Consider the following 134716-nt stretch of genomic DNA (forward strand, 5'->3'; position numbering starts at 1 on the left):
ATCACGTGCTTGGACGCACTACCGGACTCTTGATACCATCGATCACGTGCTTGGACGCACTACCGGACTCTTGATACTATATCGTGTGGTTCAAAATAATCACTGGCTTCTCGTCTTTCAGTTCAAATCAGTTATACCTGGTTATACTAAAAGCGGCATATTGGTTTATCCTCCGGTTTGGTATTGACTCTGTTCACCAGGAAAAAGGCAGGAAAGTTTCATTTCGTTTTACGGGAAAGTTGCTGAGCTAAAAGTATTGCCTCGTTGAGACTGAAGACAACGAACAGTTGGGGCGGCATAACATGACTGATGACCACTGATAGCTAAGTGTTGTTATTAGCGGGTGCGTTTCGCTGGCTGGCCTTTATTGCGCCGTACTCAAGGTGATTATTTAGTTTTTTTTTATTGTATAACCTTACTTTATCTTGCAAATCTAGCACTTGTAAATCGCAACTTGATGTACCCGTGCGTTGCCGACTGCCCTGCGCGTGAGAGGCCGTTATTCCCATTCAAATCGCGCTTATGTTAGTTGTAAGCAAATGGATAGAATTAATTGTAATTTTAAGCAAATTATTGTAAGCAAATGGGCTCTTTAGATAACAATATAAAAAGATATATGTTGCTACGTTAGCGAAAAAGGAATTTGAGGCGTGCGAAAAAAACTTAGAAATTCACTGCGTTACTTTTTGGGACGGCGCCCATCTTGTTCCAATACGTTGAAAAATTATTTCTCCATGAATTTGCTTCCTAATGAAGGGAAAATACGCTTAACAAGTTCGTTAGATGTTCTAGTTGTGAAATAAAATGGATTTGGCGATGTGCTTTGGAAATATATCATAAAGTTGCGGGGATGCATTAACTACCGCGCTGAATTAATTGCGTAGTAAACAAACCGGGTACACAAAATTCAAAAATTCGTATCTCGGTAAATGTAAGTCCAAACCAGGTGATTTTGGTCTCTATAGAAAGCTAAGTAAGTGTAAAATTCAAATATGAAAAGATATCTGTTGCGAAATTAACGAGAAAGGAACTTGAAGCTTGCGAAAAAATCGTAGAATATGAGCGCGTGACTTTTAGGAGCAGTGCGCATGCTGTTGCAATATTTTGAAAAATTATTTCTCAATGAATTCGCTTCGAAATAAAGAGAAAAACCGCTCAACAAGATTTTTACATGTGCTAGTTTTGAAATAACATGCATTTGGCGATGTGCTTTCGAAATATATGAGTGAATTTTAAAGTGCTGGGATGCATGTAACTACCGCCGCGAATTAAGTGCGTTGTAAAGAAACCGAGTACAGAAAACTCAAAAATTCGTATCTCGGAAAATATATGTCTAATTGAGATGATTTTGGTCTCTATAGAAAGCTAAGTAAGTTTAGAATTTCAAAATAAAAAGATATATGTTGCGACGTTAGCGAAAAAGGAATTTGAGGCTTGCGAAAGAAAACTTAGAAATTCACTGTGTGACTTTTGGGGGCGGCGCCCATCTTCTTTCAATAATTTCAAAAATTATTTCTCCATGAATTCGCTTCGAAATGAAGAGAAAAACCGCTCAACAAGATCTTTACATGTTTTAGTTTTGAAATAAAATGCATTTGGCGGTGTGCTTTCGAAATATATGAGTGAATTTTAAAGTGCTGGGATGCATGTAACTACCGCCGCGAATTAAGTGCGTTGTAAAGAAACCGAGTACAGAAAACTCAAAAATTCGTATCTCGGAAAATATATGTCCAATCGAGGTGATTTTGGTCTCTATAGAAAGCTAAGTAAGTTTAGAATTTCAAAATAAAAAGATATATGTTGCAACGTTAGCGAAAAAGGAATTTGAGGCTTGCGAAAGAAAACTTAGAAATTCACTGTGTGACTTTTGGGGGCGGCGCCCATCTTCTTCCAATAATTTCAAAAATTATTTCTCCATGAATTCGCTTCGAAATAAAGAGAAAAACCGCTCAACAAGATCTTTACATGTTCTAGTTTTGAAATAAAATGCATTTGGCGATGTGCTTTCGAAATATATGAGTGAATTTTAAAGTGCTGGGATACATGTAACTACCGCCGTGAATTAAGTGCGTTGTAAAGAAACCGAGTACAGAAAACTCAAAAATTCGTATCTCGGAAAATATATGTCCAATCGAGGTGATTTTGGTCTCTATAGAAAGCTAAGTAAGTGTGAAATTTTAATAAAAAAGATATATGTTGCAACGTTAGCGAAAAAGGAATTTGACGCTTGCGAAAGAAAACTTAGAAATTCACTGCGTGACTTTTGGGGGCGGCGCCCATCTTCTTCCAATACTTTCAAAAATTATTTCTCCATGAATTCGCTTCGAAATAAAGAGAAAAACCGCTCAACAAGATCTTTACATGTTCTAGTTTTGAAATAAAATGCTTTTGGCGATGTGCTTTTGAAATATATGAGTGAATTTTAAAGTGCTGGGATGCATTTAACTACCGCCGTGAATTAAGTGCGTTGTAAAGAAACCGAGTACAGACAGTGTACAGAAAACTCAAAAATTCGTTTCTCGGAAAATATATGTCCAATCGAGGTGATTTTGGTCTCTATAGAAAGCTAAGTAAGTGTAAAATTCAAATATGAAAAGATTTCTGTTGAATTTGTGGCTTGCGAAACAATCGTAGAATATGAGCGAGTTGCTTTTAGGAGCAGTGCGCATGCTGTTGCAAAGCTTTGAAAAATTATTCCTCAATGAATTCGCTTCCAAATGTGAAAAAATCCTAGAATATGAGCGCGTTACTTTTAGGAGCACTGCGCATGTTGTTGCAAGACTTTGAAAAATTTATACATACCCTACCCTTGTTACCCTGCGAGCAGAGGCCCTTCATACCCTTGTATACCATTACAACAGATATGCTGGGCTTGCATGCCAACGTTCATTACGCTTCGCTGCCTAACCGTAACGTAAGGTTTTATATTTCCTGCGTCTCACATGAAGCGCTTTAGAATACTTTTTTAGCGCTATATAAATCCAGATTTATTATTGTTTTTTTATTATTTCTATGCCATCGTTCTAATCCCAGGGGGGTACTCCGGATTTCAAGTTGACGGAGATGATAAAAGATTTTTTAGGGTTTGAAATTTTTGCATCAGTCAATTCCAGCTGTGCCCATCCCCCCCCCCCCCCCCGGGAAATAGTGGCGCATTTTCCCACACTGTCCATCCCGGGGGTCGGGCATTAGCCTTCTACCAAATTACCCCGGGGCATTTGACCATCTCACTTTTTTCGCCTTACAGCATTGCCGCTTCCTTAATGACAAATTCATCGGCAAATACAGTACGTTTCTTATAGAATGCGTCTAGATAGGACATAAAATGGAACGCTAGAGCTGTAGAATGACCTATTTTTGCACTAACTACGGGAAACAAGACCCAGCTAGGACTTGATTCCGTCTGAATTAGCTTAGATTTTACTGAAAGTAAGACGAGAAACGAAGAAAATAAAACATTTTTGACATGTTTGAGCCACCACCCCGGGGCATTTGAACAACTATTTTGTCCCGGCGGTGGGGCATTTGCCAGTTTCTTAAAGGGACACAGGCACCTTTGTGACCGCGCTGACCTGGACGCTAGTTTTTGTCAATTTTGAAAAGCGTCCACCTCAACCCGAAATCAAAAGTACGCGTCGGCATCTAGAAATCCGCTTCAATCTTCCCAGTGTTTTATTGGATTTTCAATCTTTTACTGGAAACCTGTTTCTGAGTATGCTTTTGCTCATCCTATGATATTGTTTTATCATATTTGGTTAAAAACAGTATGGATCGCGTCTCCAACGGAACATGAAAAGAAGAGGTGGGAAACGTGAAGGCGCCGGGCGGAAGAAATCGCCTGCGTTGACTAAAATAACGAGAGAAATCAATCAAAAACATTGGAGAACAAATCACCATTATATATATTTGGAAAATTACATTTTCTCAACCTGGCGAAAGGTTCGTGCGGTGGGAATCTTCGTAAACGATTCGAACTACGCGTCATGGCTGCTTGGTTTGGAGCTCAGACGAAGACAAGCTTCGGTACACAGTCGATTATCTCCTCGACAAGGAAAACCTCCAGTAGAACCTTGTTTTCTACAGGTCGAGCAAGCGTACTTGCAACGACATGGGTTTGGTTCCTAAATTTAGATAACGGAGAAGTTGTAGAAACGAAATTATAAAAGCAAAATATATGATTGAAAGCAGAAATAAAGCTTACCGGTAGTTTCGCTACAAAGTCGTTTCGCTACACTGCAGCTCAGTCGATTCGCTACGTTTTAAAATTGACATATTCTCTAATATTTGAACTCAATTTGCTTCTCATGCAAACACTGTGAAACGTAGAAACAGCTAAGATAATTTTTCACACGACCGGATACCGAAATAAACGATTAAATGATTCTTCGACTTCAGGGGTATTCGTCGACGTTTGACTTTCCCTGGACAAGTCCATCAGTAAATTCTCCATGGTATCAAGAAAATGAGTGTTCTAAATTGACATTAGGTCTATAATCACTATAATAATTTTGTCTGGCGAATACTTCGACTCGACAAGGTTTGTTTACATTTTTCAAAGGATGCGCTTCTCAGCGCGAGACTTGTGATGAAGTGTGATATGCAAATAAGCTAAGAAATGGTATCTAATGCGCATGTGCACCAGGTGACTGTGTCCCTTAAAAAAAACAAAAATCCTTTTTCCCGGGGGTCAGCCGGGGGGGGGGGGGGCACTTTTGGAATTGACTGATGCATTTCGATGCCGGGATTTTTTGGAATAGGAAAATTTGGCAAGTATTTTTTTTTTGCGTGGCTTGATTTAAGTAGGGATTTTTGGGGGGTATTCAAAAAAATCTAAAGATTCGTGGTAGTGCCCGCGTATCCCGGCTGCGTTGTCATTCTGCATAATGTTATTGTTGAAACAAAAGATGTTCTTGGGTGTCTCGAGTGTTGTTAGAATAACTACCAAATGCGGAAAACATAACTTCAGATGGTATGATGAATAAACAAACACAAACATTCAATTTCTAAGGTTTTTCTTTTCCGTGTTATATCATTTAATGCCTTCTGAAAAATATTAAAGCTCGGAAATTCGACATTGGATTTTTGGGGGGTTAATTTTGGGTCCAGGGGTTTTGTTGGGTTTTGTTGGAACATGTTGGAAGCCCTAGGGATTTTTGAGGGGTTTTGATTTTTGCCCCCATTCGATCATCCCCGTTACTTGAAATCCGGAGTAACCCCCTTGGCTTCTAATGTGAGACAAACCCTTGTCATGAATTCTGTTTCAGTTTGAATTAAGGGAATAATGTCGGGCAGAATTTTTGCATTCAACTTTTTCAAGTCAGGCTGAGATTCAGATTTTCTACATTGCACAGTTGTTGTAGAAAGAGTAGTGAATTGCATCACAGGTAGCCCAAGCTCTATGGCGTAAGAGTATTAATTGAACAAAAATGGCTTACCTGACCTTCTTGATATCTTGCCAGTGTTTGTGTGCCGTATTTTGGCCGTTTCAGCGTGATTCTAGCGGGTTTTAGGTTCGCTGTTTTCCTCTCTATTTTATATACATAGAGAGAGAAAAACAGCGAACCTAAATCAACTGAATTGTGCTGAAATGGCCAAAATGCGGCACATAAACACTGGCAAGATATCAAGGAGACATGGTAAGCCATTTTTGTTCAATTCATGTCCTCTACTTTCGACTCCAGAACACGTTCATAAATTCCCATACAAACCCTTATAATTTACGCCATTGGGTAACAGTCATCGTGACAGGTCACACTAAAGTCTTTATATAAACTGTCATAGAGCTGGGCTACCTATGACTGCACGGAAAATAAGGTTGTACAAGCTAGGTTGGGCAGAATTCCTACATAACACAGTTGTTGTAGAAAAGGTAGTGAATTAAGCAGAAAATAAGGTCGTGCAGAATTTCTGCATCCAACTTTTCCAAGCCATGCAGAATTTCTGCATCATACAGTTGTTGTAGAAAAAGTAGCGAATTAAGCGAAAATAAGGTCGTGCAGAATTTCTGCATCCAACTTTTTCAAGCCATGTAGAATTTCTGCATCATACAGTTGTTGTAGGAAAGTAGTTAATTAAGCGGAAATAAGTCGTGCAGAATTTCTGCATCCAACTTTTTCAAGCCATGCAGAATTTCTGCATCATACAGTTGTTGTAGGAAAAGTAGTTAATTAAGCGGAAAATAAGGTCGTGCAGAATTTCTGCATCCAGCTTTTTCAAGCCATGCAGAATTTCTGCATCATATAGTTGTTGTAAGAAAAGTAGTGAATTAGCGGAAAATAAGGTCGTGCAGAATTTCTGCATCCAGCTTTTTCAAGCCATGCAGAATTTCTGCATCATATAGTTGTTGTAAGAAAAGTAGTGAATTAAGCCAAAAATAAGGCCGTGCAGAATTTCTGCATCCAGCTTTTTAAAGCCATGCAGAATTTCTGCATCATCCATATGAGTTAGAAATACTTTACTGGAGTTTTTCTGCAGCTTGTAGGCCTTTGAATAAAAAAACGTTTTCCTTGCTGCAATTTTTCAGCCCATTTTTTGTCTCCATGTATTACCGTAATTTTTGACTGTAGATTTGTAGTGTAGAATTTCGTTTGGAGTAAATATGGTTCATTACAACAACTGTGTAATATTGTGATTTCGGCATGTTAACAGGATATCACTCCTGTTAATAATATTTCTGCAGTCAAGTATTTTAAGTTTCTCTCGGAAATGACGTTTTATGCCGTGCGAAAGTGAGCTTTTATGACCGAATTTTGTATTTTGGAAAAACCCATTTTAGTTCGGAACGCGTTGAAATTCTGTGTGGCCATAATTCCAAACACTATCGAGCAGCATTTCTCTTTTGTGTGATTGAAAGTTGCAATTCTAAATTGCAATTGTAAACATATATTGAAATAAAACCTACTAAGGTTAGGTAGTTGTTTGCTGTGATGCTTTTTATTCCCAAAAAGTTAAATCAGTTTTCCTTTTTGACAGTGGATCATCAATGTCGTCCTCCTGATGTGCACATTCACCTCAACAAAACGTACACCAACGCTACAAAGATAACAACAGTTGATATGTTTGTTGTCGTTGGCGAGGTCACACCCCGTTGCAACACTTCCAAGTCAAAGCTGCTCACCTGGGAAAGTAATGAAGTCGAATATTTAAACGGGGAGTTCACAAGGAGTCAGACCCTAGCTGTTGCCTCCCGCTACCTCACGATTGAACCGAAGAGGCTGTCTGTTGGTTTGTATTTCATACGACTGATCGCGGAGATGACAAAAGAGGAAGGGGCCATTGGTTACGATTATGGCTTTCTCCAGTTTGTGTTACCTGATCTTGTTGCTAAGATACGTGGTGTTCACAAGGTGGTGAAGGGAACAGGAAATGTTGTACTAGATGCGACAGACTCTTATGACCCTCACGATCCCGCCGCAAAGGACCAAGGGATGGTCTTTACATGGCTGTTCCGAAGAGAAGACGAAGATTTCTTGAACTTACAGTCACTTCCGATCGACATTCCGCTCGGAAGGGAGAAGGTTCTTGGAGGTGCTTTGGATATGGTGTCGGAAGGATGAACACAACGGAGCCCATTCTCGAGATTGAAATAAACAGGATGGTCTCCAAGAACACGTATGTGTTTAAGCTGATTGTTGAGAAAGGAAACCAAACTTCTTCTGCTAATCATGCACTGAAAGTGGACTCGCCCATTGCTCCCAGTGGAGCATAGGTCCATGATGAAAAATACTTGGTTACCCCAAAGTTTCTTTTGGATTATAATAGCCCTTGCTAAGACTAGATCTGCTTTTCCAGCATAGTCATAAATCGTGTTTGTAAAAATCAAAAACGAAAATATATATTGTTATTTTGCTTTATCTTGCGACGTCTTTTGTATTTTCGGGGCAGGAACAAAGTTCATTCTTCTGCGTAGATCCTCTATCGGTTCGTCGAAATGTTTTTCAAAATAAACGTTCATGAAGAACTGGGACTGATAACCGCAGTACAATGCCCAAGGAATGTAATATTTCCTTAGATTAACACGTTCCCTGTAAATAAATACAAAGGAACACAATGTAATAAAGAAAAGAGCACTTACAGTCTACTCCTTGTATATTGGTGGAGTCGCGGTGGTGTCAGTCGATTGCTGGCTTGGTCTTTGCATTGTCTTGTTGTTTTCTAAGAAAATTTAGTCAAGTGTAGACCGTAGAATTCCAAAAGTAACGGTCTCCGTTCAATATTTTCGAATTTAGCAGGGAAAAAGAGCAGCTGTTTTCGGAGTTTAATAGAAAGGTAAAAAAAATAACTTTACTTTCGGAATACCGGAGAAAAACTGCTGGGGGCAACCCTGTGATGGACGGCTAGCATCCCATCCAGGGGGGAATTGAATTGCTTGTACCAAGAGAGGATGAAGGTACCTTCCGCGCTTTTAGTTTTGAAAACTGCTCTAAGTCAGTGATTCATTTACCTTGATGTCAATCTTATCGGAGCAAAAACTGAGCTCAACGCACACATTGGAAGCCCTGTTTGGATCATCTCGTACCACTTGACAGCTATTTCATGAGGGACGCTATAAAAAGGACAAAAACGTGACTAAAGTTCAGTTAACATTTAAAATGCTAAGCAGATCCAAGGGGGGGGGGAGGAGAGGTTTTATCCAACACGTGCTCATGGAATTCCCCCCCCCCCCACCTCCCACCATCCTTAGCCTCTCACGCAGTCATTTTTAGGGGACTCGTATTACCTCCTCCCCACGAGTCCCCTAAAAACGACTGCGTGGGAGGCTACACCATCCTCGGACGGATCCCCAAACATTAGGCAAATGCCCCGTGCTAGACAAACGAGCTGTTCAAACGCCCCGTGGTACAGCTAAAAAATAAATTGATTTCTTAGTTTCTGAGTTTATCTTCATTCTAAACAAAGCTTATTCAGGTCAAACGAAGTCTCAGATAAGTCTTATTTCTCAGTATTGCTCCAGCGACCTTTCGTTCTGTGGATCTTCCATTTGACAAATGGTAAACCGATCATCGTGCACTTTAAAGTTTTGGATGCACGCGGGAATTTGCTAAGCAAGAAAGAAGCGTAAGAGTTGCTCGAGGTCTAGCCCAGAGTGAGTCTAGCTTCAATAGTCTAAACAGAGAAATATAATTTGTATTTAGTCAAGTAACCGACGTGTATTAATCACGCACTAGCTTGCGCCAGCGTGTACCCATCTGCAAATAGTAACGAATCAGAGTGCGCGCTTCACTTTAGGTCCTTTAGAAATATTATGTTATAACAATTACAAGTTTTTTCCACCTGAGACATACTTAATCACAAACTATTTTTGATTAACTATGTCTAAGGAGGAGAATTCGTTTCGGCTGATAAATTAAACTTATCACTGAAAGGAAGTGATGGTGCTGTGAGGTGAAAATCACCAGCCTGTCAAATACCCCAGGAACAGACTAATGTATGATCCCTGGGACGGACAATGTGGAAAAATACCCCAGTAATGCCCAAGGGCAAGGCACAGCCAGTGATGGAATTGACTGGCACATTACTTCTGATTTGCCTGTGAAGGTGGGCGCTCGCTCGCAGACGCTCTTTTAACTTCTCACGCAACTTGTCACGGTTACATGACAGCTTTTTTCTGCATTAGAAATTGATTCCGGAAAAATTCCGTCTTCTTTAATGGCAACCATTTTTACTGGGTTAGTTATTACAAACCTGTCAGGTAATTTAGGACGCGCAACTCATTTTGAACTAAGCTTTACTTCAGATGTTTTGCCTATCATTGGAGTTGTTTCCAAAGCGTTAAAAAGGAAAAGCGTCGGTGAAAGCGTCTCCTTAGGCGTTTGCAGTTGCTAAGTCAAACTTGTTGTTAATCATCGGTCCTTTAGAATCACGAAATATTCGCTTTTCCAGACACCGTTATCTACCTCTTGGAGCGGTAATACTGAATACATTACGTAAGACAAGATGACCATTCCCAATTTTACATCAGTAGTTATTCCTGCGTACAGTATGCCAGTCTTGCTATTTCCGGAAGCCTTTTGCTGTTATTGCATCATCTGTCTTCTGAAAAGCAAAAGTTTCCTCTCTCACTTTATTTACGCACTAAACTTTCAGTTACTGAACTTTTTTAGTTTCCTCGTTGTTTTGGGAAGTGTTGGCAAAATTCACGACTACACGACCGAACAAGTCATCTCAGTTCCGGACGATGAAGAAAACCCATTCTTTGCTGTGTTAAGCCTTGTAACACTCTCTTATCCTTAAAAAAAGTTTTTATAAAGAAGAAAGTATTTTTTCTTTACGTTCGACGCAATGAAATTGGCAGCTTTCGGCCTCACTCTTTCAGCTGTTTGACCTGTTTTTACTTTTTCGTGTTTGCGTAATGTTAGAAGTGCAAAACCAAGTTATTAATCCAAACGCTTTCTTGGGGAAGCCTGATTAGCTCCATTATGTTAACAATTTTCGCTCAATGTTGACAATTGTCCGTGTCTGTAATTAAGCAGACGTACAAAAATATAACAAGATTCTGATGTGATCTCGCCCGACAACATTAAACTTCAGCGGAAACCTTTCCACCAACAATTGTCGTTTCATTAACCAGTTAGTCATTTAGAAGGTCCTGATCTAAAAGGTTAGAGAACTGCGAGAACTGACAACAGCTGAAACACCGACAAAACGAAACGAACTAATTTTATACGAAGCGAATGGTAATTTTCGAACAATACAAAATTACTTATCCTGCATAAACTAGAATTGCTTCGTTTAAACGGCGCCAGATGGGACAAAAAGGAGGAACTGAGAGCACGTATACGGATAATCAATAATATTCCTTTGAGTAGAATTTGTAGTTAAGAAAGAAATCGAAGCAGTAAAGGCAAAAGTCCTCCAGAAATGTGCCGGGCGTCGGGATTAATCATTATGTTAATAAAACTGTAGCTTCAGTTCAAGCAATTCACTCTTCCTAATATAATGGAGTTTATCTTTCTTTTGCCCTATTATGGTCGTGAAAAAGGAAATAAGAAGATAAGTGGATTCTGTAAACTGATGAACAAGATATAACATGCAAAATTTCAAGACTTATTTCCACGGACCCTGAGTTAATTAATAGGGGTCCATGAAGCAATAAAGATACTAAGACATACACGAAGTCCTTTTTAAAGTTTTATGAAATAAATTTCAAATTAGTCAGTGAAAAGATGTTAAAGGCCTGTGCCGCTGGCCTCAAAACAACATTTGAAGTCGATTAACGCCTAATACATCCAATTCCATTCAGTCGATAGCTAGTCAACCTCCAGAAAAAAATTGTCAAAATTCGCAGGAAATCAGATTAATATCCACACAAACAGTAAGTAATAAAGTCTACTGCGCGATTTTAGTGTCCGTCAAAAAGACAAGCAGACTGTAGATTCGATCGTATTGTTTTACAACCTGAATGTTATTCAGTACAACTACAAGATCGCGAATAAAGAAAGCCACCTGAGGCCATAGTAAACAATCCACAAATTGAATGTTTTCAAACCCAACTTGTGTTTGTGTTGTTTACCTTATCTATAATATAAGGGCTTTTTAATATCTTCTTCCGGGGCAAGAATACTAAAATCTATCAAGTCGAATGCCCTCCTGTTATTGAAACGAACAGTTCGTGCAGTGGTCCCATTTCCGTCAGTTCCTTGAGACCGAACATGCAACATATCTAGAAGGGCGAGAGTTGTACAGTACTTCGGTACCGCACCATACTGACTGGGGTCTAACACATTTAGGACAGCTGGCTTCACCGGCGTATCGAGTAACGACTATGTCCTCTGCGACCTTCGACATATGGGCCTTAGATATACACAACATAGCAATGACACTTGAAGTAAAAAGTGGATCCAATTAAAGATTATTCCTGTCTAGGCCGTAAAGATGCAGTAGCTGTCATTTTGGATCCACTATCTTGGATTTCTGGATTTCCCAAAGTCTTAAGCAAAATGCTAAATTGCACGAAAAGTAATCAAAGCCACTAAGGCCCCATTTATATGAGAAAAGTTGTCCCGGGAAAGAGGGTCACCCTCCCAGCCGAGTCAACTTCAGCGAGCATTTATATGAGAAAAACGTTGCCCCCTTTGCCCGAGCCAACCGCGCTCGCGCATGCTCTGATTGTCTCGCCTTGACGGAGTTGACCCGGCTAGGCAAGCCAAAGTATTTATATGGAGAAAAGTTGGCCCGGCTAGGAGGGTGACCCTACCATCGAAAAAGAGTGACCCGCTTAGGAAGGTCACCCTTCTAAGCCGGTCAACTTTTTGTTTCTCATGCAAACGGTTCGCCAAGTTTTGTAAGGAAATGTAGGAAAAGTTGGCTCGCCCAGGTTAGCTCGGGTAGGCGAGTGACCCTTCTACAAGGGACACCTTTTCTTCTCAAACGGGGCCTAAGAGAACACTGATATGAGCTAAAAACGCTGATTAGCGATTGGTTTATTTTTTATTTGGTCGTAGGGACTTATCCTTGTTCAAACGAAGAGGACTTGTGCCATGAATGCAAACCAGTTTGACTGAATTCGACAAAGACTTTTTGATTAGATTGATTAGCTGACTTGGTCCCCCGACCGACTCGAGGGGATTATTCCCTTTGTGTGTGGCGACCTATAACCCTACCTAAAATGGAGATTAAATAGTTGCTTAAATTGATAAAGCGTTCAGCCTGCCTAAGATCACAGGATAGGCAGTTCCAGACTGAGCGCTGCACCGCTATAGATGAAGCTATTTTTTAAGTAATTTATTTGTGACAAAGGAACAACTATTATTTGTTCGCAGAGTCCCTTAAGTAGCGTGTTTTGTTGCGTTTTAAGACTTCTATACAATTAAGGTTTTCTCAATTTGACGCTGAGTACACACAGATGAGCCTTGCATCAGCATCATAACACGAGAAAGTTAAAACGCGAGCGGCACGATTCTGAAGCTTTTGTAATCTATCTAACAACGTTTTACCGCAATTTCCCCAGACAGCACTACAATACTCAAACTGGGGCTGGATTATAGCATCACATAAAGGATTACATACATATGCCATTTACATGATCTCAACACTTGTCATCTAAATGACATACGCATGTCTGCTCCATTGTTCCCATTCAGAGATATTCACAATTAAATATATGGACATGCTGGCTTCGAAACGTCGTTCGCTCTAGTTGCGTTTATTTTTATAGCTAAATCTTTCTTAAAGAACTTATTGATTTTACATGATTGACTTGTTAAACTAATAAACCCTTAATACAGGTATATGATTTTTTTACAAAACGTTGCTCTTTACGGAGCTACAATACCCCGTGTCCTCGCAAACGGTAGCTACAATGGGCTACAAGTTTCTTGAATATAGCACAACTCAGTATGAAAACGTATTAGTTTAAATCGCAAGGCACTAATCATGTTTTTGTTTGTTTGTTTCGTTCTTTGTTTTTTCTTTTGTTCGTTTTCTTTTTTTCGTTTCTTGTTGTTTTACTAAACATTTCAGTAATATATGCACCCAAGGATATTTAGATAAACAGTTGTCGCGTTTTCTTTACAATTCTGTTATCCGGGTAGGCCTAAAGCTCAGCATGAGAATCAAACACGAGAATACAAATGGAGCCAAAAAGAGAAACTAAAACTAATTGATTCACCATATTCTGTTCCTTCGGTCAAACACTTTCAACAAAACGACTTTCAGCTACTTTCTTACATTCATCTACATAACCGACTAGTTAAATCTTTAATCGTTGTATATAATTTTACAAAGACTGCTATTTGAAGAACAATGCTGTCCTCACAAAGACATGCAAATAGGCGCAACTTAATAAATATCTCAAACTTAAAAGTAGCTTGTTACACATTGGTTTTAAAACTTGCTGGTTCAAAGGCAGGGTACTAAACAGGATTATAATGTTATACTGAAATTTAATATGTATGTACACAAAGATATTTACAAAAAATGTCGCGCTTTCTTTGTTATTGAAGTTTTCCGACGCGCATTAAATTCAGCATCACAATTTAACTCAAGTTTGAAGATTAAAATGCTACCAAACAAAGGAACGAAAACTTAGCCGATTAAATTTCCACACGACTTTCAGCTTATCTGTTGATTATCTGAAAATAACACTTGGACAGTAATCATTTTACTGTACGATCTGCATTTGAGATCTTTTTGCAAAGGAAAATCCTGGAGAATGCTTTGGCGTAAAACTTGTTCATTGTCCCGTAACAGAGGGGATGCAATGCGCTAGGCAGGCATGTCAAAACAAACACATATTTCTGCAACAGCGCATGATAATAAAATTGCCACGAATCGATTTCAGCAATTCTCTCCCAAAGATAAATCGCCTGATGTGGAAAGTAACATATCATATATATGAGAATAATGGCATAGATCATCTTAAGCAGATCTTTCTCAAGATTTTCTGATTTGCTGCATCTGCGGTTTCTCGTTGCCTCATTCAAAGCCTTCCTTTGACATTCTGCCAAGTTTCTTTGTCTTTCCTTGTTATCGGCCAAACCTTGGAGTTCAACTGCATCTTCCATTTCAACAGCAGCTGTTGAAGAATTAACTGAGCTTCTCTCTCGTGCTGCTTTTTCAACGATTCGCTTTCGTAAGTTCAACGCCACTGCTCCATAAGATACCAAAATGACAAAGTAAGGTACAGCGAAATTTACCACAAAAATAGCAACCACATGTGTCTTGTTGGACGAAACAGGCTGTAGATCACACATGCCATTAACAAACTTAAATCCTAAGAACGTTGGCACGCAGATGGCTGCCGCTATTATCCACAAACAGGTAATGGCGATAGTTTTTACGTTCCTTGACGGCGCTTGTGAAAAGGGGTTTATGAGAACTCTGAAGCGATAGAATGCTACAGCAGCCATTGAATGGGTTACTACCATTATTGAAAGCACTTGTAGTGGATGCAAAACGCATGTGATCTTATTGAGGATCGTGTTCGAGGATTCTAATTCCCAGTCTGCCAGAATGAAAGGTAAACAGAGGCTGCTAAGGATTTCAGCCAAGGCCATGTTAGCAACGAGGTGGTATGAAAACGGTTTGTGGGAAGGCTTACTCCATACGACTTTACAAATTACCGAGTTACCGATCAGACTAGCCAAAGTTATTAACGAGAAAGCGACAAGACGGAAAATACGTAGCCCTGTAGGTTCTTCGTACTGCTCGGCATCTTCAGTTCCATTTGCGTTGATCGTGTTGCCGACGCAACCTTCAGTTTCATTTCCACGGGTGGTGGGTGCCATTATGCTTCTCTGTCGCTTTACTTCAGAGAAAATAACGTCCTAAATGTGAGATTGTAGAAGCCGTTTTTTATTACGTTGAATGCTCCCCCACTGCTCCAAATTTACTTCCTGTCTTCCTTACCTTGCATGAGGTTGCATCTATGAAAAATAGTTGCCAAATTTAACGACGGTCTGAAATTTAACGATTTACCATTTCGCGGACTTAAATATCTCTGCATATTCATAAACAACATATGTCAAGCATAATAAATTTAAACACCACACCTTTTAACTCCCAAACCGATCAAAACACACTTTTAAAGGGCACAAAGGTAGGAAACGAAAAATTGGCTCCATGCTTGTAAATTGTGAAGATCTTTCGAAAAATAAATAACAACTGTACTCGGTTACACATGACAGCTTTTTTTCTGCATTAGAAATTGATCCTTAAAATTTCCCTGTCTTCTTTAATGACAACCATTTTCTCTGGGCTAGTTATTACAAACCTGTCAGCTAATTTAGGACGCCAAACTCGTTTTAAAAGTTAGGTTTACACAGGAATGGAAGGGAAACAATATTTTGACTATCTTTTTATAATGTTCTCACTAGGTGCACTGTTTGAGCACAGTTATATGCAAATTCTGATGTTGAAATAAAAAACATGTCACTTAACTACAACGGTTTCTTTGATGGAGGATATCAAAGAATCGTATTATCAATTCTTGTCGATTTTGGGAAAGCAATTTGCACTTTAGGGCATCCTTTCCCTCACAAATTTGTTTTTTGCTTGCCCAGGTGAAAAAGCGTCTCTCTATTAAGGCGTTTGCCGTTGCTTACTCCAATTGTTGTTAACCATCGGTCCTTAATTGTCCTCTTTCCCCTTTACAATCAGGAAATACTCACGCCTCCAAATACCATTATCCACTTCTTAGATCGTAAGAATAGGCCTTATCACGGTTTTCGATGCCATTTTGACGAGTAGGCAAACACGTCTTGAAATAACAGTGTCTGTATGGAAATCTGGTGTCAAATAATTTTCATAAAACATCGTTTCTGAAAAATTCATGTATTGGAAACTTTTGGCATTAGGAAAAGGGTTTTATATAAAAAAAAATTGGAGGATGTAGCTGTGCCAAAAAGCGTCCTGTCGTGTTTTGAACTTTCCATACTTTTAATTTTTGTAATTTTTTCCCGCGAACTATTTTTAGCAGCAGTTCACGGCTGGTTCGCTATACAGACAAATGTATGGAAATGTCAAAACGCAACTAGATGCTTTCTAGCACAGCTACATTCCTCAGTTATTTTCTGTAAAATCATTTGCATAGTACGGCTAAAGTTTCCAATTGATTATTCATGAATTTTTCAGAAGTGATGTTTTATGAAAATTATTTGACATCGGATTTCCGTACAAACACTGTTATTTCAAGACCTATTATGTTTGCCTACTCGTCAAAATGGCGTCGAAAACCGTGATAAAGCCTATTCCTTACGTAAGGCAATATAACCACTCCCAGGTTTAATACTGTTATATTGTCTTAGCTGTCCCACTACGTGTCCAGAAGGTTTATGCGGTTAATATTGCACCATCTGTCTTCTGAAAAGCAGCAACACAAATTTTGTCGCAATAAAAGTTTCCTCTCCATTTAATTTTCGCACTTAAGTTTCACTAACTGACCCTCTTTTAGTTTCCTCGTGGTTTTGGAAAGTATTGGCAAAATTCTCGACCACTCGTCCGGATAAGTCATATCAATTCCAGACTTTATGAAGAAAATGGATTCTTTGGCTGTGCTGGTTATATTTCCTTGACTTGTAACACTCCAAAATGCAAGTATTTTTCCTTCCGCCGACGCAATGAAATTGGTAGCTTTCGGCCTCACTCTTGCAGCTGTTTGACCTGTTTTTACTTCTTTCTGTTTGCGTAATGTTGAAATTTATTGGAAAAGGATTATTAATCCACACGCTTTCATGGGGAAGCCAAATTAGGTCCATTATGTAGACAATTGTCCGTTTCCGTAATTGAGCAGACGTGCAAAAATATAAAAAGATTCTGATGTGGTCTCGCCCGAAAACATTAAACTTCAGCTGAAACCTTTCCACCAACAATTGTCGTTTCATTAAACGGCTAATCCTTTTTCCAGGTTAGATGGTCCTTATCAAAAGATAATAACTTTTGCCGAGTGTTTTGCGAGAACTGACTACAAAAAACCGACAAAACGAAACTCGAAGTAATTTAATGCGTGGCGAATGGTAATTTTGAAACAAGGCAAATATTACTTATGAATGTTGTGCCGCTAGCACGAAGGCCGCGGAGACAAATGATGGCTCAGAGAATTAACTGTGTAGCGTATGAAACATGCATTGCAGACTTAATTCTCTGATCCATCAAATATTACTTACCCTGCATAAGCTAGGATTGTTTAAACTGCTCCAGATCGGACAAAAAGAAAAAAGAAATAACACAGATAACCAATAACTCACCTGAAACTCCTTTGACGTAGAATTTGTACTTTACAAAGAAAACCGCCGTAAATGCAATTGCCGCCCAGAAATGTTGTTGTCCGTAATTAAGTTTAAAAAAAAACCACTGTACCTTCAGTTCAAGCTATTCGCTTTTTCTGATATAATGGAGTTTATTTTTTCCCCTTTTATGGTCGTAAAGAAGGAAATTGGAAGATAATGTGGCGCATAAACAAGATATAACATACGAAATATGTGCATTAATTTCCGCGGACCCTGACGGAACCATGAAATCCTAATTTTTCAGACTTATAATGAGATAAACTAACAACCGAGTTGGGAACCGAGTTAGGAACCGAGTTGGGAACCGAGTTAGGAACCGAGTTAGGGAGCGAGTTGGGAACCGAGTTAGAAACCGAGTTAGGAACCGAGTAAGGAGTTAAACAAACTTTGGGCGATTTGGTTATTGATTTGAGACAAATTTTTGGCTGTTTGTTGTTGTTGTTGTTGTTGTTGTTTTTCAAAATAAATCGTCTTTGTATTAGCCTAGCATCAGTTCCGATCAGCACTTTACCTCTAAACTAGGGGTTTCGCCTGGTTAGAAATAGAATGCCCTATTTGAAGTTGAACCAAGGATTTTGAAGTCAGTCAGGTTATAGTCGGGATGACCACTCATTGTCAACAATTTTCTTGTAATAACTTTGTTTTAATCGATCTAACAATGAATCAATGAAGCAGTTTACAACGAAACTTAAACCATGTTTTTCTAAGACTAAAGTGCAAATGTGAACGAGAGGGGCACGAGAAAGAGCGGAAAAAATATTGCGAGCCCCGAAAAGAAAAGGACCGCTACCCAGCCTATTTGTAGCCTCTGTTGGCGTTTTCATCCACTCTCGCTCCCCTCTCCTCTCATTTGTTCCTTTTCGCACCCCATTAGGTTTCGCGCGCCCCACACTGTCGCGGAAAGAAAGGTTTGCTGAATTCAAAGGAAACAAACAAGTCATTAAGTGATTTAAGGCTATTATGTACTTGAAACCTGGATCGTGGCAAATCTCGGACATCGAAATTTAAGTCATGCAATGGTCTCAATTACCGCAGGTTTTCACAGGCTCATGAAAGATCGAGGGGTCAAATACATAGTTGTTTATCGCCACTTTTAAAAGAGCCGCTATCAAAAGAAGTATTGCCAAAACGAGCAATTCGAACGCGATTTGGATGATATTTGGCCGAGATATTGTAGAGCGAAGGTCTTTGATTTTAGCCGTGAATAATTTATTGCATTTTATCGTGTTTTGGACCCCAAGAAAACGCAACAGCTACAAACTCTTGAGAGAGATCCTGTGGTGTGCCTTTAAAAGCTTGACTTTGATAGATTGAAAATCACAGTGAACAAATATGAAGGCGAGATACGAGCCCGAGGCGTTCCTGGAAAGTTGGTTATGCTGTTTTCAGCCTTCAGCCATACTGTCCTGTCAGCGATGACTGAATTACTCGAATCCGTTTTTATCTCCAAAATGTACACCATTAATCGGTTTCGATCTACCTGAAAATTGCTGTGTTTCTGAACCACAACGGTGACTTTCAGGAATGAACCTGGCAAAATCAAACAATCGCATGGAAGTGCGGCCAGCTGAGGTGAAAGACGGCGACTTAAGGAATTTACCACATAAAATAGAAGGTTTAGTGAGCTACAGGAGAGCTAAAATCACGTACAGTCTAAAAATGTACGGTGTTTACGTTCTGGTGTAGATATAATATTCATACAGTGGGAATATGGACACTTTCTACTGATGGATTCCGACCTGGCAACTGTTACAGGTACACAGGAAGTTTTTCTCTCCCCAGATGAAAGAAAAAACAATCGGTACATATATATCTAATCGATATATGGGTTCCTAACTCGGTTCCCAACTCGGTTCCCAACTCGGTTCCTAACTCGGTTCCTAACTCGGTTCCTAACTCGGTTCCTAACTCGGTTCCCAACTCGGTTCCTAACTCGAAAGATAGGTATCCTCACTTATAATAGGTTTCAAAGATATTAACGTCTCAAAAAAACAAACACGAGGTCCTTCTTTTAAGTTTTATGAAATAAACTTGAAATTAATATTAAACAATGTTAAAGGCCTGTGCCGCTGGCCTCAAAACAACATTTGAAGTCGATCAACACCTATTTCATCCAATTCCATTCAGTCGATTGCTAGTCAACCTCCAGAAAAAAATTGTCAAAATTCACAGGAAATCAGATTAATATCCACAACAGTAAGTAATAAAGTCTACTCTGCGATTTTGAGTGTTCGGCGATAAGGCAAACAGACTGTAGATTCGATCTTATCATTTATAACCTGAATGTTATTCAATTCAACTACAACCTCGCCAAATAAAGAAAGCCACCTGTCGCCACGGTAAACAATTCACGAATTGATTGTTTTTCAAACCCAACTTGTTTTGTTTTGTTTGACCTTATCTAGACTGGCCTTTATTTCTTCTTCCGGGCCTCCCCCCCTGGCCCCCTGTCCACCCCCCCCCCCACCCCTCTCCATTACTACGCTAGTATAAAATCTATCTAAAGTATAAATAGTACATCCAAAGATGATTCGTTTGAAGGCCACAACGATTCATAACTGCCAACTGGCGGCAATCTTGGATCCGCCATCTTGGATTTCTCGATTTCCCCAAGTCTTTAGCAAAATACCAAAATTGCACGAAAAGTAATCAAAGCCACTAAGAGAACAATAATATGAGCTAAAAACATAAAAAGGAAAAGGAATTTTTCTTCATTTAAAAATGGGATAAAAACGGCCAGTCAAAAATTGACAACCCAACCAACCAAACGAAATTGTTTCCAGATAAATTTTTGAAATAGTAACCAATTTACGCAAATCTTAAAAAAGTTATTTATGTATAAAGTCGCGGCGGGCAGATACCGTCTAGATATGGTTAATTAAAAACACTGTGGTGTTGCGTTGGCGGGGGGGGAGTGGAAACGATTTTTTTGACTTTATCAACAGAGAACGTTTGATACGGTAATTTGGCCACTGTAAAGGGTCGGCCGGCACACACTTGGGAACAAGTTGTAGGGACTTGTATCAGGAGTGAGGGGGGACAAGTCCTTTGAAGGGTTTCGCGCTGGGTCCTGTCACACATCGCAAAACGTTCGCGCGCTTTCACTGAAATTCGCGGAGAAGTAGAGCAACGGTCATAAATAATGGAACCGAATTTACTGAATTAAGCGAAAAACATTGAAATAAATCAGCTAAAAAAACACAATAAAACTACTCGGAGTTTCTTTACAGAGTCTCCTATTGCTAATAGAGAACCAATAAAAGCCACTATTCTATCAAGGCCTCCAATGCAGACAAATGTACTAATTTTTAATCTCCAGGTCAACTAGGTAAAGTAAAAGATCCAATTAAAATTTGAAATAGGACTGTCGGTCACGCATTCTCTACAGCGGAAAAATTTGGCGGGAACTTATAATGCTAAACAGGGTTTGTTTTTTTTTTTTTTAATTTGGTCACAGTGACTTGTACTTTTTCAAACGAAGAGGACATGTCCCACGAATGCAAACCAGTTTGACTGAATTCGACAAACATTTGGTCCCTGCGACTAGACTTTTTGATGAAACTACGCTTCAGGTAGTCAGTTCTCGGTTTCAGTAAGTGCAATTTTTGACTTGCGTCACGAAGATCGAAAGACAAAGTTCTCGGAGTGCACATGTTACAAAGATAATTTGGGGCGAGCTTGTTGACGCATTTGTACATTAAATTTGCCTTTTGCTTCGTCCTTCTAACGGATAAGTTGTCTCAGCTGAGAGAGTTGAGAAGATAGCTAGAGTTCGTATTATAACTTGATTTAGTAATTACTCTGGCAGCGCGATTTTGTAATTTTTGTAGTTTCTCACTCAGCTGTTGAGACTAGCCATCCCAAACAACACTGCAGTAATCAAAATGTGGCTCGATAAGACCTTTGAATATTTCAATAGCGGTGTGCATTGAAATTAAAGGTCTGACTCGCTTAAGTGCACCGATACTGGGAGCGACTTTTTTTTAAATTGCGTGTATGTGCTCCTTCCAGGATAGGTTTTCATCTATGTTCAGTCCGAGAGCTTTGCTATTATCTGTTTGGTTTATTTTGACTCCCTCTATACATTAATATTTATTGTTTTGTCATTTAAAGACTGCAGTTTTTGACGTGAGCTAATGACCATAAACTCAGTTTTTGCCACATTGAGGCTCAACTTGTTCGCTCTGAGCCAGAGATTAATGCTTTTCAGTTCAGTATTGATTTGGGTCTTAAGACCAAGCATGTCAGATGTAGCAAAAGTAACATTCGTATCATCAGCGTACATTCTAGGGGAGCCAAGGCTCAAGCAGTTTGGTAAGTCATTTATATAGATCAAAAAGAGTAGAGGACCTTATAATTATTGATCCTTTGGGAACACCACAGTTTAAAGGGGTTGCACTGGAGAGGTGATTGTTTACATTGCATCGTTGTAAACGATTTGTTAGGTAAGACTTAAACCATTTCAGTGCATCTTGATCCACCCCATATTTGGTAAGTTTTTGCAAGATGATTTCGTGATCTATAGTGTCAAAGGCTTTCTTTAAGTCAATGAAAATTACACCATTGAGTAGACCTTTGTCAACATTCACACACCAGTTGTTGCTAGTCTCCAACAAGGCAGTGAGCGTGCTGTGTAAAGAACGAAAGCCAGACTGGCAACTGGTTAATAAATCATTTTACATTTAGATAATTATATAGTTGGTCATATATAATTTTTTCAAAGATTTTGGCCACAGCAGGTATTATGGATATAGGCCGATAGTTGTTTAAGTCAGTCTTGGATCCAGTCTGAAAGATAGGTGTTACCTTAGGCAGCTTCCAGTGGGAAGGGTAGATACCAGTCAGTAGTGATTGATTAAACATCCACGTTAAAGAAGGCGCGACGACATCAGCGGCTATTTTTAACAGTTTGCATGGAATATTGTCAAGACCAGTGGCCTTCCCTCCATCGATACCTTTTACTAAGTTGGCCACTTCTTGGACATTGATCCTTTCGAAAGAAAATACCCTGTCAGAGGGTTTCACATAGTAAAGCGGATCAAAGTCTACAGTAAGAATTTCACGGGCTAGAGTCTGGCCAATACTAGTAAAATGGTTGTTAAACGCCTCTGCTATGTCTTCGGGTGAAGTAAAGACTTGATGCCCTGATTTAATCTGAGAGACTTTAGTAGATTTGCATTGGCGAGATTGGAGTTCATTGATTAACCGCCATGTTTTACGTGGATCACATTTACTTGCGTCCAATTCCTCCGAATATTTGCGTTTGGCTTTCTTAATTGAGTTATTACTCGGGCCGTAAGGCGGACCGAGTTAAGGTGTCGGTAGCATTATCAAATTCTTTTTTCTTTTTGGGGTCGCGATGGGCCGAGAGATAAGACTTCGGGCCACGAGTTATTGTTCTCGGTCTCGTTTTTTGTACTAGGCTGGTACGAGCTACGTTTTCTGTCGTGTTATCAAATTCTTTAAATTCTCGGTCGCGTTCTTTGTTTTCGGGCCGTGGGGAGTGTTTACAATATGCGAGCCAGACGTGCGAGGCATGAGCTAAACATGCAAGGCATGCGAGGCATGAACAACCCCAACATAAAGTGCTAACCGTTAAGCTAACCGGGGAGCTATTTAAGACGAACATTTTCAAGAAAATCCTTGATGTAATCGACATCAACCCAAGAGATGTCAAGAAATCCACGCGTTCAAGACTTCTGTCAGAGTTGTGAACGAAAAAAGGGATTTTATGACGCTATAGGACGAAAACAAGCTTCGCACCAAAATGAGGAGGTGCCTCGTGCACGTCTAAGAAAATGTGTCCCACATGGGAGGGAAATGTCGCGTCCTATATATAATGTTTTCAGCTTCATCAGGTTTTCGGAGCCCCCTCGGCGGGTGGACCGGTGAGGGTGGGACTCTGCAGAGACTGCGCTCAGTAACTCTACCCCAATGAGGGGGGTAGGGGGGGAGCAGAGACGGGGGAGCATTTTGCTCAAATTTTTTTTAACTTTTTTATTGTTATATTAACATGTTAAAAGGCGCGTTTTGACTCGTATCTTTTGATGAATCAAAACTCGAAATTACTAACTAGTGATAAACACGCAGACACGTTTGGGCCAAAGAATTCTGTTTATTGATGAAAATTACAATGTTGCGCCCCCGGGAGGGCGGAAGGGAAAGCGAACTCGAACACGAACCTAGCAGACACAACTAGCGATCTAACAGCGTGGAGACGCGAACATGATACTCTTATTGAGCCATCCCTGTTATTAATTAACCTCTTTGATGAATCAAAACTCGAAATTTACTACCTAGTGATAAACACGCAGACACGTTTGGGCCAAAGAATTATGTTTATTGATGAAAATTACAATGTTGCGCCCCAAAGGAAGTAGAAAAGGAGTTGGCTCAAACGTGTAGATGAAAAATATTGAAAAAAAATATATATTTGTATAAGGAAAGAAACTGTATAACCGTAGGAATGCGTGGAATCAGCAATTGTGACTGAAGAGGCCTGCGGCCATAATGTCAGCTACCGAAGAGCGCGCACACAGCGGTAGTGTTAGGTATTGCTTGTAAGCATCAGAGCGCCCGTCGCCGTGGAGTTGGAGCAAATGTTCCGGAACTCCTGCCTGGAACGCAAAAGTGGCACCGCCCCGGCGAAAACTATGAGGGGAATAGTTCGTAGGTGCAAGGCCGAGTTTGCCAAGTAGTTTCTTGAGAGTCGTAGTGAAGAAGGACGCAGTGACTGGAGTAAGGCTGGTAGGAAAGCAGAAGAACGGATCGTCAGGACTAGCAGGCACCAAGCTGAAGTAGGGATGGATGGCGGTGACTGGACAAAGAGGTGAATGTGGAATGCTGGGCAGAGGGACAATATGGATGCCTTCCTTATGTTGGCGTGTCTTGGACCATTTAATGCGGAGGAAACACCCAGAGGTCGTGAATTTGATGTCGCTCCTAGTGAGGTCGCGATGGCGGTCAAAGGCGGAAGCTGTGGACGAGACTAGGTTAGACTTGCGCAGAAAGGAAAAGAAAGCCACCAGAAACAAAACATGGTGTGAGGTGGGCAGTGCATGTCCAAAACATGGTAGATGTCGAGTAAAATCGAGGGCGTAAGGGGATGTTTTTGACGAGAAGCGGTACCCAAAACGCGCTTGAGACCTTTCTTGGTGAGGGAAACTTCGAAGCGAGTGAACGAGTCAGTTGACAGACCATGGTAGAGGTGTAACAATCGGACTGCGTTGAGGTGACCCAGAATATACTGATATGAAGAGGTCCGCTGAGTGAGGAAAACCGCGTAGGAGGAGATGGTCGAAGGTGACGCTGGAAGAGGAACCAACGAGAAATCTTGGCAAAAACGGTGGAAAGAATTCCACTGAGAGTGTAAGTTGCGCAGTGTTCCTGGGGCATAAGCCTGATGTTGTATCTGCGAAACGCGGTGCTGAAGCTGAGAATACAAGGATGTAGGTGGTGTGTTGGTGGCTTGAGCAGAAGAGCCTGGAGAGGGAGAGAAAAGGTCAGATTAGCAGTCAATCTCGAACTGAAACAATTCAGGTGGACAGAGAATGTGTGTGGTGGGGGTGTCAGTGGTCAAGTCGTCAAAGCGAAGGTGATGGACTGGAGATAAGTGCCAGCGACTGAGATGATCAGCGATGGTGTTGTCCACCCCAGCGATGTGTCGGGCAAAGATGTCGATGTCATGACGAGCGGTGAGGAACCAGATTTCCCGTAAACACAGGTGCATCCCGGGAACGCGAGAACGGCCGGAATTGATGGCGAGCACGCTATATGCATCAAAAAGCGAACTCGAACAGACACCACTAGCGATCTAACAGCGTGGAGACGCGAACATGATACTCTTATTGAGCCATCCCTGTTATTAATTAACCTCACTTCAGATGGATGTATCTACCACTGTAAATTCGATTTAAATGTTAAGAAAGCTATGTTCTTGTCCCCCTTTAAACTAACCTATGTGCTATTTAGGCTAACCGGAGTGCTCTTTAGGCTAACCGGAGTGTTTTTTAGGCTAACCTGAGTGGTGTTCTTGTTGTAAAACAACAACTTTCCAAGAAGAAAGGCGGTACTACAAGTGCACGCCTATTTCCATAAATTAAGGTGTACGCGTTTACAACTTTCAGCTACCTTATTAAAAATACAGTATGTGGTTACAGAACAAAAGTGTTGACATTGAAAGTCACCTTCAAATGAAAAGATCTAAAGATTATTGTTATTTTAATAAATACAGTAAAAAATAACTTAAATAACAAGATATCGGCTGGTATAGATTCGGTAAGAAACACTGAATATCTTTACAAGGAAACGACAAAAAACAAGAAGGATGGCCATTTCCAGGCAAATGCCAGCGAAAGGTTAACTTAAGGTCAGATACAATAAATTACGGCTTGACCTTATGTAAACAATCTATTGTTCTTGAGGAAAAACTTATTTTAAACATATTTGGTAGAAGGATCAATTTCCTGGGAAACAATCCAAAACAGAACACCTGCTTATACCAAATCTATACCAGGAGAAAACAACATTTGATCAGAGCTAGATCAGCATTATACTAAAACAAAAAATAGAAGGACAAACCATTGAACTTTTTAATATTTTTATCCCTTTGATTCGAATATTCCCGTAAATAACGCATATGTTGTATCGCTTCCCAACACCGAACAATAGATAAACCCAAGTAAACCAATAATAAAATATTACAAGAGTGAGTTTCTACATTGTTTGTATTTTTATTGTTTAACATATTCTCCCTTCTCAGAGTGAGCTAGTCCCGAGCTTACAAAGAAAGAAAAAGGAATTGAGAAACTCACACTGTACGAAAAATGAAAAAGATGAACCCACGAATTAAGCGAGGGTTTGCGAGATAACCCTAAACGGGTCGTTACTAGACATATATAAACCGCTGTACTGCGTGCAAATGAGAAAGGAACACAAGAAATAAAAAAGAGAGAACGTACGCGGAGATAGTACGAACAAGAAACCTCAGAAGACAATCGCAAGGGTTTTTAAAACGAGAGGTAGGAAACATGTATTCCTTTATCATTATACACAATAGAATAGCGGAGTAACTTGAATATATATATAGAGAAATAAACTGCCAATAATATAATGTTGGCCATTCAGAACCGATAAAAATTAATACCCAAGGATTAAATAGGTTTTTTTGTGTGTGTGTGTGTGTGCTTTTGTTGTTGATTTGTTGTATTTGGATCAACGGCGGCGGTCTTCAGACTGCCGACCGCGACGGAAGCTTACCTATCCCGGAGGTGGGGGTGGAATAGGATGACTGAGAAATAATTCCTCAATGTCATCCGGCTCCAAAAAATCAAAAATATTAAATTCACTTTCCCAGTCGGGAGGTGGAGGGGGTGGTGGGGGATAGGAAACGGTCTCGAAACAAAATATGTTGGGCCCCCGGGGAGCTGGTTGGCCGTGATTATGGAAGTAATAGGTGACCTACAATGAGGACAACAATCTCTCATGTTCCCAACTGCGAAGCGGAAACATGAGAGAAGACAATCCTCATGTATTCGATACCCACAACAGGATAAGGGTTTTGAAGGGGTTTTTTGTGGTGTGAAGCAAATGAGGCATTTAGTCCCTAGAAACTTTTCAATGCAGGCGCGATGGCGAGCGGAGCGTTTTCTGCGACCAGGCATGATAAGTACTAGTGCAAAGTGTTGAGAAGTCGCTTTTTGGTTTCCTCTGTTTGCTTCGCAGGCTTGAACAGCACGGAAGACGGACTGCTCTCTACGGAGGGAAGAACTGCGCGGCAACTAAATGTAAACTGTTATCCGGTAGTTCTTGAGGCCACTGACGTCGAAACGCTCGTTGAGGCCCTCTGAAAGCGTCGCATTTCGGTCCCGTCGGGAGCGCTGGTGGTTTGGGTGCCCGCTTGAATGTACTCTGGGTCGAAACCCGATTCGTCCATCAATTTGTTGAAACGATTCTCGTCTAACCAAGGGGGTTACTAGCTCAGCGTACTCCATGGGTTGAGTTCAATAGGCACACACAATTGTTGTTCAAGGCTTGTCTATATTCTTACAAGTTCTCCTTACAGCTTCAATACAACATTCTCATGCGAAGAACTTCTCGCGTTGCTTTTATGTTGGTTGGAGTATGATTGACAACCTACTGTCAAAAACTCATCAACTACTAACATAGGCTTACGTAAGCCCTTCTATGATTGGTTAGTGTTGGAATTGGTAATGGTACCTTCCCTTTATTTACTGTGAAAAATGTACCGTTGTTTCAAGATTTTCACTAGGTTCTTCGATATGTCCAACCAAAATAAAGCAACGGGAGAAATATAAAAATTACAAGGAATATTTGTATCGATAAAAACTACACATTCACAATCATGAGTTTGTAATATACTCACATGAAGTTTCAAGCAGTGTTCAGTGTTCTTGTTGTAAAACAACATGTACAACTTTCCAAGAAGAAAGGCGGTACTACAAGTGCACGCCTATTTCCATAAATTAAGGTGTACGTGTTTACAACTTTCAGCTACCTTATTAAAAATACAGTATGTGGTTACAGACCAAAGGGTTGACATTGACAGTCACCTTCAAATGAAAAGATCTAAAGATTATTGTTATTTAAATAAATACAGTAAAAAATAACTTAAATAACAAGATATCGGCTGGTATAGATTCGGTAAGAAACACTGAATATCTTTACTAGAAAACGATAAAAAACAAGAAGGATGGCCATTTACCGGGCAAATGCCAGCGAAAGGTTAACTTAAGGTCAGATACAATAAATTACGGCTTGACCTTATGTAAACAATCTATTGTTCTTGAGGAAAAACTTATTTTAAACATATTTGGTAGAAGGATCAATTTCCTGGGAAACAATCCAAAACAGAACACCTGCTTATACCAAATCTATACCAGGAGAAAACAACATTTGATCAGAGCTAGATCAGCATTATACTAAAACATAAATAGAAGAACAAACCATTGAACTTTCTGATATTTTTATCCCTTTGATTCGAATATTCGCGTAAATAACGCATATGTTGTATCGCTTCCCAACACCGAACAATAGATAAACCCAAGTAAACCAATAATAAAATATTACAAGAGTGAGTTTCTACATTGTTCGTATTTTTATTGTTTAACATATTCTCCCTTCTCAGAGTGAGCTAGTCCCGAGCTCACAAAGAAAGAAAAAGGAATTGAGAAACTCACACTGTACGAAAAATGAAAAAGATGAACCCACGAATTAAGCGAGGGTTTGCGATAACCCTAAACGGGTCGTTACTAGACATATATAAACCGCTGTACTGCGTGCAAATGAGAAAGGAACACAAGAAATAAAAAAGAGAGAACGTACGCGGAGATAGTACGAACAAGAAACCTCAGAAGACAATCGCAAGGGTTTTGAAAACGAGAGGTAGGAAACATGTATTCCTTTATCATTATACACAATAGAATAGCGGAGTAACTTGAATATATATATAGAGAAATAAACTGCCAATAATATAATGTTGGCCATTCAGAACCGATAAAAATTACATACCCAAGGATTAAATAGGGTTTTTTTTTGTGTGTGTGTGTGTGTGTGTGTGTTTTTGTAGTTGATTTGTTGTATTTGAATCAACGGCGGCGGTCTTCAGACTGCCGACCGCGACGGAAGCTTACCCATCCCGGAGGTGGGGGTGGAATAGGATGACTGAGAAATAATTCCTCAATGTCATCCGGCTCCAAAAAATCAAAAATATTAAATTCACTTTCCCAGTCGGGAGGTGGAGGGGGTGGTGGGGGATAGGAAACGGTCTCGAAACAAAATATGTTGGGCCCCCGGGGAGCTGGTTGGCCGTGATTATGGGGAGTAATAGGTGACCTACAATGAGGACAACAATCTCTCATGTTCCCAACTGCGAAGCGGAAACATGATAGAAGGCAATCCTCATGTATTCGATACCCACAACAGGATAAGGGTTTCGAAAAGGTTTCTTGTGGTGTGAAGCAAATGAGGCATTTAGTCCCTAGAAACTTTTCAATGCAGGCGCGATGGCGAGCGGAGCGTTTTCTGCGACCAGGCATGATAAGTACTAGTGCAAAGTGTTGAGAAGTCGCTCTTTGGTTTCCTCTGTTTCCTTCGCAGGCTTGAACAGCACGGAAGACGGACTGCTCTCTATGGAGGGAAGAACTGCGCGGCAACTGAATGTAAACTGTTATCCGGTAGTTCTTGAGGCCACTGACGTCGAAACGCTCGTTGAGGCCCTCTGAAAGCGTCGCATTTCGGTCCCGTCGGGAGCGCTGGTGGTTTGGGTGCCCGCTTGAATGTACTCTGGGTCGAAACCCGATTCGTCCACCAATTTGTTGAAACGATTCTCGTCTAACCAAGGGGGTTACTAGCTCAGCGTACTCCATGGGTTGAGTTCAATAGGCACACACAATTGTTGTTCAAGGCTTGTCTATATTCTTACAAGTTCTCCTTACAGCTTCAATACAACATTCTCATGCGAAGAACTTCTCGCGTTGCTTTTATGTTGGTTGGAGTATGATTGACAACCTACTGTCAAAAACTCATCAACTACTAACATAGGCTTACGTAAGCCCTTCTATAATTGGTTAGTGTTGGAATTGGTAATGGTACCTTCCCTTTATTTACTGTGAAAAATGTACCGTTGTTTCAAGATTTTCACTAGGTTCTTCGATATGTCCAACCAAAACAAAGCAACGGGAGAAATATAAAAATTACAAGGAATATTTGTATCGATACAAACTACACATTCACAATCATGAGTTTGTAATATACTCACATGAAGTTTCAAGCAGTGTTCAGTGTTCTTGTTGTAAAACAACAACTTTCCAAGAAGAAAGGCGGTACTACAAGTGCACGCCTATTTCCATAAATTAAGGTGTACGTGTTTACAACTTTCAGCTACCTTATTAAAAATACAGTATGTGGTTACAGAACAAAAGTGTTGACATTGAAAGTCACCTTCAAATGAAAAGATCTAAAGATTATTGTTATTTAAATAAATACAGTAAAAAATAACTTAAATAACAAGATATCGGCTGGTATAGATTCGGTAAGAAACACTGAATATCTTTACTAGAAAACGATAAAAAACAAGAAGGATAGCCATTTCCAGGCAAATGCCAGCGAAAGGTTAACTTAAGGTCAGATACAATAAATTACGGCTTGACCTTATGTAAACAATCTATTGTTCTTGAGGAAAAACTTATTTTAAACATATTTGGTAGAAGGATCAATTTCCTGGGAAACAATCCAAAACAGAACACCTGCTTATACCAAATCTATACCAGGAGAAAACAACATTTGATCAGAGCTAGATCAGCATTATACTAAAACATAAATAGGAGGACAAACCATTGAACTTTTTGATATTTTTATCCCTTTGATTCGAATATTCGCGTAAATAACGCATATGTTGTATCGCTTCCCAACACCGAACAATAGATAAACCCAAGTAAACCAATAATAAAATATTACAAGAGTGAGCTTCTACATTGTTCGTATTTTTATTGTTTAACACTTTTCAGCGTCCTTACATCATCTAACAGAATTAAGTCAAAGCTGGGATATTTTGTTAAACTACGTGTGCAAATTTACATAGAGCATTAGGATGTCCGTAATTAGTTCGCCTAAAAGCACAAGCATTTGGAATGAAGACAAATTGAAAAAACATCGATCTCTATAAAAACGAGAATACAGGAGGGAGGGAGCGTCTCTATTGTTTTCGCCTACGACCGACTCATCACTACCAGTGATCACTGGACCAATGTGAGCTTTCAAAAAAAAATCCAAATCCCCAGGGTTCCAAGAGCTCATGCAAAGAATCACTCTCATACATGGAAACTCAAAGAAACCGACTATTATATGTATCGGACAAAGCCCCAACTGCAATTAGAGATCTTATCACCTTACGCTCGACCATGTGCAAGTATGAGCTTCGACATGATAGGCCTTATCACGGTTTTCGACGCCATTTTGACGAGTAGGCAAACACGTCTGAAATAACAGTGTTTGTATGGGAATCCGATGTCAAATAATTTTCATAAAACATCGCTTCTGAAAAATTCATGAATTGGAAACTTTTGGAACTAGGGAAAGGATTTTAAGGAAAAAATTGGAGGGATGTAGCTGTGCCAGAAAGCGTCCAGTCGTGTTTTGAACTTTCCATACATTTCCCTGAATTTTTTTCCCGCGAGCTATTTTTAGTAGCAGTTCACGGCTGGTTCGCTATACAGACAAATGTATGGAAACTTCCAAACCAGTAAAATACAAAGCAATGTATGGCGCTTTTTTTCCAAATTGAAGCTTTATTATCTCTGAAAATTGCATGGTTACTCGCACTTTTCTTTTTGGATACCAAAATCACTTGCTAAGTTCTGCTTTCTCCGCATAGTTTTAAAGCGTGCAAAAATATCCCTGTATTATTAGGCACCACCCATAGGAAACCCGAGTATCTCGAGATGCGCAGAACGTATGCGCAGTAACAATAGTAGGCACCGTCCTTAAGCTAAGCGTAAATCCCACGTTAAATAAAGTATCGTTATCGTTGATAAAACCAAACATTTGTTTCCATTCCCCCAACAGTCCCGAGATGCGCAGAACCTATGCGCAGTGGCAAAAGGAGATATAGTCCTTAATGAAAGAACACAAATACAAGTAATTGTTTACTGGACAGGTGACAGGTGGCTTTCTTTATTTCGAGAACTTGTAGTTGAATTGAATAACATTCAGGTTACAAAATGATAAGATCGAAGCTACACTCTGTTTGATTTTCAGCCGGACACTCACCCTGCACAGTAGATCATTTTATCAGCTACCTTTTGTGTGGATGTTAATCTGATTTCCTACGTCTTCCTAATCTTTTATTGAGTTTGCAATAGCAATCCGCTTATCGCCGAAATGGAATTGGATGTAATAGGTTTTAATCGACTTCAAATGTTGTTTTGAGGCCAGCAAAACAGGCCTTTTTAACATTTTTTTATTTCAAATTCATTTCATAAAACTGAAAGACGGACCTGGTGTTTATGTTTTAGAGACGTTGATATCTTTGAAACCTATTACAAGTCTGAAAAATTAGGATTTCATGGTTCCGTCAGGGTCCGCGGAAATTAATGCACATATTTTGTATGTTATATATCTTGTTTATGCGCCACATTATCTTCTAATTTCCTTTCTTTACGACCATAAAAGGAAAAAAAAATAAACTCCATTATATCAGGGAAAGCGAATAGCTTGAACTGAAGCTACATTTTTTTTTTAATTTTAACTTAATTACGGACGCCAACATTTCTGGGCGACAATTGCCTTTACGGCGGTTTTTCTTTGTAAAGTACAAATTCTACATCAAAGGAGTTTCAGGTGAGTTATTGGTTATCTGTGCTACCACTTTTTCCTTTTTGTCCGATCTGGAGCAGTTTAAACAATCCTAGCTTATGCAGGGTAAGTAATATTTGATGGATCTGAGAATTAAGTCTTCAATGTATGTTTCATACGCTACACAGTTAATTCTCTGAGCCATCATTTGTCTCCGCGGCCTTCGTGCTAGCGGCACAACATTCATAAGTAATATTTGCCTTGTTTCAAAATTACCATTCGCCACGCATTAAATTGCTTCGTTTCGTTTTGTCGGTTTTTGGTAGTCAGTTCTCGCAAAATACTCGCCAAAAGTTAAAACCTTTTTGATCATTACCTTCTAACCTGGAAAAAGGATTAGCTGTTTAACGAAACGACAATTGTTGGTGGAAAGGTTTCAGCTGAAGTTTAATGTTTTCGGGCGAGATCACAACAGAATCTTGTTATATTTTTGCACGTCTGATCAATTACGGAAACGAACAATCGTCTACATTGAACGACAATTCTTAACATAATGGACCTAATTTGGATTCCCCATGAAAGCTTGTGAATTAATAATCCTTTTCCAATAAATTTCAACATTTAATACGCAAACAGAAAGAAGTAAAAACAGGTCAAACAGCTGCAAGAGTGAGTCCGAAAGCTATCAATTTCATTGTGTCGGAGTGAAGGAAAAATACTCTCATTTTGGAGTGTTACAAGTCAAGGAAATATTACCAGCACAGCCAAAGAATCCATTTTCTTCATAAAGTCTGGAATTGATATGACTTATCCGGACGAGTGGAGAATTTTGCCAATACTTTCCAAAACCACGAGAAAACTAAAAGAGGGTCAGTTAGTGAAACTTAAGTGCGTAAATTAAATGGAGAGGAAACTTTTATTGCGACAAAATTTGTGTTGCTGCTTTTCAGAAGACAGATGATGCAATATTAACCGCGTAAAGCTTCCGGATACGTAGTGGGACATCAAAGACAATATAATAGTGTTAAACCTGGGAGTGGTTATATTACCTTACCTAAGGAATAGGCCTAGGCAAACACGTCTTAAAATAACAATGTTTGTATGGAAATCCGATGTCAAATAAGTTTCATAAAACATCGCTTCTGAAAAATTCATGAATAATCAGTTGGAAACTTTAGGCACTATGCAAATGATTTTACAGAAAATAACTGAGGAATGTAGCTGTGCTAGAAATCATCTACTTGCGTTTTGACATTTCCATACATTTGTCTGTATAGCGAACCAGCCGTGAACTGCTGCCAGAAATAGTTCGCGGGAAAAAAATACAGGGAAATGTATGGAAAGTTCAAAACACGCTGGACGCTTTCTGGCACAGCTACATCCTCCAATTTTTTTTTATATACTGTAAAACCCTTTTCCTAGTGCCAAAAGTTTCCAATACATGAATTTTTCAGAAACGATGTTTTATGAAAATTATTTGACACCAGATTTCCATACAGACACTGTTATTTAAAGACGTGTTTGCCTACTCGTCAAAATGGCGTCGAAAACCGTGATAAGGCCTATTCTTACGATCGAAGAAGTGGATAACGGTACCTGGAGAAGTAAGTACTTCATGATTCCAAAGGGGAAAGAGGACAATTAAGGACCGATGTTTAACAACAATTGGAGTAAGCAACGGCAAACGCCTTAATAGACAGACGCTTTTTCACCTGGGGAAGCAAAAAACAAATTTGTGAGGGAAAGGATGCCCTAAAGTGCAAATTGCTTTCCCAAAATCGACAAGAATTGATAATACGATTCTGTGATATCCTCCATCAAAGGAACCGTTGTAATTAAATGACATGTTTTTTAATTTCAAAAACATCAGAATTTGCATATAACTGTGCTCAAACAGTGCACCTAGTGAGAACATTATAAAAAGATAGTCAAAATATCGCTTCCCTTCCATTCCTGTGTAAACCTAACTTAAAAAAACGAGTTGCCCGTCCTAAATTAGCTGACAGGTTTGTAATAACTAGCCCAGAGAAAATGGTTGTCATCAGTAAAGAGGACAGGGAAATTTTCAGGATCAATTTCTAATGCAGAAAAAAAGCTGTCATGTAACCGACTACAGTTGTTATTTATTTTTCGAAAGATCTCCACAATTTACAAGCATGGAGCCAATTTTTCGGTTCCTACCTTTGTGCCCTTTAAAAGTGTGTTTTGATCGGTTTGGGAGTTAAAAGGTGTGGTGTTTAAATTTATTATGCTTGACATATGTTGTTTATGAATATGCAGAGATATTTAAGTCCGCGAAATGATAAATTGTTAAATTTCAGACCGTCATTAAATTTGGCAATTATTTTTCATAGATGCAACCTCATGCAAGGTAAGGAAGACAGGAAGTAAATTTGGAGCAGTGGGGGAGCATTCAACGTAATAAAAAACGGCTTCTTCAATCTCACATTTAGGATGTTTTTCCCTCTGAAGTAAACCGACCGTGAAGCATAATGGCACCCACCACCTGTGGAAATGAAACTGAAGGTTCCGTTGGTTTCAACAACACGATCAACACAAATGGAACTGAAGATGCTGAGCAGTACGAAGAACCTACAGGGCTACGTATTTTCCGTCTTGTCGCTTTCTCGTTAATAACTTTGGCTAGTCTGATCGGTAACTCGGTAATTTGTAAAGTAGTATGGAGTAAGCCTTCCCACAAACCGTTTTCATACCACCTCGTTGCTAACATGGCCTTTGCTGAAATCCTTAGCAGCCTCTGTTTACCTTTCATGCTGGCAGACCGGGAATTAGAATCCTCGAACATGATCTTCAATAAGATCACATGCGTTTTAAATCCACTACAAGTGCTTTCAATGATGGTAGTAACCCATTCAATGGCTGCTGTAGCATTCTATCGCTTCAGAGTTCTCATAAACCCCTTTTCACAAGCGCCGTCAAGGAACGTAAAAACTATCACCATTACTTGTTTGTGGATAATAGCGGCAGCCATCTGCGTGCCAACGTTCTTAGGATTCAAGTTAGTTAATGGCAAGTGTGTTCTACAGCCTGTTTCGTCCAACAAGACACATGTGATTGCTATTTTTGTGGTAAATTTCGCTGTACCTTACTTTGTCATTTTGGTGTCTTATGGAGCGGTGGTGTTGAACTTACGAAAGCGAATCGTTGAAAAAGCAGCACGAGAAAGAAGCTCAGACTATTCTTTAACAGCTGTTGTTGAAATGGAAGATGCAGTTGAACTCCAAGGTTTGGCCGATAACAAGGAAAGACAAAGAAACTTGGCAGAATGTCAAAGGAAGGCTTTGAATGAGGCAAGAAACCGCAGATGCAGCAAATCAGAAAATCTTGAGAAAGATCTGCTTAAGATGATCTATGCGATTATTCTCATATATATGATATGTTACTTTCCATATCAGGCGATTTTTCTTTGGGAGAAAATTGCTGAAATCGATTCGTTGCAATTTTATTATCATGCGCTGTTGCAGAATTATGTGTTTCTTTTGACATGCCTGCCTAGCGCGTTGCATCCTCTGTGTTACGGGACAATGAACAAGTTTTACGCCAAAGCATTCTCCAGGATTTTCCTTTGCAAAAAGACCTCAAATGCAGATCGTACAGTAAAATGATTACTGACCAAGTGTTATTTTCATTCAGATAATTGACAGATAAGCTGAAAGTCGTGTGGAAATTTAATCGTCTAAGTTTTCGTTCCTTTGCTTGGCAGCATTTTAATTTTCAAACTTGAGTCAAATTGTGATGCTGAATTTAACGCGCGCCGGAAAACTTCAACAACAAAGAAAGCGTGACATATTTTGTAAATATCTTTGTGTACATGTATATGAAATTTCAGTATAACATTATAATCCTGTTTAGTACCTTGCCTTTGAACCAGCAAGTTTTCAAACCAACTGATGTGTAACAAGCTACTTTTAAGTTTGAGATATTTATTAAGTTGCGCCTATTGCATGTCTTTGTGAGGACAGCATTGTTCTTCAAATAGCAGTCTTAGTAAAATTATATACAACGATTAAAGATTTAACTAGTCGGTTATGTAGATGAATGTAAGAAAGTAGCTGAAAGTCGTTTAGTTGAAAGTGTTTAACCAAAGGAACAGAATATGGTGAATCAATTAGTTTTAGTTTCTTTTGTTGGCTCCATTTGTATTCTCGTGTTTGATTCTCATGTTGAGCTTTAGGCGTACCCGGATAACAGAATTGTAAAGAAAACGCGACAACTGTTTATCTAAATATCCTTGGGTGCATATATCAAATGTTTAGTAAAACAACAAGAAACGAAAAAAAGAAAACGAACAAAAGAAAAAAACAAAGAACAAAGCAAACAAACAAAAACATGATTAGTACCTTGCGATTTAAACTAATACGTTTTCATACTGAGTTGTGCTATATTCAAGAAACTTGTAGCCCGTTGTAGCTACCGTTTGCGAGGACACGGGGTATTGTAGCTCCGTAAAGAGCAACGTTTTGTAAAAAAATCATATACCTGTATTAAGGGTTTATTAGTTTAACAAGTCAATCATGTAAAATCAATAAGTTCTTTAAGAAAGATTTAGCTATAAAAATAAACGCAACTAGAGCGAACGACGTTTCGAAGCCAGCATGTCCATATATTTAATTGTGAATATCTCTGAACAGGAACAATGGAGCAGACATACATATGTTATTTAAATGACAAGTGTTGAGATCATGTAAATGGCATATGTATGTGATCCTTTATGTGATGCTTTAATCCAGCCCCAGTTTGAGTATTGTAGTGCTGTCTGGGAAAATTGCGGTAAAACGTTGTTAGATAGATTACAAAAGCTTCAGAATCGTGCCGCTTGAGTTTTAATTTTCTCATGTTACGATGCTGATGCAGGGTTCTTAATACACAGCTGAATACAGCAACTTGGTTGGAAACATCTGTTTACTCGGGGTGCTTTCCATTCACCAAAAATTCTCGGTTTGAATTTTCGGAAATATCGGTCTCGAATGGAACGGGCTTATACCCGGTCATCATATGGTCAGTTTTTGCGTCAGGCTTCTTGACGCCGTTTATCGTACGTGTTCAAACAGTCCGACTGGAAACTTTTGAATGGAACACGAGAATTTTCGAAAATACCGAAATTTCCACTTTTCAGGAACACTGAAAAGGTTGTCCTAAATTTTCGAAAATCTTTTCCGGAAAAGACCCTATTCCATTCGATTCCCACCCGAAATTTTCGAAAATTTCGTCGAATGGAAAGCGCCCTCGGCGTTAAATTCAGAAAACCTTAATCGTATACAAGTCTTTTAAGACTTTTAAAATGGTCTAGCTCAGGAGTACTTATGCTGTAAGTTTGCTAAACGCAACAAAACAGGCTACTCCTTAAGGGACTCTGCGAACAAATAATGGTTGTTCCTTTGCAACGAACAAATTACAAAAGTGCAGCGCTCTGGAACCGCCTATCCTGTGATCCTAGGCAGGCTAACGGCACTTAATCAATTTAAGCAACTATTTAATCTCTACTTTAGGTAAGCTTGAGACATGTTACTGATTCATGGAGAGCAGGTCAAGTTTTCTTTAGGTTTTAGTATTGTTGTTAAGGATTCTTATGATCACTGAACCTACTCGAGTGACGCAATACTCGCGTACCCTCATCGATTTATGTTTAACCAATTCTCCAGACAAAATATCTAATTCAGGTGTTGTTGCGGCATTGGCATCAGCGACCACTGTGCCATTTTCCTGACACGCAAAATTTCACATTTCCGCTCTTTTGTTCTTAAAACAGCTGAAGTGCGACAGCTCAAGAATTTTAACGAAGATGAACTTTTACGTGATCTTCGTATGAATGAATGGAACCGCGTCTCCATGCTCAATGACCCAAATGAAATGTGGAATTCTTGGAAACACCTTGTGATGAGTGTTATTGATAAGCATGCACCGTTGAAAACAAAAAGAATTAGAAACAATAGATCTCCATGGATTACGTATGAGTTGCTACGCGAAATTTACAAAAGGGATTTTTTAAAAAAGAAAGCTACATCTACAAATGATCCCCTGATCTGGAAAGAATTCAAAGACGCAAGAAATAAGGTAAACAAGAAGCTGTTTCCAGCTTATACTCGGGCCATATTTGACTGTGTGGTGCGTAAAGCCTACAATCCTTTAACAGTGATAACCTCCAGCACCGCCAATTCCCCCAAATTGATAGCCTGCGATGTTTGCCCCCTAGCGATCCCAGAATCCTTTGCGCATAACATAGGTCTCTGACGGTTGCTACCCAAGTGCAATTTTACTTCCGGTCAGCCAAAATTTTTTCGCGCGCTTTTTTCGGCGCCGGCCCGTCGCCGATTCAAGTCGCCGTTGGCTGACCGAATAACATACGGGTTTTTTTGTTTGTTTGTTTGTTTGTTTGTTTGTTTTGTGTGTGTGTGTGAGTGTGTGTATTTGGTTATTTATTATTTGATTAATTCCACGAGGATTATCCTGTTCAAGTCATAAGACCCTGAAAAATACACCCTATAACTATTGTCAAACAGACATTTGTTTCCTATTTATACTTTGCTCGGTTGCGAGTAAATTGCTTGTATAGCGAAACGATTAAAGAAAAAATCGAGGTTAGACTGTTTTAAATTCTGTTCAGTTGTTTTTACATTCGGAACGAAAAGAAATAAAAAAAGGAAAAAGATAGTGCAAGGATAAACAATTTCCAACTGCAAGTGCTCTTCAGGGCCAAATAGTGCAGTGTTAACTTCAAACCCGCGTCCCGCGTAACAATATTTACAGCATTTTTTTTTTTTTTTTGTTGGTTTGTTTCCAGCAGCTTCGTTTTGTCTGCGATTCTTATCAACCTGCCTGGCACTCTCATTGCAGATATTTCTAATTTATAAATGCTCTGACAACAATTAAGTTGTTTATTCATTCAAACTAAAGTGGTCTGCTATATCTATATTCTGTTGATTATGGCTTTTTCATATTCTATTTATAAATGATCTATCCTAAGAAGAAGGAAAAAAGAAAGAAAAAAGGAACGCAAACGAAATCAATTAAGAATAACAATTTTAGAGCCAATTCCCTCAGTACAAAACCAACATTGATTACCATCGACAAACACGCCGTAAAATTTTTAGTTTCAACCCCCACATATTTTTCTCTTTTTCTACATTTATCGTACCTACAAAGAAAAAACACACATTAAAGAACTCGTGATTTAAATTTGGAAATGAAAGGGCTTAACGCATGATCTCCCACAGCCCATGATAGCGGATGTGCACTCGTGACACGTGACAAGTAAATCCATGCAAATTACTTGCAATGCTAGTGTAGTCTTGCGTGGGCTGCAAAGCTGGGAAACCACACATTTCACACAATGCGTAATAGGTTTAGGATGTCGTGTTTGTCCTCCGTGTCGTCTTTTAACAGACTGCAATGCAGCAAGTATGCCTGTGTCCCTTAGTGAAAAACAAAAACATCTTTCTCGCCAGGCTTAAAAACATGCCATCACATTTCCTCAAATTTGAGTTTGGCAAGCGTATAGGCTCATAGAAATCTTCCTTTGCTACGTAAAACCCTACATTAAACCCTTTTTTCTGCATTAACAGTTTGTTACGGGGAACAAAGATGGCAGTTCTATTCATCGAAATGAGGTCCCTTTGCCCACGGTCGCATCTTCGATTGTGACCATGGGAACGATTAGCCATAACAAATTCGCACTCAGGATGGAATTATTCGGTTGTGAACCAGGTTGGTATATTAAGGGGAGACCTGGATTCTGCTATGCGATTGATTGGAGAAGAACGTCGTAAAATACTTTACCTTGTTGAAGTTTTGAGTTAGCTTTCATGGTCTATTTTGTAGTCTACGTATTACAGTACACGAGTTACTCTTAGGAGGTAACAAAAAATGCGAAGAAGGAACAAAAAGAACAGGGTCATTTTTGTACATATTCCTAGAATCAGTAGCGAAGTCATCAAAATCAGTTTTCCACGGTGTGTTAACGTTTGGAGATCAAATTCTGCGAAAATAATTCAAAGAATCTTGTAGTGCAATGTGAAAATGAAAGCTGTTAGGTGTATGCTCACTGGGTGTTGTCAGTTAAAATCGATAATTCATGTGACTTTATCATAAAATAGATGAAACTAGTTGATTGTAGTTTGTCTTAACAACCGTGTTTTTGTTTTGTTTGGCAGGTTATTATTTTGTGCTCTGGTAGTTGTCATGTCAGCAGAATTTACTTGCACAACAACATATCTGGATAGCGAGAGCCTGGAGTACCAGGTTATGGCTGAAGACGTCACCTATGTGGTAAGAGCGTGTGAAATGATGGGAAGGGTGAGGAAATTCGGGAAATACGAGGAGGACGCAGGCCTAGATTTGTAGTCTATGTGAGCAAATTGTCATGAATGTTAATTCTTATTTTACGTAGTATATGAGAATTTACATAAACATTAAGCAAATTACTTGACTTTTTATTGGCCTTCCAATACTTTCGCTCGCCACCCATTGGTCAAATGGCGTCACGTGATGCAATTTGTCCCAACTAAAACGGAGACAAATTATGTGATATTTCCCCAAACTTTTGGTATCTCCAGTTTTTCAGCTTAAATCGTTTCAAGGCCATGAAACACTATTTTAAAAAACGTTCCAGTTGGGAAGGCGTTTTGCGACTGGTGCAGACGAGAGGGTCTATGGACGTAGTTGTCGAAAGTGATCGCGGAAATTAAAACAGAAAAAAAAAATAGCATCCAGTCAACATCCTACGCACGATTCAAGGAAAAACGGATGGCAAACACAATAAAACCTTTATTTGGCTTTAAAAGTATATTTGACGGATTTTTGTCCTTGGGCATGGTCTGTTCAATAGCCTCGTTTTTGTGACACTGTTTTCCTCTGGGAACAGGCCATTTTTGCGGACAAATATCCTTGTACTGTTAAGTATATACCAAACTAGAGGATAGTATTTTTTTTTTTTTGCGTTTCATCTCCGCTCGCACAAAAATTAAAGATCGTTGCTTCTATATCGTTTTGTTTCAATTTCATTTTAGGGTACCTATGCTCTGGAAATCACCCCTGGATTCCCGTCTACAAAGCTGCTACGGTTCACGTATGTTCGTTTATTGGTAATCTAGTCATTTAGCTTTAATGTGCCCCAATCCCTCCAAAGTTTCTCTCCCCTTCAAGAGGATTCAAGATAAATTCACGGTCACAGGCTTAATGAGTGACAACATTAGTTATACCAACTAAAATTTATAGTTTCTCTTGCAGAAGATCTCTTTGACTTGTCACGAATCTCCTTCATAAGGTTCACGTACCCAAAGACTGTCCGAGTAAGAAATTTAAAACTCAATAACACGAGATCTTACATCTATATACAATCGCTATATGCTGCTAATGGCTCAAACATTCTTGTGAACTATTTTATTGACAAATAGTTGCTTTCCAGTAGGCTCCAATTGGTCTATTTCTTACGTTGTTTTCCGTTTTGGTTGATTGCTGATTCTCGAATTGGCCTAAGTCATTTACTACAAATCAATATATAGTTCCCTGCCATGTCGGTTCACAAATTCGGTATTTCGCTTGTCAGCATTTTCCTAAGTAGGTGCAATCAAAGAAGACCATTAAAGCGTGATGACCTGCAGTGATACCAAACGATGTGCTCAAAGGCAATAGGAGCTGTTTTGCACAATTCGGAGAGTATGGAAGGAGGGCTTGCAGTGGGTGTGGGGGGTGGGGGTGGTGGGATTCTATTTTTCATCCCAATTTGTTTCAGAGCCCACTACTCCAATTTTTCGGTCAAAACCTCAGCGCCGGAAAAAGTTTTAGTTCCATGCGCTGTCCAGTATGTCTTACCCCTTTCCCTTAGAATAAGCGAACGGGACTCTATTTTTGCCCCTTCAAAACCCTTAATCCACGTACGTCTTTAGTCCCCAGACGCAAGGAGATGAAGCCAAATTGTCTGCAGAAGTCAAGATTTACTGCATTGAAGCGAGTGTTCACGACTTCACTGCTGCTTTCACAAGTTACGTACAAAGTAAAGTGGGTTTGTTTGACCCCCACTTCATCAAACTGCGATACTCTTGTAAGTATTGAGGCTTTGCAGCCATCCAAAGACTGAAGTTCATCCAACGGATGAGATTAATGCTTCAAAAGACAAATGCCTGTGCTTCAAAAATAAGTGAAACTTACAGCTTGAGTCACAATAAACAATATATCACAATTTTTTTATTATGCTGTACAAGGCTGTTCTAAATTTTTGAGTCTGTGGATGAAATCCTAAAGTGTGACTGTGCAAATGAAAGCTACTGAGTGGTACTTTCCTGTAGAGCTGTTTGATATACTCAACAAGGTTGTTCCAACTTTTGAGTCTGTGGATGGAATCCTGAAGTGTGACTGTGCAAATGAAAGCTACTAAGCAATACTTTGGTGTATGACGCTGTAAAGCTAGACCTACGTTGAGTGCCTTGTTGTAAGTTATGATGTTATTCAAGTCTGTGGATGAAATTCTGTGTGGCAATAATTCCAAACACTATCGAGCAGCATTTCTCTTTTGTGTGAATGAAAGTTGCAATTCTAAATTGCAATTGTAAACATATATTGAAATAAAAACCTACTAAGGTTAGGTAGTTGTTTGCTGTGGTGCTTTTTATTCCCAAAAAGTTAAATCAGTTTTCCTTTTTGACAGTGGATCATCAATGTCGTCTTCCTGATGTGCACATTCACCTCAACAAAACGTACACCAACGCTACATAAGATAGCAACACTTGATATGTTTGTTGTCGTTGGCGAGGTCACACCCCGTTGCAACACTTCCAAGTCAATGCTGCTCACCTGGGAAAGCAATGAAGTCGAAGATTTAAACGGGGAGTTCACAAGGAGTCAGACCCTAGCTGTTGCCTTCCGCAACCTCACTGTTGAACCGAAGAGGCTGTCTGTTGGTTTGTACTTCATACGACTGATCGCGGAGATGACAAAAGAGGAAGGGGCCATCGGTTACGATTATGGCTTTCTCCAGGTTACCTGATCTTGTTGCTAAGATACGTGGTGTTCACAAGGTGGTGAAGGGAAGGAGAAATGTTGTTCTAGATGCGACAGACTCTTATGACCCTCACGATCCCACCTCAAAGAACCAAGGGATGGTCTTTACATGGCTGTGCCGAAGAGAAGACGAAGATTTCTTGAATATACAGTCACTTCCGATCGACATTCCGCTCGGAAGGGAGAAGGTTCTTGGAGGTTGCTTTGGATATGGTGTCGGAAGGATGAACACAACGGAGCCTATTCTCGAGATTGAAATAAACAGGATGGTCTCCAAGAACACGTATGTGTTTAAGCTGATTGTTGAGAAAGGAAACCAAACTTCTACTGCTAATCATGCACTGAAAGTGGACTCGCCCATTGCTCCCAGTGGAGCATAGGTCCATGATGAAAAATACTTGGTTACCCCAAAGTTTCTTTTGGATTATAATAGCCCTAGCTAAGATCTGCTTTTCCAGCATAGTCATAAATCGTGTTTGCAAAAAACAAAAACGAAAATATATATTGTTATTTTGCTTTATCTTGCGACGTCTTTTGTATTTTCGGGGCAGGAACAAAGTTCATTCTTCTGCGTAGATCCTCTATCGGTTCGTCGAAATGTTTTTCAAAATAAACGTTCATGAAGAACTTGGACTGATAACCGCAGTACAATGCCCAAGGAATGTAATATTTCCTTAGATTAACACGTTCCCTGTAAATAAATACAAAGGAACACAATGTAATAAAGAAAAGAGCAATTACACTCTACTCCTTGTATAATGGTGGAGGCGCGGTAGTGTCAGTCGATTGCTGGCTTGGTCTTTGTATTGTCTTGTTGTTTTCAATTAGATTATGAGCTCGAGATTTCTATCTTGGATAGCTGATGAGGGCGCAGCCCGAATCAGCTATCACGCGATAGAAATCGAGAGTGTTTTAATATAAATCTACTAGTCGTTCAAAACTAAACAAGTAAGTTATCTATATCCTCATCGCAGACACTTCGAAAACGCGAGGAAGCGGCCGCCATTTTGTTGAAAACCGCTACTCACTATCTATCACAGAATGGATAGCGAGTAGCGTAGCCAATCAGAGAACGGCATTCGTGATAGAACACTAGTAGATTTATACTCAGAAAATTTAGTCAAGTGTAGACCGTAGAATTTCAAAAGTAACGTTCTCCGTTCAATATTTTCGGCTAAATATTGAACGGGGAAAAAGAGCAGCTGCTTTCGGGGTTTAATAGAAAGGTAAAAAATTAACTTTACCTTTGGAATACCGGGGAAAACTGCTGGGGGCAACCCTGTGATGGACGGCTAGCATCCCATCCAGGGGGGAATCATCCTCTCCTGCTTGCGCGCATTTTCTCGTTCTTGTTGTCTGTTACATGTTGATTCGAGTTCTGATTGGCTCATTGTACTATTTACGTTTGTTGTGATTGGTCGGTCACAGTAATTACAATGATTTTAGTTTTGAAAACTGCTCTAAGTCAGTGATTAATTTACCTTGATGTCAATCTTATCGGCGCAAAAATGGAGCTCAACGCACACATTGGAAGTCCTGTTTGGATCATCTCGTACCACTTGACGGCTATTTCATGAGGGACGCTATAAAAAGGACAAAACTAAAGTTTTAAAAAAACATTTAAAATGCTAAGCAGATCCAAGGGGAGGGGGGAGGAGAAGTTTTATCCAACACGTGCTCATGGAATTCCCCCCCCCCCCCCCCCCACCATCCTCGGACAGATCCCCGGACATTAGGCCAATGCCCCATGCTAGACGAACGAGCTGTTCAAACGCCCCGTGGTACAGCTAAAAAAAATAAATTGATTTCTAAATTGAGTTTATCTTCATTCTAAACAAAGCTTATTCAGGTCAAACGAAGTCTCAGGTAAGTCTTATTTCTCAGTATTGCTCCAGCGACCTTTCGTTCTGAGGATCTTCCACTTAACAAATGGTAAACGGATCATAATGCACTTTTGAGTTTTGGATGCACGCGAGAAGTTGCTTAGCGAGAACGAAGCGTAAGAGTTGCTCGAGGTCTAGCCCAGAGCGAGTCTAGCTTCAATAGTCTAAACAGAGAAATATAATTTGTTTTTAGTCAAGTTACCAACGTGTATTAATCACGTACTAGCTTGCGCCAGCGTGTACCCATGTGTAAATAGTAACGAATCAGAGTGTGCGCTTCACTTTAGGACCTTTAGAAATATTATGTTATAACAATTACTAGTTTTTTCCACCTGAGACATACTCAATCAGAATTCATTAAATTCCAAAACAACAGTGAGCGAGAAGTATTCATCAGCACTGCACTATGTCACAAAATACCTGGAGCTCAATTCTGATGTATTATGTGCAGATAAATAAAGACAATGTTATTATTAAAAACCGACTCATTGGATAACAGAGTTCCTGAGTTTTGATTGGTTTTGCATCCATAGTATATGGCATGCTATCAGTAAGGCGTGGTATACGGGAAGAGTATATCACTAAATCAGCAATATCACTAAATCAGCAACATTAATTTTAGCGATTTTTCGTGGCTGTTTTGAATAAAACAATTATTCCATTTGCACTTCACTCCTTGTTAGATACGAGGTGATTTATCATCTTGTATCCAACGCGCACTCATGGAATAATTGTTAAAGATACCTGGACTGAGCTTCATAGGGACTCAAAAGTGAAGATTGCAAGAACCAGTGTTGTCCTGTACCCTTGTGTATTGATTAAAATTAATATCGATCATTTTGGTGATATTGAATCAAACCTGATTGATAATCCAGCTAGAGTGTGGACAAAGTCATGAACTTCTCTGTACCGCTGCATTACATAAGCAAGATCTGTGTCATCTATAAACTTCACCTGAAAGGGATCAATATTATTATAAAAATATGTTAATCCTTTTGAAAAATTATATACTGGATGTGGCAAACACGGTGTCCACTCGCCCCAGACAAGTGACTTTGCCTCGTGGACAAGTGTGTAATAAATCTCACTTGTCCCGTGTTCAGGAAATATTTAAGATCATATCATATCATATCATATCATATCATATTATATTAGTTATTAAGAAAAAAAAAGGAATTTTAATACAATTTATCTTGAAGATCAGCATACAGTCAGTTTCTGCAGCAGCTGTAGAACAGGTCAATGAAAGTGAGTTGTGTACTATTGGTTTACCTGCCATTTTGATTTGTGTGCATACTGAAGGGGACCTGGGACTCAGTAGGGTAAAAAAATCCAGTATATAAACAATAGCCTCCATTTGGCGTGAAAATATGCTCAGATATTTGTCCGCGGACATTATCTGTTCCGAGAAGCGAACAGTTTTCGGAGAGCAAAGCTCGAGGAAAACTGTGAGCTTCGAGGAACAGATAATGTCCAAGGACAAATATCTGAGCATATTTTTAAAGCCAAATGGAGGCTATTGTGGTTATTGCCCTTCAAATATTTTTCGCAACATGTAGCAACGAGCTTAAGTATTTGAACATTTCGTTTAAGAACAGTTTACCGTCAAAAACGTTTAGAGCGTATGTTGTTTTCTGATGCTGCTTTATCGACCAGCAGGTTTATCTCTCCTTCTGTCACAAAAGCAAACCGTTCCCCCATATTGACATTAATTTTAATTGTAAACAAGACGCGCCTTGAAGTTTTTGAAAATGGGGAATATCACTTGGGGAATATCATCGGATATTCCCCAGTTTTAGCTGGGGTATATTCGGTCATGTGAGGCGTTTAGACCAATCACGCGCAAGCGAAAAAATATTGGATGGATTATAATTATTGTTAGACTCTCTGGGTAACTGTCCTACAAGCAAAATGGCTGAAAGCTGGGTTGTTTTCCATTTGGTTTAAAATTTCTGGTCTGACCAGTGAGGAATGCAAATTATTGGAATGCATGAATATTCTGGACATTTTCCAGAATACACTTGGTCAATAAGGACTATGTATTAATCAGTAATTAATTAGCCATACCTCATCTCTATCAGGTGTAATTCCCTATAACAGAAACAAAAAGATGAACGAGACAAAAGTATCATTGTTTATTAGTAATTAAAATATTAATTATAGTATTTTCCCCTGGCCACAATAAAAAAAAGCTGAGTTATACTAAATGTATATATTTATAGTGATGCCTCAAGGGCTGCTCAATTACAATGAATAGAATAAAAAGATTTCTTGTACCAGGATGTTTCTCTTCAGTGAAAACATCTGGTGAAATCGGCCACACCCAGTGCAAGTTGCATCACCATTTTTGCATAACTTTTTCAAACCTTTTCTTTGTACGTGCAGATATGCAAGCATTACAAATTAAAATATATTTTGCACTTAGCATTTTCCTTAACTTAATGACTGGTTCCTGTAAACATACATCTTAGGACATCATCTCTCTGCTCAGTTTTTACCACACATTCTCTCATGAAAAGTGAGAAGACCTAGCTTTGAGATTAATAAAGACATTAAATTCAAACCTACTCGATTAAAATACAGTAACCAAAATGCTAAAAATAACTTTAAAAAATCTAAAAAAGGGTGAAAACTTCTTGTTTACCCTTTTAAAGAAAAGCTTTAAAATTAGAATGTGCAGTTCCAGAAAATATCCATATTCCCCCCACAGACAGTCTTTTGTTTTGCACCCCTGCTCCCCCTAGGAAATTCCAGTTTAGCTTCATACTTTGCTTCTAAAATTTTCACTTTTAAGACCCCCCTACCCCCAGGAATTTTCAATGACCTTCCATGGAGAGGGTATGGATTTCTTCTGGAACTGCACAATCAATACTAAGACCTTGAAAAAACAGTAAGCTTTTAGCCAAACACATCTCTTCAAGAAAGAAAATTTTTTTCACCCTGGTAAACAAATACAATTCTGGTTGTTTATCATCAACATAAACCTACATTGAGGTCCATACCCCTGATGTATTCTCTTCCAAATGATCCATCCGGGAGCTGCCGCAGTTTATCAAGCTTAAGCGAGGATGAGTTTAATTGAGGTCTTTCGCTAAAGTTGGGGAAAAAATTAAGAGCAAAATTTCACGCAGAAATTACAGATCAGTGGCATTTGCCCATATAAATAATTTACATTTTCATTTATTGCAACAGAATTGCATACATCAGTGAGAATACATAGCTAATACATAACATTACTTCTGTTCTGCATTTTTAGTTATGCAATGACTTGGAAAAACTCAGCTACAACCAACTAAGAACATGAAGGAGGGCAACCACATAATAATGATAATAATTATAATGATAATAATAATAATAATAATAATAATAATAATAATAATAATAATAATAATAATAACAATAATCACGTGCTCTCAATAAATTATCACACAAGAGTTTTGGGCAACAAGTTTACTGAGTCTATGAAACAAGTTTATGACTGACTGATCAACAAAAGCTTGCATTCCGATAAGCTTAGTGACGTCATATGATACACATCTGATTAGCAAAAATTATTAAACGTAATTAATGCTCTAGCACAATCCAGGCATTCTAGCTCGGTTGCATCATCTTATACAATTTTTTTTAATCTATTTTTTTCTCCCACCCCTCCCACTATGCCAATTCATTTGTATACCACAATACACCTACTGTAATATTTGTTGTCCAACTGGGTCTTCAGCCATTCTCTGATGCATCCTCCTAAGTGCAAGTAGTCCTGTTGTTTCTCCAAGAGTTGCCACCATATCTGTTAACAAGAATTACTTATTGATGCTTTGTTTGGGTAAATTACTCCAAAAAGTGATGTGAGGCTGATCAAAAGAGGTAGAGAGAAATTAAGTGAACAACTATTTTTGTTTGTAAAACTCATGGGACCTGCATGGTATTCAAAAGTTAAATATTTAGTTGTAATGGTTTTACTATCCAAGTGTCTGATACCCAAATGCAAGAATTTTCTGATTATTTATTCTTGAATGTAAAGTGTCCCCAGTGGGAAGCAACTTGTGGCCAGTTAGTTAAGAAGCTGGTACACTAAAGTAACTAAAAGTAAGTAAATGATTGACTGCCTGCCTACCTGAGGATTAATTAACTGACTGACTGACTGACTGACTGACTGACTGACTGACTGACTGACTGACTGACTGACTGACTGACTGACTGACCACCCACGACTGGCCATGAGCAAACTGACTGACTGACTCAAGATCATTAATTAAATAAAAACACATGAGTGAGAATCCTTACCTGCCCTTGTTGGGTTGTACAGTGCCACAACAGCAGAACCTGCTGTAAGCAAGATTTTCTGCAGCATGGATGTTGGAATATGAGACTCGTAGAGTTGAAAACCATGATCAAAAGATCCACTCTGCTCCTCTGAGGCATTGGTGTTGTCATTAATATCATCTTTTAATTCAACTTCAAATCCTTGTGAAAAATAAGAATGCAATTAAAATACAAAATAGTAAGGGCACACTTCGCGTGCATGGCTGTATGCATCTTCAAATTATGCACATCCTCTCACTCTAAGCCGTATTTTTCTGTCTGCCGCCATAAAATAGTAAGTTGTCAAGTTTACCTGCTGATAAATAACGTCTTCCCTTTGAATGCCTCCAGAAATTACACAAAATTCGTAACGCATGACCATTTCCTCGAGTTCGAACTATGGCCGTCGTCGCCGCCATTTTGTTCCAGTACCAGACCCTCTCTGCCTGAAGAAAAATTCCCGCGCTTCTTTCCGCGCTTGTTCAAGATGGCAGCTGATTCAAGTACAAACTGAGCCGGCGCCGGCCATTCTTTACTAAAAGGAATTTAGGTTTTGCTATTGCTAACTGAAGTTATTGAGTCTTTTGATAATTCTGCTTAATATAACATTTTTTGAGTCCGACAATGAAATGAAATGTTCCGTGTCCGAAATATTTCGTCAGAGTGAATTCATGGATTAATTTATTAGCCCTGACGAAAAGCTACCGTTCGAAACGAAACGTTAGCACTTGAATCTCTTTACGACGTCCAAATGACCTTATCCGAGTCTGTTGATAAAACCAAACGTTTTTTCCACTTCCCACCAACACAGCACCACAGCTTCTTTAGAGACTAACTTCTTTATATATTAGAATCACAGGCTGAGAAACTGATAAGGATCAGAGACCCAGTAGCCCTAGTCTCCACGCGTTCACACAGTGAAAAACGCATAAGACCCTACGGAAACGTTCGCTACGCAGGATACATGACCAGGGACCCGTTTCTCGAAAGTCCCGGTAACTATGTATACCTATCGGGCCCGGTAAGTTACCGGGATTTTCGACAAACGGGCCCCACGGTCATGAGCTCTAGGCAGTAAATTTAAGTGCTGGAAGGAAAAACTTAACGTCCTATTGAAGATATGCCTTAGCGAGGAGTTGGGCTCCACACGAAGTAAAGAGGAAATCTTTGAACTCGGTGGGATTTGACCCTAGCTCGGATATTGATCATCGATGTTCTTCCGACTTAGCTACGAGTCAAAGACAGGAGCAGCAGATTGTGGTTTACTTAGATGATAATTTATGGCAGTGAAGACTGTGAAGCCCGTAGGGTACATGAAGATGTTGTGCTGCACAGCACTGCCGAGTACACTTGAATTTACACTTAAATTCTAGTTAAATTCTCTTGTCAGCCTCGCAGGGTTCCATAACCAGTGCTGCATAACATCAGTTTCATGTGTTCTCGATTCACTTTCTGTCCACTCAGGGGAGATAGCTCTTTGATTAGTATCAACAGCAATGAAATTTTGCTCATAACATTTTTTTTTGTCAAAACTGAAACTACAATTTAAGAGGGAAAGAAGCTCGTTTAATCATTTCATTACTTATTAAGTACCCAGTCTCCGTAGCAGACAATTTTTTTCGTGTGTTCATGTCTTTCGGAATACTCGCTCAGGCCGTGTAAAAATCTCTAGCATTCAGCAAGGCCCCGCGCGACAAATAATAACAGTATAAAGTTCACTTTTTGCCATCCAGTTTTCTTCAACTTCCTCGCGACTCGCCCACACACAAAAAAAACATTCTCGCGAGTGATCCTTCTTGAAGTCAAATAAATAATTTTTCTTCACAGGTCGCGCGATAATCACTGTTTTTGGCAAGTTTGTATTTGCCGTCCTTTATTCCCAAAGGGTAATATCTTAATGTCGCACCTATTGTTTTATTTCGTTTCCGCGGCCATAAATTTCACGAGTCCTATTGAACTCATTAATAACCTAAGAAAAATTGTGTTAAACTTAATGTTCGCAAGTTCTTAGGACGCGTAACTCACTGTGGAAATACTTGGATAAAACTGCATCAACAAATTTTTCAATGGAACTGAAAGACAAATTTCGTAGAGTATTTTTGAGTAGGTCTAGTTGTATAAATCCTCCTTCTCGAAAGTCGAAAAAGTAGATTAAACCTCATAGATTAATAAGATCATTATTGATTTGGCAATTTACAAAACAGATTGAGTGTGACCTAGTATTGTTTCAAAACACGCAGAAAGCCGAAATAAAAGTTTGTCCGCGCTAAATAACCAGAGTGCTGATTGGCACATAACATCAAAACGCCGGTTTTAATTTCATTGATTTAATTCCTCCACTTACAAAATGTAGTCACTAGGGATATTTTCTTGACAGCAAATGGATGATCAAGGTTTTAAATTAAACAATTGTATTTCCTTGCCGAGTTGCCGACGTGTTTATTTGCGTGCAAAGCTGGTTTCGAGTTAGCGTGTTACGATTCTCATCCATTGTGCTTCTCACGCTTCTTTTAGCATGCAAGAACTATCCACAACGCAGTCATTGATGTTAATAACATGGACGGCTTCCCTAACTTTTGCGCCCGCAGCATTTCTTTGTTGCAGTCGCTTTATCTGCCCTGAATCAGCTGCGTCATCATCAGTTTAAAAAAGTTTTAATTGGCTAGTATTAATACTAAGCGATAAGACACAAAACCAAAAAACCCAACGCTTTACACCTGCCAATACCACAGGAAAAATCTTTTGCGCTTATTGCCCTGCGCTAAGCCGGCCCGCCCAATCAGAAGCCTCTGAATGCAGACTTTCCAAGCAATTAACGCCCAACAGAGAATTGTTAGGGTGACACCTTTGTCACTTCAAAGCAGTTTTGTATAAACTTGATGTCTCGGAGATCAATTAAGGCGATTGTTTATGCCACTAGCCAATCAATTTACACGTCTCACAAAAGCGGGCTAGTTTTTATTTTGAGCCAGTGTTAGCGAAAGAGCGGTAAAAGGTGATACTTGTTATAAACCCACCGCGTCCGTCCGTGACTTCTGGAGTTTGCGCGCAACTAAGAAAGCAACTGAGCGCTGAACGCGACCAAAACCATGAGCCTGCAAGGAGAAGAGACAGAGAATCTTTCGCCCAAAGCTGCGGCTTTCTCTATCGCCAGCTTGCTGACCAAAGATCTTAATGAAAATTCCAACACTGGAAAGACAAGTGAGCTTAATCCACCTTTAATGGATCACGGAGAAAGGAGAAAGTGTTGGAACGGCTGCCAGGAAAATGGATCAACTCCCAAGGTTAAATTGTGCGCGCCTTCAAGGGAGACTTGCGAATACTATTCCATCCAGAACATTTTAAATACGGAACATTCAAGAGGAGATAAATGCGCTGACGGTATCAAACGTGAAGCTGGAAGAAGCGGTTCTATCTATGATCCCCTGCATGAGTTCGCGGCATGTTACGACCTGGTGAGAAATCTAGACACTTTAAAGAATTCATCTGCATACTGCACTCCACAAGTGAGACTTTTGGACGTTCAACGCGAGGTACAAGTGGCGATGCAGCAAAGTGATCTGTGGTGGAAATTCTATGCTTGCGGTACAGAAATGGTCATTACTCGTACGGGAAGGTAAGTGAAATTCTCCTAACTTGCAAAACCGTGTTTTCTTTTGTAAGAGTCATTGTTTCGCGTTAATGCAAACATGTTAAGGGAAACACTTTCGAAATGCGACTTCTTCAAAAGTCACTTTAAATTCAATTGTAGAGCCACTTGTTATGAAAAAAGAATCTGACAAGGCGCTTTATTACATGTTTCTTGAGGCAGCCGTGAAAATTATCCAAATTAGCCGAAATAAAATTTTATTAAATTGGGAAGGCATTCCGCCACATTTTACTAAATTTTACTCCGACAAGACGGGTGTAAATTTTCATTTAAAGACAAAATTAACCCTAAACATTCTTGTTCAGTTTTCTTTGTATTGAATAGCAAAAGCTTTGAGATTCCTGTTTTCAACGGAGTAAAAGTTCAGTGGTTTTGGTGTAAATTCTTTAACCGCTCGTGTGAAACAACTTGCCGTCTTGAATTAACAAAATTTATACGAACAAAAAAATACGGCTACCAGAAAGCTTTATAAACACAACGACCTTTTCATATCACTATCCAAATTCGACATTGTTGAAATTGGCCTCGCTCGTCTTTGAAAATGTAAAGTGAAACTAACTTATTGTCTTTTTGCATTTAATTCAGAGAGCGATTATTTTCGCTGCGGGTAGGTCGGTTTTCTTAATTCGCGTTTCGATAATTGCACAAAACATCCGACCCGGCTAATTCTTTCCAGAGGTATGAAAAATAATTTTATCCGTTTAGCTCCTAAGTTATTTTGTGTCAGTTTTCTTATGGACTTGCATGTCTGACAAGTTAGTGACGTCACGTTCAAGGATTTTGTTTCATATCCACGCGCGCTTTTGAGAGTTAAGATTGTGGTCGCGTGCCACTAGAGTTCTATTTTCTTTTTTCATGAAACACCCATGTAACAAAGCGAATCTCTTTTGCGCGGTTTTTTTTTTACATGTGCCTTTGATACAAGGTTCTTACTTTATCACAATTCAATTGTTTTTAGGCGTAAAGATCAAATTGGTCCTAGCGAATACTGTGTTCATTACGTGCAATTAAACTCTTTTGAAATATGACTTTGTGTGCGAAAATCTTAACTTTCTGCAGCATCAACTTTGTTCTTTAACTAGACAATTGAAAAGATCTTTTGGTGTGAATATAGCGTGAATACATTAATAAGATTTCGCACTTCATCAAAACTAAATAACCCCCGTTTTCTAAAACAAAAATAAGGGTTTATTAACAGTATACATTCAAACTATATTTTACATTCAGAGACAGATTAAGCTTTTAGAAAAATATCGCGGGAGATCATTAATCCATGGCACCCTTTCAGTTAATCGTGTCATTCACGATGTTTTGAAACTGGCTCAGTTAAGGGCCCTTACTAAGATTTCACATATCTTGAAGCTTTTAGAGATTACTATTATCAGTTCCAGGTGTAGTGTTATTAAAATTCAGGCTAGTTACTTTTAATATGCAAAAAATACTCAGATATAATGAAGATAAGTATTATTCACATGTGGGCACAAAGACCTTTTTGATCGCTTATCTTGCGGAGCACTGAATATCTTCAAAAAGTAATTCGGTGACACGTCCTCTTTGATCAATCATATGTTTAACATGACTTCTGAATCATCGCCAAGGCGGACTGATACGCCAAACATTGCCCTAGGGAATCAAGATAGCAACTAGAACTTTAGAGTGAAGATCTGAGCCTGAAAAGATTATAACATCAAACTGCTTGCGTCATGGTAGGGCTTGAAAGAGAAGGACAACTTTGTATGTGCTGGGGACATAAGTGACACGGAGGAAACTCAGTAATTTGGAGGCATAGCGAATATCTTTGTTTAGATGAAAGTTTTATTGTTGAAAGCTTATGTTTTGTCTTGTTTTAACCATACTGTATCTCAGTTTCTAAACAAGACGTCGAAACGCCGCACTAATGAAATCGCAGACTGCCCGCATCGCAGGAATGTTATTAGTAACATCTTCGTTTTGATAAACAGTGTTTTCAAGACAAACCTTGTTTGTTGTCCTCAATCTTCAATCTGCACAGCGTAGGAGGGGGGGAGGTGCAGATAGCAACAAAACCACAAAGGCTGACAGGCATATGGGGTGAGGAAAGTAAACAACCACTTAGGGTTTGACTAGATTGTGTTTCGCACGTGCCCTGCTAGTAAGGGTGTGTCTTATTGTTTGCGGCTCCCAAAATAATGAACGATGTTTTGCTTCTGCTAATGAGAGAGGAGATCATTTAGACATATGACAGTGATCACCTAGCATGTGCCCACTAGATTACCTTATCTGGAAAGCTTTGTGGTTCATATGCTTTGTAGTTCGTGTGTCTTACTATTCGACAAGTCCATCTATGGAGCACGGGGATCCGGAATGCCTGCGCACTCATACCATAGAAGGGGATTTGCCTCCACTTTAGTAGTAAGGGTACTCACGGTCAGGCTAAACACGTTTCATTTGTTGTTTGTCGCAGTCTATAATCAACATACATCACCAGAAGGCTTTGATTATGTAAACTCCTGTCACCTGCTTTGAGAGCATTGCGGTGAATACACTTAGATTGTTTATTAAGCAGCAAGTACCACCGAGCTGACACCTTATCTATTCACTCCAACTTATCTGATGCTAAAATGATTAATTTCTTGCAGGCGAATGTTCCCAACTCTTGCCTTGTCGTTTCTTGGCATGGATCCCAGACGTTACTACTCCGTCCATGTTGATATCGTACCCGTCGATGGCTACGCTTACACGTTTGTCAACAATATGTGGCAAGTCAATGGAATGGCCAGTGAGATGCACGCCTTGCCTTATATCCAGTCTTACCAAGCTGACGAGGTAGCACATACTGGTTTGTATTGGATGAAAAATGGCGTGGACTTCAAGAAGGTTCGCCTTACAAACCGGCGAGTCGGCCCATTCAAAGATGGCGAGGTAAGACAATTCAACGATTTCATCTAAACATAGCTAATTAAAGCACGAGATTTAATTAAACTTGAAGGAAATCTTGTGTTTTGATGTTTTTCTCGAGTAAATCAATTTATTTGCGACTCATGGGTTTTTGAAACAGAAAACTTTAGATAAAGAGAACGTTTGCAAGAATGTATACATACGCCTTCCTTTCACGAACAACCAAAAAATGAAAGAATGACGGGAAGGAGTCTCAGTGCGCATGTGTTGTTTAGGATCATAATTTCTGACGAACACACGCGCAGTATTATGGCTTCATTTCCAGCTGTTTTTCATTTTCAAAAACCAACGGATCAAGGAAATAAGATAGTTCTAAGTTACTGCGGGGTGATTTCTCCCCGTGTAGAAAGCCACAAGAGTTGTCATGTAGAATTAAGGGATTTTTTTGCGATAGCGAGTTGGCGAATTTTGTAATTTCCCAACTGACCGAGCTCATAATTTATTCATTAGTCGCTTTCATTGTCTGTTGTATTCACTTACTTCCTCGTGTTCCTTTCATATGCTTTCTGTTGCAATGTTAAACGACCAGCTAAAAGATTTCTCAATCATTGCTCAGCAAACGGAAGGGAAGAAAATTTTGAAGTTGAAAAAACCTAAATTTTGAACAATAAATTACCAAAAAGCAGGATTGATGCTGTTTAGGAATTTTGTAATTTTCACTGGCTTTTGTTTTAGAAGTTTCTCAGAATGCAGTTTGAATATTTTCATATTTGTTTGCAGATTCTCTCTGGATGACCGTACAACACCGAAAAATTGCGTCGATACTAACAAGAAAATTGCGACCACAGGAATAAAATACCATTGTGACTATCTTTGAATAAACGAGAACTTCCAAATTAATGCCAGCTAGGATTGATAAATGGACGATGTAAAAGTTCAAATTAAATTCTTATGGATTTATTTCTATGTACATACAGCTAAACTGGGGAAGTCTTGAAAGCAAAATTATCATTCATTCAACGCAAATTCAAAACGTTTCGCGATTTGCATCCTACAAGCGATAAACTTTAATCAACTTGCGTATCTCTTCGGCTAAGCTCCATCTGTGTTAAATTATCTTTGTAGCTTCATCTAAGTCCAAACAGAAAGTACCAACCAAGGATTCACGTGGTGGAAGAAACAGAGGAAGGTGTTAAGGTGTCTTGCTCGACATATGTATTTCCTGAAACCACATTTATTGCTGTCACTACCTATCAAAATGAAGAGGTATGAAAATAATCAGTAATAACGCATAGAATTCAAATGAGTTAAAATTCAAGATACAGCTCTTCCGAGGTTCAATTATTATTGTAGGAAAACATAAATTTAATCATAGTTCGTATGACTTGTTGGATTCAATACATAAGCCGTCACATTCTTGGCATTAAAGCTATATATCAGTGGATATATCTGTAGCAAATAAGGGATCATAAACAAAAACCTTGCTTCTCCAATATAATTTTGAAAGCCACTCAATAATGTCACTAATTTCAACAAGCTATATATTGTGTGGAATTGAATAACAAAACTTCAAACACTACTTCGCATCTTGTCGAGTCCTCGACTTGTGGCAATATCTGTGCATGGATGAGTAGCGGGGTGTGCCCCCAAACCCGCCATTTCAAACCAGTCTTCATCCCCGTCCATAAATAGTTTGAAATTGTTACAAAACTGATATTCAGTTGAAATAATTCTTGTTTGGTTGTTGTTGTTTTTTTCAGCTGATTCAGATGAAAATTGATCATAATCCCTTTGCCAAAGGATTCAGAGACAAAGGATCAAGGTGAATAAGCATTAAATATTTCATGACGTTTCCGATAAAGTCTTGTCGCTGACGGCAGGTGGCATCGTACTAAATTGACATTTGCACCGCTTCAAACTAACATTATCGACAAGATCGCAAATTCGACAAATGTGTTTGCATTTTTATCTTTAAATATACATACAAGATAACCAAGATGTATTCAGTAAAGAAATCTTTGATCTCTAAAATTGACTCGATCGATAACAGAGTAAAGACTAGATGCATAAGTTTTTAAACAATACGAGGAAACTGTAAATTAGCCGTAAGTCAAATCCACACAAAACGAGATCTTTGAGGTCGCTAATTAAGCAAAACAAAAAGTTATACGGTTCATTACGACCTGCAACGACATATTTTCAGTAAATTTATCATCATGTTACACGTATGCAAAACTTAGCGAAATGTTCTTCTTATAGTTTTAAGGTTTATGTTGAATTTGAAAATATTGCCATCCATTATGGAAAGAACACGAAGTTTATTTGATTTCAATTTAATTAACAATGAAACAATGTAAGTTATTTGACATTCAGACAACCTGAGACTAACCTGAGTGTATACCAAAAATGAATCATTACATCACGTACAATTCATTTAAACAAAAATGAATATTACAAAGACAAGCTACGGCTCCTCTGTTCGGCCATGCACTTTGCTCACACACGTTTCGCAATCGAACATCAATGACCACTGGTTTAGTCTTCAGTCAACGGTTAAGTGATTTTTCTTTTCGATAATAAAAAGAAAATAGCGACGACATTGCATTGCCTACCACTGAAAAATGTGCGGGGATCTAACCAGGAATGTGATAAATATCGGTAACATTTGCAAGGTGATTCTAACAGACTGGAAGAAAAGTTTAATGAGTCGTCCTTCAGGGCCGGGGAATATGCAAGTCTGATGTATATAGAAAACTCTTACCTTTCGAAACGTGTACATCGGCATGACATTGAAGGAAAAAATATACTTCTTGAATTTTACAATGTATCGGTGTTTTCCCTGAACTTTTTTGATACTTTGTGTGTACAGCTTTTAAACATTCGCGTGTACAGTATGTAGCCTCAAACTGAACTACCCTTAGTTTGCATACACATTTGAAAACTTTTTCAAATCCAATTGAACTGATTAAAAGACAAGAAATAACTATAATACACAATGATCGGTATGTTACGCATTGTTATTCTCGAAAGATTTCTTTTATTGTGAACGACATTATGAAACTCAAAACTTCAAAGTGAGAGACAAGAACGTAAAAGCTTTTAAGAATCATATCATGTTTCGTGGGACATTTCTTGAGGTCATCTTTCATTTTCACATTGAGTGGTTTTTTATACTCCTTAGCCTTTCAACTTATAATATAATCCTTTTTGAATAAGCCACGTGGTGTAGAGCGTTGTAGCTGCAAAGGTTCAGGCAAAATTATCGTTGGTTCCTAACACTCCCTTTAAATGCTCTTCTTTTAATCCATTTTCTGGTTTTTTGTTGAATACTTGAAACTGGTGTTAAGTATTGTCCACGTTTTTTTTTTTTTTTTCTTTTTATCAGCGCTATAAGACACGTTTAAACTATATTTCGCCCAGTTATTTCACTGTGTCAAAGCGATATCAGGAAACATCCACGAGGAATTAGACGCTCAACAGAGAGGAAAAGAAATTAAGACAAAAACGGGCCAATTAAATTTGTTGAAGGGAATCTCCAGGCTTCAGCCCGATTAACGCCTGCGCGAATTATTTTTACAGTCTGTTCCAGGAGTTGCTTAGAGTTAAGCTGATCCGTTCTGAAATATTCTTACCTTGTCGCAAAAACCGGATCTGTTTCAGGGGTTATTACAGTTTTGAAATGACGTTATTCATTCCTGAGCTTCAAATTAATTCTAGGTGCACAGAGCTGACCATTGCTTGAGAGCACTCACGACAAAGAGCACTCCAGGTCAATAACAACAGTATTTTGCTTCTCCAGACACAAAGCCAGCTAATTAATTATCGATATTTGTGTCAAATACCTTAAAAGAGGTGTCAAAGAGAGATGACCGCGGAGGCTAATTTGATTTCGTATTCTCTCTCGCAGCAATGTGCCTGAGGGTTCCGGGTGATTTTGAACTTGCAGCCAAACTTTTTTAAACCGATAAATCACACAACACCGCGGTTTTGTTTACTGTGCAAAGTGTTTAGAATGCAACTTTATTGTTTTTATTATTAAACGAACCTGCAGAAGAGTGTGCACTAGAACAGTCGTTCGTTGTTTTGCCGTCCAAGGAGTCTTCTTTGTGGAATCTATTGAATTTTCCTCAGCGATGCCACGTGGGACATTGTCCAGAACTAACGTGCATGAAAAATTTTAACTTGAAAAGAATAGTGATTTACATTTTTGTGGCTTTTCGTGAAATTTAACCCATTAATCTAACCGAGAGTAGAACACTACCGACTCAACTACCTTGTAAAATTAAAATTATAGTGTATATGGGCTGAAATACTTACAGTACAAACTATACTCCGCCAAACCTTTCCGCATGATATCAAGTCGGCATCTCTGATAAACCAAGTCTTGTTCCATCGTTTCGTATTTGTTAGCTTCGGCGCTATAATGTTTCGAAAAGTGTCATTTAGAGGTTTTCACTTTTTATTTCAAATGCGTGTGAATAAACGCAAGGTTTGGTAATGGATGGTTCTTTATAAAAAATAGCTGAGTTTGTAAACTGGAGGGCCTAAGGCATGATTACTCAATCGAATAATCTATTTTCGTCATTTATGATCTTGGTCAAGCATTAAAATAAGTCGTTGTATTCGCGTGTTACTGTGGACAATCGGGGAAATTTTGTAATGATAGACTGTTTACATGCCTGCTAAGTTTATAGTTAAGTATAATTTAAAAATTCGCCGTTAAAGTTACTTTACTATCAAAATTTTAACAAAGGATTTCTTTGTTTACACCGCGTGGCGCGTGCCCGTCTCAAGCCATTATTTTAAGTTCGCCTTAAGAAACAAAAGGAAATAAGATAAATGCTTGGCTTTACAGAATAAAATTGTGAATAAGAGCAAAAAAGACACGGAAATGGGAGTCGTCGTTAGAAGTCACCGAATAGTGATTCAGTAAGCCCTTCTCAGTTGTAACACTCAATCAAGATTTTCGCGATCGAGAAAAAAATACACTGTCTTATTTTACAGTGGCCTTGGTGAATTATAATGTACTCTTCACAAACTGAATAGAAGATTCGTTGTCATGTTCAAATATCAATCCTGGTTTATCTATAATCAAAGAGCTAAATTTAGAATAAAGCGAGAATTTGGGGATTAATTTCTTCACATAATAAAGGTTTATTAGTTTTTCCTCGTGTCGCGTGCCACCCTGGTAAACAAACCAATCACAATCTCACTCTCACTGTTGATGATCCACTCAACATTAAAAATAGTAAGAAAGGAAATCCATGTTATCTGCAAATGATGACTTTACCTCTCCTGGCAACAAAATGGGCGTAATAGATAAAAAGTGGATTACCTTTATAAAGTAGTAACAGCATAATTTAGCGTTGTGTTCAGTCAGTAGGTAAAACAGGACTGTTCACAGATCTTAACATTGATATTGCTTTAAAACTATTAAATCCTTCAAACTTCAGCGAAGGATTATGAACGAATATACGCAATGTTTCTACAGTTTTATAGAATCAACGCTAAGCAAATCGGATTTGGAATATTGTACTCAGTTCATCCCAATTTCATAGTCTCGTGTGAAATTTCTCTTCAAATGACTGAATGACCCATCAAGTCAGTTCGAGAAATCAGTCGCTATTTTAAAAACTTAAAGGCACGCGGAAACGCAGTTTTATTATTACCATTCAGTCAGGGTTCAGTCCTTGCTTAAGTCAGTAATTTTAACTTCACACACGCATCTAGCCTGGACAATGGCCGTTTTAAAATTCAGACTGAAGTCGTCAATGTGGCACATCATTTCGTGAATACAATCACAGTTTTCGCTGGCTCATTACATATTAGTTCACCACTTCTATAATGGTAAATATTTTTTCGCACATTTTAAATATGTCCTTTCTAATTCGGCATCCGGCCCAGAGAAACGTTGTCATTTAAAAGTAAAACTGAATTAAATCCCAGCGCGGCCCTTGATGTACTCATTTTCCATTTTCGAAACAAAGGAAAATTGTTGCTGAAAAAATATATATTAAAATAATTATTTCATTTAGAACAAAGATTCTTCCGACTTTGAGTATAGTATTCAAATTAATTTAATTTTTTTGCCTCTAATTTTCCTAAAAATAGACCCCCCGAGGGAAGTTTGACAACATGAATTTTGCTATAACAACACACGCGGCAGTTTTTTAGAATTTCTTTTTTCAAGAACGCTTTTCAAAAATTAAGTCAGTCTTGAACATAATGATAATCTGTGTTTCACTCCTTTTCCTGGAATTAAACCTCGGGTGGCGATAATTTTTTGCTCAGTGGGCTTCTTACTCTAATCTTTGAGAGACAGTATTGATTTTTCAATCCCACTTTGAAAAGTGGATTGAAAGGAGTAAAAAAGCTTCCAGTTTTATCGTTGGTGACAATTGGGGTGATACCAGGTCGTTTATTAATAAACCTCCTCGTAACAGTAGCCGTGTAGCTGAATTCTCTTTGTTTAGTAACTTCTCTAAGACAAAGCCTTACTTTCAGTCCGGCCTCGTGCTCCACTCCAATAACTTGTTTATAGTTCCCTACTGAAGAACGAACGACGGGGGTTTAGTGTATCAACCTCAAGATGAAATGCATGGCTTGATCCTAATAAAAAGTAAAATTGCGTAATATTTTCAGTCAGAGAAACGCTAGCCAACAAGAAAAAAATATGAGAGTTCAAACCAATACCTCGATCTGAGAGATGCTTTGGTAAATATGAACCTTTCAGTCTTTCCAAAATCCCTGAAATTTAAACAAGGAAGATAATTTCAAATTTCCTTTTTGCATCGTACCATGAATGATACAGCTCTAGGTAGATGCAAGTATTTTACAGTAGCTTTTATTTGTATGGTTGCACTTGAGAATTTCAACCGCATACTCTAAAGTTAAATAATCTTGTTCAGCTTTGTAAAAGCCTCAACAAAAAATCTAGGTGCTACTTAGTAGCTTACATTTGATCGACCACGCCTAACATTTCATATACAGCCTCAAACGTTTAAACCACATTTCACAAAGAAAGGATTTACCCACAGAAAAAAAAAATGTTTTAAAAATTAAGCGATTTTACTGATATCGGATTCTGCCATGAACTTCTGGATCGAGTTAAATTTAATAAAGAAACGCGTGTCATTTGCTTTGTCATTATGAAAACCGCGGTGTTGAAAACTATTAATTGTCTTTTTCAAAAGTGCGAGAAACTAAACAAATCGTTTCAAATCTTAGCAAAAAACCACGTTTATTCTTTAGCGGTATTTTGTTTCTTGTTTGTTTATCCTCGTGTCGCGTGCCACTAAAACAACTAATTAACGTTAATCTTCCGTAAAATACCTCGCAGTAAGACCCGGGCGGGAGTAAACATGGCTATTGTGGCATGAGCGTGCGCCATGTTTGAGCGCCCAACTGAGCTTGTGTTTCGCATTATACGCTCAACATTTGCGCATGTGTTGATGCCAACTGCGCACGTGTAGGTGAACTGGGAAGTTGTTTCATGTAAAACAATGTGAAACCGCCAATAATTCGAAAGATCGATCTTGTAACATTATGTTACGTATGTCCGATGCACAGAGATTGGCATTTGCGAATTGAATAGAGTGGCGAGGTGACATTTTCGAGTCTTTCATGAAGCAGTCACTTTGTACTCCTTGATATTAATCTGGCTCGGTATTAAAATAAGAAATGAAAACGGTACTGCACTATGATTTGAAGCATCTAATTTAAAGGAAACTAAATCCTGTGAAATTTCCATGGCAACTTATTATTAAGGAAGTTTTCTAAAGAACAAATCCATAGTTAACGTGAGAGCATTTTATTTGTACTGGATATGATCGGGATTGATAATCACTTCCCACACATTGGAGGCTAAATTGATACTCATCTCAACTCAACTTTTTAAATAGTTTTTCTGATATTTTATATCAATTCTGTTACCTGCAAGTAGCTAAGTGTTAGCTTATCAAGGTTTGTAGCCGAGAAAGAAATAACTCACTGAACGCTAAGGTTTATAAGTATGAAATAAATGAGTAACTGAATATACAAATAAAGGTTTATAGGGGGGGGGGGGGGGGGGAACAAAAGTGGAGTATTTGTAGTAGAATGCTAAATAAACGCAACGATGCTTAGTTTTAGCGGTGTTCTGTTATAATATGCAGAAAATGATTCTTATGAGTCTTTTGTTCTAATATATCAGAAAATATAGGCATTGTGTGTTGACAGTAAAAATTATTGGTTCTGGATATCAAAGTTTCTAATGTGTAACATTTTATCTCATTTAGGCGGAGATATGTTCCCTATGAACAGAGAGAAGACATCCCAGATAGTTCGCGGTCTCCTTTGAGCGGACTTTGTTTCTCACCGACAAGAAATTTGGACGGAACAGCGGACTCCACACAGGCCCCTCTGCCAATTCACTTAAGATTACACAATTTGTCACACTACTGAGAGAGGTCGTCGAAAAGATTGATGCTTCCACACGGCGCCCTAACATAAAACTGACACTATATTGATCTACTTTAATTCGGCCTACGAGTCCATATGAACGTTCACCTATGATTCGGTTTGATATGTATGTTGACTTATTGAAGTTGTTGGTTTACTGGAAGGACGAGAAAGGTCCAATTTAAACGTCACATTTCAGTCTCTAGAATACAATTAAAAAAAAAAAAACAGAAAGTATTCTCTACTTTTAGAGGAGAGTGACTTATCGGTAAAAAAAGTGCAAGAGTTAATATTATATCTGGGTTGACACCACTGAATAAGCAAGAATAAGATTTTTTTTTACACATAACACCTTAATGAAAATATGAATTACATTGTTTATTGTATTATGTTTACAACGTAAAAGTTTTACTATGAAACTTAAAAGTTTAGTTGAGTTAAATGATTTTGTAAATACTCGTTTGTAGACAAGAAAAGTGCATGGTCAAACAGTGGCCGCGCTCTGGCTATTGTTGATGTTTTGTATACATATTCTTTGCATGAGAAATTTTGTAAGAGCTGGAAGGTTTACACTGATTGTCACTGCATATATCCTTAAAAAAGAGCTTGTGCAACGTTCTAATAAACGGAACAACCAAAAGGCGTTGTTTATTTACAGTATCTACCAGTGTAAAGAGATCTGGAGGTCATCTTCAACTGATTTTCGCACTGTTAGATCATTCACAGTACGTCAAAAATTGCATTTTCACGGAAAAAGTTTTATACTTTACGTTTTATCGTACAAGTTTAGTCATCGGTCACATTCCTACCCGCGGTACCATTTACATGGTTTTACGGCATTCACTAAAACTCGCTTAAAACCCATTTGTGATGTAAACATTTTAACCAGGTTAGTTTTACTAAAAGCCTTCAAACACCACGCCTGTATTATGTAAACACTGGTAGACAAAGGTAAAATGAAAAGAAGATTTTTTTTATTATGTTCAGGAAAGCCAAAAAATAAGTTTCGTGTTCATCAGAAAATTAATAATAAAATATGATTCAACAATTTGAACACTATTGTCTTTGTTATTTATTTTACTCAGTGAAGGAGGGTACATCTTACACTCTAGGATTTTTATGCCTCACAAGTATTCTGCGGAGCAAATTAATGACCTTTGGTGGCTGGGTCAGACCCACACTGTCAGTTCATACTTTTGAACAACACTCGATATCTTTCATAAGCTTAGTTCACGCCTTGTATGACTATGCCATATACCATAAGGACACATGTACGCACGCGCTCCTCAGTATATCTAATAAATTTAGCACTCACAAACTTGACATAGACATACTTTAAGGATCCCATATGATGGGTAGGTATACAAATTGACTATCTGCATGGCATGTTAGAGAATTCGGAAATACTGGGCAATACCGTAAAATTAACCTCGATCTAGTGGTCATCCTGGGAGGAAATCTCACGCTAACCTTACGCCAGCTTACTCTTGTGATATAAACACTTATGAAACAGGCATAAAGATAGAAAAATTTCTCTATCTTTTGCTTCAAGCACACTTACGCGTACGGTAAGTACAAACATGCACAAGAAAAAAATCGCCTTCAAACTAACGTGAGATAAGCGCACACACGTGGAGGTGCGTCCGACGATCCTTACCGTTTTCATGTAGAAGTACTAACTTTCACCGAAATGGTACCGCTCTCACATAACGATAAAATGTAACCCAGCTTCGTTACCAGTGCCGCGCAGATAGGCCAAAGACTGAAGAATACCGCTATAGAAGGACTATGAGTCACAATAATCTTTGTGTTAATTGTTATTTCTATACCGTTCTCCAGCTCACTTTAGGCTGGCCATTTTAACCAGACTTTGATTTCATTGCTACCCTATCTTGTGAAATATAAGACGTCAATAATTTGCTCATCAAGGTAAAGGATATCAGAAATTCATTGTTAACATAAAAGAGTCCCAGGCAGTTGGGAACTGAATTCAGTCATTTGTTCAGGCTATGAGAGAATAACTACGTTTACACCAGACAATAAAGATGAATTCCAGATGAATTTAGACAAATTAAGCAAGGATTCAGTGACCGACAAGGGAGCCTTAGTAGTTTTCCCAGTGGGAGGAAGGGCCTTCAGAGTTCAAAGTTAACTGAAAAAGTTTGCCAGTTCAGTGATATTTCACCTCTGATAAGCCAGTGAAGCCGTGACCTTCCAGCTCGCTGCTCAAGTCTCTCATTTCGCACATGCATGGACGCAGTGTTAAGCTACAAACAAGCGGCATAGCCAACTCTTAAGGGAAGGGAAGCTGACTATCTTTTTAACCACCAGAAAGACATTAGGCCGTTCACAACTGCCGGTCAATGCTCGTCAGCTTTCAGTGGCTCTATTTCTCATTTGGCACGTGACTTTGATTAAGAAACCAACAGTTAGTCTTTGATTACAATGCTTCTATTTTATTTACTAGCATAACATTCAAAGCAGATTGTTTACAAAGCTAGAGAAGTTAATCTCTTCTGAGAGGAAAAGGTTCTTCTGTCACACCATCTTTTGTGATAACACTGATGATAACTGCGTCACCGGTGTATATATCTCGCTCAGCTGCGGCGGTGAATACATCTTTGACCAGGAATACTGCTTTATCTTTTGTCAAAGGCTCTTCTGTTACTCCTTGTTGGTTCTTAAATCCAATCTAAAAAATAATCATCATTATTAATGTACTATCATCAATAATCATATCGATTCTTATTAAAATATTATACAAGCAAAAAAAAAAGGCTGCAGTGTGTTTGGCATCTCAGCTTATTCAAATCGTCCCACTGTTCAGTAATAGGAATGGTGTTAGATCTGTCAACTTTTTAAAATTGCATCATTTTAGGCACACAGACAACCAGCAAGGTGCAAGATGGCCCTTCAGGATGAATTTTTTTTCCAAAACAAGAATCAGAGCTTTTTGATTGATCTTTAGTTATTTAAATTATATTCCTAGAAGAGAAAGAACAAAAATATAACACCGACAGCTGTTTTTCATGTTTTCTAATGTTCACATTGCAAGCACAGCCCTGCTCAGGCTCTACTGATGTAGTAAATCAGAACTGCTAAACCACCTGGCCCCAGTTGTTCATTGCTATCCAGTGGATAAAAATTTATTAATGTACCCCAACCAATTGCAATACATTTTATCCGCTGGATAGCGACTTATCCACTGGATAGAGTTATCCACTCTTTGAACAACCGGGGCCTGTTGTGTTTCCTAAAGACATCCAAGCTGGGGTAATGTAAGTTTTCATGGACACAGCCACTCCAAAGTGTGAATGCCATTACCAATTCCAATAATTGGTCATCAATAACATAAGTGTGTTTGCATTGATGCTTTTAATTTCCTTATATTGAATTACTGTTGTTTTTTGGTGGGGTTGGGGGGGTGGGTGGGGAGAAACATCACTGTCCTCCATGGTTTAAAGGCTAATAAGGATGACTGAAGTTAAGAAGTTGATGATGGGTGTCCGTATAATTTTGATCAATAAATTACAATATGAGCACAGCATACCTGATTGTCAAGTAGTGGTTGTAGAAGAGCTGATGCAGAGCCGCCAGCTCGGTATGTTTCTCTTTCATAAGACCCCACTGGATCAAAGCTGTATACACATCCCTTGCCTTACAAGAACAAAAACAACACATAAAATGGCAAATGAATATATGTGATGCAAATCAATAAACTAACATTTCTATGGCATGTGTGATCCACATAAGATGACCCTTAGAGGCTGTCAACATATTCACAAGTTACTATTGGATACTTTTGCCTGTTTTTTTTTTTTTTTTTTTTTGGTTGGGGGGGGGGGGTGGGAGTAAGGAGAATACAGATTTTGAATTTTTACAATTTTTACATCGTGTTCAGAACAGCTCAAGGTGGAAATAATAATTTATTAATATAGTATGTAGCAGAAATAAGAAGTTCACGTCCAACATCTGTTGCAGTACTTATGTTTTAAGAATTAGAAAAAGAATCTAGGTTGAGTAAACAGTGAACACAAAGAATTGATGGAGAAATATTTGTCCTTAAATGTTCTCAAGTACATTGCATTGTTTAATTCATGCATGAGTCTCGCAAACTATATTGCGCTCAACTTAGTGGCTCTCAGCAAAGTCTGGACAGTGAAAATTTTAAGTGATTGTTAAGGATGGGGGAGGGGCAAATTAGTGATTGACTGCAGGTTGCAATAAGCTATTGCCAGCTGCTGGCACAATTTAGAGGGCTTTATTTATAACCATTTAATGTAAATGTTACATGAAAAAGTTACTGAGAATCAAGCTATGGATCATTGATACCATTTGCACAACTATGAGAAGTAAGGCAATATTGAAGCAAACTTTCTTGCCAAAGGAAATAGCAATGGCAGACAACAACACTAGCTCCAATACTAAGACTACTGGGGTGCTCTATTGGTTTAAAATATCTTACAGCATCTATTTTGTAATATTTTGAATTCACATTTATTAACTACACTGCACTGTATTACAATCTTTAAATTACACGTTCTATTATCCAGTTTATTATGTTGTTATTCTATATCATATCAAGTCTGTATTGCTCTCATTTTATTGTGCTTTTTTGTGATGTAATTCAGGACTTGGTTTTGATATACCACCCTGGTGCTGACAATAGATAAAGGTGGGCGTCTTGAGTACTGCTTTCTACTCATTGCACCAGAAGGAAGAATTCAAGGCTATCAGAAGAAGAGCTAGAATGTAGAGGAGCAATTACCTTCATTGTCCAAGCCAGCCAGGATGTTGTACGTATAGTAAGGGAAGAATCGACGGTAGTACAAAACAGTGGACAGCATCTGAGCAATAGCTGGACAACTAAGAAAGCAAAATCACATTAAATGGTTAAATATACATCATTATATATTACTATTTTTTTTCTTTGCAGAAGTGAGTGTAAATTTTAATATACAGATCAATTTTGAGACTGACAGTTTTTAAGTATCAACAGAAAATACACAAAACACGCAACCTAACCTCATTTTGCTTCCATGTTCATGTTCGTACATCTGAAACAAATGCATTAAAGTTTCAGAAATTTATTAACAAGCAAATACTGACTTAATACCTAAATTACTATCCTTTCCAAGTGAGATACATGTCAAATAGACAAAACCCAACAGCACCATGTAAGTGTTTCATGAGACCTTACCCTGCCCAAATCATATTGAGCAAAGTAATTTTACAACATACCTGAAGTCTTGCTGTAATAAGTTTGGTCAGTGTTAGGCAATCACCATGGAAACCAGCACATCCAAGAACTGTTGAGTTGGTTCTAAAAGTACAACAAAATTTAATTTATCATCAATAAATTCAGTCAACCATAAAAATTTCTAATTTGCTTGTAAAACTCAGTCTGTACAAATACAAGGAATTTGTGACATCTGATGCCCTAAAACAGTTGACCATGTCTAAAAAAGGTTTAACAAGAACAGATGCCATATCAGATATTCTAGATAATTCTGCCGACAAATTAAGAAAAGCAACTAATCTTCCAATCACTTTCCTGTGTGCCACCAAAACTTCAAGATCTTTTTCTGAATAGTATGCTAAATGTTTAATGTTAAATCTTTTAATGTTGTACAAATCTTAGTAAGCTAAATATTTGAAAACAACCGTGATGAATAGCTTTGTCCACCCAGTGAACACATTAATAAATTATTTATTTCCAAAGTTTACAATCATGCTTAAACCTGTGCTACTTAATTCTGAGATTCATTTTGCAACTTGTCAGGTTAAAGTTACTCCTTGGAAGGTCTCATAAAAGGGCAAATTATAGCCTTTTAGCTAGTTCTTCAGAAAAACTATTCAACATTTTCAATTATCATAAAATTTCTCCCAATATTTTTATCTACTTCATTCCCTTCATAAAAATCTTCTAACTCACAATTTGTAATTCTTTGGACTGTCTCTGGTGTGAATAGAAAATCCCTGGCTTAAACGTGTATCTGCAGCAATGACTGCAAAATCTTCTCCTGCAATGGCTAGAATAGTACTGCAACAGAAACAAAAAAAATGATATGTTAACCAAACCAAGTATATCACCAAGGTCTCTTAAATTCCCTCTCCCAACATCATTGCCCCAAGTCGCAGACCTCAAAGGAAACAGCTTTGGGGATACAGTTTTGTATGTTTCACAAGTTATCATTGATGCCCACCCCTACTTCCATGTCAGACTCAGGAATAAAAAAAAGCTGGGTAAAATATGGTTCATATTTTTACCAATAAGTTGACTGACCAGACGGCATCTCCATAGATGTCATATTGACCAGGGTGCATTCCATATATGTTACAATGAAAATCTTTGGTGTGAATATCAAAAGTGCGCATTGTTCTGGTACTTTTGTGATCCAGCACTTACTGCTCACAGACTTTTAATACTTGTTGTATGATTTTGACGATCTTGGCACTGCTTCAGTTTCCCACCTGATGGATGTTTCTTTTAATGGGCTGAACGGTAACATAAATTTGACCATTTAGCCTGGCAAAAGACACCAGCCTTCTGTTAGTGTGGTGGTTTTAAGAATGGGATTCAAATGAAAATGCATCCTGGCATGTGGAAGGGTACATTTTGCAAATGAAAAAAGCTTAATGTTGTGGCCCTTTTAGAACAGGCGATACCCCCAGGTTAACACATCTACTTTTAATCTTATTTCTGGACAAAAGACTGTACCATTTGTAACATGAGTTGATGATTAATCACATGCAAGCATCAATTTATAACCAGGGAGTCCCCATTTTGTGATAGTAGATAAATATCCATAACACAACTTTATAATGGGCAAATAAAACTGGCTGAAAGACGGAAGCCAAACTGATTTTGTTGATTGGAAGTCATCATATCAGCCACATGTATAAAGCTTAAATCTTTTTGCTGACTCATTTACAACCACGTCGAATAAAACTCGACATCAACGTAGTTTTACTTACCCGCCATTAAAAGTGTAAGGGCTAAAATAATGTTGAACAGGTCCTGCACTATTCAGAGCGTCTACTGCCTGCATGATGGTAGAATATTATCTCAAAACTTTGATCAAAACTCCTTATGACAGTCCGAACTTCACAGCAGTGAACAGCAGTAACTACAGATATCCCATGATCCCACTTGGGATAAAGAACAGGTCAGCGGTAAATTTGCCGCCATCTTGATTCTGCAGCTTTCAAAATGGTGAGCATTTGGTAGTCTTTTTGACGTCTTTTATTCGCTTTTATCGATGCAAATTTACTTATATTACCTTTCTTTCTAGCTCTTCTACTCGTTTTTCAAGTCTTTAGTAGGGAAAGAAGTTATTGTAGAGATGAAAAACGACCTCAGGTATTGTGTTTGAAAGAGCTCGATTATTCTTGTCTGTCACAGCTACGAAATATGGTGTACCACGTGAAGTTGTGACAGCTGATGTGTTGGACTGATGTCTTTTTATTTAGGTTGAATGTGATAGCAAGATTTCCGCACAGCTCCATATATTAATTATGGACAGTAGAATCCGGTTAATGCGAACACCAAAGGGAGACCCTTGGAAAACTGTTCGTATTTAAAAGTAAAAGTTCGGAAATCTTTCCCTAGATGTTTGGGATGGTACCATGTAGAAGGGAGTATCTGGGGGTGGTGGTGGAGGGGGTGGGGGGGGGGGGGTAACTATCCCAACCAGGAGAGATGGGGTGGGGAAGGGGGTAGCAGTAATGCTCCCAGTTTCCCCATGCTAAATAAATCAGAGTTAATCTTTCAGCATGTGGCCACCTGTTGTCCAAGTGAAACTTTGCATAATTCTTTCCTTTCGCTCTAAATTTAAATCCAGTGTTTGTTGGGAGCACACCAGTAGTGGTTGCATTAAGAGGCTATTTCAACGGATGCAGGGCTACTTTAATTAAAAGAAAACTCAGCCTAATTTCAAGTTGACGAGTAGATTTAAGAGCAATTCTCCAGGAAAGTGAAGCAAAGTTGGAAATGAAAAATTTTAACTCCTCTTCAATTTTTATGTGTAGGTAGGTTACCTTGGGGGATAGACAAAAACAACCATATTTGGATCGGCAGATGTATCGTTGCCATGGTAACCGCACTATATGACGCCGGCCTCGGGACCATGTTTTGAGCAAAAGTTCCACTCTCAAAAAGTAAAAGCAAACGAGTCTGGTTCTCGGGTGCATGTGAAGCAATTCAAATGAAATTCATACAGATGTTAGAACCACTCTCCCAGTTTATAAAATTTGCCGTTACAATAATTTGGGATTTATAAACAAGAAGAAAATGCTCGTCCTACTATGTTCCCTGTCAGCCATTTAGACAAGCAGGAAAAACAAGCACAACGATATTCGTTATTTCTCCGAAAGTACTCTTTCCACATAAACCAAATTAGCAGCAGAGATTACATAGATATTGACGTTTCTAAATATGATAAAATCAATTTGGGGAAAACTATACTCTGGCCATGGGTGCTGAAGACACCTGGGACAAATTGCAAAACATTGCAAAATTCGTAATTTTGAGAGCTCTAGTATTTAGCTTAAACAGGCTTTAGAGAGAGAAAATCAGCTTCAAAAGTATCTTTTATCATCTTGTCTACTACCTACATTTAGTAAATAAGGTTTTGGCCAACAAATTTGATGAAAGATAAATTGATACAAAACCTACCTTGAGGGTTTTGGGAATTTCTTCAGGATGCTTTCGTCGCGTGGTTCTTTCCACGCACGTTCCGTCTTTTTGACCAAATCTAGCGCAGACTAACAGTTACTCCCATGGAATATCCAGTTTGCTGTGTTTCAGACCAGGGATGATGATACAAGTGGCCCGCATACACTTGACAAAGAATAGTTGACAAAGTTTAAAACATGGTCGTAATGCTTGCGATTTCTGCCGTCGAGCACCTAAATTCATCAATATTATTCAGCCAGGAAGTAAAGTAAATGTGTTGAGATGGATGTACAAAGCAAATGCATGCCTTTGAACAATCCAAAGTAACGTCTTTGGCTAAAATCGAGTCAGATATTGCGATAGTCGACAAGCCAAGAATGGTAAATAAACTGAACGCATAGGCCGGAAGTCCGAGAAGCACGACTGCTGACCGGATGTAACACAATGTAATGGGATGTAACACCGGATGTATGTGTAATGATATCCTCTTGTAATGGGGTTGTTTCACAATGGCAATGGTGGAGAAAGCCAAAAAAAAATAAAAGGAAAAAAAAAAACCAGAATAACCTAATGAAAACAAAAACAAAGGAAATGAAGCTGAACTGAAGCTTGGGTGAAAATTGAACGCATGATCATAACAGCCGCACCCCCCCCCCCCCCAAAAAAAAAAAAGATTGCTCTTTAGACTGTGAAAATGCAATTACAAATTCAGTTATGATAAATTATTCGTGACAAGAGAATGAAAAATTCGCGCGTGAAATGTTACATTTATTTACCTGCACGGCAAAGAATAAGATCCATTTCGTCGCTGATTTCATCACGGTTTATACTAAGTCCGTAGGCTTGCACGTGCGTGGAAATATCCCTTTGACATTGAATGAGTTTTATATTGTTTCCACTGCACTCACAAACCGAAACGTCCCTTTTGGGATTTGAAAGAGACCAACTTTCCATTGTCCCGACCAGGATATTTCCCTTCGCACGACGATATGCAAATTTCCCTTACAGTGTTTTTTATCGACGGCACAAATTTACGTCCGGTCACCCCTCCCCCCACCAAAAAAAAAAACAACAGCAAAAAATAAAATAAATAAATAAATAAATAGGTAGATAAACAGAAAGAATGCCAAAATTTGGGCAGGTATTAGGTACTGAATGTGAAAATTTATTGGCTTGGAGAGGACTTATTTATTTCTGGAGGAGAGGTGGGTCACAAATTCCAACTTCGTAACTTCTAATGTGTACGCTAATGCCCCAGATCAGCGACGTATCTGACATGCAGGCCATCCTTAACATCCAATAAGCAATGAATTAAAAAAAAACACAAACAAACAAACAAACAAACCCAGGAAACATGGGCGGTTTATGTGGTTGCATAAAACGATCAGTGAAGCGCTTTTATTTTGTCCTCTTTATTCACCACTGTAACACAGTCATAAAAGCGGATCAAAAGTCGTCCTTTTATCCCCTATCAATGATATATTGTACCAAAAATATCTAAAGAAGAGATAATGCCATTGCGACAATTAGCCGAAGCTACAAAAACAAAAAAACAAACAAAAAGCGCGTATATCGCATTTAAAACTACATCCGGTCAGCAGTTTTGCTACTCGCATTTCCGGTCTACATACGTTTGGTCGTAAACAGGTCGTAAACAACGATTTCTTCGCTTCTCAACCATGCACCACGGAATGTACGGCTCGATTTAGCCATGCCAAAGACTTTATTCAGAATCGTCGCAGGCATGCATTTGCTCAGCTGTGATCTTGATGTATCTATTTAACTTCCTGGATGGATTGTATTGATGAATTATTTCGAGACTCGACACACGACTGTTTGACCTGTTCGACTGTTCTTTATTCGGGTTAATGCATCATCATCTTTGGTCTAAAAGTAGATGTTCGGCGAGGCTAAGCAGTTAGATTTGTCCTTTCCGCTAGAGTCTGTGCAAGATTTGGTCAAGAAAATGGAGCGAGCGAACTGAGGAGAGACCCATCCTATACGACAAAAGCATCCTGAAGAAATTCCCAAAAGTTGCAAGGTGGGCTTTGTTTTAATTAATATTTCATCAAATTCGTTGGCCAAAACCTAATCAATCAAATGTAGATAACAGATAAGATGAATGAGAAAACCTCTGAAGCTGATATTCTCTATCTAAAGCCTGTTTGAACCAAATACTGGAGACCTCAACATTTCCAATTTTGCAATTTTTTGCAACTTGCCTCGGATGTCTTCAACACCCATGGCCAGAATATAATTTTCCCCAAATAGATTTTATAATATTTATTAACTTCAATATCTATGTAAGCCCTGCTGCTAATTTGGTTTATGTAGAAAGAGTACTTTCGGAAAAATAACGAATATGGTTGTGCTTGTTTTTCCTTCTTGTCAAAATGGCTGTCAGGCAACATAGTAATACGAACATTGTCTTCTTGATTATAGAACCCAAAATACTCTAACGGCAAATTTTATAAACTGGGAGAGTGGTTCTACCATCTGTATGAATTTCATTTGAATTGGTTCACATGTACTCGAGAACCAGACTCGTTTATTTTTACTATTTAAGAGTAAATTTTTAGGTCAAAACATAGACCTCAGGCCGACGTGATCAAGTGCGGTTTCCATGGCAACGACGCACCTGCCGATCCAAATATGGCTGTTTTTGTTCATCCCTCCAGGTAACCTACCTCCACACAAAAAATGAAGGGGGGTTAAAATTTTTCATTTCCAACTTTGCTTCACTTTCCTGGAGAATTGCTCTTAACAATTTCCAAACACAGAAAAATTGAACAGAAGTTATTTGAGGAACATATTTTTTTGAACTAAAAGTTGAGTAATCACTGAAGTGTCATGACCTCCCAAAGGTGTGAACTCCCGCTGACCTTTTCGCAGCAAATGGCACTTGTGCATGCCTCTTTAGTGTGTGGATGTTACTTTGGTCTTGATTTCTACACACCAAACTAACCAATACTATTTGTTTTGTAACAGTGTGCATGGAACACTGGACTCTGTTGACCAAGTGAGTATCTTCTACATATTGATTGTATCTCTTTATAATCAAGCATATAATTTCTCTTGCATTCCTTCGTTCAAAGCATATCAGTCATGTCAGTTGACATTTGTTTAATAAGAAAATATTTTTGTGACAGGAAGTTATTGTTCATTTATCACACCCACATTCAATATTATTGTGAGGCCAGTCTCTTACCTTTTCTGTGTTTCTTTTTGATATAATTTTTATATTTAATTTTTAATTTTTTTATATTTGATGTTTTATATTTTTTAATATTAGCAATCTTTTCTTATTTTACTAAATTCATCATTGCAAAAACCTGACTCAACTTTGAATAACTTTGCAAAGTTTTGGCAAGTTTGCTATGGTGGTATTACGTCTTGGATTTTGAGTAATTTTGTCATCCACTCTTACATATTACAGTTTTGTTGTTGACCTGTTTTGTGATTTCCTTTTCTTTCTCTTTTCTAGTTCCTAAATATTAAGTTAACAGACATAAGTCTAACTGACCCAGACAAGTATCCCCATATGGTAAGATTCAACAAAAGTGTCATGTGGTGTACAGATTTCTTTGAACAAGCTGACGCTTAGTGTTATTTCACAGTTAGTATTTAATTAAATCTAGCATCAATAGGGCTTAACTTTTTGAGAATTTGTCGCCTGAGTACATTTAAAGGGGTACCTGGAAAATAGTCTAAGCAACGTCTGATATACTGCTAGATTCTCCTTCCAAATTGCCTCATGTTTCTTTGTAAAAAGTGGGAGAATTTAACGTTATCTAGATCAAGAGTCACTTGAAGGAAAAGTAAGATTACAGTAAATTAGTTACAGGTGTCTTTTTAGTCTGAAGGCATTAGCCAACACAAAGGGATTCTAAGCACTAGCAGAATATTTCGCTGCTGCAATTTACAGTAAATGGTAAAGAATATTATTTTCATAGTCTATTGAGATAGTAAGAAATGTGTAAAAATGAAAGGGGGTTGCACAGGTGTATTTGACCTTCACATTCTTTGGAAGGGGCCTTTTTTTTGGGGGGGGGAGAGAGAGGCTAATATTGGAGAAATTATAGTGTACACACAAAAAACTAATCAAAGTTACGTACTAATGGTTGTTGTACAATTTTTGTTTGTAGCTATCAGTCAAGAATTGTTTTATCAGGGGATCAGTTGTGCGATATGTTCAGCTTCCAGCTGAAGAAGTCGATACTTCACTTCTACAAGATGCAACACGAAAAGAGGCTGCTCAGAACAAGGCCTAGAAAGATCTGTAGATCTATAAACTACAAAAACATTTAATGAACATGTGAATATTTGTAAAGTACAGAACCTCCGCTAAGCAACTTCTTGGTTCGTGAATATGATTATAGACTGAACTCTTCTCATTTTGTAACCTTTTATTAAAAACTTAAGACTTCTTTAACAGTAGAATTCTTGCTACTGTGAACATTCAGGGGAAAAACATGAATGTTCAACATTATGGGAGACTCAGGTCACAGTGAACACCCCTCAGCTTTTTACCTATGTATGAAAAGTAAGGTCCAACACCTCTATTAGTCTATGTACATGTACATGTATGCTTTTGCACAAAGTGAGAAGCATTGGAGGCTTTTATTGAAGACTTAAGAGATAAGTCCAGAGTTGTATGCTAAAAAGATGTGTACTTCTCATGATAGACATCCGGGCCTTTCCCTAATCTTCACTGTGAACACAAACAGTTCTGTCAAACGTGAAGTCGTCAGCATTATCATCCACCTCTCCTTCTGTACAATCAGGCCATAGCAAGATGTCATCACTAATAAAAATGACAAATAACTGTCTAATTTGAAGTATTGGTACCTAAATTTAGAGTGAACATGAATTTCTGGACATAAGTGATTGTGAGAACAGTGTTTATTCTAAAAGTGTGGTAGTGTAGGATTCTTTCAATTCTCCACTGTAGAAACTACATGGAGACTGACCAGTACAAGTGAGGGATTATGGGTTAGTTTGGGTATATGGAAGGAAATTGTGCCGATGAAGAAATGCATTTCTTGGAAGTCAGTTGTACAGGAGATACTCTTCTGGTTAAAAACTATTTAACAAGAGCTACATTACCCCTGAGAAAATGCCCCCCCAAAAAGCACTTACTGGTATTCATCCGCATGATGTCCACCTAAACGATCCCATAATCCGTTACTGGAGTAGGGAATTAAAAGTGTTGGTGCATAAAATGTGCACAAGCACACCAAACAAAGTGTACATTTTCCTGCTGTGCTCCAGATGCAGAGACGTTTGGCACTGCAGCACCTTTGTCGAACTTGATCATTCCCAACCATTTTGAAGCATGTTATATAAATTCCACACGAGGAGAGGAGGAATGCATGATGAACCCAAAGACCATCTGCGTAGGAGGCTACTCATATCCCAGATGCTAAAATCCGTCCAATAGTAAGCCCTTGGACTGTTAGGATTAGCTGGTTAAACCTTTTAGCTTGGGGTTTCAAGCTGTTCTTATCATCGAACCAAAACAAATTTTTGAAAACCACATTCCATCAAAAACAGCCAGGTATACCCAAAAAATCAACCTAAAAAGTATTGTGAATGAATATACACCCAGAGCTTGTATTTGGAATATTTGCATTCAATTAACTTGGTCCCCTTGTAGACTCTCAAGTCTGCAAGGGAAGTCTATCTGGCCTTCACAAGCTGTTCTCTGAAATGAATCTGAAGTGCAATTTTTTATTTGAAGAATTAGCCAAACAATTGAAGGGCTGCCTGGAAAAAAGCCCTAAGTGACTTCTGATAAATAGCTAGATTCTCCTTCCAAATTGCCTTGTATTCGCTTGTGAAACAAAAGGAGAATTTGACCTTACATCAAAAGTCACTTAGGGCCTTATTCCACGCACCCCTTCAATTATGGTTAAGTAATGGCTGTAGCTATGTGCAAATTCTTGAAATAAATTTATAGTTTGATGAAAAAAAGCAAGATATTATGAGCAGCATTGGTACGTCACAAATGGCTCATCACCTACGCATGAAATTTAAAGCAAAACAGCCTGTTATAAATACTACAAGACAATATTTAATACAGTTGTAGCTTCTGAATGTCAAGAAACTTATCCTTCAATTTATACACACTGACCAACATGTCCATGCCTCAAAGCGAACCTACTTCTCAGTGTTTGGATATCTGATGAACACACTTTCTCGTGTTTGATATATACTTCAAAGGTGTCTCTCTATGTATGGAAGGGGTTACTCTTATTTCTGGAAACTTTTGTGGCGACTTGGAGAAGCGATACTTTTGCAAAAATTATTGTAAAATTTCCAGACTGAAACACTTCTTTCAGTTACACACCTGGGGTCCTCTTTAAGTTTCAGATCTAAAAATAGGCAGCTTAGTGAATAAGAATAAGCCAGTTTGTTTGCCCAATTCTGGCACTAAATGAGAGCCCTGGTCGTTGTAGATTATTGCAGTGTAAAAATCACCATAATGTGATGTAAATAATTTTTCAGCTAAAAGGTAGCAGTGCCATTATCTAGAAGAAAGATTCTCGCAGTTATCTATGCAACAGTCTGGTTTGCGTAGATAACTGCAAGGATCTTTCTATCTTTCATCTGCAGTGATTGCTTGATTCGTTTAAAATAGACTTGTGATGCATGAAAAGTGATTTACATTCATTTCCAGTAGTACAACTGAAAAGCCACTTGTACTGTAACATGACAAACAAACAGATACAACAGGAAACATCAAATGCAATCTGCACAACTACAGTACATAACTTTTATTTTATTACCATGTGCTTTGGCATTAATGTTAAAGAAACATAGACAAATGTTACTACGTAGCAAGCAAACTCAATTCTGGAGCTGTACAAAGCTACAAGCAGTAATAATTACAAATTATAACTAAACAGCTTTGATTTGAACAACCATTTTCGTGTGATGCACAAGAGTGCTTTAATTTTGCACACTTCTCAGTTAGGTGAGGTCAACTCACTCATGGCCCTAAGGGACGGTTCATTTCTTGGCTGAAGGGGTGGCCTTGATGACCCCCCTTATGAACAGAAGTCTCTGTTTTCACATGAACCCTCCCCCCTCAAATTCCACCATCCCACCCCACCTCATAAAAAAATGAACTGTCTTAAGACAGTCTCTTTTGTCAAATTCTAATTGGCTAACCAATGAATTCACGCCAGTGTACACATTACTAGAAGCTGTGTCACACTATATAGTGCATTGTGTAAGTTATAACCAAAAAAAGACCAAAAAAAATAAACTTTTCTGGCTGTAACACACTATTTCAATAACTTAAGAGAGTCCCAGAAGATTGCATGGGAAAGAGTTCTTTAATTAACAACGTGAAGTGGAGAAAGGTGTGATCAAAAAGAGTCAATTCTTAAAAAACAATAGCTACTTTTAATTAATTGTTCAAAAAAGTGTCTCAAGGCAAATTGTCTTTCATTGATAAACCGTTCTGCAAAAACACCATGCGATCTTGAATACTGACTGGGTGGATGGGCTTCTAAATGTTCTAATTCTAAATATAAAACAAAAAACCAACTGGGCGGACTGTTTATTAGTTCAAAATAAAACATCTATATAATTTAATTTCACAAATGTTTGAAGATGGCAATCACTTCATTGGGAGCATTGTATCTATATTAATTTAATGGCATGGAGCTGTAGATAACCACCAAAAACAGAAAATGTTATGGTCTATAGATGTAAAAGTATTAGTGCTATTATGCTTTTCATTGATTCCTCACTGAACATGATGCACCGTGAACAATGGAAAAAATGTAACACAAACAAGGTAGAAAAATAAATTGCTCTTATTTATAGTGGGGTTTGGTTGATCGTGGGCGGGCAGATGCAGATCGTCCTCTCTGTGCAGCAGCTTGTAACTGGATCTGATAAGCCATCGGATGAATTTTGAACCCAAATAATCTGCAAAATAAGTGGCACAATTGGGAGTTAATTTGTTTTCTAACAATGTTATCAGCGCAAGTTGCAAAGGAGGAAGCGCAGGATTATCTGCTTCTCACACTGGTCTAATATCAAAGCATGGGATTCTAAGTGCACTGCACCGGTGCTTAGGAAAGTTTCTACCCATTACATAATAATTATTTCATATGGTGATTGAACATCCACAGTTATAATCCATCAAATATTTTTGTTCGCGTGCGATTGGTCTAAAAGCCTCACGTGACCGAATATACCCCAGCTAAAACTGGATATCCGATGATACTCCCCAAGTGATATTCCCCAATTTCAAAAACTTCAAGGTGCGTCTTGTTTACAATTAAAACCAATGTCAAGATGGGGGAACAGTTTGCTTTTGTGACAGAACGAGAGATAAACCTGCTGGTCGATAAAGCAGTATCAGAAAACAACATACGCTCTAAACGTTTTTGACGGTAAACTGTTCTTTTAAAAACGAAATGTTCAAATACTCAAGATCGTTGCTACATGTTGCGAAAAATATTTGAAGGATAATAACCACAATAGCCTCCATTTGGCTTTAAAAATATGCTCAGATATTTGTCCTTGGACATTATCTGCTCCTCGAAGCTCACAGTTTTCCTCGAGCTTTGCTCTCGGAAAACTTTTCACTTCTCGGAACAGATAATGTCCGCGGAGAAATATTTGAGCATATTTTCGCGCCAAATGGAGGCTATTGTTTATATATCCTGTTTGGTCATATTTGTTTCAGGAATAATAACATTTTTTACAGTTTTTAACCATGCCTGCCTACAGCCTGGGACCTATTTTTAACTTTATTGGCAAGTTACATGACCATGACTGACAGACAGAAAAGACCCCAAAAAGATTACTGGTAAATGTACTAAAAGCTACTTAGTTGTGCCGCCAATGACATTTACAGTTTTTCTAACAATTATGGAATGAGATTAAACCCAAACAAAAGCAAAGAAATGACAATAAACTTTAATTATACATAACCATAATTTGATAACTAATCCTACTGTCATCGGTAACAACGCTATTGAGGGTGTTCCAAATTATAAACTACTAGGAGTAATTCTTGGCCCAAACCTTAAGTGGAATCCCATATTGAATACATTACTAAGAAAGCAAACAAGAGGCTTTTCTCACTAAGGATTCTTAAACATAGTGGTGCCTCACCTAGATCACTAGTTATTATATTCTGTTTGAATATGCTGTGACTGTTTGGCAGAATATTCCACATTGTGTTGGCACATACATTAGAAAATGTGCAGAAAAGAGCCATGAGTATTATTTTCCCCATGCATACCTATCAAGGGGCTCTGGCTGCTGCCAGCCTTACTACCCTAAAGGATAGAAGATCTGCCATATGTATCCAAAGGATGTAGCTAAAGGATGCTCCATGTCTTGTAATTTTTCTATGGAATTATTACATAGAAAAGTTAAAACACCCGGAGCATCCTTCGGCTTTTCTTTTACCCAGTGTAGAACCGATAGCCCCTAATATTACTAGAAATACGTGACTCGCAAAACCTCGCGAAGCTGGGGCTGGGTGGAAAGCCCTCTTTACACGTATTGTAGCATCAAACGAGGAGATTAAAAGGCGCATAAGATTTTTTTTTTATGAGCATAGTGTTTTCGTAGTTCCACGGGCTAGTTTGCGGTTGAAAATCTATTTCTGTCGCGACGTAATGTACAACGGGCGTGCAGCGCTGTCGTGTTCGATGAATTTATTTCCCATGGAAAATTATTTACCGCGGCCACAAAGCGTGTAATTTCTTTAATGCACTATTTCACAAAAAAAGATTTCTAAAAGAAAGGGAAAAGATTCTGGAGAGATAGTTCTGTATCCAGTGAATATTGATGAACATTGCAGTTGAAATTTGATCATGCACGCATATGTTTTTCGGTGTATGCAAATTTTGCTCCAGACAACGCCAGACAGTCTGACGTCATTGTGCGGACACCTTCAAAGATATAAACATATATCAACATATATAAATATATTTTTCGCTCGAATTCGCGCGGCTTAGCTCCGCTCGGGCCGGCTCGGCCCGACAAATTTATTAACCTCGCTACGCTCGGGCCTTCGGCCCTCGCTTCGTGAGGAATGATTTAAGATCCATGCATAAGCTTAGAAGTTTCTTGTATGGAGACCGGCAGAGGCACACAACACAGCATTCGCAGCAGTTTATTACATTTAAATATTAACTGTACATTGATTTATTTCATTATTATATTTTATTCCCTTGTTATTTTCATTGTGATTATGTTTTATATATTGTTATATTATATGTAATATATGGTTTCATTCTAGCCACTGTGATTTTACATTGTAAAATAGATGTATACATAGTTTCTATAATTTAGGTTGTATTGTAACTCTGTAATTTAGCCTTAAGGTGGATTTCCACTATCGCGCTGTTCAACTTTTTACGTTTATGCACGCCGCTCATACATCACTTCTTATTCTATTTACGTACGTAAAGCCAGCTAAATTCACGTCTGTACGCACGTAAAATTTACGCGACAGTGGAAATCCACCTTTAGTCATTGTTATTATTACTGTTATTCAATTAGATCAATTACGAGATGGCTTTAACTTTTGATGGATCTGAACTTGAACTTGTCCCCAGTGTTAAACTGCTGGGTCTTGAAATTGACTCTGAACTCTCATTTTATTCTCATGTTAAGAAACTATGTACAAAGCTGTCCCAGTGAATCCGAATATTACAAAAGATATCTTGCCTGCCTATTGTTTTATAACTCCATGATTAGATGGGTTTTGCATTATGTCAGCTCAATCTGGACTAGCTGTGACAAGGAGAATCTAGGTCGTGTTTTAAAGTTGCAGAAATGAGCAGCCAGGGTAATTTCCGAGGCTGACAATCAGGCGTCTAGAGTCAAGCTGTTAAATAGACTTCCTAAATGCTGTGTTACGTACAAATGTATCAAGGGTGAAGTACCCTTATATACTGAAGGCTCTTTAATACTCAATAGTCATCAACATAATCATGCTACAAGATATAGCAACACTAATTTTGTTTGTCCAAGATTTAATCCTATGACTGAAGGCGGTAGATCATTCGCAGTTACTACTTGTCAACTTTGGAACAGCTTAGGAATTCTGTGTCATTAGAATCTTTAAGAACAATTATAGAAACAACCTTTTTGATGTACAACAGAAACTACATCATTTTATAGTTTAACATCTGATTCATTATTTGCTCTCAAGTTATGTTTTATTTTTATTCATAATTCGTCTTCTTATCAGATGGATATATTTAGTTTTATTGATAGTCATGCTAGAATTTGACATACATTGTATTTTTATATAATTAGCTCTCACATTTCTATGTAGTACACTTCCTATTACATTGTATTTTAGTTTTGTAAGAATGTTTTAGATAGAGGGCCACAAGTTTATTAGTTACCTCAACTATTACGTGCCACCCTCTTTAAATAATTAAAAGTGTATTATTTATTATTATTATTATTGTTATTGAAAATCCAATTGCTATACTGTATGGAAGTCAAGGGTTTCATTTGTCAAATGGTTGACTAAATTCTAACCAAAAACAAGGATTTTTTTCTGTCAATTGGCATCCAATGATCAGAAATTTACCGAATGTAGCTGTCGCCATCAAATGACAAAGCCCTATCCCCAGTAAGCACCAGGGGACCTAAAGTACTTTGATTAGAGGTAAGGGTTATTCAAGTTGCATGTGAACATTGTGGAAAGAATGTACAGGCCTGAATATTTGAGATGTGTCAATGTTGTTGTTTTTGTGAATCTAGTAAAACAGGTCCACAAGGCAGTTGAACCTTAAGACTCAGTTTTTACTTCTGATAGAGACATCATTGGCAGCTTCGTAACACATGTCATGTTTAAAGATGGGATATTTCCCAGGCACAACAGAGACAAACCATCTCTGTTGTGGTGAATCTTGTCAGAGCACAACATTGCTGACTGTTTCCTGCTATAAAAGTAATTGCACTGTACCTTGGTACAAACTGGTTGGCTGGCCTCTTTGGTCTGTATTCAGGGTGTACCATGAACAACATGTGAGGAAAGCCTGTACCAAAGTATGCTCCATCTGTGTGGTGATGCCGTGACGACTTGGGTGTGTAAACATCCATGCACTTTGGACAGTACAGTTTGACCATAGCTTCCCCTGGCACATCAGATAAACCTGTACATAGACAAGAGAACGAAATCACATGGATGAGATCTGATGGCCTTCATGCACTCTTACAGCCAATCCACGTCAATCGTGACTGGTATTTTTGAAATTTGAATGGAGTTTTGAAATTTACACATGTCAGTTTTGAACATCGGCGGCGAGATTTCAGAGTGCCCGTAAAAATGTTCCTAGTTTATTGATGGTATAAAGCTATGGATGTTTATTTACATTACAGCATTAAGTATTTCAAGAATAACAATATAAATTCCCAAGTGTTTTGAATAATGCGCCTTTTTCGGAAAGATTTCCACAGAAATGTTTAACATTCCATTCAAATGCCAGACATTACAAAGAGAAATTCAAATGTTCATTTTATTCCCGGAAATACTGGTCTCGCGTGACGTGGATTGTCTGTAAAATGACGATAATACAAGAAGAGTCTATTTAGCAAGGTTACATTAATCTCTCAACCCAACATTGCAGTCCATTACACATGTCAGAGAAACTATTGAAGGTCAGGTTGAGGACACTGTTTATTGGCTCACACAAAGCAGCGCTGAGCCAAAACTGATGTCGATTTCACTGTTACTCTGATTTAGACAGTACAATTTTTGCTTATGACTATAACATGCGACTAGCTTATGCCACCACTTCACCGCCAATCGTGTCGTGTAAATCAGACCTACAACACCATCATGACAGATGGCCACGAGTCGAAAAATGTTGTAGCGATTTGAAACATGTTTTAAAATCCTACGACAATCGTAAGCATAGACAATGTCCAAGCTTCTGATACATGTACTTACCAATTGGCAAGACTGCCTGATTCTCACAGTAGACTCGACAACAGTGTCCAAAATCACCATTCTGGTACTTTTCAAGCTGAAAATGAAAATGAAGAGAGTTTAAAACTAAAAAGCTGGTAAAAATACAGTAACTTTCAACATCAAGTTCACTTAGATTTGCTGGTGTTTCCTCTGCCTCAGATTTCTATTGTTTTCCCTCTTCATCTGTTTCTTCTTTTGTGCCTCCCTTCTCTTGGCAGGGTGTTGAAGGCTTACAGAGAACGTTCACTACTTGTGAAAGCCAAGCTTGATCCTAAAACATGGTGATCTTAGCATGGACAGTAAATGCTTTCAAGAGTAATACATAACTACAGGAGGTGATGTTGTCAGTGCACACAAGCCTCCACAAAATTGCCCCCGGTAATCACTTATTAAAAAACAACTGATATATCATGGAAGCTGCAGTAAATGTAGATGGTTATGAAGTTTCCAAAACTGCCAGCATTTTTTCCATACAGAATCACAAGCAAGCACCAAAAACACTTACCATTTGTGCAAGGCCCCTGTTTGTTAATATGTAGCGGGCGTGAATCAGACCATATAGCATTTCAGCTGCTTGTTCAATTAGATCGCTCTGATTTGGGTTATCTTCTAGTTCATCATCTGCCAACAACATAAAAGAAAGTTTGTACATTTTTCTGCTCTGAGATGCTCTTCCCATCCCTTTCTCTCTCACTCTATAAAATCATGAATTGACCAAGCCACACTTATGCAGCACCATATTATTTTTCTATCTATTAAAGACAGCCAAGTTGGCCTCTCTTATAAGCCTGGTGGTTTCTTGAGGTCTTCTCACCATTATTGTAAATTGAATGCTTTCTTTTTTTTTCAGTAAGGCAAATAAATGATGATGATGATGATGATGAGGGGACGGGAAGACCCTGGGAACAGGGTTGATATAATGGATACAAGAATTAAGGAAATGATCACTCAAGATAATTCTCTTGATGTTGAAACAAATTCTCCCGACGAGAACCATGACAAAGATATCATAACAGTGAGGAGAACATGCATTAATACTGATAGTAGGGCTCAAAGGGTTGAAAACAATATCTTGTTCCAGTCTATAAACTAAGGAAGTACCGCCCTCCCTACCCAGAATGGTCACTTATCATCATATTCTTTATTTAAACCCGATGTCACATCGCTGAAAACAAAATAAAGGTCTTCCTTTGAGTCGTGTGAAAGAAAAAAGAAAAAACCAACAACATGAAACACTTTTGTACCTGGCTCCATATCAAGTATCATATCCAAGGCCTGTCTGTAATGTGGCACTTGCTCATTTAGTCCCGTTAAATTAAACTTGTCTTGAATATAGTCTTCATCGACCTTTCAACACAGAAAAGACAACTTCAGCAAACATATTAAAAAGCCAAATGCAATTTAAAGCAACAAAGAAGTGGTCCCTTGGAAAATTACAAATTTTCATTACAACAAATTTCCATTGCAACACCATGACAAATACAGCCAAACTTAGGATGAGTCCAAGCCATATCACGATGCAGGCCATGGTCACATTACATGGAAAAACTTTTAAGGACGGTGCCTACTAGTACCGAAGTATTTATGACTATGCGGGAAAAGCAGATCTTAGCAAGGGCTATGGAAACCCTAACAAAACGTTGGGGGTAACCATGCATTTTTTAGAGATAATTAAGCAAAAATTATTCAAAAAAGCAGTAAAATGCAAGCAATGTATGGCATTTTCTTCTAAATGTAAGCTTTACTATCTATGGAAAATGCATGCTTACCTCCAAGTTTCTATTTGGATACTAAAAGCACTTGCTAAGTTCTTCTTTCTTCTCATAGTTTTTAACCGCTCAAAACTATCCCTGTATTAGTAGGCATCACCCATAGGAAACCCGAGTATCACGAGATGCGCAGAACGTGTGCATAGTAACAATAGTAGGTACTGTCCTTAACAATAATTTTTACTGCAACATAGCCCATGGACAAATGTAAATGTGACAAGTTGTAGAGCAATGTGTTGCAAGTATTTAAGGACAGGTCAAAAACTTGCAATGTGTTGCCTCACAAATTGATCTTAATATTTTAAATTTTCAGCATGCTGCATTATGTGATAACTTTAAACGCAATGTTGTATTAAAAATAGTTCCCTGTAACACCAACTTAAGCTATGAAATATACTATGACCTATGTCTTGTTGCTAACCTGTTGGTAAATAACATTAAAATAAAATTATGCGAGCAAAGGAGGTTTTCTAAAATTGACAGACAACAAAAAAACTAACACTATCTCTTATTAGATGAAGGTTAGAACCTTGAATATTTTGATCCTAAAACCACTTATTTGTTATACAATTAAACAGCAATCTCATTATTCATAGCACATTGCTGTTTTGTAATGTGACCAGGCAGGCAAGAAAATGACACAATAATATTGAGATTCTTGTTATGTACCGCTGTTTTAGTTATTATTGCTCAATTAGCCAAAAATATTAATTTTATCTAAAACTACAATTTTTTAATATGTTGGGTAGTCAACTTTTAGAGGTCAAAGTTGCCGGTAAACTGAGCGCTTTTTGAGTCTACGATCGAAGGACTACGCCAAATCTTGATAATCTGCTCACATGTACAGCAACGCGGCCGGGCTTACACTTCAACTCATTTTGAGCCAAATGATAGCAAAAGTAGCGTTTTTCAAAAGACTGATATTAAAAAGGGTCTCTATTTGCGATCAAACCCTTGTTATTTCATACGGCTTTGCGTTGGTGATATGTACCTCGCAAAAGAACTCGTTGCCACGAAGACCACAAAACCAAGAAATCCAGGACACTTCTTCCGAACTACTCATAATTTGTGGCTGCCTTGCTTGAAATGGACGAAGGCAGCTGGCTGGTAATATCTGTAGAACGCTGAAACGATAAATGTTAAACAACATAAATCAATATTCGATGCTCGTGAAGCTGTTGCTATTATGTGTACAATATAAGGCTCAAGCTTTAAAAAGACTAATTGAGAAATTGTAAATATCAATGTGCGCTACTTCGATCCAAAATACACCCTTGATCCTTGAGTGCCCCAGGCTAGAACGGTTACTTAAACGCAGTACACAGCACAAAAATATTAACAGCGTCTTAATTCCTTACCTGGGGGAAACAGATCCTATAATTTAAGATGTAGGTCAAATCTCCAAACCCGAAGTGTTCCGAAAGATTGGTTGGATAGGTACAAGAACATGGAACCGTCTGGGTTGCTTCTACGCATACTCAATCAATCATCCGCTGGGAAACAAATAACAAACCGACGGCTCAATCCCTATTTTCGTTATAAAGGTATTTTCCATTGGTCAAAGTTTAAATCAATTAACCAATAGAATTCTCTGGTAGTTTTTACAGCAAACCGCGTGAGGAGAATGCTGGGAACTATTTCGCGGGAAAAGCGAAGGAGCGATCGACATCATCGACATCTTGTTTAGCTGAGTAGCAATTTCCAGGTTGGTTCCGTTAGGCGTATTTTTTAGAACTGATAGGGCATTAATTCAATTCTCTAGTCATAATGGTGATTTATAGATTTCGCTCGTCGTTAACGCGGTCTTCAATCATGTTGAGAATTGAAGGGCTATACTATGCTTGGAAAATTTAGCTTACTTAATTTATACACATTTTACTTTAGTCTTGTAATCTCATTAAACCTTTGTGCGAGGAAGCTATTTTTTTGACACCAACAACTCTTATTTTACTAATTTGCGACACGGAGAGGGGGGTGAGAGGAGGGTAGGGTGTTGGTATGCACACAGAATGGTTACAAAAAGTGATCTATACATAATACAAGTTGAAGTAACATACCATACAGGGCTGATTGAATTTTGATTGTATCATTAAAAGGAGGAGCAGGACATCAAATCCATGGCAGAAAAACCTGAAGATTTGAACCTTCCAAATGCTGTGATTTCACGTCTTGCTAAAGATGCGGTAAGGACGTTTTAATTACGTATTATCTGAATCTAAAGTTGAGTTACAAGCTGCTTTTAAGGGAGCTCTTGAAACGTTCTCTAACCTGTATATCATCATTATAAATATTGTTGTTATTATTGTTCAATATAGTCAACAGTGTCAAGTTGTTGGAAATAAAATTTGAATTCAATTGTGCACATTTTTGGGTTGGTATTTTTTTTTGTTTTCAATGTGTTATTTGGAAATGTCAAATTACATAATAATTTTTTTATTTCCAAGATATTTGAATAGCACCTTTTATATTAATAAGAAAAAAAAATTACAGAGTAATGTTTATGACTTATTATTTCCAGGGGCAAAATGGCATTGGCGCCACGATTCCTGTAGGAATTGAACGCCACATGTAAAAAATCTGGTGAATCTGAGCTAAAACATCAAAAAGTGATCTAAAGTGCATTGTAGCTTAGATAATTCTTCCAAGCCGTTCAATTTTATGAGACAGTGCCCAGTGTCCAACTGCGCAATATTTCCTCTTCTAGCCTTATATAATTTTCCCTGCCTCTAAAGTATAACAGTGGAGAAGCAGGTAGCATGCAAGACTGAGCGTTTAATTTTCTCTCCTTTCCAGCTTCCAGACAATGTAAATATTGCCAAAGAAGCTCGAACAGCCATAGGAAAAGCTGCCAGTGTGTTTGTTCTTTATGCTACATCATGGTATGTGTCGGTTGTGTGTTGTTCTATCAATTTTGAAATTACTGGTATAGTATGGTCAAACTTCCACTAAATCATGAGCCCCTATACAGTGTTCCAGTTAACTTTCAAAGTGAGGGTATCAATGAAGTATTTTGAGGGGTCAGAAGCAGTGATTCTCTCCAATATTTCTTCTTAAGTTTACCATTCATTTTGTTCGGTCAGGAAGCTAGCTTTCTCAGTTTTTTGACCTGAGACTCATCTTTTATCTGGAAAACCACTAGAGATGGGTTTATTTTCCAGAGAAATTGAAGATGTGGCAATTGCCAAATCATGATAAAACAATGGTCTTGAAATTGAAGTGACGGTTTACAAATTAATATAGAAGAAGTGTCAAGTACAAATTTATCAAACATTATAATATTATTTTATCTCTGGTCATCGTTACATTTTTTGCATTTTTTCTTAACATTATCATACCAGTTATTTTGAAACTTCTGCGCAACCCCATGGGGGTTCGATCAAAATTATACCCATCCTCCAAAATGCTGTTCAAATGCCCAACCCTTAGATAAGGCTTAGATTTTGTTTACATTTTAATTGGAGTCCCTACCTTTCTTAATTTTCATGGTTACTGATTACTGATGATTTATGTAGTTTTTTTCATTAGCAATGAAGACTATGAATACACTAATCTCTGTGCTGATACTAAACAGTTTGAATTTTCTTTCTTCCTCCACAAAGTGCAAACAACTTTGCTCAGAAAAATAAGAGGAAGACCTTGACAGCCTCTGATGTATTTGACGCCTTAGAAGAAATGGAGTTTGAACAGTTCATCAAACCTCTTAAGGAGAGTTTAGCATGTAAGTGTGATTACATTAATTTATATTAACCTGATAAATGCAAACAAGGCCGGAAGAGAGAAATATTCAAAAGTTTATGTTTGTATTTAAATACATGTATGAAATTTACAAAGTTTCCAGAAGAAGTTAAATGTTGTTAATTGTTGCAAAATCCACCAGTCATAGCATATGGTATCAACCTTTTGATCCTGTTAAACTTAACTCTTATGTTTTCTAAGATGTACGCTATGATCATTCATGGCACTGAAAAATGCTACCATTTGCTGAGTCTTGAGTTTCAAAGTCTTTTGTGTTATTAAAGTTACATGGAAGTTAGGAAAGAAATTACCATAACTTTTTTTAGAAAACAAGATGCCCAGCAGACAATAAATATTATAAAGTTTGTGTTTCCACAGTTTTTGCCCAATCAGAGCATTCATAGTTGATTACTTTATGGTATAAGAACGAATTCTGCTGTGATACAGAGTAGTTTTCTCTGGTTGTAGAACTATCATGTGGTGCTCAAGGATGCTTCCTTTTTCCGCTTTAAATCTTCCAAGATCAAGTCAAGACATTATCTTAACCAGTGTCTTGGCAAAGTCGCAAGATTCAGGGTTGTCGAAAGTAGCCAGCAGCTGGTGAATATCACTATCTACTTCATGATCTTGACCAGCAACTCTGCTGGGCCATTTGTCTCATTCTTTAAAAAAAGATGGCAAAATCAGCTGCCAACTCCAATCCCTCAATAAGGCCACCTACTTCGAACCTTTATGACAACCCTGCATGATTTGACATTCTAACACCCATATTTAATAACCTGCGTACTTGGCTGTTTCATTATAAAACGCAGTGTTCAAGAAAGAACAAAAAGGCAAGAAAGAAGCAGCGGCTGAGACCAAAAGGAAGAAGAGTGATACTGCCAGTGAACCTGAACCAGAATCAAAACGTCAAAAGACCGAAGAAAACAAGGAAGCGTCAGAAGAAAAAGAAGCTGATGAGAAAGAAATGGAAGACAATGAAGAAACGGAGGGGAAAGAAACTGATCAAGAAACAGAAAATATAGACTAGAAATATCATAAGATTTCAGGACACTTCCATTATGTAGTACAGTCAACTCTCACCTTGCAGACTCCTCACTATTATGGATACCCCAAGAAATTATACGGACAGCAGCTAAATCCCCAGGAAAATTAAATTACAGAATTTGTTTGACTGATATAAATTCCTGCCATTACCAACTCGCACTATTAGGACACTAACTTGCGGTCCCGAGGGTGTCCACAATAAAGGCAGTTGACTGTATTTATCAGAAACCTATGTGGGTTTCTTGTTTTGCGCAATTATTATATTGTTCACTGAAAATTCAAAGCTACAACATCCAGCAGGCATACATATACTCAACAGGGAAACCATCGTTCACTACTTAGACCTTAATAGCTAAGAAGACAGTCAAATGTGGCTTTGAAAGAGTCAGAGAAATTATGCAGTAAGTTAAATAGTAGAGCTTGGCTTTCTGATAAGAAACCAACCTGAGTGAAAAGCCTAGTCTTTGCCTCTAAAGATAGACCTACCAGTATCTGTTTCCTTGTGGAGATACTTTGGTCAAGTGGTTGGAATAAAGGTCTTTACGGCTTGATTGCACAATAATGTGTCTCTTCACGGTACTGTAAACAATTGCCAATAGACCCTTTGCATAAATGGCACCCAAATTTAAATAACAATACTTGATACATCCTAAGCCTCGTGTTGATGTTTCCAGACAAAGGATTTTTTACATGAATATGAGGCTTAGGACGTATAAAGTATTGTTATTCAAATTTAGGCGCCATTTATGCAAAGGGTCTATGAGTGAACTGTCAGAGAATTCCAGCAAAATGCTCATTTACAACCTTTGATGGACACAGCACTCCATTCCGGGGGACGTGTTGTTTCAGAAAATATCCGTACCCCCATCTCCACAATACTAAGTGGGTGGGTCTCGAAAGCCAAGTCCTTTTAAAAGGATGGTGTAAAGCTAAAATATTATATTGGAATTCCCAGATAGGTGGTTTGGGGGGGGGGGGGGGAGTATATAAACCAAAACTCCTTCAGTGGGAGTGGAATTGATATTTTCTAGAAAAACACAAAATTAATATACATTAGGTAAGGAAAGAGCACAAACATTTTTGGATCACTTATGCAGTGATGGACCACTAGCTCTGTTTCCTGGGTTCATCCTTCATCTTAGGGGCTGTTAATTATTTTTAGGTTAACATTAGACAAGTGCAAAATGTCACTTTTTTTTTAAAGTGAAAATAAAAAAATGCTGATTAGTTTCTTTCAACTTTGATTTTAATATCTGCAAGTCAAGTAATAAGCCTTAATTGGTTTGTATTGATTGCAAGAGATACGTTATTGTAGGTCCTGAAAATAAATAGTAAATGTGTTTTTGTGTGGTCATTTACTGTTAAACTAAGAAACCTATAAGCACTAAGAATTTTTTCTGGAATGTAAGTTCTGTGACCAGTAAGAGGGAGAGTCAAACTACAAGAAAAAAACAAAAATAATTACTGTTTTAGATAGCAGTTTTTTCCTTTTGTGTCTGATGGTTTTCCACCCAAACACAATAAACATTCCAAAAATATTTCTAGTATTCTTGGTTTTCTTAGTTTCACAGTAATGAGCACAATTCACAGTTCATGGTTTCTTGTCCACTCGTACACAGTACAAATTAACATCTGTGCCACAAGTAATCAAACCCTGTACATTGTCAAGCGGTCGAATGATGGGAATAAAGACATTTGAGCTGACAGATGTCCCTTTGTGTACTAAAAAAAATTAAGAAGGCAGTTTCAGGAGCATCTCACCCCTCCAGGCCACTACCAACAAATACACCCACCAAGGGATGAGTGGAAGGCAGAATTTCATAACGGAATTGATATCGCTCTAATCAAATCTCTTTTTTTGCATACTTCCCACCTCAACCATAATGTTCGGCTGAGTTCCAGAAAATATTCATACTCCCCCCAAGGAAGGTTTTTTCGTTTTACACCCCTCATTCCTCAAGAAATTCCAGTTTAGCTTCATACTTTGCTCTAAAATTTTGACTTGTAAGACCCCCCCTACCCCTAGGAATTTCTGATGACCTTCCAATGGGTGGGTATGGATTTTTTCTGGAACTGCACAATGAAGATTGCCATATTCCTTAAGATTTTACAGAACTCTACAGTACACTCCTTTCCCCCAGCCATTGTAGGTGCTGTTATCTTATTAAAGTGGGTAGGCATACATGACTTGTTGATCTTCAGTGCTATATTGGTGGGAGTCTTATCTCCCATTTGGTTCCACCTTTAGCTGGGCGGGTATTGAGGTGTAACCTGCGCAAGCAGACACCATTTCTGGCTGCTACAACAGAAACAAAACCGTGAAAAGGCGTCTGACCTCGCAGGCTAATCAAGGTGAGAGTTCAGACAAAAACAACCCATGACCCTCCAGGCTGGGGGGTGGGGGGTGGGGTTATTCTCCACCCCGTAAAAATATACTGTTACAGAAATGTCAACAGCATTGAGAATCAACTTAACAAAGGAAGCTCTGGCAGTACAACACCCCTTGGTGAAAGCCATGGAGAAGCCACGGGCCTGAATCACTTAGAGACCACTCCTACTATCTTGAATCTCTTGGTATCTTGACCAGAAACTCATTTTGGCTGGATACTGTTTGTAGAAATTTATTTTAGGCAGCCTAACTCATGCTGTCAAACAAGCTGCTGTTTCCCTTGAGTTGCTCTGATAGCAGGAGTCTACAAAGCCTGGGTAAACAGGCTGGGCACCACAAAATGACATCACTTTACTTAGACTAGAGAACACAGTGTTCCATTATCTTTTTAAGTCACCTTTTATAATTATTGCAACCAACTTTATATTTCTTTATTGAAAGACTGTTCAGTTTTTATCAAAGATGCTACTCTCCTTCCCCACTGGTAGTGGGGAGGGATTCCCATCTACTCTCCTCCAGCACGGAGAGGGTTGGTGGGAGGACTCCCTATCCAGTACTGAATTATTTTTGAAGCTTATGCAAAAAGGACAAAATTTTCAAGCAATTCAGTTCTTTCAGAAGTAATGGGCTCTTCTTAGGATATCGTTCGTATTATATTTACAGATCTTCTAAGGACTGTTTAATAATTACAATCTCTGCAACAGACAATGTGCGCCCTCCAAAGTAAATACTGAGCATTTGATGTCTACCTTTGTAAATAGATTGATATTTAAATATAACTTAGTATAGGTTAGTTAGGTTTTATCATGGTCCTTTTTGATTAGTTTATTAATATCTTATTATCATGTATAATTTTTAAGAAAGTGATTAAACGCCCCCAGCGTTTATTTAAAATTCAGCAGTTTTGACAATGCGATTTTCAGTCATTTTTCCAGGTTGATTTATTAAGAAAGAAATTGCGTCAATAATACAACACGAACACGGATACATTGCTATATTTTATTTCGCCGTGCAGCAACTATCCCACTGAGTTATGTTACGCCGTTGTTTTTCCTTTGGACGTTTATTAAAATACCAAAACAGCATACCGTACTTGGTATGACATGTCGTAACAGGGTTACTACTTACTTGCAACCGATCCTTGTGACCTCGACCCCTAAAACGCCAGGACCCCAATCAAACGCCGGGGCCCCGATCAAACGCGCCCGGCGTTTATTTAAAAATCCAGGCGTTTAACGAAGCCGGCGTTTAATCGGGGTCCGGCATTTAATTGAGAAAATACAGTATGTAGTTTTATCTTATGAGAAATAAAGACCATTACTATTATTATTATTTAGATATCTAATTTGTGGTGTGATAAAATGTTGAAAAAAAAGTTTTTGCTGAATGAAGCCCCCACCCCACGAAAAAACCTTGAATATGCCCACTGTCTGCGCACCACAACAGGGTCCCCAGTCAACAGGTAACCCAGTCAGAAGGGGTCCCAAGGGTAAAAAGGACAGCAATACTAGTGTTCTGCAATTGTATTTCTTTTATTTCTAATTTGAAACCAGATTACAGACATCGTATATCTTAAGTATAGAGAGTAACTTACAGTTACTGTCAGTAACTCTTACAAATTATATCACTTGACTTAGTGCTGCAAACAGTTTATTGGTGCGTTAGAACTTCAGTCAAATGTCCTCAAGAAAACCTATCCCAAGAATTCTGCACTCTTCAGCTTGATCATAATGACACACCCTACATTCCACAGAAGGATACATTGTAAAAAACGCACTTGAAACTAGGAGTGTAACGCTACATTGAACAATCAAATATTTATCATAATAGTGAGAGTTCAAATAGCAATGCATTGATCCTGATTTCAACAATTGATAACTATCACTGACAATAGTTTCTCAACTATCAAAGGTTTCAATAGCCATCAAAATAATAATCTCAAGTGTTCCCCGGTCATCAGTGGTGTTCATTGCAGTGAAACAAGGAACATTAAAAACTTAAACAGGAACATTAAATTACAACTTTGCTTAAACTATGTTTGTTGGATAGTAGCTTGTTGAGGATCTTATCTGCATTTAAAGAGGCAGCAAGTAACCACTCTTTATAACAGTGCACGATCTGACATTGAGTGAAGACAAAAAATACAACATTATTACAATGGTATAGCAATACTATCACTAATATTGCAGTGGTAATTCAACTATCACAATACTATTGCAATAGTCAAAATGACCTCAATAGTCACCCCTACTTCAAACAGGCAAATGTAATGTCTAACAGTACCTGAATTAACTGTAATTGCTGGAAGCTAAAGTGTTATGTCTCATGTTTGGGTACAGGAGATGTCTCTTGAGGGGTAGGTGGGGGGGGGGGGGGGTTACACAAGGGGAGGACTGGCTCTTTTCAGAAATCCTAAATGGTTTCTTGAGCACCCCCAATAGTACTATAGTTAAGGGTGGTTCCTCTTAATAATGAGGTATTTTTGCACAGTTTATAACTATGCTTCACAACTATTTATAACTACATATTGAAATCCAAAAAGAAAATTGGGGATAACCATGAATTTTACTAGCAACAATGATTCTAAAAAAATTAAAAAATATACAAAACAAACTATGGAATTTTTTGCAAAATCCAAGCTACATTATCTCTGAAAAATGTGTTGTTGCCTCCAAATTTCTATTTGGATGTCAATAACCCTTGCTAAGATCAAGTCTTTTCCCACTTGGTCATAAACCACACAAAAATTAATACCTTTTAATTAATAGGCATCAGACCATGTGCGCACAATAGCATATGGAGGCATCTTCCTTAAAGTTATTGGGAGTTCTTCCACTCAGACAGGAAGTTATTATCATGTGATCACTTAATTGCACTTGCAGTGCCACTATATATGTTGCCTAGAAGTTTTATGAAATATCTAAATGAAATAAGCTTGCTTCCCTTGACTTCATTTATCCCGTCCTCAGAATGAGATGAATTCCAGAGTCCGTGAAGACTGGAGCACTCAATTCACCAATCTTCAGAGCAAACCTGTGTTGGGATTAGATATGTAAAATTATTAAATAACTTCTTAACTCAATGAGAAAGCTTAATTGGTAAACCTGTCTATAGATTGCAGTGTTGTTATTGCTGTAGATTGAAAAATTTGCACACTTTCAGCAGCTCAAAAACATTGAGGATCATACAGTTTGACATCTAAAAGTGCCAAATGAAAATAATTTTTACTCACGTTGCTTCCTCAAATGGTTCTGAAAATGGAAAAAAAAATTGGCTATAAGTCTCTATATAACATCATAAAACTAACCCCAGAATTAACTGGGATAATTTTTGTTGTTGTATTTGCTTATAAAATCAATGACAGTTATCAACTCTGACACAAACCATGTGGTACTCGATAGATTGTAGATCAATTTGGAATTTAAATAACAATGTTGGTTTTAATGGAGGGTTGTCAGGAAAAGAATCAGAGAAAAGTCTTGAGGCAAAAAATACAACAAACTCATGCAAAATTATCAAGTCCTTGTTCATTGACTATCCTGATCCTTGTAAATTAACCATACAAGAGAAACCTCTGTAGAAATAACACCTAAGAATCTCAGAGATTGGAAGATATTTACCCAAGTCATTGTATGGGCTTTGGGATTTTATTACAGTAACTGGAAATTCCTGTCAGCTGTTAAACAAAATATCAAACACAAATTTTCACGGTAAAGGTTGCAGATGTGGTTCAAGCTGCAGAGCTCTGTGATTTTCTGCTTCTTTCAGGTGGTCATGACTTTCACAAACATTTAACAACAGATCAAATGACAACATATTTTCTCAGTTTTCTGAACATTAATCAAAACTTTATTCTGACTTACTTTGCATCTGCCCAGGACCAAAGAATCCCAGATCACCTTCCTTCCTCGCACTGCTGCAATCACTTTCTGTGCTAGCCAGCTCCTGGAGGGTGGTTTTGCCTGAGACAATCTCTTCACGATAACCTACAAGATACAGTGATTCTGCTATTAGAAGTCCTGTATACCAAACCATATGAAATGTGTTATTAAGCTGGGTTAGTATTACTTTGGACAGTAAGGTATAAACTTTTATTTCCCATTGAGATCTATTAAAACAGCAATATATCACAGCCACTTTGAGTTATTAGGGACATTCATGTGTAAGAGATTGGTCAAGGGCTAGAGCAGTGAAACAGCTGTATTTGCTGCTAACCAATGTCTGGAAATATGTGCCTTACATATTGAATTTACTTGAACAGAGAGTGAACCAAATTTACAAAGTAACATAAAAATATGAAAATTTGGGAATTTTCATCCATTGTCATCCACTATTACTCCACCACCTATATAATCCAAGTGAGATATTTTCCTATTCTCGGTTTTCACTGTCACGCCATTGAAAAAAAAAATCGAAACCATTCCATGAATGAAGTCAAGAAATTGACATGGTATAGAGGATAAATAAATAAGGCATCTGTCCAAGTGTCAGGTCTGTGCGGCATTCCGTACTCGAGTTATTTGACAAAATTTATAGAGCTTAGTATGGAGACGCCATGTTTGTGTCCCTCTGAGGGGCACAAACATGGCGGCCGGAAATAGGAAAAAACATCTGGAGTTTACTTTTGCCAGAAAAGAGGTTTGTTTGCCCTTGTGAATTTTCAAATGTTTATATCAACATTTCTCCTCAAACTCAAATTGTTTAGAATGATGAAAATCACCCGAAGAGTCATTTTTAAGATACGGAAAAGCTCTGTCACGGCCGTCCTCCTGATGTCACGAACGATGGAAACTCGGAAATTGAAACTGTTCTATTTTCAAAAGGAAGCACGACATCGAGCTAAGAAATTGTGAACAGACATATTTTTAGGTAATCTTTCCTTGAATGAAGGTAAAAATTTTGTAGGCCTCCCAGTTTTGAATTCTAGAATTTGGTGACGTCACGTGAAAACTGAGAATAAACAGTTGAATCCTGACAACCTCAAAACTGTAAAGTAAAAACTTAAGTTTGAGTCATCCAGGATTAAATCACACATTGAGAACCTCAAATGATGTTCGAGTCTGTACCAAACTTCTCCGACCTGTTCATGGCATAAGATCGTAAATGTGCAAAATGCTTTTATCGATCTGCCACAATACTGATAGCATAGTAGCCAGGAAATTTCTCTTCAACTTAATACAAAAGTTAGTGCACATGCACTAAACAAGGTAGGTTTAAATGTTGAGTTGAAGATGAGAAGAGAAAGCAGTCACTTATCCTTTCTTTTAGAAATGGCACAAATCGAATCAATACTGGTTGACTCTTGAAAGACTGATTTTCCTCTATTGTGTATTCTTCCAATAACTGGAATTATTAGGCACATAACTTTTCAAGTCAAAAGATTTTCTTTTCTTTTAATTGAATACAATTTTCCAAAGTCACATGTACAACCGTTCACTGCTTGGAATGATTAATAATTGTTTCATTCTTCATCTTTATCGTTTCAGTAATATGTACCCTCCTCGTCTTCCTTCATAGCAGTTCAGTAGATCCATGTTTCTGGCGGGCAAGTAACCTTCAGGGTGTGGTATAGCGTGGAAGGGCTCGTGATCACCATGTGCTGCATAATTTAGATACACCAACAACACACCATAACATCATGAACTTGAGATTTATTCTATAATACCTTTAATTATTTCTAAAGCTTCATTTTTACTGCGCGTTATCTTGTCTTGTTTCCAAGATGACGGTCTTCTCGACTCAGTATGTTTGACCAGCAGGTGCGAGGCGCGCACTTGGTTGCTCGTTTCCTCTGTTGGCATCTCCCACTGGCTCGTGTTCGTCTGCCTGTTGTAGTAGTAAGTTTTGCCAGTAGAATTCGATGTCCTTTTTTCCCAGCCAGGAGGTAATCCACTCATTGTTTCGAAGTTTCGAGAACCACAACTGAAAATGGGGAAAGATATGCAACCTTCGACTTTTCGCTCCAAAACCTATTGCTTTGTAACCGAGCAATAAAATCGACGTTACAGCGCATGCGTGTTTGACAACCGCTGGAGTGCTGTCCGAAGGTTCACTGCGTTCGTAATGGCGACGATTTTGTGAGCTGATAGAAAACTTATTCGTTGCTGCAATTCTTTTTATATCATCAAGTGCGCCTACCCCTGAGGAATTAAAATGCCAGTGACCTCCAGGAGTCTTATCATAGTGAGTAGCATGTATACGAAACGTCTACGTTAAAACTAGGACGCACATGACCACATCGACATGATCATAACTAAGCTTAAACTTTTTGGACTTAACGCTTAACTTAACTTTTTGGACTGAATGGTTTGTTGATCCCCACTAGAGATTTATAGAGCTATACCGCGCTGATTAATTTCTCTGTTATCTTTGACATCCTTGGTGACCTTTCACCCTATGTTAATGCTATATTCTCAATTCTGTGTTGGTGGGAATAACAATGAAAAAAATAAAAATATTAATAGTTAAATGTATAAATAGACAAAAGTATATACAGTCGAACCTCTTTATTACGGACACCAAGGGGACAGGAATAAGTGTCCGTATTATAGAGGTGGGCTTTATTAATTATATGGATTTCGATCTCTCGGGAACCAAGTGAAGTGTCCGTAATAGAGAGGTGTCTGTAATAGAGAGGTGTCCGTATTATAGAGGTGTCGGTAAGGAGAGGTTCGACTGTATTAAAGGTGGTTTAAAATGCCATAATGGAAGGGGCATTTACTGCCTCGTTAGATAAGAAAAATATGAAACTTTGTAGTGGTCAGTATGGGAGAATGGGACCTCGTAAGCTATATCATTACCGTGTCGTCTCACTCAATCCAGAGGTTTCAAATACTTCACAGTGTCAATCCCAGTTTGCCCATTGTGAATTTTGTAGAAGATGGACAATCTATTTCTTTTTTTTTCTTCTTCAAGGGTATCCTAGTGCAGTTCGTGAAGCATTTCACTAACACTGGATGTGTTGTTATATCGGTTTAAGACATATCGAGCAGTGTGTCTCTTTACCATTTCTAGTTTCTTCACATTTTCTTTAGTATAAGGATCCCATGCCCCTGAAGAGTACTCTAGTAATGGGCGGACCAAGCTCTTATAAGTCATGGATTTGAGGCTAAGTGAATTAATTCTCAAGTTCCCTCTCAAAAAGCCAAGTGATTGATTTCCCTTATATGTAATGTTTGCAATATGTTGATTCCACGTCACATAAACCTCACACTGCATACATGTAAGTCTTAATCAATCAATCAACAAGGAACATTGAAGAACCCACATAATACTATTTGGAAAGATTCTTACTGTGTTCACATCACGACTAACAACATTTATGATAGCATGAACATCTTATTAGATAAGTGTTTTGTTTATACATGGACCACTGCGTTTGGACCCTGGGGGAGTGGGGGGAGAGTACTCTTCTATGTGGCCTATACAGGGATATGCTGCTGGATAGGGTATGGTTTTTGGTCCCTCTGCCTTGAACAGGGTATATAATTTCAAGTGAGTTTGTCGTAATCAGGGTGTGGATCCATCCTAGACAGGGTATGGCTGCAAGACTGTCGTCAAGTATTTAGCAATCTAAAATGGGAACATTCATCTGTATTATTTAGCATGTCATCAGTCAACATTATATTATTTCACAACAAGATATAGTGCTATTGTTTTCAGTATCTGAAGTATATAATAGGGTCTTAAAATAGACTGAGGGAATTGTCCTTGATCAGACAGGGCAGGTATCAGTTGTTTTTGTCCTAAACAGGGTCAAGGCTTCAAACGTCCAGTGGCACCACTATACCCAAACATGGGCCAAGTAACCCCCCCCCCCCCCCCTCCCTGGGGTTTGGAACTGATTTTTGCTGGGACTGTCAAAAACTGAAATGTGCCAAAACTCTTTCTCCTCCCCCAACCAGATATATATAGCTTTTTTCCAGTATAATTATTACGCTTTCTTGTCACAATATGGCTTATCATTTTTGTGTTCTGTTAATTGTAGGAAGAAGAAGATCTTCCATATGAAGAAGAAATAATTCGCAGTCCCTATTCTGTTAAATTTTGGATCCGATACATAGAACACAAAGCTAAGAAAGGCTCCAACACAGCACTGAATCTGCTTTATGAACGTGCTCTTAAAGAACTGCCTGGAAGGTACTTATAGTTGGTCTATTTTACTTGTCATCCCTTAAATTTCAATCCTTCAGGAAAATCAATCAAATCTGATTATGCATTTTTTTCATTTTTATGACTTTTTTCAGTTACAAGATTTGGTATCTGTATCTTAAAGAAAGGAGAAAGCAAGTAAGAGGAAGGTTAGTGTAATCAGAGGGCTGATGTTTCATTAAATTGATAAGGTTTTGTAGAACTGTAGACCATATATTTCATACAATGAATTAGTGAATGACCTTGTAGCTATGTACGTAACTTTAATAAGTAGTTACAAGTAGAAAGCCGGAAAAAAGTTAGGGCTTGAACAGGATTCAAACCCATGACCTGTACGATATTGGTGCAGTGCTCCACTAACTGAGCTACATGTATCAGGCCGACTGGGAGCTTAGCATTCACAAAATGACGAGCTTCATAGTTAGCTTAATAGCTCAGTTGGTAGAGCACTGGACCGGTATCATAGAGGTCATGGGTTTGAATCTCATTCACAATTGAATTTTTTTTCAGGCTTTCTTGCTGCAACTGCTTAATTTGCATACGTAACTTGTATGGTCATTCACTTATTCATTCTTTCATCTGCAGTTCAAGATTGTTAGTATGAATTTCATATATTTCACTTGCAAATTTTCAATAATACAGGTGCATAGAATATATTGCACCAGTGTATTATATTTTAAACTTAACATTGTCAGGCTTCAAACTAACCCTACTGAATAAGAAATGTCTTGTACTGGCGACAATAAATTTTATGGAACTCTTTTTTCAGGCCCATAACAGACCCAGCCTATGAAGATATAAACAATGCCTTTGAAAGATCCCTTGTCTTCATGCATAAGGTAATGAAACATTGTTCAAGTCAGCTCATTCAGACATGTACATGTACCATGAGGTAATCTATCACTATTGTGATTGTTGAGGGTTTTCGTTCATTTTTGTGGTAGGAGGGTTCTTAATGGTGAACGGACTGGTGCCACTCATTAAATAAATTTGTTTTGATTAGACTGGCTTTAAATCTCTCCAAAGGCAGGTAAATACCATGGTACTGTACCTGGGTCCCAGATTGTAATAAAACCCGCAGTTGTGACAATTGTCACCCATCAGTTTATAGTCTTAGCAACACATACCAGCAATGTGAGTAGCGGTGCTTTATATGGCATCTGGTATTTGGAGAATAATATTGTGAAAATTAAATGGAAAATAAGCTTACACCTGTAAGCTTTAATATTGCATACCATGATTCCTGTATATGGGGAAGGGTGTAGAAAGATCATTCTTAAAAATTAATTGATTGCAGAACTTCAATACCATTTACTTTAATTTAATGACTAATATTACAATATTTATTATCCTTAATATAATAATAATGCATGGCAATATGGCTTTGAGTTTCACCACAGACATGTTTGCCTTAAGGTTTCAGTAAATCACTGTGAGAAAAATTGGAAGGTAATCACTTCTGGAACTTTAAAATGGGTATTATCTTTGTTGCATTTTTAAGATGCCCAGAATCTGGATAGATTACTGCCAGTTTTTAGTGGACCAGTGTAAAGTGACAAGGGCACGGCGCACATTTGACAGAGCATTGAGAGCACTGCCTATAACTCAGCATCGTCGTATATGGCCTCTCTATCTAAAGTTTGTCCGCAAATACCACATTCCTGAGACTGCTGTCAGAGTCTACAGAAGATACTTAAAGGTGAGTTTATTCAATCTCTGGGGTCAACAGGGTTTTGTTTAAGGTTCCCAAACATTAGTGGTCTTACTGGTGTCCCTTTATTCATATTGGCAGCGAAAGACAATGTGGAAAGTTGATCATTTTTATATGCAGTTATTCTGCAACGCTATAGCCCTATAGAAAAACTCCTTGCCAGTATTGAAAATTCTGCATGAGATGCTTATTCCCCCAACAAACTCCATAGCAGATAGTTTAATAGTAATTGAGAGGGCTGTGTGATTTTGATAAATTTTTAGTAGTTTTTTGACATCTTTCTGATATTACTTCAGTCGACCAAATGAATATGAATTTGTGACACATATATTTGAACTGCGGTTGAAAGATTACATAGAAGAAAGATCCTCACTGTTAGTACGCAACTTAACCAATTGCAGAAAGAAAGCCTGAAAAAATTCAGGCTTGAATGGAATTTGAACCCATGACCTCTGCGATGCTGGTGCAGTGCTCTACCATCTGAGCTATCAAGCCAACTGGATCACAAAGCATAAACATGAAACTTGACAACTACACCCTGCAGAGTTAATGTATTTTGATTGTACAGTTGAAAGTGAAACGGGCCCTCAAGAAGTTGTCAGAAAGTTGTCACAAACTGTATTGCAAATTTTTATTGTACACTACTATTTTGCAGAAGTGCTTTGCATCATTTAATTTTAATTTTTAAAATGGAATTTATTTGTACCAGCTGGAACCAGAGAACACAGAGGATTACATTGATTATCTCAAGTCTGTAGGATGGCTGGATGAGGCAGCAACACGACTTGCTTTCATTGTTAACAAGGTATTCATCTTCTGCTACCATACTAAATTATGAATATCTTAAAAGCAGAATTTTTTTAGAACATACATTATACTGTAATTTTTAATATTTTATTTTTATGATTAATATGACCTTCACTTTGTTATGAAATTCTGAACTTAATATTATATTGTTTTGGACTTGTATAATAATATGGTTCTACACAGAGCACACAAGTCGCAGAGAAATCTGAGGATTTTTTTTTTCTGTAAAGTCAAACTAGCGGGAAAAAATGCAATAACTAGTATAAAGTTTTGTCTCTCATATTATTGGTCTTCGATTGAAATTTATTGTCTATGCTTTCCCTTTGTGTTCATGAACTTGTTTCTTGGTCTTCACTTGGTTTTGCTGATTGTTGTCTATCTGACTATTTGTGCTTATGAGCATCTTTTGAAACCATTTAGGTTTTCACCATTTAAATGACTTTTCCCATCTCTTGGGATTAATTAATTTTATGCAGTCCTAATGCGGCGTAGCTTGGTGCAAAATATGTATGATCTGTTACAGTTAGTGGTAGCTTTTGTGTATACGTTAAAAGTCCATAATTAATAATATATTGTTTCTAATAATCAATGTTAATGAATGTTCTAAGTACATTTATCCTTTATGGACAAATCAGTGTAGTACAAATTACTTAGCTGAAGTATTTCTTACTTCAGTTGATACTTTTTTTTTGTTTGTTTCCTCAGGAGAAATTTGTTTCCAAAGAAGGGAAATCAAATCATCAGGTGAAGTTATGTTATAAAAAAAATTACGTGACTGTACAGGCCTGCATTATTCAAGAACAATGTAAATGTTGCATGTATCATATATATAAAATATTTATACAATTATTATCGTACTGGCAGGGGGAAATATTTTAAGTTTTTAAAGAGATTATTGTTCTGCTTTCAGCTTTGGCAAGAGCTTTGTGACCTTATTTCCAAGAATCCAGACAAGGTGGGGATCTTGGAAGTCTGATGTAATTTTCCTTAATCTGATAGTGGTAGTTGTTAGAACCAGAGAAAACATTAACAGTTAGTAAATAGTGCTACTCTACAACCAACATACACAGTCACTGTACATGTACTGTAACTCTGACTGATACTAACATTTACTAATAGCAAATACAAATATTTTTTGCATATAAAATTAAAATATTACACATGTTAAGAGAGATGGAAGGCATTAAAAGTTTATTTATTTTCCATTAATTTTATTGAAATCTTAGATCAAGAGTCTCAAAGTTACTGACATTATTCGTGGAGGATTACGTCGGTTTTCTGACAGCTTGGGACAACTTTGGAATTCACTTGCTGATTTCTTCATAAGAAGTGGCCACTTTGAAAAGGTAAGACTCCCAAGTTTTCTTTTTCCCAATAGTTTGTTGTAAAGCTAAATGTGTTTACTTGTCTTTGGATTTCTAATTTAATTTTTCAGGCACGAGATGTTTATGAAGAAGCAATTCAAACTGTAATGACTGTTAGAGACTTTGGACAGGTATAATTATTTTTTAACAATGTAAGATGTTTGTTCTTTTTTATTCCAATAAGGCTTGTACTGGCGGACTGACTGACTGGCTGGTTGACTCATAGATGAATTGCCTAGTACATGGATGTGTGACTGTCTGGCTGACTTGCTGATGAATAAATTATTGATATGGCTGCACTAGTGACTGAATGATTTTAAAATTGATTGCCTGTGATTGAAAAAGATTTTGGATTGACTGAATGTCTGCTGGTCTGAGAATGAATGATTGATTGATTGATTGATTGATTGATTGATTGATTGATTGATTGATTGATTGATTGATTGATTGATTGATTGATTGATTGATTGATTTGATGACTGAATGACTGACTGGCTGATTAATTTTTTTTAACTAATTGATCTATGGACTGATTCTTTATCATTCTTGAGGTTTTTGATGCTTACGCACAGTTTGAGGAAAGTATGATCAGTGCTAAAATGGAAACAACTGCAGAAATGGGAGCTACTGAAGAAGGTAAAAAACATTTATCCTTTCATGTATTACTAAAGCCCAAAAATATAGGACCACAGAGATAGCCATGCTGGTTTTCTAGTGAATAGTATTTTCAAATATCCAAGACAGAGCCATACTTCAGAACCATAAGTCACAGTCCCACCTGCCAAGACCTTCACCTGTAAAATTGTTACCCAAATCCTGATTTGCAATTAACTTCTTAGAGGGACTGTTGTTATCCAATGAAAGATAGGAAGGTACGTGGTAGCAGCTCTGTGACACCCTTAAGGTTAATGCACACATAATGATTAATCTGGCTAAGTTGGCCCAATTTGGCAAAGAAAATGAGTCAGTGGACAGTGGTAGTGCCACAGATTTTTCACATCAGGCCAATTTTCACCCTGCAGCAGAAAAAGAAATCAAAAGTTGTTCAATTTGCAAATCGTTCAAATTATACCCGATTCTCCTCTGTCTTTTGGCATCACTCAATTTCTCTTCTCCAATAAAAAATATTGAACTTCTACTGTCTGAGTATTGTTTTCATCATCACTTCTTCCAATTCCTCTTATTATACATACAGATGACATTGACATGGAACTTAGGATGGCTCGATTTGAAAATTTAATGGACAGAAGGCCTCTTCTCCTCAGCAGGTATTCATCAAAGAGAAAATTGTAGTCAATAAAATATTTAAACTTTTCAGTCCCAGAATATTTTACAGTTATATCTGGCAATTATTGAAGTTTCATAACTTTAGAGACCAATTGGGTCAGCTTTTAAAAGATAGTTTAGACGGTGTTTAATAAAACCACGTTCTAAACCATTTTCAATTTTGCCAACAATAATATCTAAACATTGTCTTAGTACTGCTGACGGTGACAAGAAGGCTTGCATCCCAGACTAGAAAACTATTTATCTACTTAAGATAAACCAATTATAAACAGATTTGGAGGCCCACTGATTGTTTTAAGCCATGGCCTACGTTAGACTCTGTTTAAATAACTGGGACCATGTTTTTAGCTTCCGATAAATCAAGGAAAATCTTCAAGAATGTTTTCTTTTTATAGCTGGCTTTAGAGCAATCACAGGGTTTTAAGGAATTTATAAATTAGGATTATTTAATTTTTTAATCATTATGAGGATTTTAAAACTTTTTTTTCTTTTAAATTTTATCATTGAAGTGGTATTTCTTAGTCAACATACTGTACATTTTACATGTATTTGTTTTTTTTTTTTAATGTATGTTATTAATTTTAATGCACAGCGGTATTTCTTAGTAATAGTAATAATTAATATTGTTATTTACTTACCATCACAATATCAACGCAACCAAACAGACAAATAGTATGAGTACTATAGCATACATGGTATTAAGTTCAGGGAATGGCCAACAGGAAAATTTTAATCTTCCTGAATGATGCCATGAGAATAGCCAGAAAAAATTTCCATACATTTTAATTTTGCTGTTTTCTTCTTCTTTTTTTTTTTTTAGTGTGCTTTTGCGTCAAAACCCCCACAATGTCCATGAATGGCATAAAAGAGTAAAACTCTATGAGGGAAAACCTAAAGAAATCATCAACACATACACAGAGGCAGTACAGACTGTGGAACCTAAACTGGCGTCAGGCAAACCTCATACGCTGTGGGTGGAGTTTGCTAAGTTTTATGAACAACACGGTCAACTGGCTGAGGCCCGGGTGATCTTCGATAAAGCCACCAAAGTGAACTACCGCAAAGTAGACGACTTGGCCAGTGTGTGGTGCGAGTTTAGTGAAATGGAGATTAGGCATGAGTAAGTAATTTATAACAATTTCCCTCAATGACCAGCTCCCAGTTGGCTTGATAGCTCACTTGGTAGAGCACTGCACCCGTATCGCAGATGTTATGGGTGCAAATCTTTTTTTAACCTGAATCCTTTCTCAGGCTTTCTTGTTGCAACTGCATAACTTCAGGGTACATAACTTGAATGGTCATTCTTGTTATTATGTTGGCAAAAAATGTAACTCTTTGTTAGGTAACCAACACACATTAGGTAAATCTAAACCAAGTTTCTGTAGCTTAAAGCAACTAGCAATGCTTTCCATTTGGCCAAACATTCATGAAGTTTGAACAATAATATTTAGGGCTGGAATGGAAAACCATTTGCTGCTTATCCATGCTTTACAGAGGAACAAATTTGCTCCCTTGACCAGTTTTCAGCCCATACTGAAATGACACTTGTAAAACTATAAGGTACATCCGAGAAACTGGGCCAGGGTAGGAATGCATGAAACAAATTGAACTGTTTTTCTGTTCGGATTTTGCAGTTCAAACCTTAGGATAACCTCACAAAATGCAGCTGTATACCCAATTTTCTGAGTTTTTTTCCAGAGAAATTCCATTCCATTCAATTCCTTACCTGGACTTACCAGAATTTTTGCAGGGATGTTGCAGTGGTTTGATTTCCAGACTCGGCATCATAACTGGGTTGATTTTATTGTTGGTTCTCAAACTTGCTCTGAGAGGTTTTTTTTCTGGGTACTCGAGTTGTCACCTCTCCTCAAAAACCAACATTTCGAAATTCCAATTTGATCTGGATTATTGTCAAGCACTTTATCATGATCCTCTGATTCAGGAGAGCAAGCACTCTCCCTGTTATTGAGTAGATTACTTTACTTTACTTTCTGGTTTTTGAATCATTTCCTTGTAGAAACTATCAACAGGCGCTGGATCTAATGAGAAGAGCAACTGCAATGCCATCTGTTAAAACAGACTTCTATGATGAGGTAAGAGTGTTGGATTAGATCAAGCATTTTAAGGTAATTTAACTCCTTGTGTAACTGAAGCCATTGGCAACAACCAGTCGAAAACGTCTGCAAAGTTGTAAAAAAGTGAACCGGGTCTCCATGATTGAGGATAGAGCTCTCATTTGAATAAAGCTCAGTACCTGGTACTGACAATTATAGAAAAAAGTATAGACATCTTGATTAAATAAAAACCGCTGTTTTGGGGCACCAAAAAAAGCTTTTGTCAGTCCACAATGACAGGTTTGCAAGTTTCGCGCGGCCAATGATCGAAAAATGCACAAAACCACACGGAAACACTTGCTTTGCAGACTAGCTTTTCCACACTGTAAATTATCGATTTTTGTGAGTTTATGTACTGTTCTCGTGTTTGTTTCAGACTGAAACAGTACAGAGACGTGTTTACAAGTCTTTGAAGCTGTGGTCCATGTATGCTGATCTGGAGGAGAGTCTAGGCACATTTCAGGTAACCATACATGTACTTTCGCTTGTTAAAGACTGTGGGAAGTTTCTGTTTTCTATCCGAGAGATGCACAATTTGCCTGCTGCATAGAAGCTTGCCTCTTGTATGTCTTGTTTTCATGTGGCGGACGTCTTTTGTATTTGCTCAGGTCATATGTTAAATCTTGCTCTGTTGACCTTAAAAGGAAAGACCTCGAAAGTCTCTATGTCTGTGATGACCAAAGCAAATACAGGACACTGAACATACGTCGTTGAGTTGCGTTGTAAGGATTTGTTGGCAAAGTAACGCGCTTTATAGTTGTTTTAGTTTTCAGGTTTGTTAATTTGCCATCAAAACTTGATACATAAAATACTGAAATACAGAGAATATTTGGTAAGGAAGGCCAAATAGAAACCAAAAGTCTTACTGACAGGGCATTTGACTTCTCATCACAATAGAAACGGGAACGGGGCGAAAGAAACATTTGAAATTTTATAAGTGAAGGAGAGTAGGAGGTGGGAAGGCTATCGGTGCTGTTATAGGAGACCATTTTTCTGCAACTTGAAATGCAAAGCCATTGCAAGACAACTTGCAGACGAAATTGCGCGTGTATAACTCCTCTTCGTAACTCGTCAATTGCGTCGGGAGTTGTTGAAAAAGTAGACCTTTCGCAACATTACTTCATAAAGTACGTTGTAACATGTTTTCTGTAACTTGTTGCAAGTTACAGAAAAAAAAAAATGAAAAATGCTATTGCCTCGTGTAACATCGCCTAATATCTTCGGTGGGAAAACACACAGAGCTGGTTCCAGAACTAAGAAAAGAACGAGTTAACGCACTTAACCAAGGTTTTGACCATTCTCAGCATACAGTCAACTCCCTTTATTGCGGACACCCTCGGGACCGCGAGTTAGTGTCCTTAATAGCGAGAGTCCGTAATAACGGGAATTTATTTCAGTCAAACGTCTGCAATATATTTTTGCCGGGAACTTAGTTGCTGTCCGTATTATCGGGGTGTCCGTAACACCGAGGTGTCCACAAGACGAGAGTGGACTGTCGACGAAAGGCTCGAATTCTGATCATTTAGGATGCCACTGATTATTTCTAGCAACAGGTTAGAGAAAGAGAATTTCTCAGAAGTTGCTACAACATTTTGACTCCATTGCTTGATAAGAGCGTGCCTGTGTTGAAGATATCACAGTTCTGTATGAATTCTCCAATAACTCATCTAATAGTGGTCTTTTTCTTATGTTCTGTAGTCAACCAAAGCTGTGTATAATCGCATTCTGGATCTGCGGATAGCAACACCTCAGATTATTATTAACTTTTGTACGTTTCTGGAAGAGCATCGCTATTTTGAGGAGACCTTCAAGGTTAGTTGACACAAGCATACAAATTCTCCTTTCTTGCCTTCAAAGTTAATGGAGTTACCCCCCCCCCCCCCCCCCACTCCGTACCTGGATGGGATCCTGGCCCGTTCCCACGGTTACCCCCTGCAGTTTATCGATTTATACATCAAGGCCCGGTTGTTCGAAAGCCGATTAACGCTAATCCCCGATTAAAAATCAACCGAGGTTTCCAGCTCGCTCGTTAAAAATGTTTTAAAATCTAATTTTAAGCTAATGGTGAAGACAAGTCTAAAGTCAAAACTGAGGGACAAAATCTGTGGAAGAACCTTTAATGATTAGTCATTAAACTCGAATCAAACTTCACGTTAATCCAGGATTAGCTTAATCGGACTTTGTATAAAGAGTTTCAATTAAACCGAAAGTTAAATGGTGTGAACTTTCGTCAACGCTCGTCGTCTTTCTCAATTGTTCGACTGAAATTTTGTGTTTTGTGTTGGCAGGTTTATGAGCGCGGAGTTGCGATGTTCAAATGGCCGAATGTGTTTGATATCTGGAACACTTACCTCACAAAGTTTATTCAAAGATATGTAAGTTTATTGCAGGATAAAAAACAAAGGAAGTAATGTTCATTTGCTTTTTATATTTGAGAAGTCATACCAGCCGGTTTCATCCTGGCTTAAAAAATCAACTCGGCTAGTGATGGTTATACCTGCTGGATCCACTGCTGTAAAAGCTACCATTGAGTTTTATTTATGATTTTTTTTTCTGTTTGTTTGTTGGTTTTTTTTCCAGGGTGGCAAAAAACTCGAGCGTGCAAGAGACCTCTTTGAGCAAGTTCTTGAAGGTTGTCCTGCTAAATTTGCGAAATGTAAGATATTATTTATTCATTCATTCATTCATTCATTCATTCATTCATTCATTCATTCATTCATTCATTCATTCCTTCCTTCCTTCCTTCCTTCCTTCCTTCCTTCCTTCCTTCCTTCCTTCCTTCCTTCCTTCCTTCCTTCCTTCCTTCCTTCCTTCCTTCCTTCCTTCCTTCCTTCCTTCCTTTCTTTCTTTCTTTCTTTCTTTCTTTCTTTCTTTCTTTCTTTCTTTCTTTCTTTCTTTATTTGTACGTTGCTCTTCGCTTTGCAAACTAAAATGGTTAACACTTTGCAATGCAATCTCTATTTTTCAGCTTTTTATTTAATGTATGCCAAGCTTGAAGAGAACCATGGCCTTGCGCGACACGCTATGACGATATATGAGAGAGCCACAAAAGCAGTGTTGCCAGAGGAACAATTTGAAGTAAGATAGACATTGTGAAAGGCCCGTTTACACGTGCCGCACTTTTTTTGTAACCGCTCGAGCTGGTACAGTTAAAATCTAGCGGCGAATTCAGTGTAATTTAGGCGCGATTTGTCGTCCCGATATCGCGGAGGTTTGAGACACGTTCGAAAATTCATGCAACTTGGCGTTGATTTGGAGGAAATCGCAACAAATATCAAAACGGAATCGCGCCAAAATTGCATTGAAATCGCCTTATCGAAGGGATCTCTGCAGGGTACACTGATCCAAACACTGTGCAATAATTAGGGTAGTTTTCAATTGACTGTCGTTCTGTGGTTAGCCGCGCCACTTTTCAACCAATGAGAAGCAAAACCTAAACCAATCGTGGCTCGCTCGCACGCGTTTTCCCGCGCTTGGCGCCAGTTACATTTGTTTCTAATTCTGATTGGTTCATTGCCCTGTTTACGTGTGTTGTGATTGGCCAGAGTTATTACTTTGGTTTTGGTTTTACAACACTCAATTGAAATCTACTCTTATACGCCATTAGTTTCTAAATTCTAGAGAAGGTATCATGGGCTGAAAAACAAAACTTACCTAGGTAAAACCTGATCAGTTCAACATCTTTAACAACATCTCATGGATGCCTTTTCCTTATATTTTGGTTCAAAATTTGTCACCAATTTATTCGGGAGGATTAGACCATAAAAGTTCTTCCTTTAGTTACCGTGAAATGCGACCCACCAGAAGTAAAGTGATTATAGCCGTACGCGTTTATGACTAATCTGTACTATATTGATGGGATGATAGGATGCAGGGATGGCGCAGTGGTGAGAGCACTCGCCTCCCACCAATGTGGCCCGGTTCGATTCCCGGTCTCTGCGTCATATGTGGCTTGAGTTTGTTGTTGGTTCTCGTCCCTGCTCCGAGGGTTTTTCTCCGGGTACTCCGGTTTTCCTCCCTCACAAAAACCAACATTTCCAAATTCCAATTCGACCTGGAAACAGTGGAGAGAAGAGCCACTCCGTGGATTCCACTGAAATTCGTATTTATTTATTTATTTATTTATTTATTTATTTATTTATTTCCTTTAATTGTTTGCTTTTTCCTAAACGTTAGTTTTATTGTCTAGACGGTAAGCATACTCTTTCATGGTAATTTAAGACAATTTTATATCTGATCTCTTGTGTTTTCTCCACAGATGTTCAACCTGTACATCAAACAGGCTGCGGAGATTTTTGGTGTGACACATACACGTGAAATCTACGAGAAAGCTATTGAAGTGCTGCCAGATGAACAAGCCAGGTGACAAACCTCTCCCATACCCACTCTGCAACCCGCACTTTCACCTTCCCTACCCCACCCCTCCTTGTTGTTGTTGTTGTTGTTGTTGTTGGTTTTTTTTTTTTTTGTGAATGTAAGCTTACATGATAGCTCATTGTTTTGTTTGCAATCCTAATCGGCCTCTTCGATGAAATGGCCCTGAAAGCTTCATGTTAACACTGTCTTAATCAGCCCCTAAAAGGGATCGATTTCCTCTATAATTTTCCCACATTTCTCTTACCTCTTAACAGCCAGGGGTGAATTGGATGCCTGATTTAGTTGTTACTGTAACGTGATCACCTTTTTGTTCCTTTGGCATAGTTTTCATCCTCCATTTACCTTTACAGTTACCCACTTACCCCACTGCCTGATGTTTTAATATATGCTCGTGTTTGTACCACTGATGATGACCAGATCAGAGAATGTGGGAGTAATTGTTTGATGTCTTGTTTCCTCAGAGAGATGTGCGTCAGGTTTGCTGATCTTGAGCGCAAACTAGGCGAGATTGACCGAGCGAGGGCTGTGTATATGCACGCTTCGCAAATGGCTGATCCGAGGGTAAGTGCCAACTCAGTTAATGTTTTCGTTTCATATACACAAAATTAGACTAGACTAAGGGTGCGTTCGAATTCATACTATGATTACTAGAATCCTCATTGGAGGTTTCTGGAGGTACTGGAATACTGGCTCTTAAATTATTGTGTATCAATAATAATAATATAATAATAATAATAAAGACTTTATTAACAGCATTTCCACAGAGTGGCTCTTCATCCGTTATTATCTAACTAAAATTAATTACAACTAAGACAAACTTAAGAAAAACGGTGTTAAAATGAATAACAAAATATGTGTTCCAAACGCTAAATGAAAATCAATCACAGTCAGGACCTAGCTTTATCTTGTAGCAATTTCTTCGTCTCCTTAAAAAATAAGATTGGATCCATGCAGTTTCTTAAAGAAAGGGGAAGGTTATTAAATAAATTAGCAGCTTCATCTTGAAACGTATTGGAGATCATTGATCTTTGAAGCTGTATACCCTTGCTGGAGCGTAAGTTTCGATTACTTTCGTAAGTCTCTAGTCTCAAATAATTTGGTCAGTCTGAGCTGTAAAGACTCTTGTGTGTACTTTTAAGAATATGCCATTCGCGCTGAAAGTTTGTAGATATCTATTTAAATTTACTTAAAAAGAGAAATATAACAGCTATTTTGCTTATGCTTATTCCGGAATACGGTCAATCGAACGCGACCTAAGTTTCTTCCTGGAGTACCCGAGATCAAGCTCGGGTACCCTAGGCAGTAAGCACATTACTTTGAGAAGAACAGTTTGTTTAGTAGAGTAAGATATACTTGACAAAAACTAGGTCGTCAGTAAAATTTGTAACTCATGTGACACTCTTTGGTCTTAATACAATTCCTTTTTTTTGCAGACCACTCCAACATTCTGGAAAGTGTGGCATGACTTCGAGGTTCGGCATGGAAACGAGGATACTTTCCGAGAAATGTTACGAATCAAAAGGAGCGTACAGGCGCAATTCAACACGCAGGTCAGACTTTACAAACTGTTATATTTATTTAAATCAGCTCATTATAGGCCGGGTGACGTTTTGTTCCGACACTAACAACCCCGCCCTTAGCCACCCCAATCTTTTCCCTCAAGAGAACTGACCGTAAACTAACGAGCTCAAGTCCCAATCGTCTTTCTTTTTAACAGCAATAGGGAAGATGTTACGCAATATACGTTGTTCGAGAGAACAGTATAACAGGTTTTGATTCTTTCACGTTCATCGGGCTTTCACGAGGGACCATGTAAATACGGTACACGTCGTGCGGATGTAGCGAACATCCTTCCCCCTAAACTCTCACCAATCAGAGTCGCCATTCAACGCAGGTTGGTCCTCGGATGTGTCAACTTGCGCGCACAAACATACATTGGTTGGCTAAAGGTCACAAACAAAATTGCGTAGAAATTTGAGTTTGATGAAATCGCGAGTACGTGTAAGTTCTGGCGAACGTAGTTTCGAGTGGACGCAAGGTGGAAACTTGGGTTCTTCTGAGACTCCTTTGGCGTTGGCTTTAACTTCTTTTGCGTAATCAAAAGTGACCACTCAAGTCGCTCAAAAAAGGTGCAACACGTCAGCGAGTTGAAGGTTTTGTGATCTTAGCTCACCTATGCCAGAAGGCTAAATACCGCTGGCAACGCGAAATGTTTTATAAACCGCGTGTACGTGTGTCGTCTGTTGTAGCCTGCGTATCTGGCGGTATTGTTTGCGTGAAAGCAAACAGTTTTAGGGTAATTCTTGCTGTCAACTGTGCCTAAACATGATTGATAGAGTATTCTTTTTAGGTCAATTTCATGTCGGCGCAAATGTTGGCGGCAGCAGCTAGCAAGACCGCTGGAGCAAGTAAGAAATGTTTTAATTTTTATTTAAAAGTTTTTAAAGTTTCAGAAGCGTCACAGAAATTACGTCAACAGAGCTTTTGACTCCGACTGGAGTCTTGATCACATTGTTTCAATAAGATGATCTTAGTTCATTGGCCTATGGTAAAATATTTTAACATTTCTATGTCCGCGCGAAGACTGACAATTACGTTATTTAAGTACATTTCTTGTTTTCTTACGGACTCCCCCCTGTTTAAACAGCGTTATACATTGAGTCGTCACTGTTATTTTGCTTTACTAGAAGACGTCCGCATCACTTTTTCCCTTTCAAATTCTTCCATGAACATTCGTTACTTGAATTGAATCCTGCTTGATGTCGCACTATTTGTCCATATCATCAGTTTACATGAAGATTGATGAAAATTAAGATAAAGACATACACTGGCCGTAAGGGGCCGATGATTCGAGTATAACTAATTCACCACCATGGGATGCTATTCCTGGGTTAGGACCCCAAGCATCTTGTGAGGTCGGGAAAGGCCGGTGTACGTCCTCTCAACCAGTTGCTTACTTTTTTTTTTGCCAAGGTACAGATGAACCAGTGGCTGATGACATGCAGCGGTTAGAACAGCAGGCTCAAGCTGTGGCAGCAAAGGATGTGACTGCCAAGTTAAAAGAGAAAGTCTTGTTTGTCAGGTTAGACAAGTTTCTTCTCCTCTAAGAATTGTCTATGCTCTCTGGGCGAGCTATACACGGGGCAAATGTTCGGAATAGTCTACAGAATACTAAGAGACTAGTGAAAAACTATAAAGATTGTAGAATTATTTATTTATTTATTTATTTATTCATTTATTTATTTTATTTTATTTATTTATTTTGTTTCATTTGTAGAATTACTTAACCCGTTAACCCCTAATATCAAAGAACGAGTTCTCCTATGTTGTCCCCATACTTTCTTTCATTACAAAAGTACTGGGGCGAAGTTATTAAAATATCAAGAAAATTCACCTTGGGTGATCATATCCTTAATTCTCATGACCTCAGTGGTTGAATAAAGATTGATATTATAAGGAGAAATTTTCTGTTGATTACTAATCAAAGGGCTTAAACTGTTAACAAGTTAAAAATCACTCTGCTTCCTTATTTGTCTGCAGGCATGACATCTATTTTCTCTCTTTCGTCTTTGTTGTCACAAGTTGTCGGCTTTATTCCATTTATGACTTTAAGTCACCGTCCACTGACGAGACAAAAGGGAGGTTTAGCAACGACGACGGCGACGGCAAGGAGAACGTCAAAAAAGCAATAGGCTTAATAACCAAAACAACAACTCTAACGTGCATAACCCTTCTTGGTACATTTCTTTGCCGACACTGCATGACTAGGACATGAAACTTTCTGATGGAACGTTTTATGGAGGACGCAAACACACGACGACGAATTTTTCTTTCTTTTTCTAAACTTGGGAGCGGTCTCCAAAAATCCATCTGCAGGAAATCTCATCTACATTTGACATTTAGAGCGAGTTGGAACAATCGCGACGACGTTAAAAAGTGACGTTTTCGCTACCGCCGGCGTCGTCGTTGCTTAAGCTCCCTAATGACGCGTACTAAAACTGTAATGATCATTTAATGTATTAAGTCAATCACGAATGCTCGACATGTCTATACAGAACTTTACTATTGTAAATGTGCATGTGATAGTACAAGGCTACCAAAACATTAAAAAATGAATCTCAGTCCTAACTAAGTAAGTTATGGTATGTTGCAAGCAGAAGACAATTTCATCTACTTTGCTTAATTGCCGGTGTGTCTTTTAACAGGGGTGAAACCAGCCACGCTGACAGTGAAGATACGGAGCCAGTTACAAACCCAGAAGAAATCGACATTGATGAAGACGACGATGATGACGACGATGAACCGGGTATGAAGTTGGTGATGTTATATTTCCACGGTAAAACTGAATTGGTCCAAACACAGTTTTTGATTAATCCGCTTACCCAGGAAGACACGTGGTTTCTGCAGATCGAGCGAGAGGGCAGTATCCTCGCGTGGAGGGACAGGTCATACATCAAATTGAACTTTCTGTTTTACAGGCTTCATTGTTTGGATCGGCCCACATCGAAGTTTTTTTGTTTTTTGTTTTTTGTTTTTTTTTGTTTTTTTTTTTTTACGTTATGCTTTTAAATGAGTGCTTTCTAAATTGTAAGCCTAACGAAGATTGTTATCTTGGTAGAATATTGATACTATTTTTTTGTCATTTCCAAATTATTTTGACAAAAGGATGTACAGTAGTCTTGATTGTTCGTTGCTATCTTTGAAAGACGGACATTATGGCCAAAGCTTTGTCGTTTGTAATAATAATGTCTTTTAAAAGAATAATAAGGTTCCTTATTTATGTCGCGCTATATTCAAATTCTTCTCTTTTCTCTGCAGAAGTTCAAGTTGAACAGCAAACCGTCCCAAGCAAGGTACGTAACACAGTTCTTTCATCTCCGGATTTTTTCCCGCTTGACGGGTGAAGCAGAAACTGAGCTCTTCAAATTTTGAGGAATGTAGCTGTGTTCAAAAGAGTATAATCGCGTTTTTAAGATTCTAAACATTTGTCCGCTGTCAACCCTGTCGAAGTCCGCATAGACTACCGCGATCACGCGCTTTCAAGCCCAGTGCCATTTGAAATACAGAAAAATTTTGACCTAATGTCTTAAGCACGAAGGCGCACTATAGTAACTTTTACTTGTGTAAATTAAAGTTTACTTGCCATCCTCCGGTCACAAAGCATCGTCCAGTAACAAGAAAGACAAGCAAACTTGCGTGCTTTTCGTTTTGAAATATTTCTACTGTGGGCAATGGTTCGAAATGCTCCGCCCTCGGAACGTTTCTCTCGCTTTCATCCGTGTGCGATCGATGATGACGTAACAGGAAAAAGAACCTCATTGTTTTCGAATAAAAGCGATCGAAAAAGGGCGTGTAAGGACGTTCCCTAATATTTTTGTAATGTAATATCATCACGCATTCGTTTTTGTTTCAGGTTTTTGGAGGATTGAAAGAAGACGATGACTAAGATATTCGAGTGAATATGCCAAGCAAATGTGAACAGCTCTAGCGACAGTAGGCATTTTAGCCTGCGTGGTTTTTACTTTCCATCAAGTTGTCTCATATCTCCTGTCAGCCTTTGTAAGCATATTTTTTAATAAACTGTAGCTTTTGTACAAAACTATCCTTCATTAGTTTATTCGTACACTGAGAATTGAGTCTGTGAATAAAATCATAAAATGTGACCACGAACAGAGCTACTGAGCAGTGCTTTCCTATGGTTCTGTTTATTGGGCTGTACAAGGTGGTTCTAAGTAAACTTCTTAAAGTCTGTGCATGAAATCCTAAAGTGCTTCCATTCAAATGAAGCTACTGAGCAGTACTTACCCGTGGTACTGTTTATATTGCTGTACAAGGTGATTCTAACTTTTAAGTCTGTAGATGAAATCCTAAAGTGTTGCCTTTCAAGTGAAAGCTACCGAGCGGTACAAGGTGATCTAACTTTTAAGTCTCTGGATGAAATCGTAAAGTGTGACCATCCAAATGAAGCTACTGAGCAGTACTTTCCCTTGGTACTGTTTATATTGCTGTACAAGGTGATTCTAAGTGTTACCATTTAAATGAAAGCTACTGAGCAGTACTTTCCCGTGGTGCTGTTTATTATGCTGTACAAGGTGGTTCTAACTTTTGAGTCTGTAGCCGCTGCTAATTACACTAAGCTCTCTACTTTATCACTTTATTCGATATCTTCACCATTGCAAACTCATCCCGACGGTAAACAAATCCGTACCAGAACGGTTCTTGAAATACAAAGATTAAATAAAAGATGTTAAAAAATAATACTACAAGTAACGACATGGAATAAGCAACTGAGAAGCAATAGAAAACGAACGACTAACACAAGAACGTACCTTATCGGTGATTTTACAGAAAATTAACCAAGACGGGAAGAACGGCGAGACACATCTATACAATACTGAAAATGATGCGCACACTAAAAACTTATGCAAAGAAAACTGGCTTAAAAAGGGTAAAAGGAGTGACAGAAAGGCTATTTACATACATAATGATCTATAAAGGTGTGGGGGCGAAAGGTATGAAAGATGTAGCATACACAAATAAACAAAAGTAGGTGAAAATTAGGCGCGCAGAAAAAGCTATAACTCGCTGTAACAAAGTCCATGGAGTGAAGTCCTAAAGTGTTACAATTCAAATGAAAGCTACTGAGCAGTACTTTCCCGTGGTGCTGTTTATTATGCTGTACAAGGTGATTCTAACTTTTGAGTCTATGGAGTGAAGTCCTAAAGTGTTACAATTCAAATGAAAGTTATTGAGCAGTACTTTCCTGTGGTGCTGTTTATAATGCTGTTACTATGTGTTATGAATAACAGTATCCCAGTGGGACCTACGATTTCCGCCGCTCCAACGGACATTCATGCCCTAAACGACTGCAGCTATAATACCCAATTGTATTCGAAAAAATATATAACTAAACGATTTTTAAAGTCACACTGTAATATAAGCCCCTCCAAAAATAATCCCCCAAGTCCCAGACACAGACATCCTACTAATAAGGACTCTAGAATATTTAAGGTCAAGGATTGTTGCGGCTAGCTGTGTAAGCCGTTAGCTTTGTGTTTCACGCTGTTTTAATCGCTTGACATTTAAGCCTGACCAATTTTGAAAATGCCTCCTTGTTATATGCGAAACCAGATATTAGAAAGGACTTATTGGAGGTTATAACATATTTTTCGAAAATAATTAAGCTTCGATTTATTGTTGTGTAGTTTTTATTCTTACTGTTGCTTTATTAGGTAGATTTAGAATCGCGTTTATGACAAACGGCTCGTGTTTCCTTGAAAAAATAAGTACATGCATGAGAATAGTGCAGAATAATTCTGGTCTTTGACTGCTAACGCATCAAATTACAGAGAAACTAAAAACAGCGAGCGGCAAATGTAGAAAAAACTGTCCTTGAAGTGCCCATGTATGATTTTGTTTTTTTTTCCCCAACGCGTCACACAAAGAAGTTCTGCGAAAAAAATTTGCCATTTGGATAAAACGTAATTTGGAAAACCTTTAAATTTGCCGCCATTTTAATTTGACTCATTACTTCTTAATTCTCTCGGTTCTTCTCAGAGCTGTGGCGTACATTAAGGAACATGTGACTTCAATTTCGTCTTAACTGTTCAATTGCTCAGTGTCTGTGTCAGACAAGCTCTCTTCAGCCAATAACATCACAGGTACTAACACGAAAACGGCAACAAGATACCAACACTTACTATTTTCCTTTCACTTTCCTTGCAACACTGGCTCCAGACCTTATTTACGTCAGATGACGTTATCGAAACATTTTTTCGCAGAAGTTCTTTGGGTGTAGATAGATTCAGGTGATAAAATAGGAAAAATTGACGCACGGGCAAAAATAAGCCCGACATTGCGCGTGTTCAAATGTACAATGGCGATTAGCATGAATCGTTTTAAAACACATTAAAATGTTTGCTTTGGCTTATTAGACATTTGATGTGAAAGGAAATGATTCTGCTGTACGTATTTAAACATTGATATTGTTTGTTTTCAAATGTATTTTCAAAATATGAGCTTGAGAATTATTCGATTCCAATTTTCGTATTCAACAATGACGAGTAAACTTGCCCGTTGTAAGACCTTTTAAGTGGGTTTTATAGTGTATCTAAGTAAGATGGGTGTCCCAGTTTGTATTTCAGGAATTCGGTTTATTGTCGTCGCCCTTCTAAGACTTCTAATAGAATTTTCTGGTGGATAAACAGCAAGCGTCGTTTCTGTTGTTTTTCCATGTAGCACAACCTCCCGGAATGCGCACCGGAAATTCTTGTTGTAGAATGCATAAAATAAGGGATTATACACCGAAGCTGACAGTCCGATCCAAAATGTGATTAACTCTGCTCTGGAAATGGTGTCGTAGCGCTTCTCAACTAAAATTGAGTACTTTGATATGATTGAAAATGGCGACCAACTCAGGAAAAATACTACCACTACCATAGTCAAACTCTTAATAACGTTTCTTCGCATTCGGCTTCTGACGGAGTTTCGCCTCCACACTGTCTTGACAATTTTGTAGTAAAGGAAGATTATAATCACAAGAGGTGTAAACAGCCCGAGAATCCCACGGACTGTCAAATAAATCGAACCAAGTTTGAAATCCCCAGATGTCTCCTTTATCGCGCAGAATTGATAAACCTTGTTATTGAACTCGACCGGTCGCGTGCTAATCAGATGCAAAACTGGGAGTGTTAAAATTACGGCATATAACCACGCAAATATGGCCAGATACTTTATTTTCCTGGCTTGGTTTAGAAATCGTAGAGGATAACAAATATGGATGAAGCGGTCTGCTGCTGTTGCAGTTAGAATGCTGACTGACGCAGGCGGAAGGAGATACTGAACGAAGCGAACTATTTTGCACAAGATTTTGTCTTGTATCAGCAGTAATGGCGTTTGATACGTCGTCATAAGAGTAAGTGGAATAGAAACAGAACACACAAGGATATCTGCGATAGCGAGTTGCACCAGGAAGAAATACATTGAAGATCTTGTATAGCGGCTCCGACTTATCACATAGCAAACGAGTCCATTCCCTGTTAGGCCAAAAAACAGCAAAACGCATCCCACAACAATTTCAAATATCTCTTCTTCAAGGCTTCTTAGAGGCAGCGGATAAATTCTGGACGCTTTGATATTCCAGAACGATTCGGTGGTGTTATGTGACGAGTTCATTCCTCCAACTCTTGTTTTCAGTTTAAAACTCCTAATCAACAATTCTTCAGCTCACTCAATGGTAAATAATTACTTCTTGCATGCAGCACGAATCATAATAGTGTTTTGTCACTCTAATTTTCAATGGTTTGTCGCTTACTCTTGTCGAAGGAAACAATGATTGATTTAAAAAAAAGGTCTTTCCTTGGAGATTAGTGTGTTTTTGTCAGGCATCTGTGCAAGGTGTGAAATTCAAAGCACCGGAGATGAATGAGAGTCACTTTATAATACCAGCTTTTCACTTAACAATTATATTTTATTGTTGTTTCGGATGAAAAAAACAAGAATTACAGATGAACGGATGCCATTCAGTTGATTAGGTGCTATTCATTTGGTTGGACAGATTATTAAACGAATTGCAAAAGGTTTAAATTGAAGTCATTTTCCCACGTTTTGCTTATTTTTCACTGTAAGTTTTTTTTGGTTTTTTACTCCTAACCGGCGGCCAGTCTTAAATTTTAAATATAGTAAAAATGAACCGGGAAATTTTTGGGGGTGACATTATAAGAGGCTTTCAGCACCAGGTTAGAATGTTTTGAGGGCCGTCTACTCGACAGAAAAACAATGACAAAGCGGTGCTGCGTATCGATAATTTTTGCAGAGAAATAAACCAGTTCCTTGGTGCCGTTCTGATGGGTTCATAGGCGCGTAACTATAACCACCATGGTTTACAAACTGATTATTATTGGGTAGAGATCGGCCATCGCACTTAATATTGTTAAGTTTGCTGCCGGCAAACTTGATGGATTTCTATGCCGTATTAATCATTTCGTCACCAAATTGATGACAAATGTGGATCTTTGATTTATCTCATTCTGCCAAAGGTTGCAGCACGAAGTACTCTGTTTTAACTCAAGAAAATTAAGGCATGGGTCTCTAGTTTATTTACTCGAAAAAGCAAGGGGGGGTCTATCTTCTGGATCAGATTTAGCCATAACCTAGTAAGAATTGGGAAGTGTAATATACAGTACTTAAAAATGCCAACATCTTGACATACACGAGCAATGTAAATTAGGTCACGTGACCTGTCGCGGCTGCAACATTTATGAAAACATTTGAGCAAAAATTGCACCACTTTTTATTGCCTCCTGAAGGCTGTCCGTTGCCTTAAAAGTTTGCGAGTTTAAGGCACTTCATTTCTGTGTTTGGGCCTTTGATTTTGAAAAGAAATGGCTATATTTACTAGTGCCCACTCCCTTCCTAGTAAAATAAGCCGTCCATTTTCAAAATTATTGAGCGAATATTTAAAAAAGCCCAAGCACAGAAATGAAGTACCTAATAGCCGTAAAGTTATACAAAACTACGGCTAGACAGCCTCCGAGAAGGCAATAGAAAGTGGTGCCATTTTTGCTCAAGAGTGTTCTCGAATGTTGCGGCCGTAACAGGTCACGTGACCTAATTTACATACCTCGTGTATGTCAATATGTTGACATTTGCAAGCATGGCACCCAACGACAGTTTTCTCTCAGACCTTTGAAATGCTATTTTAGGCTATCTGAAGTGTCTTTAAAGCTCTGTTGGTTCATTTTAGGCTGCACTATAATATTTTTATCTGTTCGGTCATTCTAGGGGAACTTCAGTCTTTTCGAAATAACTAGGGCATTTTTGTCCATTTCCCGAAAACCTTAGGTCTTAATTCTTTCCGAAATCATAGCTTACTTTTTTCGGTACCCGAAACGATATTTTTATCAATCAGAAAACACTGAGCCTTAAATTTTCCCTATCACGAAAGTTCGAGGTGAAAATTCCCCTTAGAAAATTGTAGCGGATTAAGGACCTTCCGAACAGATAATTAACAGAAACGATCCGTTTGGTGCCCTTGGCATATTACCCTGCCAAATAAAAGTCTCACGACGTTACGGCTAAATCTTCAGAAGATCATGGGCAACTCTCTTAATTTTTTCACTGAGAAAATAACTAGACTTGCCTTTTCCCGGCGTCTCTGCGGACCCTGACAAGACAGAGAGATTGTCTGGGTTTCGACTTTAAAATCTTGATACAGAAGTCGTTGCTCGTTCATGAAACAAACATAAATAGAAAAGGTCTTACAATATAACAGGAGACGGAAAACGTGAGCCTGATCACGCCAAAACTCCCAAAAATGTTTTTTTCGTCGATAACCCTTTGACATACCGTAGAACTGAGATTTGTGGCATGTCAGTACGTCGACTTAAAACGGATTCTGTTTTTGTCTGTTTTTCGGGGGACCGCTTAACCGGATCATGTTATATTATTATAAAGCGAATGGTGACGTTTTGGTACCATTCTTAGCCAGTTCCGGTATAATGATCAAACAGAAACGGGACACAACACTCTAATTATTGTTTGTTTTCCAACAAATTAAAGAATTCTAGCCGTTTTTCTTCCTCATTGCTAAACAATGTTGGTGTACCCTGATTCTGCAATATTATATATTGGCGTCAACATTTTTTCTTTTCAAATGCGTTCAACAAATGCTTTAGCCTTACTCGGGGTAGCACACAGTGATCATGATATTTGCCAGAAAACTTAAAAAAAAAAGAGCCATTAAGGTACTTCAAAGTACCTCAATGGCTAACGTGTCTTTTAAAAAAGACACGTTAGCCATTATCTATTAAATATCTTAAAAGAGCCTATTGTCTCTACACTATTCACTTCGTCTATGGACTGAAACTATAATATCTAGTTTGGGCGAACGTTGCCCCCTGAAAGTTCCAGAACAAACATTCCTACTAACCGTAAAATTACACTAAAAAGGTTGATTCGTATAATATTTATGTCGGATTTGTTAGCACCACAAAACCTCTATTTGAAAGATTCTGTATAATTCCGTTTGTGATCAAATTAATTCAGAAACCGCTTCATTTATGTACAAATTCATTAATAATCTTCTTCTAAATATAATGTTCTGTATATTTGATAATCTCCAACAATCAAACACAGTCGACAATACTCTCCACTCACAAATATGCATATTCCTTTAAAAACTGAAATTGTCTGGACAAAATTCTACACCAGTCATAACGGGAAAACTGTTTAGATCAGCATAAGCTCTGAAATTTGAAAGGTAAATCCGGTATCTAGTCCTTTAAACATCACACCTGTAAAATTCTTTTGTTGTGTGTGTGTGTGTTTTCATCGTGGTTCATTCCAAGCATGACATTAGACATCAGACAATATAACATGAGGTCACTTTCCCACACTCTCAAGTTTTTAGAATATCGTTAACATAATTGCTATTGAGATACTGCTAATTATCAACAAAAAGTAATTATCCGTTTTTTCCCCATGTGAAGCCAGATCTTGTACAGACCTTGATCAGTAAAATCCTTTGAATGTAAACGGAGAAATATATGAAAGATTTCCCGGAAAACTATATGTATTAAGATCATTTTCGTTTGTATATCCAATGTTTTGAACCGAGACTTATATTGTTGAAGTTAACTTATAAAATGACAGAACTTAGCTTAGTGACGCAAGTACTGCGGCAAGGGAACAGTACTACAACGAAGGCAGTATATCGACAAGCCGATTTTTTGAAAAGGTGGCCGATAAAACTTGAGCACTTTTCGTGAGATGACTCCGAAACACGGCTGGTTTGGTGTATCTGAGAAGGTTCAGATTGACGCGAAAAAGAAAGCAAAGGAGAAAGAAGAGAGGAGAGACAAGGGAGGAGCCAACAGATTACACAACCATTTGTTTGTCTTTGTTTGGCAACTTTGGAGATTTGAGCAAAAAAAAAAAAGTTCCGCACTGCATGACTTCAGAGGGACCGTTTCGAAACTCTGGATAAGCCTAAAGGACGACGTTTCGCTTGGCGCCATCACTGGTTCCCTGGCGCCTGGCGGGATCCGCGGAACGTCGTCTGTTTTCACAGAAGACCATCGAACCACAGGCGTCCCAAGCTCACGTTTAGAGAAAGCGAAAAATTAATTATCTATTTATTCATATATGCGTCACGGCTGTGTGAGTTGGAACGTGACCTTTCATCTTACGCGGTGTTATGTTACATGAGAACCGTTGAGAATTTGAGCGCCTTATAAGACGTTGTATGGGGAATAAAATATCGTTCATTTAGAACGCTAAATACATTAAAATATCCTCATTTTTTACGTAAGATGATTAAAACAAACTCACCTCTTGTGTGTCCGTTGTGCTTTTGCGTTATTTTCGCTGTTTTGGGCTTTTTATGCCACCACTGTTCTCTCCTTCATTAAACGAAGTTTATAAATGAACGATATTTTATTCTCGGTTTTCACTGTCACGCCATTGAAAAAAAACACCGAAACCGTTCCATGAATAAAGTCAAGAAATTGACATGGTATAGAGGATAAATAAATAAGGCATCTGTCCAAGTGTCAGGTCTGTGCAGCATTCCGTAATCGAGTTATTTGACAAAATGTTCCACATAAATTTATAGAGCTTAGTATGGAGACGCCATGTTTGTGTCCCTCTGAGGGGCACAAACATGGCGGCCGGAAATAAGAAAAAAACATATGGAGTTCACTTTTGCCAGAAAAGATGCTTGTTTGCCGTTGTGAATTTTCGAATGTGTGATTAATATTTCTCCTCAAACTTAAATTGTTTAAAATGCTGAAAATCACCCGAAGAGTCATTTTTAAGAGACGGAAAAGCTCTGTCACGGCCGTCCTCCTGATGTCACGCACGATGGAAACTCGGAATTTGAAACTGTTTTATTTTCAAAAGGAAGCACGACATCGAGCTAAGAAATTGTGAACAGACATATTTTTAGGTAATCTTTCCTTGAATGAATGTAAAAATTTTGTAGGCGTCCCAGTTTTGAATTCTAGAATTTGGTGACGTCACGTGAAAACCAAGAATTCCCCATACAACGTCTCAAATTCTCAACGGTTCTCATGTAACCTAACACCGCGTAAGATGAAAGGTCACGTTCCAACTCACACAGCCGTGACGCATATATGAATAAATAGATAATTAATTTTTCGCTTTCTCTAAACGTGAGCTTGGGACGCCTGTGATCGAACAAATGCCGTCGACACCAGATTCGTGGCATATTCCATTCGTAACTTTAATTGCCCTTATGCAGCTCCCGAGCTCCGCCGGCTTGGTCTGTACCTCAGTAAAATTTATCCTTCCACTTTGAGAGACTAAGCCACTTTGCTAAATTTTCCGCTGTCAGGACTTTCGCAATGTAAACAATGCTCTACCTGTCACAAAATTTAGAACTAGTTTTATCCGTTATCATAGTTTCCAGAAATCTGGAGAATGAAATACGATTATGTTGATTTCCCAAATTAAAGAATACTCGAAAGTAATTAAATTTGTGCTAAGATTTCCGTCTTAGACAGCTTTTGCGTCGTGTTATGAAAATCACTGAAGAGTACCTTCGTAAACCTACAATCCCGCGGAGAGCGAGTCGTACATACTCAATGCCGTGACCATTCACTTGAAAAACTCTGGAAGTATGCATTTAAAATACTTTAAAAGAAATCTTTTTGTTTTCTAATTCACCTAGAGTTTTTTTCGCGCTTTACGTTTACTATCGAAGCACTTTCGACACTTTCCACTTTTGAATACCGTTAGCTTTATTAAAAAACTATTTGTGCGTGACCAAAATCAAGAGCATGCTATCGCTCTTTAAAATATTTCCTCGATTCCCACGCAATTTCAGCAAAAAGTTTCCTTACAAAACATTTACTCTTAAACGTCACTGATATCGAGCGAATGCTCGGCATTCTTTGATGGTAAAGAGAATCCAGTGTTTGATAAGACAATAAATAGAATTGAACCCCAAAAGCAATTGGTTCCAAATGTTAACCAAGAGCGAGATCGTCTTAGATATAATCTTTCTCCTATATCAAATAAAACACCAAAGAATTAGCGAAGTTAATGAGACAATAGGGCACAATAAATCAATTGTTTTTTCTGAGATCAAAAGTTGTTTTCTCCAAACTTGCTGTCTATGGTTTCACCGTTCGTGTAGATAGTTAACGAACAGATCAAGCCTAACTATAGCAAAGGTAAACCAATATGGCGACCTCAAACAACCGCAGTAACCGGTCTTCATATCACTTAACCTTTATTTCTACGTTAAAAAGAAGGCAGAAATGAGACGAATGATTTTATTTCGCTTCGTTATTCAAGGTGAGTGTGCGTTGTTGTTTAGTTTATGGCATTACACGGTCTCGCTGCCGGGAGTTCGTATACATTGACAACAATTCGTTTGTAGCCGCTTTTTCTTTTTTTTTTTTCTGTAAATAGACGAAGCGTTTCCGGCCAACTTTTTATAGAAGATCGTTTTAAAAACTAATATTTCATTGCCTGCGACTTGCACGTTGCAGAGAATTGAAGAATTGTGCATAAAGTTCTACATCACACTCGGATGCGAGCTGGTTTGCGCCAAGATTAGCTCAAAGGGAAATTCCACTTTGTCACGTTAAATACAAATCTAAATACCTCATCACGAACACTCTATGTCACAAATATTTCAGGTTTTCCTTTTGCTTTATTTCTTGAAAATGGTTACCTTTAAGCTGTAGAAGAACGTTCGATTCACCGTAACACAAACTTGTTTTCTTTTCGTTTCAATGCTTGCATTGGTCGTTGTTTCTAGTAAGATATTTGAAGTGTGAACAAGCCTACTGAATTCTTCATTAATTTTGCCACTTTCCAACGAAATCGCGGATTAAAATCTGTTGTTTAGATTTCTTTTATTGGAATTCTTTTTTCAATACGTAGAAACGATGATTCTACTCGTTGCAATATAGTTATATGTTCAAATATTGTGAGTAGCCTAGTTTGAATTTGTTTACAAAGGCACAGTCTCTGTATGAACAGCATGGAAATCTCGTAACACAAGTAAACAATGCCTCTATTGGACTCAGCTATGAACTTGAATTCTTGTTTTTCATTGGTTAATATTTTACCTGCTAGCTGCCTTGCATTTAAGATAAAAATCTTAGTAATTTAACGATTAAATTATTTTAATAAGAACTTTGCACAACTATTGAAAGGTTTCGTATAGTGCTACAGTAGCTAAGGGTATGCCGCTAGATAGAGGCAAAATCACAGAATGCTTTACATGAATGAATCATGCAATAACAACAATAACAATAACGTTATTCACCCACGGTGAAAATCATCAGGCAATGAGAAAAATGATAAAAATTTAACTAATACTAAAAACAAAAGAAGAAATTATGATAATAATAAGAGATGCCTGCTTTCCATGAATGCCACACGTGCAATATGCTAAGGATTAATTAACGTTCTTACTTATGAAAGAAATCACTGCAGCCTGATTTAGTGTGACAATCAATGGAAACCGTAGCTTTCACTTACAACTTGTATTTTACAAGGCACTATATTTTCCTCCACAGAAAATTTTCATTTCTAGATCCTATGGGAATTACTTTAATTAACATTTTTAAAAGTTAAAATAATTTTCTTGTCTGCTCCTAAAGAGGGCAATATACTATGCTGTGGAGACCATTGTTGTAGGTTAATTTAAAGGTTTAATTTTTGTTGATTATTTTAGGATAACTTTGTTTGGTGAAATAATTATGGTATAGTGTTGTCGGGATCTTTCGTTTTGTGGTGCTTTTTGAATGCTGTTAGTGCCAAATGAACAGAGGTGTGTATTGGTTAATTAAACACTCATCCACAACATTTAGAGTTAAGCACTGACCAATATTATTTAGGTCTTGAGGCACCCTTCTACACTATGTAACTTTCAGTTGTTGTTAATATGGATATGGCAAACAGTTTATCATTATAAAGACTTGGTGGCAAACAGTTTATCATTATCAAGACTTGGTAGATTTGACATTCAGGAGTTGGCATTCTGCAAAAAGCTCTGCTGGTACACTTTTTTTATTTTTTATTCATTGACATATATAGGTCATCAAGATAAGCTGCATTGAAATATTGTAACAGGACAAATTATTAACTAATAACTGTAAAACTAAAAAAGATGAGAAGTGGCTATATATATCTAGAGGTGACAAGCTAAGATTTTAAACTGACATACAGGGCTCAAAGTTTATTTTTGGCTTTGGGAGCACCTGTGCTACCAGGTGTCAATTTCTAGGCGCATTGCCGAAATTTTAGGCGCACAGATAAAAATTTTAGGAGCACAACTTAAAATACTGGTAGCACCAAAAAGAAAAATCAGAAGCTTCAGACATTTTATTTTCAGACATTTTATGTGATCGTTGATAATGGTGTCATGACGACACCGACACGTTGTTAATTTCTTTTTCTTATTTTCGCTTGCCGATCGATAATCAGCACGGTAATCTTTTATTTCAATCATGTCTTTGTTTCTTTCAGTCTCTTACTGTACGTTTGAGATAGCAATAATAATGTTACATTTTTTTGAATATTACATGTTATGGTACGTTCAACATGATAATAAGACAAAGCGAAGGTAAGGAATAACGTCATTTAATCCTCTCGATCAGACGAAATCCTTCAAGTCCCACGGATCACCCGACTGAAAATAATTCATTTGGCTACTTTCTGTAGGCAAGGTTAGCTCGCCTTGATCTCTGTCCACTGTTTAACCACTTCACAACTGCTGGAGGTGGGTCAAATGTGTTGGAAGGCAGCGGCCGGCTGTTTGAGAATAAATTTTCTTTTTGTAAATGAGTGTTTCGAAAAAGAGAATAAATTAAATTGTTGACAGCGCATTGACTTAACTGTAACACTTGTTTTTACCTTGAAGAAAAAAGTCTCTTAACCCAGATTGTTTAATATCGGCAAAAAAAAAGCGAACTAAATTGCGCAAGAAGCACGTGTTTCAGAAGGTTGCCTTCACTCGTACGTACGTACGTGTCAGCGGTGCGGTTACATAACCGAGAAGAGTCTGGGGTAAAGTCTGGGCTGGGATGAAACGCGGACAAGAAATGTACTTGGAAAAACAACAAATAAAACACACACTGATGTAAGAAAAACGGTGCAACTTTCTTATGTGGAACCTAATTGTGTTACATCCACATTTGAATTTATTATTTCAAGCTTCTGTTTCATGTTAATCAGGCAGAGTACACAAGAATTGTCAGGTGAGGAAACAAAGTGGCCCCGATTCAGGCGCACTGAGCTTGGGCGTTTTTAGGCGCGTGAGTGCGATCACATAAAATTTTTTAGGCGCAAAATAAAAAATCTAGTCGCATATGCGACCAGCTGGTCGCTAACTTTGAGCCCTGACATATATATTTTATTCTGTCATTCATTGTCCAGACTATCAGATACTCTTGTACCAGGCTGTGGTGAGCAGCCAGCAAGTTTAAGAAACTGGTTTGGCTGAAAACTTATGTACTATGTAATTATTAGAAGGTGACCAGCTTCTCAGAGTTTGAAGATGAAAAAAACAGAACTGGCATTAGAAACTTCCTTTTCCATGGTTGGTTTTATGACCAGTTGCTTTCCTTTTGCAGCCAGATTCCCCAGAATTTAATGGTCATGACTGTCCAGCCTGTGCACATACACTGTACATACATTTATCATACAGACAGGAGTGTTTTACTGGAAAATACACCATATGCACTCATAAAATTCATACAAAACTATTTCTCAGGGAGCCAAGTGGCGTACATGTATATTCTATATCCTCAGGCTCACTAGTGAGGATAGGTATGACATCATTTCCCGCTTTTTCACAGTTGTTTGTGCAAACAGTCTGAAAAATGGCAAGCGATAGATTTGTCTATATAATAAATAGAAAATTACACAATGAGTTGAAGATATGAATTCTATTTTCATGTGTTACATGTAAAAACAACATTTACTTACTTGCTGCACTCCATCGTAAAATATTTTTTTACCACTTCGTCCAGCCTGTGTACATTGTGACATACATTTATCATATAGACAGGAGTGTTTAATACTGGAAAATACACCACTGATAAAATTCACACAAAACTATATCTGGGACCCAAGT

The 134716-nt window shown here is 38.1% G+C and overlaps 12 protein-coding genes and 1 long non-coding RNA gene across 13 annotated transcripts in view; 7 read left to right on the top strand and 6 right to left on the bottom strand.

The window, feature by feature from the left end:
- Positions 1 to 13129: 13129 nt before the first annotated feature.
- LOC146484063 (cholecystokinin receptor-like) lies at positions 13130 to 15590 on the bottom strand. The gene is made up of 2 exons (XM_085105112.1): positions 15492 to 15590; positions 13130 to 15365 (listed from the first exon to the last, which is right to left on the bottom strand). The coding sequence occupies exon 2, from the start codon at positions 15225 to 15227 to the stop codon at positions 14097 to 14099; it is 1131 nt and encodes a 376-aa protein (XP_084961238.1). The 5' UTR covers positions 15228 to 15365; positions 15492 to 15590; the 3' UTR covers positions 13130 to 14096.
- Positions 15591 to 25649: 10059 nt separating this feature from the next.
- LOC146484064 (uncharacterized) lies at positions 25650 to 28829 on the top strand. Its single transcript, XR_014863731.1, has 2 exons — positions 25650 to 25875; positions 28279 to 28829. It is a non-coding gene; the product is annotated as an uncharacterized LOC146484064 (long non-coding RNA).
- Positions 28830 to 35519: 6690 nt separating this feature from the next.
- LOC146484065 (cholecystokinin receptor-like) lies at positions 35520 to 37640 on the top strand. Its single transcript, XM_085105423.1, has one exon. The coding sequence runs from the start codon at positions 35531 to 35533 to the stop codon at positions 36662 to 36664; it is 1134 nt and encodes a 377-aa protein (XP_084961549.1). The 5' UTR covers positions 35520 to 35530; the 3' UTR covers positions 36665 to 37640.
- A 5788-nt stretch (positions 37641 to 43428) lies between these two features.
- On the bottom strand, positions 43429 to 50677 carry LOC146484066 (ubiquinone biosynthesis protein COQ4 homolog, mitochondrial-like). Its single transcript, XM_085105373.1, has 8 exons — positions 50553 to 50677; positions 50222 to 50401; positions 49628 to 49724; positions 48926 to 49028; positions 48005 to 48028; positions 46797 to 46891; positions 45536 to 45637; positions 43429 to 44745 (listed from the first exon to the last, which is right to left on the bottom strand). Exons 1-8 carry the CDS (start codon positions 50656 to 50658, stop codon positions 44562 to 44564), a joined length of 891 nt encoding a protein of 296 aa, XP_084961499.1. The 5' UTR covers positions 50659 to 50677; the 3' UTR covers positions 43429 to 44561.
- A 2639-nt stretch (positions 50678 to 53316) lies between these two features.
- LOC146484067 (T-box transcription factor TBX4-like) lies at positions 53317 to 66586 on the top strand. The gene is made up of 5 exons (XM_085105114.1): positions 53317 to 53855; positions 56507 to 56789; positions 57891 to 58031; positions 58526 to 58587; positions 65042 to 66586. The coding sequence occupies exons 1-5, from the start codon at positions 53329 to 53331 to the stop codon at positions 65205 to 65207; spliced, it is 1179 nt and encodes a 392-aa protein (XP_084961240.1). The 5' UTR covers positions 53317 to 53328; the 3' UTR covers positions 65208 to 66586.
- Positions 66587 to 67639: 1053 nt separating this feature from the next.
- Positions 67640 to 72348, bottom strand: LOC146484068 (proteasome subunit beta type-1-B-like). The gene is made up of 7 exons (XM_085105374.1): positions 72183 to 72348; positions 71140 to 71247; positions 70446 to 70527; positions 70230 to 70261; positions 69973 to 70070; positions 68755 to 68861; positions 67640 to 67896 (listed from the first exon to the last, which is right to left on the bottom strand). The coding sequence occupies exons 1-7, from the start codon at positions 72254 to 72256 to the stop codon at positions 67711 to 67713; spliced, it is 687 nt and encodes a 228-aa protein (XP_084961500.1). The 5' UTR covers positions 72257 to 72348; the 3' UTR covers positions 67640 to 67710.
- Positions 72349 to 72373: 25 nt separating this feature from the next.
- On the top strand, positions 72374 to 78715 carry LOC146484069 (U6 snRNA-associated Sm-like protein LSm2). The gene is made up of 5 exons (XM_085105375.1): positions 72374 to 72420; positions 72500 to 72567; positions 76870 to 76900; positions 77366 to 77425; positions 78027 to 78715. The coding sequence occupies exons 1-5, from the start codon at positions 72418 to 72420 to the stop codon at positions 78150 to 78152; spliced, it is 288 nt and encodes a 95-aa protein (XP_084961501.1). The 5' UTR covers positions 72374 to 72417; the 3' UTR covers positions 78153 to 78715.
- A 1927-nt stretch (positions 78716 to 80642) lies between these two features.
- On the bottom strand, positions 80643 to 90088 carry LOC146484070 (casein kinase II subunit beta). Its single transcript, XM_085105376.1, has 7 exons — positions 89979 to 90088; positions 89612 to 89744; positions 88096 to 88198; positions 87357 to 87472; positions 86831 to 86906; positions 85844 to 86033; positions 80643 to 81822 (listed from the first exon to the last, which is right to left on the bottom strand). Exons 2-7 carry the CDS (start codon positions 89681 to 89683, stop codon positions 81708 to 81710), a joined length of 672 nt encoding a protein of 223 aa, XP_084961502.1. The 5' UTR covers positions 89684 to 89744; positions 89979 to 90088; the 3' UTR covers positions 80643 to 81707.
- Positions 90089 to 90209: 121 nt separating this feature from the next.
- On the top strand, positions 90210 to 93523 carry LOC146484071 (DNA polymerase epsilon subunit 3-like). Its single transcript, XM_085105378.1, has 5 exons — positions 90210 to 90325; positions 90717 to 90803; positions 91414 to 91499; positions 92220 to 92338; positions 93168 to 93523. The coding sequence occupies exons 2-5, from the start codon at positions 90738 to 90740 to the stop codon at positions 93383 to 93385; spliced, it is 489 nt and encodes a 162-aa protein (XP_084961504.1). The 5' UTR covers positions 90210 to 90325; positions 90717 to 90737; the 3' UTR covers positions 93386 to 93523.
- A 3779-nt stretch (positions 93524 to 97302) lies between these two features.
- On the bottom strand, positions 97303 to 101768 carry LOC146484072 (peptidyl-prolyl cis-trans isomerase NIMA-interacting 1-like). Its single transcript, XM_085105435.1, has 4 exons — positions 101457 to 101768; positions 99655 to 99777; positions 99024 to 99042; positions 97303 to 98824 (listed from the first exon to the last, which is right to left on the bottom strand). Exons 1-4 carry the CDS (start codon positions 101686 to 101688, stop codon positions 98746 to 98748), a joined length of 453 nt encoding a protein of 150 aa, XP_084961561.1. The 5' UTR covers positions 101689 to 101768; the 3' UTR covers positions 97303 to 98745.
- A 51-nt stretch (positions 101769 to 101819) lies between these two features.
- On the top strand, positions 101820 to 121204 carry LOC146484073 (pre-mRNA-splicing factor SYF1-like). The gene is made up of 27 exons (XM_085105397.1): positions 101820 to 101974; positions 103779 to 103930; positions 104038 to 104091; positions 104712 to 104781; positions 105444 to 105641; positions 106363 to 106458; positions 107166 to 107204; positions 107371 to 107415; positions 107687 to 107806; positions 107896 to 107955; positions 108376 to 108460; positions 109020 to 109092; positions 109932 to 110231; positions 111129 to 111204; positions 111602 to 111688; positions 112924 to 113037; positions 113514 to 113600; positions 113806 to 113881; positions 114194 to 114303; positions 115484 to 115587; positions 116064 to 116163; positions 117036 to 117152; positions 117953 to 118010; positions 118576 to 118684; positions 119808 to 119908; positions 120421 to 120455; positions 121016 to 121204. The coding sequence occupies exons 1-27, from the start codon at positions 101945 to 101947 to the stop codon at positions 121046 to 121048; spliced, it is 2529 nt and encodes an 842-aa protein (XP_084961523.1). The 5' UTR covers positions 101820 to 101944; the 3' UTR covers positions 121049 to 121204.
- A 2486-nt stretch (positions 121205 to 123690) lies between these two features.
- LOC146484074 (putative G-protein coupled receptor 19) lies at positions 123691 to 124776 on the bottom strand. Its single transcript, XM_085105517.1, has one exon. It carries the CDS (start codon positions 124774 to 124776, stop codon positions 123691 to 123693), a length of 1086 nt encoding a protein of 361 aa, XP_084961643.1.
- A 5992-nt stretch (positions 124777 to 130768) lies between these two features.
- The window catches only part of LOC146484075 (uncharacterized), a 29581-nt gene continuing 25633 nt past the window's right edge, over positions 130769 to 134716 (top strand). The window contains exon 1 of the mRNA XM_085105379.1: positions 130769 to 130920. Coding sequence (XP_084961505.1) covers positions 130884 to 130920 — 37 coding nt within the window. The 5' untranslated portion in view covers positions 130769 to 130883. The remainder of the gene's footprint in view (positions 130921 to 134716) is intronic.

This window comes from Pavona decussata, unplaced genomic scaffold (genome assembly GCF_977016875.1).
Source record: "Pavona decussata unplaced genomic scaffold, jaPavDecu1.1 SCAFFOLD_37, whole genome shotgun sequence".
Lineage (NCBI taxonomy): Eukaryota > Metazoa > Cnidaria > Anthozoa > Scleractinia > Agariciidae > Pavona > Pavona decussata.

Excerpts from the sequence above, each read along its gene's own strand:
- LOC146484063 (XM_085105112.1), bottom strand. The coding sequence starts at position 15,227 with ATGGCACCCACCACCCGTGGAAATGAAACTGAAGGTTGCGTCGGCAAC.
- LOC146484065 (XM_085105423.1), top strand. The coding sequence starts at position 35,531 with ATGGCACCCACCACCTGTGGAAATGAAACTGAAGGTTCCGTTGGTTTC.
- LOC146484066 (XM_085105373.1), bottom strand. The coding sequence starts at position 50,658 with ATGGCGGCGACGACGGCCATAGTTCGAACTCGAGGAAATGGTCATGCG. Across the intron at positions 49,029-49,627 it reads GTTGGACAACAAATATTACA|CGAAAGACCTCAATTAAACT; the intron begins GTAGGTGTATTG and ends CCCCAACTTTAG. Across the intron at positions 48,029-48,925 it reads TCAGGGGTATGGACCTCAAT|GGAATTACACCTGATAGAGA; the intron begins GTAGGTTTATGT and ends TTTCTGTTATAG.
- LOC146484067 (XM_085105114.1), top strand. The coding sequence starts at position 53,329 with ATGAGCCTGCAAGGAGAAGAGACAGAGAATCTTTCGCCCAAAGCTGCG. Across the intron at positions 58,032-58,525 it reads CTACCTATCAAAATGAAGAG|CTGATTCAGATGAAAATTGA; the intron begins GTATGAAAATAA and ends TGTTTTTTTCAG. Across the intron at positions 58,588-65,041 it reads TTCAGAGACAAAGGATCAAG|GCGGAGATATGTTCCCTATG; the intron begins GTGAATAAGCAT and ends TATCTCATTTAG.
- LOC146484068 (XM_085105374.1), bottom strand. The coding sequence starts at position 72,256 with ATGCAGGCAGTAGACGCTCTGAATAGTGCAGGACCTGTTCAACATTAT. Across the intron at positions 71,248-72,182 it reads CCTTACACTTTTAATGGCGG|TACTATTCTAGCCATTGCAG; the intron begins GTAAGTAAAACT and ends TTTCTGTTGCAG. Across the intron at positions 68,862-69,972 it reads GGCTGGCTTGGACAATGAAG|GCAAGGGATGTGTATACAGC; the intron begins GTAATTGCTCCT and ends TGTTCTTGTAAG.
- LOC146484069 (XM_085105375.1), top strand. Across the intron at positions 72,568-76,869 it reads GAGATGAAAAACGACCTCAG|TGTGCATGGAACACTGGACT; the intron begins GTATTGTGTTTG and ends GTTTTGTAACAG. Across the intron at positions 76,901-77,365 it reads CACTGGACTCTGTTGACCAA|TTCCTAAATATTAAGTTAAC; the intron begins GTGAGTATCTTC and ends TCTCTTTTCTAG.
- LOC146484070 (XM_085105376.1), bottom strand. The coding sequence starts at position 89,683 with ATGAGTAGTTCGGAAGAAGTGTCCTGGATTTCTTGGTTTTGTGGTCTT. Across the intron at positions 86,034-86,830 it reads TCAGGCAGTCTTGCCAATTG|GTTTATCTGATGTGCCAGGG; the intron begins GTAAGTACATGT and ends GTCTATGTACAG. Across the intron at positions 81,823-85,843 it reads GCCAACCAGTTTGTACCAAG|ATTATTTGGGTTCAAAATTC; the intron begins GTACAGTGCAAT and ends CTTATTTTGCAG.
- LOC146484071 (XM_085105378.1), top strand. The coding sequence starts at position 90,738 with ATGGCAGAAAAACCTGAAGATTTGAACCTTCCAAATGCTGTGATTTCA. Across the intron at positions 91,500-92,219 it reads GTTCTTTATGCTACATCATG|TGCAAACAACTTTGCTCAGA; the intron begins GTATGTGTCGGT and ends TCCTCCACAAAG. Across the intron at positions 92,339-93,167 it reads TCTTAAGGAGAGTTTAGCAT|TGTTCAAGAAAGAACAAAAA; the intron begins GTAAGTGTGATT and ends TATAAAACGCAG.
- LOC146484072 (XM_085105435.1), bottom strand. The coding sequence starts at position 101,688 with ATGAGTGGATTACCTCCTGGCTGGGAAAAAAGGACATCGAATTCTACT. Across the intron at positions 99,778-101,456 it reads AGCTTTAGAAATAATTAAAG|GTTATCGTGAAGAGATTGTC; the intron begins GTATTATAGAAT and ends TGTATCTTGTAG.
- LOC146484073 (XM_085105397.1), top strand. The coding sequence starts at position 101,945 with ATGCCAGTGACCTCCAGGAGTCTTATCATA. Across the intron at positions 111,689-112,923 it reads AGAGTCTAGGCACATTTCAG|TCAACCAAAGCTGTGTATAA; the intron begins GTAACCATACAT and ends TATGTTCTGTAG. Across the intron at positions 113,038-113,513 it reads ATTTTGAGGAGACCTTCAAG|GTTTATGAGCGCGGAGTTGC; the intron begins GTTAGTTGACAC and ends TTGTGTTGGCAG.
- LOC146484074 (XM_085105517.1), bottom strand. The coding sequence starts at position 124,776 with ATGAACTCGTCACATAACACCACCGAATCGTTCTGGAATATCAAAGCG.